Genomic DNA, 144,179 nt, shown 5'->3' on the forward strand with positions numbered 1-144,179 from the left:
CTTTGAGGTGCCCTCCCCATGTTCTCAAGAAGGGACAAGCGCAGTGATGAAAGTCAAACAGCTTGTCATCGGTATCATTTAGAGCCAAATAAGCAAAGCCGATATGTTGCGGTAAATATTAAAAAAAAAAAGTTAGGCTTATTTCCATATGTCGGCCCCTGCGGTCTCACTCCGTGGTTGCTGCTTCTAGTACAGAGCCAGCACACGGCCTCTGCTGCTCAGTCCAAGACGCCCCACAGTCTTACTCAGTCAGCACCACTCCCTTCCCTGGGGTTTACTCTGCCTGCGCTTCTGCCTCTGTCCTGGGGTGTTTCTTTACCCCAAACCCCAAACACAAACACAACCCTATGACCAGATAGCTTTTCATACATATATCAAACTCTCAATCCACAAACCCTCTACACAGTAAGACTACATCAAACAGACAAAGATACAAACTGCCCTTCTATATGAGATATAAGACCTATAAAATCCTTAAATGTTCATCGCTACTTAACGCCAGTTAAGCCCACCTGGATCTAATTCATCCTTCCCAACATCCATCTTGGAACATTTCTCTTGGTCCTCCTCTGTTCTCTGAAATTTCTTCTCCTCCTCCCTTCTCCTGCCCAATCACTGGCTCTCTTTATTTTACCAATTCAAATGGGAAGGTTCAGATGAAGTTACCTTCCTGAGTACATGACCAGACATTAATATCAAAATACAAAATTGCTGCAGGACAATCGATGCCAATGGCGTTGTTTAATACCAACCCACTTCAGCTCCAGACTGGAAGAGGGGTTTGTCAGTGTCCTCTAGGACATGTCGCAAAGTCTCGTGACGGAAGAATGGTCTGTTATTATTACTTCTCTGCTAATATCACCAAATAACAGAATGCCCCAGACATACACCTTTGTGTCTAAACCTGAAGTCTCCCACTACTTTTGGCAAAAGGAAAAGTAATTAATTTCTCTAGCCTTGACATAGTTAACCGTCATAGTAGTAAAGGTAGCATGCTGTGACGGTAGCAGACGCCGTGGATGCCTTCCGTTACATCCAATTCCTGCAGGTGTGTTGGGTGTTCAGTGTGTACAGGTGGATACTTATGTGAGAGACCACATGGACTCTGCATTGCTTCAGACTTTCAGTTCTTTATCTGATTCCAACCTGGCTACTGTGACACACTACTTCAGGTAGCATCCCTTCCTCTGCACCATGATTTTAGGTCTCTCCTCCGGCTTGATCTTGTTTGAAAGACCTCATGAAAATGGACTTAGATGACGATTATTTTTTTAGCCCTCTTTGTGGCACATCCTACCAGGAAAGTCTGGTTACTGGTGGCTTAATGTCCTACCCCTGAGCTTTGGCCTGAGGGGGTCAGCTGTCAAATGGTATGGGGAACTATACCGTCTATAATGTGTAATTAAAAATGATCAATACTCTGTTTTTTCTGACATTCCCAATCACTGTGGATTTTAGAGAATTCTGATCAGTTTTAGGGCTCTGGTTAAGTCTGCTCCATCGATTCATTCTCCTTGTTTTTGCAGTCACACAGATAACAAACAGTGCACCTAAAAATCATTTTGAGCAATGAAAGCATTAAGACAAAACACAAACCTGTATTGCTCCTAATGTGGGACGTGGCTCAATGATATATTACTTGCTTGGCCTGTTTTAGGGCCTGGGCTCAACTCTAGGATCAGGAGCAGGGGAGGGAGCGCTTGGCTTTAGAATGTAGTTCTATGACAGAGTCCTTGCCTAGCACAGGGATGGCCCTGGTTCCACTCTTAAGTATTGACAAATGATATAACTAAATGCATCTGAGAAGCAGACTTAGTTTTTTTTTTTTTTTTTACCTATCAGCTTTGTCTTCTCTACAGTTAATTTTTAATGTTTCTATTACATCCTGTTTATTTAGTGAGGAAGGGGTGCATTGTCACCGTGTGGAGGTCAGAGGACAACTTAAGGAGGTGGGGCTATCCTTTTACCGTGTGGCTCCCTGTAACGAAAGTCAGGCTGCAAACCATGCTGTGTCTCAGCCACCTCACTGCCCTGGTTTCTCTTCACTTCATTATGACATCAACATTTATCATGTTTTCTGCCCCCTAGTCATGTGGTACTACTCATAGGCAGCATTAGCAGCTCTAACTCTCAAGAACTGGGCTTTGGATATGAAACTATATCAAAATTCAAGCAGTGAGCTTTAGTACTCACGTTTAAGTCAATGACTGTGAGGTGCGGCACCATAACTATCTACACTGCAAAATATCATCTCTCTCTCTCTCCCTCCCTCCCTCCCTCCTTCCCTCCCCCCTCTCCCTCCCTCTCTCTTTCTCTCTCCCTGTCTCTTTCTCTTGCTCTGTCTTTCACCATTTGTCTTCAGTCTGCTTTTCTTTTGTTAATTTTTGTTTTGTTTTTCATTTTTCTAATTTTTTTCTTACTGGCAAGCGTGTGTGTGTGTGTGTGTGTGTGTGTGTGTGTGTGTGTGTGTGTGACTTGGACCATGTAGTAGTGTTAGGGGATGTAGAAACTCCTTCCTAAAAAATGCAGAGGTATCTCATGACAGTTAAATGCCCTTGAAAAAAGGGGGGAGAACGAGATGGAGAAGAGGGAGAGAGGGAGAGGGAGAGAGAGAGAGAGAGAGAGAGAGAGAGAGAGAGAGAGAGAGAGAGAGAGAGAGAGGGAGGGAGGGAGGGAGGGAGAGGGAGGGAGGGAGGGAGAGGGAGAGGGAGAGGGGGAGAGAGAGAGAGAGAGAGAGGGAGAGAGAGAGAGAGAGAGAGAGAGAGAGAGAGAGAGAGAGAGAGAGAGAGAGAGATGCCACTAGTATTTTCAGAGGTTTCTGATTAATGCATTGGTATAAGTATATAGACTTCTATTGTTAGATCATTGTTTCCTAAATAAAGCACACACAGGAGTAGAAATTTGTGTCTGACCAATGGGTAGAAAACCATTCAACTTGAAAAGTAAAAAAAAAAAAAAAAAACAAACAAAAAAAACAAAACAACAACAACAACAACAACAACAACAAAATTCCCTCTCCATTTTGAGAAACAACATGACCATTATACTGTTGCTACAGAATAGCATTTTTTTTTCAATGAATTCATTTATTAGCAGCATATTGGACAAATTTCCCCATTTATTTGGCCGAAATGTTCACTGTACAAGCCTAAAGCAAGCATAATTCTAAATTCTCCACTGGCCATTCTCAGGTTGGCACTGCACTCACTTGGTACCCTGTGTTCCCAGCACGAGAACAGTACAGTACGAGACTGTACAAATCAAGGATTTTAGAAAATATTTCAAAGTTTCTGGAAAAGTTGTGCTTTCTGTGCATCTCTAGAGAAAAAATTATTCAGCTGGATTACCATAGGATTGACTCATTAATAGCCTGATTTGAATAATGAGTAAGTTATCCTTTAACATACTTGATTGTAGCAGAGCCATTATTTTAAATATCTCAGAAAGTGGGTTTTTTTCAACATTAAATCAAAGTTTCCTGGCTTGATCTTCATAGCAAGCAGGAATACTGCACACTATTGAATTTCAGGTTTCATTTTAATGTATTTCTATGTTGATTGCATTCGAATGCTTAAGTGATTTAAGGTACCCCTTTTGCTTAATAACAAATATCTCCAATATACACAGGTAGGTAGCAACACAGAAGCGTTAGTTCATGGAGCAAGACTCGGTTTAGTAGAGAATGACAAGGTAGTGACTGCTCATCACCGAAGAGGAAGGGTATGAGGCAGTCCCACAGGCTGGTACTCTAAAATCCGAACAGGCTTGCAATTACGGAAAGCAGAACAGAGCCTGCACTTGTAAAATTCTCGAACTGGTACAGGGATTGTTTTCTAACTCCTGAAACAAATTCTCAGCATTTGGGAAAAGATTTTAATAACACAAATTTGATGAAAATGGACACCTTGAGGTCTGTACCACTGCTGCGCTGTTCACTAAAGATGGGTGGAAGTGTGTACTGAATATTCTGAATGTAGTTTCAAGTGTGAAACCTTTAACATATAAAGTTTCAAGTCCACATTTCCTCATTTCTTGTGGAGAACTCAGTGTACTGATGAGACGGCATGTGACGCCCTGTAATGACACACTTTCCTCCATTTCTAACTCATCGCTCAGAGTTTAAAATAAAGAGCAGAACAACTTGGCATTAACATTACAATGATCCAGCAAACAACAAAAGAAGAAACCAAAATCAAGACAAAGCTAAAAGGAAACACCAAGTGTGCAGAGAGGCCTGTCATGCCAACACTGGGAAGACAAAGGGCGGAGGAACAGAAAATAATGCAAAAGTTTTAGGAGAAACAGAATTTAACTAGTTCTTACTTGTAAAAAGTGTCCTAAGGTGACACTCATGGGGAAAGGGACACGGGTTATGTAATGAAAATACAAACATTAAAACCCTACTCAGCATGAAATGTCAAGGTCAGACTCCCATGGTCAGTGTAGGAACTTACAGAACCAGAGGGTCCCATACCAGAGTCCCCCAGGGTGCACCTTGTACTTATGTTCTGTAGGTGCTCCCATAGTGTTGACTGATGCTTAGAAACCATACTAGTGAAAGCATTAATGTGGAACCATGGCCGCACCAGAAGTGAAGAGAGTATTATGTATAGGGAACTTGACTTTGAAAACGTAAAGACTGTGCCTAAACTGAAGCAGCGACTCAGTGCAGGACCAATAAGGAGAAAGCCCAAGGACCAATGGGGTCTTTACAAGGTTGTCACTAAAAAGGTTCTCTTTTGGTACTAATTGAACTGGACCCATTTCAATGTCTTATTTATAACAAGAGCTATCATTTTTCGCTGTATAAAAAGGCAGGGAAAGATAAAATACCCTTCAGGATACCTAGAGGAAATTTCCAATGAATACTTCAGTTGTGAGGTGGGAAGTTAGACTTTTCATTTTACTGCTAAGGGATTAGATTTTAACTCTGTCTATCTGTCTGCCTGTCTGTCTATTCATCCAGCTGTCCATTTACCCACTTATTCATTTACCTATTCACTAAAACACTTACTCAGTGACTCTAATATAGCATGATCTCTGAACTACAGTTCTCCATAACATCATCCCTGTCCTCAAGGACTGCTTCAAGGCCTTCATCTCTAAAGCCCTGGGCAATGTCTTTGCAAGATTTACCAATTCTAAAAGAGCTGAGAATACAGCATGAGAGCAATCAGTGTCATCTTTACTCGCCAAGAATATATCCCAAACCCAAACAGGGCAAATTTGAGTGTTGCTGGGAGACTGCACCTCCAAGAAGCACATCAGAGGGTCTCAAAAGGCATTAGGGTACCATAATCAGCATTCTCAAGAATGGCTGTGCAGAGATTGCAATCACTGGACTTCACTCGGTGGGAATAACACACTGAGAAAGTATAGCCCTGTGCATCATCTAATGAATGACATTCAACAAAACAAACATATATCTGAGCAGCTCTTGGGCTCACTGCTTTGTTGTCGTTTTATGTGAGGATAAAGGGACACTAAGGCAAAACATCTAGCATTTCCCAGTAGTATAGAATCAAGGCTCCCATTCTCTCTCTCTGATCATTTACAATTCCTTGTTATCCACATATTTGTTGCCCAATTTCCCCACATACATGCAAGATGACAGAGAGACTCTATCATGTACATATTAAAAATTTGGGGCATTCTTGATGTATTTTTTTTCTTTACACTATTTCCTGTTTGAAGAGAAGATACAGAATGCCAACCTGCTTCTGTTGGGTACAATTCTGTGTCCCCCTATCTTCCTTCTTCCTTCCCTGTCACATACTGGGAATGTAGGCACAAAACATATTATTGTTGGTGTCTTGCAGTAGATATTTCTCTGAAATAGCATATTTACCAAGATACAGTTAGAACAACACAGAAAATAAGATGAAATTACCAGTGGGAATGGTGGTACACACCTTTAATCCCAGCAGAGGACCTGAGTTCAAGGCCAGCCCGGTCTACAAAGTAAGTCCAAGACAGACAAAGCAACACAGGGAAACCTTGTCTTCAACAACAAACAAACAAACAACAACAACAAAACAAATGAGCAAATAAAGTTACCAAACATGGGTCGAATAAGCTGGGTACCCCATCGTATAGAGTTGTGAAAGAGCTCTTTGACTGGCCAACCATGAAACTGAGGATGGGATGACAGACAGGAAGGCAGGCACAGGGAGGGGGACAGAGGGTTCCAAGTAGAGCAGCTTTTAGTTCAAAGGCTGTGTATGATTTGTTCAAAGAATAGTGAATGTCTAGCCTAAGTGAAGGTTGTACACAGAACGGAAGCTTTTTTCTAGGTCACAGCTTGTGGAGAGCCAGCTAAAGAGTCATGTAGAGTGTTGGTGGCTTGTCACATGCCTGGCTTTTATCGGAATAAGGTGGCATTTGATGGTTTTAAGTAGTACAATGCAGTTACATTAAAATTATTACCAGACAGTCACACACTATGTCTGTTGTGTGGAGAATGGACTATTGTCTCTTACAGTAGGTGGGGAGGCTGTGAAGGCAGACTCTAGATAAACTGTGAAGGCAGAGCTGTAATATCTTGGCTGTAGAACCCATGTAGGAACACTGATGGGAAGCAGCTCAGGATTGCTTGCAAGATTTTGGTTTTGGAAAGTAGATGCTTCTTTCTCTCAACAGGTGTGGAAGATTGGGTGAGAACTGGGTCAGGGGTGATTGGGTTCATGCAGGTAATATAAATACCTCTTCTCGGGCATGTCAGAAGTGAGATACTTGTTGGATATTCAGGTAGAGGTGACTGTGTGCACTTGATACACAGGCTGGAGCGCAGGGAAAATGTAAGGGAATGGCAATGATTAATCACAACATAATCATGCTAGCAATAAGATGTTGACTCGGAACATGAATCACTGTGAGCAGTGTTTGCAACAGGGTTCATTTTGCATTTCTCGTTGCCTTCCTGTTTACCATATGAGTGGTGGCTTGCTTGGAGGAGCTCAGGTATCCAAAGAGGAACTGGAAGTGTAGATTGCATGCTCTCTCTATATGCACAGAAGCCTCTTCTATCTTTTAAAAAACCTACTCTGTATCAGTTCATCAGAAGTGAAGTCATTACATGTAGTTATCAGGCCAATGTAGTCACTGTGGTAGCCTCCATATATGTCCTTTTGGTCACAGAAGTCCATATTCTCAAGCATGACCTGACTTAGGCTTGTGTATGTCATGGTATCAGGGGTGGCAAGGCCGGAGACACTCAGTCCTGTCATCCACATCAGCCTGTGGAATTTCCTCAGTCTCTTAGGAACCTAGCCTTGGAAAAAACCAGGATTTGTGCCTTCAATGCATTGAGGAATTCTAGGACTAATTCTAGGACTAGTTTGTAGGAAGCAAAGTTGAAGTTTTTTTAATAGAAAGAAAGGTACTCGGTGGATGAATGGAGCATGACCAGGAGCATGGGTACTGGCTTCTTAAAAGTGAGTTAGACTTCAAGTGTCCTAGTGGCACCTGTCAATGGGGTTTTCCGCTTTAGCAGTTACACAGCGCTCTGGGTCTTTTAGGGATGCTCTCTTCCCCAGATGCTTCTCCTTCAATAACTGAGATTCCGGGTAGAGATGGAAGTGCCTTGGATAAGCCTATTTGTGATAAGATAAAGCCAGGAGCCATAGGGTTGCCCAGGGAGGTTAGGCTATAGCTTCTCCATAGGGGGCTCCTGGTGAGATTCCCAAACAGTTGCAGATTATAGCTAGAAAGGACAAGGGCTTGAAGCAATGTTTCTGACAGTGTTGGAATTTTTGATTTTCAGCTGGCAAAGGGGGTTCCTCCAGATTCTTTGGGCAAGGTCTCCTCTCCCCTTTGATGTCACATAATTCTTTCTGTCTTCCTTTCCTGTTTCTTGCTTTTCAGGCTCCCTCAAAATTTTTTGGTCAACTCTCTAACTTAAATAATATTTTTATTTTCTTTTTCTAGGTCTTTCTTTAAAGCTTATATATGAATATAGATATATCTTAATATTTTAAGAAGTATATATGTGTGAATGCATGTGTTTACATGACGTATGTGTGGGGGTGGGGTGACACATATGCCACAATATGTGTGTGGAGGTTAGAGGACACCTTTGTAAAGTTCATTCTTCCTTTCAGCCTTGCCACTGTCTCTGGGGATGAGATCATACCATCAGGCTGTGTGACAAGCATCTTTATGTGCTGAGCCGTCTCATGGGGCCCTATTCCCTTCTCCATCACAGATCTCCTTCCTCTAATAAACTACTATTCATTTTCTAGATTTTAGGTCATAGCACAATTCAGGGTTCCTCCCGGCTCTCTATGAGACCTCCCCTGCCACCTGCTGGTCCTCCTTTTGAAAGTATCCAACCAGATATCCATGTCAGTGATGGGTAGACCACCCAGACTTACACTGTAACTCGCTGTGAGTTGACTGACTGCATCTTCTAGATGAGGAAATAGCAAGCACTTAAATAAATAAAATATTGTAATGATTCCAAAATGACATATAAAATCCTTAAAAGGTAAGGTGGAGAACAGGACACACAAATGTTTAACTCAGTTTGACTTTCAACAGCATCATGAGAAACTAGTTGAGCTATCAAGGACATGCACATTTATACTGATGGGCCTTGAACCAGAAGCACAGATGGGCAGTGTCTCCGCAGCTCAACCATCGGTTTCTGAACTGGGATGATTGGGGGCCCAGACCGAATTTAATCGGGTGAAAATGTGAGCAGGCACAAGCTCTGGGAGATGCAGGAATCTTTGCCCTGAGCACACAGGGCACACAGTGGCTTCCTGCACTAGCTCATCAAGGCACAATCAATTCAAGGGAGCGAGGTCACTGTTTCCCACGTGCACTTCCCATATGATGTGGGAAAAATATTCTCTGGCCTGCTTATGAAAAACCCATCCTCTCCTCCTTAAGAAAAGCGCATTCTCGTATACATTGAAAACTAAAAACGAACGATTTTCATGAATTTGTTTCCTGCCGTATTTTTTGAGATTCTGTTGACAAGAGACATAAATGGTTGACCGACCGTCTTCCCAGTGGAAAGGCTATGCTAATAAGCAGCTCTACTCTAGCCTACGCTGTGGGGAGGTTGCTCTACTCTAACCTATTACAGGGGGAGGTTGTTTCTCCTTTGCTCTGTTCTTTGTTCCTATAACATTTAAATGCTCAGCAACTGCTGTCCCTTAGCTGATGCTTCGCAGGGGTCGTGTGGATATTAATATCCTCATTTTGTAAATGAGTGAATTAAAGCTTAAGGTATGTAAATAACTTCAGAGGCACAATAGCTACTGGAAGGGGCGCACATGCTAGAACCAGGAGCTGGGCTTTGTACGTGGATTTAATGTGCTACTAGACCAAGATCTTAGGTAGTTTATTTATTTAGCCCCAAACTCTTATGTTCTCTTACTCTTTGTCCTACCTAAGCTTCATTTATTTCTTCTGAAAGTAGCCGTAACCTCAGTTACGGGTCATTGTTAGGAAGAGTAAATGATGCGATGTGTCTGAAAATTTAAATACCTTATCAATTAGGGGCTGAGATTTTCTTTAAAACCAAACCCAGTAATTTTTGCAGATGGCATCATGCTAGGTGGCAATGTGGAGTGGAACCACGGAGCCAGATCTCAAATGTTTTGTTAGAAATGTCAAAAGGAAGAGGTATTAAAAACAGAAGGTTGAAGATGAGCGACAGGAACAGAGAGGCGGCGAGAATGAAGAGTTGTGGCTGGTAGGAGGCTGAAGGCTATCCCAGCTCTAATGTTTGTATCTCACACGAGGAGAGAGGGAGAGATGCCCAGCATTCTTCCTTTGTTTCTGAGCAAAATTCCTGAGTCAGTGGTCAGAGGAAGCCGGGGGCTCCCCTCGCGGCAGTGAGCCTGCCAGAGGCTAGGGAGAGGGGCTTCTCAGGAAGACTGGTGACCTCTTCGGGGAAGGACCTGGCGTGTGAGTAGCCATTATCTTACCAAGTGTGGACAGACAAGCTCTAAGTACCTCATACCTCAGATGAAAGGAAACCTGTGACTCCGGGCTTCAAAAGGAAACCCTAATGCTTCCCTGGAGACAGACAGAAGCACCCCTGGAGAAGATGAACAGGAAGAGGTCCTGGTGACTGTCATTCCACTGCACAGAGGAAGGAACCAGGGTTCCTCACCAGGAGCTGACTTCCCTCTCCACCCCTCCCTCCACAGGGCTGGGGGATTGGCGTTGGACATCAGAGTGCTGGATCTAGGAGCCTCCTGCACACTAGGGGAGTGTGTTGCTGAGTCCATCCACCTGACCCTCCGTTTCTTTTTATTTAAACTTTTAAATTTCTGGAGACCTCCCCTATAAAAATTTAGTACCACAGTTTTAGCAATATGGCCAAGGTCAATGACTAATCGGAGGAGACAGAAGCTGAATTAACAAAACATCCCGTGTTTTTTTCACTGATCCCCGTGCTTTTTAAATATGACTTCGAAACCATCCGTATGTACTCTTACAGTGTACATCCTGTGTAAGGGCTAGCATCTTGCAACTGAGCAACCTAAACCTTAATGAGACATCAGGCCGAATTCAGCAGTTTTCTCCCATCCTTCTTGCTGGAAATGATGCCAATTTCCTTCCTTGACTTAGAGTCTAATTAAGATACATAAAACCCACCGTAGACAGTGGCGAGGGGCGTGAGGGAAGCAGTCCAAGTCCCCTCTGTGCTGTGGTCTCACATCCTGCTCTTTCTACCCACTGGCCAGTCATTCCTCAACAGCATAATTCCACGTTAATTGCAAACGATTTTCCTTCGGGCTCCCGTTGCAAAGCATGTTCGCAGTCTCCCCGAGATAAAAACACAAGCAAGAGGGGAAACGTGCCGGTGGCAGAAGGCAAAGCCTTTTCTCCGTTTTACAGGAGATGCCGATATTAAACAACTGTGCGTGCCGAACGGACAGACGAGGAGCACTGGTCTAACCTGGGGTATGTAGTGATAGTGAGAAAGTCGGGAGACAGCGGGTCACCATTCTTGTGGGGACTGGGGATTAAAGAGGCCCTTGTTGCCCACAGAACACCTGTGGGAATTCAGAAGGGGCTACCTGTGGGCGAGGCTAAAAAGCTGTAGGCGCGGGCGAGCCTGCTCCGCTTGCTCTTCCGGGATTCTGCACAAAGCTCTCTGGTCCAGTACTGCAGTTCTGTAAAGTCAGCTGACACCATGCTCCCTTCCGGTGAGGGCAATGATGTCCCCGTATTTTATTTTTATCTCACTCAGTTAAGCGTCTGGAGTGTTTTATAATTTAATTTAATTTAATTTTTTTTGCATCATGAATCCCCACAAGTCTATAGATTAAAGTAGTGTGTGTGTGTGTGTGTGTGTGTGTGTGTGTGTGTGTGTGTGTGTGTGTATCAATGTAGCTGTAAATATTTGAAACTGAAAATTCTATGCCAAGTTTCCACCAAATATAACTCGATCTTGGAATGTTTAAGACATGAAAGCTATGAAAATTGGGATTTATTAAAGTACAGGAAAAGCCTGTACTGCTAAGTAGCAAGGAGCTTTTAGAAAGTCACAAAATGCCAGGTGCATGTATATATTTTAGAGTTGTTTTTCATAAAAATCTATTTTTTTTTTACAACTTTTGGAAACCTTCTGGAAAATGAGAAGAGAGCATTATAATATTTATGATACAGCAGCGGGTTAAGTAATGTTCATATTCTGATTTTTAACCAGTTACTAAATCAGCAAACAATTACTAAAACCTGTGTAAGAAAAGGCAGGAGGGGCCTGGAAGCTCGCCTTTACCTTTGCAAAGCTTGCTGCGAAGCCTGGAACGTATTTCATTGTGTGAGATGGGATGAAATGAAGTCCAGGAAAGGTACACAAGCCGGGGGAGGAAGACCTGAGAAACAAGCTTCTCTTTGGAAAGGCTTGTTAGGAACACTTTCAGTATCCATGAGAGATGAAAGATGTTTTAGTTTCGAATGAGATTGGGAAGGTGTTTTTAAAGCCAGAGAGGTTGAAGGTTTTATCTTTCAACCAGAGCTCAGCGAGACTCTCCTCCTTTTCTGCTGTGTGATAGGTATGAACAAGTCATTGTGTAACAAGACCCAAAGGTCCGTGCGTTCGGAGTGTAAGTTGGCAGATAGTTTACAGCAGTTGGTGGATCACGTTCTAGGGGAAGACGCACAATCTGTTCCACCATCACGTGCTTCAGTGATGTCGGGAAAAGGCTTTTCCATTTGTTTCCTTCCATGTCCCAGGCTGACCTTGAATTTACCACATAGCCAACAATGCTTTGAGCCTCCACCCCTGCCTCTGCTCCCGGTGATCTAGGATTCCATGCCCCTTCAACCAACTGAGGCTTAATCACCATCGACTTCGGGTAGTTCTTCAGCTTTTCTAGTATGTAGCCCCCTTTCTGGTAAACTGAGTTTGGCAACAATGCAGCTGCCTGGTTTCAAATCCTGGCACGCAAAGGAAGACTTAAGGTTTTCGACATTTTCTTATTTCAGTCTGTCCAAAGTCCGGATTTTAAAGCCAGAGGGTACCAAGTGATTTTTCAAACCCAGTGGGGGGGCGGGGAGAGGAGATTAGTTGCGTGCATTTTTTTCTGGAGTCTCTGGCATTGTAAATGCTGACTCAAAAGTCCAGAAACTGCATGAAGATGTGAACAACCCAAATTTAGGCATGGCACAGCAGATGTACTGAGTTGAGACTTTGTCTATTGAATATTGAAGGGAGCATAACGTATCCTCTGTTCCAAGTAATGTGGAACGTTCCCCTCCCCAGACCCAAGAGTTCGGCTGAGAAGGCTGCGGACATAACTCTGTTGACAGAGTGAAACTTCTCCCCACAAAGCCCTGGGGACCGTGTGGCACATGTCTGAAATCTCAGAACCTGGGAGAGGTAAGGGAAGGCTGATTAGGATTTAAGGTCGTCTTCGATTACACAGAGTTCTAGGACAGGCTGGACCGGACCAAAGAAGACCCTGCCACAAAACAAAACCAAACAAGAGCTCATTCCTGACGAGGCAGCCAGTGAAGGCCAATCAGATTTAGCAGGGCCCAGAGACGCCTCGTCAGTTGTAGCCCTGGCTCTTTTTTCTGGATTCCTTCCGTTGAGGCTCTGTCTGAGGTGGGAAACTGCACAAGCTTACACGTGTAGGTTCTGTGTGACATCTCCACTGCCATTCTTTGGCTTTTGTGTTTTGGCTCGCTGCCACAGACGCGAATGGCTTTCAAATTGCCTGAGAACCAAAATGGCACCTTTGTATAACTTTAGAACAAGGGAGCCGTTTTCGGTGTTTTCTAAAGTGACTCAGACGCCTGCCAGTTACTTGAAAGCGGCTGTACGTTTGTCGCCTATGCATTCGCTCTGGTTCTAGCAAAGCAAGAGCGGCAGGGAGCAGGACTCCGTCTGCCATAGTGTGCACGCATTGAAAGGTTAGGTGATTTGAACTTCCTTCTGAGTGGGTCAGTCCTCCACCGGCCCCAGTCAAACCTGACAGCCGATTCTAGGCTGTCATGCTGGTCACAGTCATCAAGGGCTGTCACACAATTCATTAGGAAGCATTCCCTCCAGCCCCTTTGTACATTTATCAGAGAACCTAGCCATTAGGCTGGCTTTCTTTAATTGGACTTAGTCCTTCCATGTTGCTGTTTCTCATTGGACTCTGTGATTCGTTTGTTATGTATCAGCCTTATCACAACGCCTGTGAAGGGTTTCAGCATTGAGAGGCCTCTTTCCTCATCTGGGGGGAAGAACTCTCATCCTGTACCCAGCCCCATGTTTTCAAATGAGATTCTTTATCATGTTTAGTCTTGGTGATTTTCGGAAGTTACGAAATTAGAAATGAAAAAAAAAAAAAAAAAACAAAAACAAACAAAAAAAAAAAAAAACAAAAACAAAAAACCCTCATTTAGTAAAACAGAAAAGAGGCTAAAAGAACCTCTCACAGAAATAAATAAAAAACATCTGGGCTGACGACTTATATAAGCTCCAGACTTCTGTAGCTTTAAGGGTCAAGTGTTAAGAGTCTGGAAGTTAAGACTTGCAGTAGAAACGACAGAGGTTACAGAGGGCTTAAGGGAACATTGTCAAGTCATTTAGGTTCAAATTTTGACTAGGTTTTAAACTGTCATAATCTGGTAATAAATATCTTCCAGATTTTATCTTTTTTTAAACTACATAACGTTTTAGGTAGTGATGGAAAGATATAAAAAACATACTAGGTATTGCTTATTCAGAACCAACTCTTTGAGTTGTATCAAAAACGGGGCTATTTTTTTCCCTTCAGGATGAAGGACATGTGATTTATTTAAAGTCCAGGTTATTGCTCTACAATTAGCAAATAAATGGTTCTGTTTGATATTACATCGTGCTCACGGGACAAACTGTCTAAAGGAAGCAATAGCCCACTCATGAGAAAGGTCAGCCTGCATTAGAAAGCAGAGAACTGCTCCTCTAGGCAGAAATCTCACTATGCCCACTGTTAGTTTGGATATTCTACTTCGAGGAACCCCGAGCCCCAGACTCTGCCAGTAGGTACTGAACCGTTCCACGGTTATGAGAGACCTTTCTTCTTCCAGTCTCCCCTCTCCTATCATTTCAATAGTGATTTCTTCTCTGGTTATTACTGGATGGAAGTCTTAGGGATTCTTTCAATAGGCAACCAAATTATTTGCTACTGGAATCTTAGATCGTCCATTTTCATATCTGTGGACAGGGCAGAGTTCCTTTCATATTCTTGTTCGAGTGAATCTCAGTCCTCAGTAGAAACAGTGTTGTTTATATGGGTCCCAGCCCTAAGCTCTTATGTTGTTTTTGGGGCCTTCTGGGAATCACTAAGAGCTGCATATCCTCTGGTAAAGTGGGGTGAGGCATAGACACAGTCATGTGTTAATGAAATCAGAGTTGTCAGTTTGTATGTTTAAAGATCCATTCTTAAAATCACAACTTTTCAACAAGGTCAAACCTCAAAACAAGAGGAACGGAAGAAAGGTGTGCCATAAACTCTGGCCACCAAAGTCTTTCTCAGCAGATGCAAATGGAGCCTGAATAACCTAATTTAAGATTGATATAGACGGAGACCACGCAAGGAGAAAATAACACAGGACACTGAGTGGGGAATGAATGTCTGAATCATGTTTAAGGGAATGGGGCTTTTTGTTTGCTTTTTAAAAAAATTTTTATCCCTAACCCTGCCTTTGTGTACATGGGGTACTTCGTGTATTTGGTGGCACACATGCCAAGGTGCTTCTGAGGGGATGAGATGGTCCACCTTTCTATAAGCATCAGAACTGGTGACCCCCGAGAGAAAAGTAGAGAAATGGGTAACTGTGTAGTCTGATCTGATGTTGCTTCTAGGGCAGTATCCACACACACACACACACACACACACTGTTGGCAAGACAGGTCTTTTAAAAATATTTTTTGATTAGATTTGTGGAGATATTGGTGGAAAGTACACGATCAGGGCAGAGATAGGGTGAGCTTTTAAAGTGTTTGAAATCAAGAGAACTAAATGCATCCCTGTACCCTCGAACCTTGTACCCCCTCACCCCACACCCCCACACCCCCTCACTCCTGCATCCCTGCACCTGCATCTTCCCACCTGTACCCTGCACCAGCACCCCGGCAGCCCTGCACCCCTTGTGTTCTTGCCCTCACTTATTTTAAGGCCTTGTTTTCCTTCTCAGTTTACACTGGGTACTAAGGTTTTCTGGTTCTTAGGTTAAGACCAAATGAAAACAAACAAGGAAGTTTATTCCACAAGACAGCATAACACAAGGATCAGCGGTGGAACCGAACACCGCATAAACAAAGACATTCCCAGATAAGGACGGCCACCCATCCTTCAGCCCTTAACAGCACCTGGTGACAAGCAGACCCCTCTTCAGGGGCTGTGGAATGAGGCCAGTGAGCCTGGAGTCAAGATTCTGTTGTTAATGGCTTTGCTTGTATCTCTTGAAGCCTAACCCTAGCTCTTGCGAGGCGATTTTGCTTGGATGTGATGATTCTTTCCTGAACGATCGATAGTTATGAATATACAGTCATAAAACTCTTCAATGAAGAAAGAAAATATGGTTTAAAGTGTAATCAAAAATCAGTGTGACCGTTTGAGACTCTCATGTATTGCAGAGCGCTCCATCGGTGCATCGAGAGGTCACACAGTTATACACTGTCTCTTAAACAGCCGATGCATAACAGCTTTTGCAGCTCTGAGCAAATTCATAAATCAATGATGCATGCAGATGCATAACTTTAATTATGACTTCTGCTCAGATGGTTGGTTTATATAATGTAATTGTTTACTATTTCCCATGACTACACTGGAAATGCTTGCTAGGAACATCTCATATTTCAAATGGTTCTCATTAAGAAAGTGTGTGTGTGTGTGTGTGTGTGTGTGTGTGTGTATGCATGTGTGTGCATGCATGTGTGATGCGTATGCATGTGCATTGCATGTGTGCATTGCATGTGTGATGTGTGTGCATGTGTGTATGCATGTGCATGCATGCATGTACATTGCATGTGTGCATGTGTGTGCATGCATGTGCATGCATGAGCATTGTGTGTGTGCATGTGTATATTTGCATGAGTACATGTGTGCATGTGTGTGTGTGTGTGTGTGTGTGTGTGTGTATGTGTGTGGTGTACAGAGGATAACTTGTAAGCGCTAATTCTCTCCTCCTATGATGCAATTTCTGGAGATCAAACCAGACTGTCAAGCTTGGTGGGGAGTTTCTTGCCCTTACCCACTAAACCATCTGGAAGTCTTTGTTCTCACAGTGGTCCTTGAGACGTGTCTTTCATTGTGAGGCCTTCTTTGTTATTGCTCTTCATCCCTGGGCTTCCCTTTTGTTTGTTTAGGGACATTTCTGAAATTTGGTTCTCAGACTCAAGAACCTTCATCTTATGTCAAGCATCTCGTAGCTAGGTTTAGGGAACTCACACAAAGGCTTTGATAATTTGCCTTTGAAAATGCTCTATCCACTCCTCCCGTTCCTGCATCCATTCCTGCATCCTAAAATACAAAATAAACCTTTCAGGTCCAAGGAGTCAGACAGATGTAAAAGAGGGGGACTACTTTTTATCTTGAAGCATCAGGGGATGTGCACACTGTGTGGTGCCTGAGAAGTTAAGTCCCATAAGTCACAAGGCTTCAAGACACTCTTTGGAAAGCAGGTTACAACATGGCTGTCCTGTTTCTTCATTGCTTGAAGCACTAATTCACATTAATCCTGAATAGATACTGTATGTGTGTGTGTGTGTGTGTGTGTGTGTGTGTGTGTGTGTATCTATACACACACACACACTTTATACCACCTCCTTTCAATAAAATATTAAACAATAATCCTTTAAAAAAATAAATATGTTATGTCAATATAAGCCAAAACCTAAAATGTAATTTCCTAATTTTTGAGAAAAATTTACATAGAAGGAATATCATATTTAATAACCAAATGAATACAAATGATTATTTAGCTATTTGGCATGAATACAGGAGGAAAAATGGAAAATGTTAGTAATATATGATCTGACCAGTGAAACAGAACAGAGACTTCAAAAGTAGCTATTCACCTGGAACGCTTTCCTTCTGGTTTTGGAGAATGTAAAGGCTACATTTGTCGATCTTTACTTTGAGATATTCTAGCTTTAGGATTTGAACAGGATGTGGGGTTCTTCTTGTTTAAAATGTGAGTTCAACCCGAGGTTCACAGGAGAAATCTGTTAGCTAGTTAACATGTGCAAATACTGCCACTTGCAGAGTCATACCATACAGTAAATACAAAACCTAGTTTGTAAATGACCTGATGGTTAGTTTTTAACAAATGGTCACCAGGTTTAAATGCAAGCACCCCCCACGAGTCAGATGAAGCCTCATGTGGAACTGTTGTTGGTTTCTCTGGATGCCGACTGTTTCTTTCTACTCGCTCAGCCGCCGCAGGCTGTTACAATGGGAGCATTTATAAGATCACAATCAACACAGTTCATAAGACTTTGCTGCCACCAATTTCCCATTATCTATTTCATTTTCCTCTGTAACGTGATGTCAATTCACACCAAACCCTTACAGGAGAAACAGATTGTCTGATGTTTTTACTCATTGGACCACTCACAGGAATGGTTTTGGTTGAGTTATTTTGGACCAAAAGCTTCTGTCCCTTTACAATGTACATGTTAACGTTCTCTTCCCTCTTTAATGTGGTATGAGGTGGAGTCTACAGTTTATATGAGGCTGTGACAGTGAAAACCCTGTGTTGTGCAGAGTGACTTTCGATTTGAGACCAGTGGTCTCTCCTATGAAGTACAATGAGAAGGTTTTCACAAGTCCTGGGACGGCACCATCACCAAGACTACTATCCAGTGTTCTTACACCTCAGCCTTGGATTTCCAACTTCTTTAACTGTAAATCGTTTTTCCCTAAACTACCTAGTCCTGAGTGTTTTTCTTATCACATCTTAAGCAAAACATAAGGAAATTACAGTTCTGAATTTTGCTAGTCTTCCTCAAGCCTTTCCACAGCCTCTTCCACACACATTAGTAACTACAATACATAACTTGTGGTTGCAAAGATGTTACAAATCTATAAGCATATACTTATTACTACAAATTTTATTTGAGGGAGGCATACAACTTTATTCCCAGCTCTTGAGAGGCAGAGGCAGGTGGATCTCTGTGAGTTCCAGGCCAACCTTGCCCATGTCAAAAGTTCTTAACCTACCAGAGCTACCTAGAGCAATTTTGTCTAAAAAGGGTTATCTGAGGAAAAGAATAGGTTGTGTAATTTTGTTTTCTCTGGATACTTAGTAACATTTCTAAATAAACACAGAGAGCAGTTTGTAAAGCAAAGGTGTGGTACAAAGCCAATCTTTGCAGAGAAAGAATTCAGCTGAAGGTAGATTTCACAATTCACTGTCTATCACAGGCATTGGCTACATTTATGAGTCTTGATGTTTTCATCTACAAGGGAATAGTCATCATATGGACCACAGAATTGTCATATAGACCTCAGAGGTAGTTACAAAGATGGAGTAAGACTTGATTCTCCAAACAAAGAAGATATTACTGAGAATGCAGAATTTTTAATGCTGCTGAAACATTTCACCAAAACAAATTCAGATTACTTACATCTGTCTGCACGTTACTGCATGGAATCTTTTCCCAGCTGCTACCTGCGGTCAAACAGTAGACTGGTCCCCGAATCATAAGAAAAGCCTGCCAGGATGTCATTTAGTGGCATGACGAATTCAAATAAGTCACTTCTAGAATCACAAAAAATGAGTGGGAAAATTCTTAGAGTTCATGTGATAAAAATTTCAGTAGAGATTAAGTTTGATTCAGTTCCAGATGCAATGACAACTCAAGTGTTTTTGTTTGTTCTGTTTTTTTACTATTTGATTTAAATTTCTTATTTTCCCCCCTTTTTAGTTCTTAGACTGTCTCACACAGCAGGCTAGCATTCTGGGATCCTTCTGTCTTTATTCCCAGGTGCTGGCGTCACTGGCCTATGACATCATGCTCAGCAAGTAGCTTCCATTTCTCTGAGCTCTTATTACACAGTCCACAGCTCCATGTAGGCTCTTGGACAGGTGGACACGTAGACGATGTGCTTAATAGAATCAGATGAGTATTTGTCATCATTATTCTCCAAAGAAATTTAGTGCAACAAGTTAATTGTCACCGAAACAGATTTTTATTACCGTGTGTGTGCGTATGTGCACGCTTGTGTACATGAATGGATCTAGATGTATGCAGTAGAACAAGTTTTACACTGTCTTCAGATGTCTTTCATTTTTATTTGAAACAGTGTCTCTTATTGTTCCAGGTGGTCATCAAGTAGTCTAGGCCAACTGGCCAATGAGATTCCAGGAATCCACCTGTCTCTGCCTCCCACCTTTTCCTCTCCATTGCTGGGATTACAGCGCATATTGTCATGGCTGGCTCTTTGCGTGGGTGTTGGGCTTGGACTCAGGTGTTCAGGCTTCCAAGGCAAACACTCTGCTAATTGAGCCACTGCCCAGCCTTAGTCATTATCTATTTTTAAATAGAAATACTTGGTACAATGTAAATCCAACTGTTTGTGTGGATCCCAAGCAAGCTTTGTTTCCCTGGGCTGAATCCTCAGGAACTCTAACTCTTATTTACTTGGGGAGTTATATGCCTTTACAAAGTCCTCCGTTGCAGTCTGTGCTGAACACATTTGCAGATCATTAGCCCCAGCCACCGTCTGCCTCACAGGGAATCAGTTTTTATTGAATTCAAAGTTCCAAAAGGAAAATATGCAAGCCTAATGTCAACGGATATTTGTTTTAGCTTTGGTTGGAACTGAAATCAATAGTGTTACTAGTCTTTGCTGAACTAATTGGTAGTAATTCTCCATCTGTGTTGATAGCTTTGAGCGTGCACATATATAACAGAGACATAAATGTATCTTACTACCAGTGAGCTCCAGAAACGTATTTTTAATGGAAATCTAGGACTATCTACTGGTAAAGTGACATAAGGTAATATGAGTATCATGCCCATTACAATTCTTAAGAACTAGAAAAAAGAAACGTAAGCTGTTGCTTCAAACTCGAAGAGACTATGCTGCATTAGAACAACAGAGATGCTCGCTAGGTTGAGAAAACTGGTGGCCGAAGTGAGAAACTCTCAAGCATTTAAGTGCCAGGCAATAAAGTCAAAGAACCAAACAGGCAAGTGTAAGAAACAAATCACAGCCTTCTATCGGGGGAAGAGCCCAGGTGATAAATCATTTCTGTTCCATCGGTTCTTTGTGAAGGGGCTGAAGGGATGACACCTCTTTAAATAAATCCAGAAGCCTTCCTCGTTTAAACCATCTTTGTTGCTATATTTATTCCAGAAACGAAAATAGTTTTGTAGCCTTTTCAATTTTTTTAACCCTCTAACAATCAATAGTGAGTTTTCTTTTGAATCTAAGATTTAATTTTTTATCCTCTCCAGGCACGAAATTCAGCATCTTTTTAAAGTCTATATCAGTTTGAACCAACTTAAATTACACATTTTAACATGACTCTATATTCTTTCAGAAATGCATAATCAAGAAATAATTATCTTTCCTGCCGTGCATGGTACCCACATTGTTTTCTTAGAACTTGTACCAAAGGTATCGAACCTGGGGACATGGCTCTGTGGACAAAGTACTAGCCATCTAAGTGTGAGGAACACAGACCCTCTGAAATCACTTCTGTAATCCTGGAGCTTAGGAGTCAGAGGCAGGGGGACTACCTGCACTAGCAGAGGCCCTGCCTTGTTAATTCAAAGTGAAGAGCAAATGAAAAGACAGCTTTGGGTGTTAATGTGCCCAAATATATGTTTGCGCATGTGAATATGAGCACATGTGTGAGAGAATACACATGTATATACAACACAGAGAGACACATGGGGACATACCTACACACACCCACACAACATGCATGAGCACACACACACACACATACACACATACACACAAAATCAAATACATGGTAACATTTGCCCTGTGATAATTCCTGAAGAGGGTGTCTAGGTAACTTGGATTTATCAGGCATCAACAGGAGTAAAGCTTGTTTTAGAATGAATTTCCCACCTCACACTGAGAAGCACATCCCCTCTCCGGACACACTGGCTGTGGCACTAAATTCTAAGACACCCCCGAGAAAAGCACTTTCTTATCTGGCGTGCTACAGACCAGCACTATCGATTTAATTTGGTCCTCATGGGTTTATTGTCGGGGAAGTGCAGCCAAACTGCCTCCTCTTCTTACTTTTAATTTTAATCATAAATGAGTGTCAGAGACAGCATTGGCCATAGATAATGTGTGACTTCTTCTTAGAATGAGTAATTTCCTTTGACACTGCAATCTAATTCCCTTCCTATTCAGGCAGTACCATGGAGAGTCCAATCAGATGACCCCTGCTACCCTAGTAGAGGGAACAAATTACTTCTGGACCAGGGAGCTGATGTAGACTCCTGACCTGGAGCAAGCACCAAGTAGGCAACAGATTGGGAGGCTCCAGAAAACAGAGCTGGTGTATTAGTGAAAAAGGCTAGTTTGTTTTTCTGTGTTAATCACACATTGAAAGAGCACAAAATGACACAACTAGGTATTAATTTCCTTCTATCCAACCTACATTTTGAAATAAAGTTTTAGAATACTACTTGCTCATCATATCTTTAAGTCACTGTTGGTACAAAATGACAGAACATTAACAAATGACTTTCTGATAAAAATGTAACACTATTCAAGGTGTGTTGCTTACATTTCTCATCCAATTGTTTACTAAATGATTGTTTGAGGACTTAGTCTGTGAAATCCAATCCCAGGCATTGAAATCGACAGCTACCCTATAGTTCTTCCTCAGATTCTTTGTTGTGAAATGTAGACATACACATAATAGTAGTAAGATAAGAAACAGAGATTTCAATACCAAAGAAACATAGGCAAAACCAAACCAAAGCAACAACAACAGAAGAAAAAAAAAAAAAAAAAAAAAAAAAAAAACACAGAACAGGTAAACTGAATGGCCCATGGGAGGGCTGACTCTAGAAGCGTGACTTGGAATTTGCATATCAGAAACCAAAGATAGGGACACTTCAGGAAGAGGGTTCCTTATGAACACTGGTAGGGAGAAGCAGAGAATCCAGGGGAGTAAGTGAGGATTATTTGAATTTAGAAATCTTAAGTAAAACAGGTAGAACCTAATGCTGTGGGAGGGAATATTTTGGGAGCAAGGAAACTGAGATTTGAAACCCTGGAAAACACCACAGAAAACACATCAGATAAAGGACAAATGGAGAAACAGACTCCAAACATGAGGAACAACAGCAAACATTTTTAGTTGTTAAAATTTTACTCTCTCTGTCTTACACACTGTTAGGATCTGGGGTTACAAAACCAAATAGCTAAGGCTCTGACTAGTAAGGTAATGCCAGTCAAGGTGAGACATGTAATGTATTATGTATGATAATTAGAGTTATGTAGGTTTATACACACCAAAACACACACATAAATAAGATGTCTTTAGGAAAATGATCTTTGGAATCAGGTGGTGTAAGTTTTAACTATTATTTTGTCAGTTATAATTAATTATTTATTTCTGGTCTTTGGCATAGGAAGCTTTGTGTATCATCAGGATGTTTCCATGTGTTTGGGCCATGAAGTACCTTCCAAATAACGTTGTTACAAAAATAGAGCTAAATATCCCTCAGCCAGGCTTTAATTCTTTGCACATAGCCCTGATCAGTTAGAATTAGAGTTATGCACACGTCCACACCCAGAGCATTATGGGGAAACAGAGGAGGCACTTCTAAATTATATTAAGACTCAAAGAAGAGAATAGACCCGTATCTGAGTGTTTGGGACAGCTAAGAGCACCCTGGGCATTTAGAACCATGAGTGCCATAGCAGAATTAGAAACATTTAGTGTTCTTAGAGCAAGTGTCGTGGAGAGTGGATGATGACGTGTGCTTGCCTAGGAAGTTGGGATTGAAGCTGGATAGTCTGGGTTTTGTCTCCAGGTTGTCTGAAACTACTAGTGTGGCATAATCTCTGCATCTCAATTGACTTCTCTGCAAAAGAACGACAGCAGTGTCTTCCAGGAGTATAGTAAGAGGCACCTAGGACTTTATCTGGCACCTGGTAGATGCTCTGCATTTTCTGATACCCTTATCAGACATCCAAGCTGGTGGTAGAGTCAGTTCAAAGCAACAGATGCTATTTGGTAGGGGATTCTCAAAGTGCTGTGTATTTTATAGCCTTTCAACATCTAACCACATGGGCTTAGTTGGTTGGTTGGTTTGTTTTCTTATCACCGTGAGCTCAGAGTTCAGAGCTGATCTTTCAGCTGACTTAATATCTTACTTTATTCTTCAAACTGCATCTCTATGAAGGCTTGCTGGATTTATGTTAAGAAAAGTTTGATTGCATACTTGCAACAATACCTTTGGGTTATATGACTTCAAATATAATCATATAAACAAGCATACTTTATTTTATTTTATTTAATTTTTTTTGGTCTCAAAAACCAAAAGGGAACCGACAAGAAAGGAAACAGATATGGAGAATAAGATAACTTGATAAGCCTGAAAGTTGACTGTTTACAGGCAATCACTATTTATACAGAGGTTTTGGTATCTTCTGCAACAGTGATTCTCAACCGTCCTAATGCTATGACCTTTAGTAATACAACCTCATGTTGTGGTGACTCTCAACTATGAAAATCACTCTGTTGACACTACCTAATTGTAATTGTGTTACTGTTATGAATCATAATGTAAATATCTCATATATAGGGTATCTGATATGCAACTCCAATGAAACAGTTTGTTCAACCTGCAGAGGTTGAGAACTGCTGATTCAGTACAGAGGAAGAAGTGATTTTTTTCTTTATCTTTTGAGAGAGAGAGAGAGAGAGAGAGAGAGAGAGAGAGAGAGAGAGAGAGAGAGAGAGGGCAAAATCTCAGAGGATCAACTTATTAAGTGACCCAGGCAAGGGAGCAATCTTACGTGAAGGGTAGCTTTAACAGAGGCACTTAGCGTGTTGAAAACCATACACATTTAGGACCATCTGTGCATTCTATTAGCAACTAACAGGCTCAGGAGCTTGGGCAACAAGTATGAGGAAAGTGCTAAGTCAATTAATATATAGTCCGGAGTTTGGTGGGAAGATCCAGGAACACACTTAGTGAGTGGACACCAGGAAGAGTATGTTCAACCTCTGCTGTCCTGAACCAGGCTGATATCTGAAGCTAGCAAATTATTTCTAATCAACATGAAAAATGCAAATATTCAAGGAGCCAGCATGGAGCTCTGCCCTTTTCTCATCCTGATTAGTATCACAATCAGCCACCTTCATCCTTTTACGTGAAGATTTAGAAAAACGCACTGTTATAGCTGTGTATGTTTTGAGGAACTGTGCTGTGAAGGGTGTGAACAAGAAGGAGGTGAGACAGGAGTGGAGCAGCAGGGTTATGTCTAAGTGCAGGAGAGGGCGGGCACTAGCTAGGTCAAGGTGATACATGATTGGACAGTAGAGAGTGGGGCGGGGACAAAGTTTTGGTAAGTCAGGGAGGGGAGGAAGGAGAATGAAAATGGAGATGGCGGAGGAGGGTGGTTCAGGTCAGGGTGAATTAGATCAGTTTTATCTTGTCCTGGTGGGTGGTTTATATCTTTATTAATTGGCAGTGAATTGGATGTATCGTGGATTGAGAGTTTAACATATAAATCTGATTGATAAGTTATTGATTGCTTAGTCATGATTTTACCAGGCTGTGGAGGACAGTGTGTGAAAGCAATGGCTGAGAGGCAGCTGGAGTGTGCAAATCCGGCTCTGTTGCCTAAAAGCAGTGAGAGTGCGTTGGGCCCACGGAACAAGAAGTGTGTGTGCCAGGCATGGTAACTACTCATCTAGGGGACCGTGTGGAGAGGGTGGCTTGCAAACCTTGTGGCAAAGTAGCAGCTAGGTCTGCATGTGCCATATGGCCCTTATGGTGCCGACATTAGTGCGGGTTAAAAGGCTACCACATTTATGGTTACAGCAACAGGAAGCTACAGATAGAACTTGCAGAGAACAAAGTGCTGAGGAATTCTAAAACTCAATCTACAAATTCACTGCCGATTAAATGGCTTGCTGCTAAGTATTACAAGTGCTGAACTCCATGAGGAAAGGTGGTGCTGATGCCTTTGTTACCATGGCAGTCCAGTGGTTAGTAACCTAGACCTAAGATTTGATATATTTCGAAGGAACTCATCTCGATATCAAAGTGAGATAAAACTGACTTAGAATGGAAGCAGAGGTTAGAACTATACATACAAATCACATTTGACAGAGCATTTGCTCATTTGTCCTCTTACAGAGGCTTTGGGTTCTTTCGCATATCACAATTTATTTTTTCTACTATGTGTTTGTGTGACTAGGATTCAGTTTTGGTTTGAGGGACAATAGCTTGCTTGAGGTAGACTACACTGTGATATATTGTGTGTCTTATCAATGAATAAGTGACAATAATATATATCACCAACTCACTTAGCTAAAAAATTGTGGGTCAGGCTCAGGTGTATGGCTGTAAATAACTTTCACACTCTGACTTCTAAATTTGTTTCTGGAAAATGAAGTGTGTGTGTGTGTGTGTGTGTGTGTGTGTGTGTGTGTGTGTGTGAATCAGGTGAAACAATTGCTACATATTATGACATTTAAAGTGCAGAGCTATAGTCAAGTATTTTTTTTTTAAAGCCTGCTTACCTTAGTATTACTGGATAATTTTTGAGCTTTGAACTCAAGCACATTTGATACAATTTTTAGATTTGTATACACATGCTACATTAGAAGTTACTTACAGTTCCTTCATTCTTTGAAAGGGGGCTTTAAAGATGGCTAGTAACAAGTCAGGTGGCCTTATTGGTGGTCATAGAAAATGTACCTCAAGCCATGAGACATGATAATCCCTTGGCGTCCCCCACTGTATAATCTTTATCCTTTATCCTTCATTTCCTTTTTCCTGGAAGGTCTTCACTCTGCTCTTCAGACTTCCTCCCATCCATCCTGAGAGTATCTCTGCTCTTCATGACTGGCACCTAATCCCTCTAAGGCCCTGACTGATGATCAATATGTGATAATGACTTCAGACAGAGGTGAACAGCCATTTTTCACAAGTGCCAATTCTGAGAAAGCAAAAGTGTTAATAGACCACATTAGAAAAAAATACAAAGAACCACAGTAAGAATTATGTGACTGTACAATAGGTGCTCTTTTAAGCCATAGAAGTGGTCATACCTAGATATATATATTTTTAAATGAAGCATGGAAACCATTTTTAATATTTATTAGAAAATTATAATGTGTTTTATTCAATCGATTCTTTTATTTTGGCAGAGAGAATGTGGATTTACTGAGGAAAAGTTGGAAAAAAACTCTCAGGAGTGGGAGGGGCCAAGAGAGAAATACTGTGGAGAAGAGTTTTGAAGGCCTAAAGTGAACACAGAGAAAAGCTGGGCCATAGTAATAGCTATTCAAGTGACATGAGAAATTCTAATAGGCACCTTCCGTGCCTTGTCCAGTCAATGCTTGATTGATGAGTGAGATACAGAGATGTTGTCAGGGATGCCATGTCACTGGAGCAGGTGGCCACTTACAGAAGCTCACAGCTGGTAAGAGGACTCAGCTGTCAGGGGTGTGAGTTTATGTTTCCTAATGCTACACTGTTCTGGGAGCTCTGGGAGAGCACTTCACCAAAGTGCACTGCTTCAACCTGGTACCAAACACTCAAAGTGCAGGAGGCTGGAGAGTCTAAGACTGAGATGCAGAAGACTGTGCCTGTGATCGGAACCTGATCTTTGCTTCCAAGGAGACTCTCCCTCGAACTTGTGCAGCCAAAAGATGGATGACAGGCTCCTTCCGTAACAAGGCACATACCTTTAGGCTTAATGGCTTTCCTGAGGCACCCCTTCCTAATACTAGGGGGTAACACTTCACTGACCACATTTGCGGAAGGAACAAACATGGATTCTCTGTCACATCTGCTACCTCCTGCCCTTCAGTCTTGTAGCGATGCTGGCTCTCCAGGCTGAGACTGTAGGGAAACTTGCATCCTGGCAAATCGGGTAGGGGAATATAATGTTGTATTTTACAAAATGTGTTAATGGCTCAAAGATTTTTGTGTTTTGATATATCAGCTACCGAAGTAATCTTTTGGTTCCACACTTTGTGATGCAAATTTTATCCTGTTTCTGAAAATGCCATTTTAATTTAATTTTCTGCTCACAGTGATGTAATTCCTGATGGAGACACCTTGATGGAGGAGAACCTCATTCCCACTTAACCTTCCTGATGCTGCAACCCTTTAATACAGCTCCTCATGTTGCCCTGACCCCCAACTGTAACATTATTTTTCTTGTTACTTCATAACTATAATCTTGCTACTGGTATGAATTGTAGTGCAAACATTTTTGGAGTTAGAGGTTTGTCAATGGGGCTGTGACCAATGGCTTAAGGTATACAATCTACATTGTGAGAAAGGCATGCCAGCAGGGAGGACCTGGAAGCTGACCTTCTGGCCAGCAGAAGAGTGAGGCGTCTGGTTACATCATGTAACAGGAAGCAGAAAGCTAAAGCCAGAACTGGTGCTTGGAACAAGGCTACAACATCTACCCATAACCAGAATGAATTGTTTTTTTTTTTATTCTAATTCATATAACAAAAGGTTACAGAATGTTCCAAGGCAGCGCCATTATCTGGGGATGAAGCATTCAAGCAAAATAGCGCTCTACTAAAACACCATAGTGCATGCTCATTGACTGGGTGAAGAGACCCACAGATGCTCATCATTAACACGTCTACCTGATTTCCTTCTTCATACTACAACTGATTGGCCAACCTCTCTCACAGGACAGTGATTCTTAGAAGCTAGCATGGATCAGACCACACCTCATGTGACTCACAAGAGAACTTGCTCATGGACATAGTACGGTGATGTCAGGATGCAGCTGCTGCTCAGACCACCACAGCTGCAGCTTTTCCTCCATCACTTCCTTACAGGACATCACGATTCTCTAGCTAAGAGACTCTCACCTGGGAAGTGCTTATGGTAAAGCCAATGGTGGCCATTCATCCTGCTTCCTTCTGCTTCCCTGATTACTGCTTGGGAATCAGCAAGGCCAGCTGCAACATGTCATTTGAATCCTCCCTCATTCTTCCAAAGGTATAAGAATGGACTCTTGCTTTTGCTATTTGTACCCTGGTTCTTCAAAATGCCTGCTATGCTGCCCATGGCCTGAGGCCTGTACCTTTGAGGAGAAAAAAATCTGGGGAAAAATGTGTATCTTTAAAACATGAAAATATAAATCCACAAAGTCCTGAACTCAGGTGCTTTTAAGTTTCAGATGAAATTCCACCTCCCTCCTCATTTTGAAAACCAACTCTGTTACTTTGATGTATTAGTAGAAAAAATAAGGTGAAAGGCTCATATGTTACAAGCACTTGCTTCAATTTTGTATAAAAGTATTATTGTTATATATTTAAATCTATGTTTCCTCAGAGAAGTCCAACATTTGGGGTACATTTCAAGCTTGTGTAAGTTTCAAAGCCCATGCAATCTTTCAAACAAGAGCTTTTATCTGAGATTAAACCTTGAAAGGGTTTGAGCTTTATGTTTCTAAAACTCTTGAAACATGGATATCACTAAACGTGGTGGGTGGGAATGTAGCTCAGTTGGTGAAGTACTTGCCAAGCATTCATCAAACACTGAGTTTGATCTTCAGAACAGTATGAATCAGGGAGGTGACTCATATCTGTGGTCTCAACACTTGAGAGGCAAACCAAGCAAATCAAGAGGCCAGAGTCATCCTAGACTATCCAGCAAGTTCAAAGACAGTTAGGGCTACATGACACCTTGTCTCAAAATGACTGACTCACTGACTGACTGACTGACTGAATGAATGAATAGATGAATGAATGAGTGAGTGAGTGACTTCACTCATTTTCAACTATCAAGGGAATAAAGTTGCCCCTTTAAGTATCTCAATAATCTGATTGGTTTATAAAAGCCATCATTCAGATTCAATAGGATTTCTTGTGGTTTATTTAATCTCCACCAAAGAGAATATAATAATGCTTTTGATTATTGTAATATTGCTTCTTTCACTGACAATGACACATTAGACCCCAGAGCCAAGGAAAGACAGTCTGTCTGCCTGTCATGTGAAGACAGAAGAGTCTGTGTGAGTTCCAGAATGTGATCATGGCTTTGCTTAAATGTCTCCTTAATAGTTGTAACCATGAAACCTATGTTCTGGCTTTATTCTTCAATGCAGAGCAGAACGTTTGCTTCCATACCCTCTTTCACGAATTCCATATCATTGCTACATGAAAGTAAACATATTCGTTGATCACAGAATTCACTTGTCACACTAAATTATCAAGTGCAAAGAAGGGCCATGGAACAATGAGGCAGGTGTATACAGATGGGTGTGACACAGTCCAGAAAACCTTCATCAACAGGTGCAACCTGACCCTCCCATGTTGTCTAACATTGAGTGGCCTTGCTTAACTTACACACAAGTCAATGTCTAATCAATGGGAGCATTTCCTCTGATCCAAATGTTTCCCTATAATCGTCAGGGATGCGATTGTAGGTTTTACATCGTAATGCATACTAAGCACTCACAGCTCTGACATTTTTTTATGTTTGGTAAATGTCAATAAATCTGTGGCATGCGAAAGGGCACTGCTAACATGGCAGCTATTTGATTCCTATACTTTGTCAAATATATGGACCTCTTAATTCAATAATCCATAAAGGCAATGCGCACTGTGGCTTCCTACTCATGAACCTGACCTTTCGTTAATGTCAAACATCATTTTCAACTAGCAAGGGAATAAAGCCTATTATTTATATAAAGCTAATAATTATTAGGGAAAATAAATACAGAGGAAGTAATCATGAAAAAAGATGAGCCTTTATTCATTTTTATCACTATGACTTGATGTAATATTGTGTATATTCTTTCTCACAGCTCCAAAATATAAAAAGAACCATGCCATATCATTAAAATTTACATTTACCTAATTATTATTTCATAGTCTAAGTAAAAATCTATTTTTTTCCCTAAAGCCATCCATTGTACTTGAGAATATGAGACCTTTCTTGAAGTGTTCTATTGCCTTGAATTTTTCATTCATGTATTTTTGTTGTTATCTAGGGTAGTTCTGTGCTACCTGCCTCTTTGTTTTTAAGAAGCAGCTAAATAGATAATGAATATCCAGAAGTTAGGAAGAGAAGCCTCCCCTCTTTCACCAGCTGGATACTTTGATTTGATGTGAAGAAAAACTATTCATCATTAAATATTTATTGAGCGCACACACTAGGCCAGGCACTGTGCCAGGCATTGTGCAGCACGGAACTGTGTCTAACAAACAGTTCCAGCTTTTGTAGAATTTATGCTTGAGTCATGTGTGAACTTATTAGCCAAATTAATCTGTTGTTAAACTTTCAAATACTGCCAGTGAGAGCTATTAACATGTGTCCCCAACTTCCTCAGAAACATCCTTCAAGCCACGCTTACACGGTTTCTCAAATGCGCACAGCAGCTGTCTCTCCTGTAGAACTTCAACACTTGCTTTGCACTTCTGTGAGGTGCAGGTAGATGTCAGCTTCCAACTTTGGTGAGACAAGAAGGTATTTGTTGTTGAAAGCCGCTTCTGTTAGCAGTTGGCAGATACAGTGATTAAGTGTGCTGTGTGTTATCAGCTTTGGGATAAATAGACAGTCTTTACCGAGTATGGAAGGAAAAATCTAGGGGCAGGAAATATTGCTCAGTGGTTAAGAGCACTTGCTGTTCTCGCCGAGGACAATGGTTCAGTTCCCAGCATCCATGTGGCAACCCACCACTACCTGTAACTCCATTTCCCAGGATCCTACCCCCTTTGCTGGCCTTCTTGGTCACTGTGTGCATGTGGTGCATTTACTGACATGCAGACAAAACATTCAGATGCATAAAAATAAAAACGAATAAATATTAAAGGGTGGATTTAGTATTTTCACTGCATTTCAAAGACAACCCACTTTTAAATAATAATACTTGTTTTAGGTGCATCCAAAATTTCCACAATTCACCTCTGCAGTGAAGGCTGATTCTGGTCAAGTAAGGATGCCTTTCTTTCTTTGGGATGATAGCTAGATAAATTTTCACTCCTGTGGGTTCCCAGCAGCAGAACAGTTTCCAAACCAGGGCAAGCCTTCGAGTGTTGATATAAGGATGTGTGACCTTTTTTAGCCTGATCTGAGGTCAGGTGTACCATTAGTGAGACCATTGTAGAAATCTGTTTGAATTAATCCCCACAGGGCCAGCATGGGAGATTATCTTCTGACCCTATTTTTTTCTAAGGCATTAATATATTTTGCTGTTTGAGGTCATCCTCATCATGCTGGTGACAGATGAGATGCTAAGTACAGTTAGGACAACTCATATCCTAATGGCTGCTAATCTCACGAACATCCCAGTTGAGTGGCATGTGGCACATGCCAGCTAGAAGCTGAAATAGCTCTCTTGGATGATCAAAAATATTGTTATTTATTTAAGAGCAATTTAATCAAAATAACAGTTTATTTTCATTTCACCTTGACTCAAATTAAAAATTAATCATTGGGAATATGCAAAGCAATGCAAGAGAGTTGTCAGATAACAGCCAGGAAAAAATAAAAATAGAAATCACAGTGTTTCATAGAGTATTTATTACATACCAATTACTAAAGTTTTGTTCCACATGGTTGTTTATGGCTGTCCTGCACCCCTACCTTTGTTTCAAGGTGGTGATGGCTACTTCGTCATGACTACCATGTCTTTGCTTCAGGAGGGCACCAGGGTGGACTTGTTATAAAGCAACTCCTGCCATACTGCCTGTTTTGCTACTCAAATCCCTCATCTGGAAAATGCCTAACCCTGAGCTATAAAATCCTCGCACATGAATTAAACCCTGGCCTTAATTAATTGCTCCCTTTAATACATTTGGCCATGATGATTTGGGCTTGTCTTTTTCTCCCTTCTTTGGGATGAACAGCTTCTCTGGATCCAAAGAAAAATAGAAGAACTGGTTCCAGCATTATTTTCTTGTCCTTTCACAGAAAGGAGGCAGATTGGAATTCATGGATATTTCTCTACAGAAGATGTAAAACACAAAGGCTATAGGACTTTTAAACAGACAAAGCTTGAAGTTGACCAGAAGATGCAATTAAGTCCTTACATGTTCTTTGAGTTGAGACAAAGTAGTGTCACCAAGAGTTTCTGTGTATGGGAGACCAGTGTGGCTGGAGGTGGTTAGGTAAGGTCCAGATGAGTCTTTGAAGAGGCCACTTAGCATGTTAAGGTAGTGAAGTAAAATCTCTCCAACCAAATGGGGAGACACACTGTTTATTCAGGCTGACTACATTATTTTTAAGGCATGGCTAAGCAGGACAGTTAATTAAGTCTTGGTATGCATTCATTTGTTGTTGCAGAAACATGTATAAAACTATTTTTCAGAAATGAGAGGTCATAGGATAATGAGAAGCAGCCAAAGGAGAATTTAGTATGGTCAGAAAACCTCTGATCCAATGGTAAGGCTTTTAAATTTTTGAAATTTAATTTGTTTTATTGGCATGAATGCTTTGCCTGCATGTCTGCATGTGTGTCTGGTGCCACGGAAGTCAAAATTGGAAATGGAGTTACAGAAGGTTGTGAGTCACCATGTGGGTGCCAGGATTTGAACTCTGTTCTTTTGCAAGAAAACCCAGAACTTTTAACTGAGGAGCCATATAACAGTGGGGTTCAATCCGCCTGCCCGGAAAGACTTTGTTGGTGGACCTGACACCAAGGAGCTCTTCCACCTAGACCAGCAGGTAACCTGGGGCACAGACCTAGTGAGGTTGCTCAGTGAGTACCCAGAGCACAGAGAGTGCTTGAAGGCAGTGCCCCAGACTGCTCCAGAATCTTGATCTGCCTGGGGAAGGCGGTTCTGGAGTATCATCTCCATGGGCACTTTTACACCTGGACCAAGAGGTGAACCTGACACAAAGGCCCAAGGAAGGCACACCGTGAGTTCTCAGTGAGCAGAGAGATCTGTACTCACTGGAAAAGGGTCCATTTTGTCCTGGAGAAAGAGCCAGGTCCCCACCACTAGTATTCAGGACCAGTGGCCAAAGGGCTGAGCTCCCAGAGCAGCCTCACAGGAGCTCCCCCATTTGAGCCCACAAAGACAACTGAGTACCTGCCACCAGAACTCACTGTTTGCCCACAAAAAGCAGAACACTCAGAAGCAATTTTCGTCCTGAGTCAACAGGCTCTCAGATCCACAGAAGAGACAGGTGCCAGTCACTGACAAGAAGACCACATATAACCACAGAAGAAAAGATGGCAAGAGGAAAACGAAAGAACTTAAGCAATGGAAACCAATATAACCTGGCAACATCAGAACCCAGCTTTTCCATCAAAGCAAGCAGTGGATTGCCAAAAATTCACTCCAGGAAAAGAAGACTCAGACCTGAAATCATACCTCAAGATGATAACAGAGAAGAGCATGAATAACCCCTTTAAACAAGTACTGGGGAAAACCATGAACAAATAGAAGTTTTTAAAGAGGAAACACAAAAATTACTCAAAGAACTCAAAGAACTCCAGGAAAACACAACCAAAGAGAAGAAGGAATTAAAAATGGAAATAGAAACAATAAACACACACACACACACACACACACACACACACACACACACACACAAAGAGACAACCCTGGAGATGGAAAACCTAAAAAAGTAATCAGGAGTCACAGATGCAAGCATTTCCAACAGACTACAAGAGATGAAAGAGAGAATCTCAGGGGCTGAAGACAAAATTGAAAACATAGACAAAGTAGTCAGAGAAGATGCAAAAACCAAACATCTCCTAACCCAAAATATCCAGGAGATCCAGGGCACAATGAGAAGAACAAACCTAAGGATAATAGGAATAGAAGAGGGAGAAGAATATCAACTTAGAGGCACAGTAAATATCTTCAACAAAATCATAGAAGAAAACTTCCCTACCCTTAAAAATGAGATGACCATGAGCATGAAAGAAGCCTACAGAACTCCAAATAGATTGGATCAGAAAAGAAATTCCTCCTGACACATAATAGTCAAAACACCAAGTGTTCAAAACAAAGGAAGAATATTAAAAACAGTAAGGGAAAAGGGTCATGTAGCATATAAAGGCAGACCATTCGGAATTACACCCGATTTTTTCAACAGAGACTATGAAAGCTAGAAGATCCTGGACAGACATCATGCAGACCCTAAGAGAGCACAAGAGCCAGCCCAAGCTGCTATACCCAGCAAAACTCTCAATCACCATAGATGGAGAGACCAAGATATTCCAGGACAAAACTAAAATTACACAATATCTGACCACGAATCCAGCCCTACAAAGATTAATGGGGGGAAAACCCAACACAAAGAGAGAAACTACATCCTAGAAAAAGCAAGAAAATAACTAAGCAAGAAAACCAAAAGAAGAAAGACACACAGACATAATTTTACCTCTAAAAGCAAAAAGAGCAGGAAACAGCAACCATTATTCCTTATTATCTGTTAACATAAATAGACCTAATTCCCTAATAAAGAGACATAGACTATCAGACTGGATACATAAACAGAATCCAGCATTTTGCTGCATACAGAAAACTCATCCGAGAAACAAAGACAGCCACTATCTCAGAGTAAAAGGCTGGGAAAAAACCTATCAAGCAAACAGCCACAAGAAACAAGCGGGAGTAGCCATTCTAATATTGAATAATGTAGATTTTCAACCAAAAGTTATCAAAAAAGATAAGGAAGGATACTTTTTACTCATTACAGGGAAAATTTATCAGGAGGAATTCTCAATCCTTAACGTATATGATCCTAGTACAAGAGTACCCATATTCATAAAAGAAACCCTACTAAAGCTCAAAACATACCACACACAATAATGGTGGGAGACTTCAACAGCCCACTCTCATCAATGGAAGCAGAAACTGAATAAGGATGCAGTGAAACTAGCAGAGGTTATGAACCAATTGGAATTAATAGACATATACTGAACAATTTACCCTAAAACAAAAGAATACACCTTCTTCTCAGCACCTCATGGCACCTTCTCCAAAATTGACCATATCATATGTCACAAAACAAGCCTCAATAGATAAAAGATTAAATACTCCCATGCATCCTATCAGATCACTGTAGACTAAGATTGGTCTTTAATAACAAAAAAAAAAAAAAAAAAAAAAAAAAAAAACCAACAACAACAACAACAACAAAAAGCCCATATACACATGGAAGCTGACCAAAGCTCTACTCAACAATAGCATGGTCCAAGAAGAAATAAATAAAGAAATTAAGGATTTTCTAGAATTTAGTGAAAATAAAAGCACAACATACCCAAACTTAGGGAATGCAATTAAAGCAGTACTAAGAGGAAAACTCATAGCTCTGAGTGCCTCCAAAAAGAAACTGGAGAGAGCATACACTAGCAACTTGACAGCACAGTTGAAAGCTCTAGAACAAACGGAAGCAGATACACCCAAGAGGAGTAAACGGCAAGAAATAAACTCAGACCAGAAATTAACCAAATAGAAACAAAAAGAACCATTTAAAGAATCAATAAAACCAAGACCTGGTTCTTTGAGAAAATTAACAAGATTGATAAACTTTTAACCAGACTAACTAGAGGGCAAAGAGACAGTATCCAAATTAACAAAATCAGAAAGGAAAGTGGAGACATAACAACTGAAACTGAGGAAATTCAAGAAACATCAGATCCTACTACAAAAGCCTATATTCAACAAAGCTGGAAAATATGGAGGAAATGGATGAATTCCTAGACAGATACCAGACACCAAAGTTAAACCAGAACCAGGTACATCATCTAAATAATCCCATAACACCTAAAGAAATAGAAGCAGTCATCAAAAGCCTCCAAAAAAAAAAAAAAAAAAAAAAAAAAAAAAAAAAAACCAGGACCAGATGGGTTCAGTGTAGAATTCTATCAGATATTTATTAATTACCTAATACCAATACTCTCCAAACTATTCCACAAAATAGAGTGAGATGGACACTACCTAACTCATTTTTCGAAGCCACAATAACCCTCATTCTTAAACCACACAAAGACCCTACAAGGAAAAAGAACTTCAGACCAGTTTCCCTTCTGAACATTGATATAAAAATACTCAACAAAATCCTTGCAATCTGAATCCAAGAACACATCAAAATGTTCAATCATCATGATCAAGTAGGCTTTATCCCTGAGATACAGGAATGGTTTAATATACAGAAATCGATCAACGTAATCCACCATATAAACAAACTCAAAGAAAAGAAACCACATGATTATCTCACTACATGCTGAGAAAGCATTTTACAAAATTCAACATCCCTTCATGTTAAATGTCTTGTAAAGAACAGGAATCCAAGGCCCATACCTAAACATAATAAAAGAAATATACAGCAAAACCAATAGCTAACATAAAACTTAATGGTGAGAAAATTGAAGCAATTCCCCTAAAATCAGGGACTAGACAAGGCTGCCCACTCTCCCCCTACCTATTCAACATAGTACTATAAGTCCTGGCCAGAGCAATTAGACAGCGAAAGGAAATCAAAGGACTAAAAATTGGAAAGGAAGAAGCAAAAATACCATTATTTGCAGTTGACAGGATAGTATACTTAAGTGACCCTGAAAATTCCACCAGAGAACTTTTCAGCTGATAAACAACTTCAGCAAAGTGGCTGGATATAAAATTAACTCAAACAAATGAGTAGCCCTCCTCTACTCAAAGGACAAACATGCAGAGAAAGAAATTGGGAAAACATACACTTCACAAGAGTCACAAATAATATGAAATACAGTGGTGTGACTCTAACTAAGCAAGTGAAAGATCTGTATGACAAGGACTTCAAATCTCTGATGAAGGAAATTGAGGAAGATTTTAGAAGATGAAAAGATCTCCAATGCTCATGGATTGGAAGTATCAACATTGTAAAAATGGAGATCTTACCAAAAGCAATCTACAGATTTAATGTAATCCTCATCAAAATTTTAACTCAATTCTTCATAGAGTTGGAAAGAGCAATTTGTACATTCATCTGGAATAACAAAAAAATCCTAGAATAATGAAATCTATCCTCAACCATAGGGAAACATCTGAGGGAATCACCGTCCCTGACCTCAAGCTATATTACAAGGCAATTGTGTTAAAAACCACATGATACTGGTACAGAGACAGGCAGGTTGATCAAGGGAACAGAAGAAAAGATCCAGAAATGAACCCTCACAATATAGTCACTTGATTTTTGACAAAGGAGCTGAAAACCTTCAGTGGAAAAAGGACAGCCTCTTTAACAAATAGTCCTGACTCAGCATGCAGAAGAATGAAAATAGACCCTTTCTTATCTCCTTGTACAAAGCTCAAGTGCAAGTGGATCAAAGATCTCCACATTAAACCAGGTACACTGAAACTATTAGAAGAGAAAGTAGGGAAAACTTTAGAACACATAGTCACAGGGGAAATTTTCCTGAACAGAACACCAATGGATTGTGCTCTAAGACCAAGGATCGAGAAATGGGACTTAATAAGATTGCAAAGTTTCTGTAAGTCTAACGATACTGTCAAAAAAACAAAACGGCAGCCAACGGATTGGGGAAAGATCTTTACCAACCCCACATTTGATAGAGGTCTAATATCCAATATATACAAAGAACTCAAGATGTTAGACACCAGAGAATCAAACAATCCTATTAAAAATGGGGTACGGAGCTAAACAAAAATTTCTCAATTGAAGAATATCGAATGGCTGAGAAGCATCTAAGGAAGTGCTCGACATCCTTTGCCATCAGGGAAATGCAAATCTAAACAACCCTGAGATTTTACTTAACACCAGTCATAATGTTCAAGATCAAAAACTGAGATGACAGCAGATGCTGGCAAGGATGCAGAGAAAGAGGAACACTTCTCCACTGTTTGCGAGGTTGTAAACTGGTACAACCACTCTGGAAATCAGTCTGGAGATTCCTCACAAAATTGAACATAGTACTACCTGAAGACCCAGTTATTCCACTTCTGGGCACATACCCCAGAGATGTTCCAACATACAATAAGGACACATGCACTACAATGTTCATAGCAGCCCTATTTATAATAGCCAGAAGCTGGAAAGAATCCAGATGTCTTTCAGCAGATGAATGGATACAAAAATTGTGGTATATTTACACAATGGGGTACTACTCAGCTATCAGAAACAATGATCTTATGAGATTCCTAAGAAAATGGATGCATCTAGAGAATATCATCCTGAGTGAGATAACCCAGTCACAGAAGAACAGACATAATATGCAGTCACTGATAATTGGTTACTAGCCCCAGAAAGCTCTGAATACCCCAGAAACAACTCCCAGGTCACATGAAGCTCAAAAAAAAAAAAAAAAAACCAAAGGCCAAAAAGTGAAAGCCTCAGTCCTTCTTAGGAAAAAAAATAAGTGTATAGCACCCTCTCAGAGTGTAGTACACCTGGAACTTAAATCATTGATTATCCAAGAGCTAAGAATATAACCTTGTGGCAATTTTTTGGTATTCAAAAATCATTATGTTTAATCTATACACATCAAGAAAACTCTATTTCCATGTTCTGTTCTGTTCTATATGTATTTTATGCTTATGGTAACTAGTAATATTCCAATGCATACTATCCAGACTCTAAAAGAATTAAGTACTGATAAAGATATATTCATGTAGTGTTATGCCAAAATGGGTTTAAAAATTTGTACATGTATTTCTCTTAAAAAAATAAATATGTAAGGAAAAAAGATGCTAACTAAGAAAAAATATTAAAAAAAAAAAAAACAACAGGGGGTTCATTTGGTTTTGTTAGTGCTAAGTGTTACTATGTTTTGCTTTGATTTGGAGCCAGGTTTTGGTTTCTCTGTGTAGTCCTGGAACTTACTCTGTATAATCCAGGCTGATCTTGAACTCAGAGATCCACTGAAACCAAGGTGTTACACACAGTTTGACTGCATATCTTTTTTTGTTTTGTTTTGTCTTGGCAGACAAGTTGTCTTGCAAATTTCATTAATAAATGAGATTAAGATTAATGTGCTATAGCATAAAACAATTTGTGCCACCCCTCCCCTCCAGGTGTTAGTGACAAAATCCTTTCAGTTCTCAAATCTCCTTCTGGAAAAGTGTGGATTTATTGCAGCTGCGGATTGGGATCTGCTTGATCTCTGGAAGGCTTGCATTTGGGAACATGGTTGTCCTCCTAAAGCAATTGAGAGCCCGGAATCCAAAATGTGGTGTAGAACTGGGAGGTGAGGGTGCTGTGGGCGGGCCGTGGGCGGGCCATGGGCGGGGCGTGGGTGAGGCTGGGCCATGGGCATTGGTTCATGAACAATCACCCTTCACACCCAAAGTGGTTAATAGTTGAGTGCTGGGTGTTGGTTAGGTGTGTGAAGACTGAATAAGAGAGTCACCCCAAACCTGCTTAAGTCTCCTCTGTGAACGAAATATTGCCTTCTCTCATGTGACTGAATGCAGAATACAGACATGAGGCTTAAGCTTGGACTTTCCAACCTTCTAAACTGTGAAGCAAATCTTTCTGCTCCTTTAAATACTTATGTTCGGGCATTTTGATGTAACAACAGAACATGAATTAAAATCCCGGATTATGGCGTTTGGCATTTAGGAATCACATAGTGATCTTTGACAGGGAGTCCTCCCTTTCGAGCCCTTCTGTAAAGACAGGGTGGTGGTCGATTGTTTCTGTAAAGGGAGAAAGGTTTGAAGCCAGTGTATCTCCAAAGTGTTTCTGCCTGTACTCGGAAGGGATGAAAGCAGGCCTGTTCTCTGGGCACCTCTTTCTAAAAGCCTGTTCCTGTCTTTTTGCCCTCTTGAGCCTGCAGGTTGGTTTCAAAGAGTCGATTTTTCACCAGTCTGGTGTAGGGTCAGCTGCAGCTGTCAAACGACTTTGAGGGTTATTCAGGCCTAAAAATTGAGAAAGACAATAGCTGAAGAAGCAGCTAATGGGCCTTGTCCACTGACCTGAGATTGAGCACCAGAGTGACCCCCACATTTTAAACAGTCTTTAGTATTGATCCCAAACACTTGCAAAGTTTAACACAGGGTGATGTTGTACACTAGAGCAAAGCCCTGGCACACTCACGGAGTAACATACAGAGGACATGATATTTGATAATATCTAAGCTTCTTAAATGCCAAGAAGAATCTGGAGAAAGATATTTGATATTGGCTTTTAAAAGGTCCACATAGATAAAATTAATAAATCTTATTAAAGTTTATTTTAGGGATATTGATTTTAAAGTTGAAATGCACCCACAAAGAAAGTCCCATGATAAGGGTAATGGGAAAGTTCCTTGAAAACCCATAGTTACTGTAATTATACGGAGCATTTTACAAGCACTGAGGGGCTGCTTGGGACAGACGACTGAAATTTAATCAGTTTCTGGCATAGGCTGCCTTCCTTTCCCACCACGGATTTCCGACTCGGGCAGACCTGTTCTGCTACTGATCCCTGCTTATCACATCGGGTCTGTCTTTGGACACTTTCCAAGAGAAAGGATTCCTCAGATCTCCCCCAAAGATAAAGGCCCAGGGCAGTTTTTCTCAGTGCCATGTACCTTCCCCTATCCCTGCCATTCTGAGCAAACTTACTTTAGTTTCGCCTGGCTTCTACACTCACAAGAAACATTCTGTATTGCATGCATAAAACATGGGGGTGCTAATGCTGCCACGGGAAAGCATTGGATAAGAAAGGAGGTCTCGCCTTTATACTCTTAAAGGGGAAGTGTTTGCCCTGAGAACCTCTTTCAAAAACAACTCATTTCATTTCTAAGCACTTTCAGTTTTATTTCCATTAAGTGGCGTAGGCCTGCCAGTCCTACGGAGAGAAACCCGAGTTTGATGGAGTTTCTTTGAAAGCAAGGGGAACGTGGAGGAGCCATCAGCAGCGATAGGTGTGGAAATTAAGCTACCTCTAGAGTTCATGTTTTACAAGGTCAAAATCGATCAGTTTATTTCCCAGCTGATTTAAATCCTATCTGATTATTTCTGATGGCTTAAGATGTAACTGTCCAGAAGTCTAAATAGAATTTTCAGACTCACCTTTATTCAAGCCTTAGGAACTGAAGCTACAGCAGCCTGGCTTGATTTCCATCTTTTTTGCTGTTGTGAAAAACAAGAACTCCCAAGGTACCATTTGTTGTTCGAATTTTTATTGCAGTGCTTGATAAGTCTCTGTCCCTAGTGAGAATTAATTTTTTTATCGTAGTTCATTTAAACTTAGGCTCTGTGAACATAGCAGCATTGCAGTGTGACGTCTGAGTCCTAGAGATCAATTGATGGCAATTAAAGATCATGACGAATGGCCCATTGAGGCAGTTAGGATATGACTAATACCAAGGTTTGTGTTTAGCGTGGAGATTTATCAACTAGACGGAGCACTTATGCCTGGGACCCAAATGAAAATCTACTTGGACCAATGTATTAATAAGTCAGAGCACCATTTTTAACAGACCATCTTATTTGAAAAAAAAATCTCCAGATATATTAAAATTGGGCTTGGTCGTGGCAGGTACCATCCCTAAACCACAACCAGGAAGTGCACACTTAGATTGAAGACTGTATACAGAAATATAAGTTTAATTTTTTTTTCTGTTTTTCTGAGGGCTAGCTAGCATCCTTTGCCCTAGGCCCCTGTCTCTGGCAAGCAGCTGCATTTGGGCCACAGAACGGATTCTCTTTCCCAGTTCTGCATGAGATGTAATCACACATTAAGGTCATAGGTGTGACTTTAGACTGTCACCTGTTTTTAGCTATAGAGACCACACTGAGGAATCTGCTCACATATCCCGAGCTGTTTTTAGAGTGGAGAAATAAAGTCTTTTCAACAACGGGGGGAGAGAAACGTCCTTCCAGATATCCAGGATCTCAGCAAGATCTCTGAGGCCTCGGAGAAATTCTCAGGATTTCTCATCCCAGGTGGGATCTGTCGTGACTCAAAAAGTTGGCTCCAGATGATGACTGATTTGATCACTATCATCTCTAATGATAATACCAATCAGTGGGTAACGATTATCTGGGGGGGGGTGCACTTAGGAGAGCGATTCATGCACAGGAAGAAAAGGAAAGCCACAGTAAATTTGTGAGTTTTACATGGTGGGAGGGAGGGTGCAATTATGAGAGAACCCTGAGCTTCTAACTTCCACAGCCCATTGCTGGTACAGGATAGACCTGTCTATTCAGGAGGCCAAGAGACAAATGTGTACAAATTAAAAGCAAGCAGACAAAAATCAGCAATAGCAACAACCAGAAGCAACCACCACCACCACTACTACCTACTACTACTACAAGAAAGAAACAGCGAAGAGTTGGTTCGTTGCAGTTTCAATAGTCAATTAAATGGCTTATTAAACATTCGCAGTGGTCTAAGTGGAGATGATTTGTTTTCCTGGTGCAGTTTTAAGACTTGACAGTCATAATTAATTAAACAAAATAGAGTTGGGTACCTGAGGTGGCTCAGCCAAAGTGGTTGCTAACAAGCCAACAACTGGAGTTCAAGTCTCTGGACCCACATGGTAGAAAAAAAGAGAACCAACTCAAAAAGTTGATCGCTGATCTCCCTGTACCACTCTCTCTCTGTGTGCAGTTAAAAAAATATATCAAAGATAATAGTGATGGAGGAGAGGCCAGTCTTCCAGAACATAGGCACCATCAGGACCACCACTATAGAGCACTGGTTCTCAACCTGGGCCTCCCAACCCCCACACCAGATGTCCTGCATGTGCAATATTTACATTAGGATTCACAACAGCAGCAAAATCACAGTTATGGAGTCACAATGAGATGATCTTACTGATGGGTGTCACCACCACATGAGAAACTGCATTAAGGGGTTGCAGCAGCTTTAGGAAGGTTGGGAACAGCTGGCTACTTTAAAGTGTGTCACCTGCCTGCTTGCTCACACCTGTTGTCCCAGCAGGAGGGTGTGGAAACAGAAGGCTGGTGAGTTGTGGCCATCCCCAGGTGATGGAGACACCCACCCCATCTCAGCTGCAACAAAGGAAACACTTGTAGGCTGGTCTGCGCCAGAGTTGCTATGGGTGAAACAGCCCCTTCTAAGAGTATTTTCCAGAATGAGCTTTCAAAAATTAGCTCTTCATTAGTTGAGCTGAAGTCCTCCCTGGGAAATCTGACATTTTATGGATTGACCCAGTCTTTCTCCACCTCCTATTTCAACTTCCACCTCCCCCTCCTCCTCCTTCCCTTTGCTCCAATCTTAGCAACCTCCTGTCTCTTTTTCCCCTGTGCTCTCTGCCCATTCTTTTAAAAAATAATGGATCCAAATTCTCATGCTTAGTAGAGCCCAGAAGATGCTTTTGTTTGTTTTCTCATTCATTTCTTTGTTCTTTTTTTTTTTTTTAAATTCTTGCATTACAGCTGTCCCCCATGTTCTTCTCTGAAGCAGTCTTTTTGAGTTAATGGTATCAGGACATGAAAGTTCTTACTTGGCATCATGTCTTCTTCTCCCGAGCCATACTCAATCCATCACCCCAGGCTCTTGACACTCACCTCTACCATTTCTCTGGGACCATTTTCTGTCTTCCCCTACTACTCCACATGAAGTCCAATAACTTTATCCTCTGTCTCCTCTGCTTCAGGGACCTCTGAAAGGGAGCGCTCACACCTTCTGCCTCCCCCAGTCCATAGGTGCACAGAATCTTTGCAGAAGTGAACTGACCACCTTCCCCACCCCCTCCATTTTCATAGCTTCTCCCTGCACATAGAGAAGTCTTCAGATGCACCAACACTCCTCATGACTCTTACTCTTCCCTTGCCTTGTTCTTCACCATGCTCCGGTAATTTCCCTTCTCCAGTCCTCATCTGAAAAGCTCTGTCCACCTTTCATTTGACTGTGTGACTCATGTATGAGGTGTGCTCTTTGACTGTGTGACTCATGCATGAGGTATGCTCTTTGACTGTGTGGCTCATGTATGTGGTGTGCTCTGTGTGACTCCTGCCTGAGGTGTGTGGTTTTGCATGGGAAAGGGCCCTCCTCTCAGCTGCATCACTTTTTCTTTCAAAGAAGCCTTCTGTTTAGTTTTTCTTGCTTTGTGATCATTTCCCACCATGTGTTTACTTGGCTTATTATTTATTTAATACCCTTCTCCTCATTTTGAGCACAAAGACCATGAACAAAGTGGGGAAAAGATCCATATTTTCATGTTCTCTTTCTACCTTACATGAGTAGGGTTGGCCACGGAATGCTTGCTGAATGACGCTCAGACTGAGCCACTCCTGTTGTTTATGAGCCTCTGCTCGCCCGTGTGTTGCTAGAGCTAACACTTTTGCTCCATTTCTGTTCCTCATAGAAGACGTGTTAGTAATCCCCCAGCTTGGCTCTCCATTGTACATGCCTTCCTCAGGGTTCTTTATGAGTGCACAGAGTGGACTGAATAAATAGGGTGTAATCCAGTCACTGGAGAAAACAGGGTAACCATTTGTTCCTCTGTCTGTCAGTTTAATCTAAGGTGGTGGCATTCCTTCTTAGTGTCCGTGGGTCACTTATGGATATACATTAGCCAGGTTTATGTAAGATGTCATAGTCTTTTTGTTTTTTTCTACCGTGAAAAGTTTTCTGCCTTCCATGAAAGTGGTATCTGAAGCTGTGTGTAGCAGCGTTGGTGGCTGTGCAGTGACTTGTCCCCTACAAGTTCCAGGCTGTCCATGTGGCCATAGTACCGCTCAGTACCTCTTTTGTGTCCTTTCCTGCTTGTTGTACAGGCATATTATTTACAGCACTCAAGTTTCTCTCACACACAAAAAAAGAGAATAAGGGACGGAAATTACATCATACTGTAGGGTAGAGGTGGAAAACGCCATTTTATGCATACAGTGGATGTTCTGAGGATACAGACTTGAAATATGAGGTTATACAGAAGCCTAACAGAGTACATGGCTCAGCATTTACCTCTTTCACAGAGGAGAGCTAATGAAAGTATATGGCCAACGGAGTTTTGTGATCTGAAATTTTGAAAATCTAACTACACGTCAATGATTCCTGAATCATATTAAAAATTAATTAAAAAGTTAAAAATGTCCGATGTCTTGTATTAGCTGTACGTTATAAATTTCTGCTCTTTATGTTCATATAAAGATGAAAAGAACAATTTTAAGAAATTGGCCCAGGAGGGATTGAAGACAAAATAGTACATGAGTCATACACTCCTCTACAATTCTCAACCCAAGAGTAAAATTAATGGACGCAATAAAGCTCAGAATAATTTGACTTATGGTTGTTTTAGCCAATATATAACCATCGGTTACAAATGTCCACAGTTGCAGCTTCATTCAGAAAACATTTATCGAGCCCTGCTTCTAAGATCAGCATGGCAGACCCATGACCCCGAAAGGTACTTTGACTGTGTTCTCCTACTAGAATCAACAGGGAAGAAGACAGGAAGATGGGGATTTTTCTATGAGAAATTTGCATGTTTCACAGCCGGTTACACAAAACCGTGGAGATGTCTATGAAGAGTACGGCATGATGGTCTAGGACCGTGACGACCTCGGTGAAAAGAAAAGTGCTGGATTTACTGAAGACGTGTATCTCTGTAATCCAGTCTTAAATCCTTTCAAAGTACTGTGCAGCGCCTCAGCCCTGATGAGAACAAAGCTAATGGTGTCAGCCATGGAAGGGCAGAGGAAAATAAAAGGGCACAGAGGAAGAAAGCGACCACAGATATTACCCACCAGAGGGAGGTGTTCTGAGTTATTGATAAACCATGAAACATGATACAGCCACATTCAAAGGGGTTCCTCCTTATGATTATATATATAAAATATATATATATATATATATATTTTATACACACACACACACACACACACACACACAATTTTAGCATATTCATTCAAAGATGACCTGTGCAGACATCGGAGGACACCTTGTAGAAATTGGATCTCTCCTGCCATTGGGGTTGCTGGGATCAGACTCAGGTCATCGGACTAAGCAACAAGCATCTTCATTCAATGTGCAGTCCTACTGGTCCCAGATTTCTATGGGAAAGAATCCCTGTGAACATAGACTGTTGTCACGGGACTATTACTGTATCTACCACCAAAACTGCAAGGTGGGGTTAGGTTGCCTCGCTCTGCTACTGCGGCATCTCTGTCAATGTTATTTCCGCATCTCAGGCTATTCGACGACAGCTGCTGTGCAGCCGCTGTGCACTGCATCGGTCAAGTTTTTCCTACACACCGTCCCCACTGCACAGATGAGACTGTTAATCAGCTGTTCCGGATTCAAAAGACTCTAAATGGCAGAGTCCGAAATGAACCCCACATCTACGGGTGCTGGAGCTGAGCTTTACGTCCCCAAGGATTGCTGAACTAAGTTTTTGGGGTTTACCCAAATGTTTATCTTGGCTTCAAAAGAATTAATTACAGGTATGCCAGATGTAGGGTTTCCTCTGTTTATAGAGAGACAAAGGGGAATGATGTTGGGAAATGCTCCTTGTGATGTTGCTGTTAAAAGTGTAACAACGGCTGTGAATTGGATACATGGATTCCTGCTGATTAACAGTCAGCAAACTAACCTGCAATCTTGTTAGCTAATTGTGAGACACATTTTCTTAATCTGATACATTATTGAATATATTCACAGCTAAAAACAGGGAAATTGAAAAACAAAACATAGAAGACAGTGACTTTATTAAACATTGCCAGGTTCTTTAAAGGCAGAAAATGAGGGTTTTTTTTTTTATTTTATTGCAAATATAATATTTCATTTGTTCAATATATGCAATCATTAGAATTTGGAAAACTTAATGGTGTAAATGTCAAAATATGTTTCAATTGAATATATGTATATGTTTTTATAAGACTATCATTGAATTTCTTCATTAAAATGCATACCTCATGGTAATTTTATATTTATATACATATACAATCATGCTATGTTTAATTAACACATAATGTTTGAATACCTCTTCAGTTAAATGCATGTAACTGAATATTCAGGGAGACCCTTTATTATCTAGGCAGACCTCCTTACTTATGAATGGTAATGTTTTGAAAAATTTAAAAATAGTTGTGCTATTTTCAGAACAGCATCTATAATTTACATACTTAATTTGCAATGCTGAAATCCCATCTTAACCTCTACTCAAGCTAACTTCAGGCATTCTGTGTGGTAGTGTTTCTAAAGTTAAGCCTGGCTTCATTGGGCAATGGATGGTATTGGACAGCTATACCTGTAGAACAATGGTAGGTATTAGCAATTTGAAGTGTAGGTCCCAGAAGACTCATGGTGCATTATGGGATATAGAAGATCAGGCCTTAGAGCTTTATGATGCAATGGTGTGGGGACATAGCAGTGTGGTAACACAAAGAAGCATTCTGGCAATAACATGGTGTCAGCCACAGATTTCTTGAACAAGAGCACCTGTGCCCCACACACTGTGGTGGAAAAAGAGACGGAACTCCATACTAAAGGGGAGGTGTTTGTTAATGATGGTGAGAGGAATGATGTAGAAATGAAATAGAGAGTGAAGAAGAATTTCGTGGGTGATGTAGCCTTTCTCCTTAGAGCTATTGAAAGACTGGGAAGGATAAAGCTTTGTGGAGGACGGTCTATTTTACGATGTGTCCTAAACATCCTATTAAGTGAAATCCATTAAGTGAAATCACTCTTATTTGAGAACCAGCCCATAGAAAAAACCAGCATGGATCTCACGGGGCACTGGATGCCGAGGCCAAGAAGAATTTCAGAAGGCTAAGTCGGCTAGGAGACGGCTCAGTAGTTAGGAGTGCATAATGCTCTTGCAGAACACCCAGGCTTGGCACCCACAGCCATATAGCAGCTTACAGTTCCAGTTCCAGCTCCAGTTTCAGCAGATCCAGCCACTCCTCTGACCTTCAAAGACTCCTGCCCTCACATGGAACTCATACCCACCCTCAGATGCATTCACAGAAGATAAACAAAACCCATTTTAAAAGGACACATTATTTCTTCAGTATTTACTCCTTTTAGTCCCTAAAGCAGGATGTGGGCAAAAGCTATGTCATTTGTTTTCCCCCTTACCCTTCCTTCAAACTAAGTGGGAGCAAGTGTTTGTAATTCAAGGACTGCTTAATTATAGGTAGATGTCCCCCCCCCCCGTGTCTCTCTCTCTCTCTCTCTCTCTCTCTCTCTCTCTCTCTCTCTCTCTCTCTCTCTCTGCAGAGATATGAATCTAGATGTGAATTTCTTTGTTTATTATGTTGAATAATCATCATACTCTCACTTCTATATCTTCAAGGAAAAAAAATCAAAACCACAAACTTATCAGAAAACAATATACAGCTTTTTGCAGAGATAAAGCTGGGTCAGCCTCAAGGAAGAGACGGTACGGATCCCAGTGAGTTTCCTTATAGGGACATCTGTTTAGTGAATTTTCATTATTCTCCACTTTCAAAAGGAGGACCAGCAATGAAAATGATATGTGACTGCCTCACAATACAATATATCCGACTTGAATCATTTTCTAAATCCAAAGATATTTTTAGATGAAAGCAAAGGCGGTCATTTCCACATCATTTTGTGAAACTTAAGCCCTACCCGGAGGAAAGGTAATTTTGTTTGATCCTGAACATCAAGTGAATTTGTTCACCAAACCATTTATTCCAAAAGGTAATTAAAATAATGTAAAATTGATCCAGTCTATGTTTAACAAAATTAACTAATTATAATCTGCTTAAACCATTTAACCTATATAGCTTCTTTAAATTTTTTTTTTGAAAAAAATAAACAATCTATTCTTACAAAGGAAATGCCTCTGTTTTTAGTTGGTCCTGAGATGTGTTGTCCCCAAACAGAACAGACAGACAAACAAGAGGAGATACTATGATTGTCCCTGTAGCAATTAGCACCCAGGGTAAGGGAAAGATGTGTTTACAGGTGAGGAAGTTGGTTTTGGAAGCCTCAATTCAGCCTCGTCTACAGGAGCGTTGATATGGGTACATGAAAGGTACATCTGCCTTTTCCTGTGCAGATCCGTTGTGGACAACTTAGTGTTTCTTTATGTTCAACCAATCTGCACTTATTCAAGTTAGCATCAAACACACTTTTAAAAGGTCAGCAAATCAAAAGGGCTAATTGCCTGATGCTAGCTCCTCTTATTTTCAACCTATGTGCTGTAAGCAGGGAAATGCTACGGAGATGTCAAAATTCCAGAGTCTTTTGGCACCTGTTTGTGTCCCTGAGAGCTCTGACATGGTTATGAGAGAACAGAGAAGCAGTGTGCATGAGCTGGGAGCCACCTCGGGAGGTGACCTCAGGCCCTGCAGTTGGTCAGATGCCACCTATTACTAATTCAGCATAACTTGCTGCTTTATTTTGTAGATAGATTATCACTTATGCCACTCCTAAAACCAAACGTCATTATAAAAGACACCCAGAGCTGAAGTATCTCTATATATGCTAGGTTTAAAAAAAAAAAAAGGCAAGAATCTGATTTTTTCGACAGAAATCTCTGTGAATGCTCTCAGGCTGGGGCCGGTTTGCGGACTTGTGCCTCAATGATATCGAATCACGTGAACAGCTAATCAGGATTTTTTTTTTCTAATTGAATTATGACCTTTAATCCACCTTCTTCTTGATTATGAATGACGTTGACCTTTACCTAATTTTAAGCAGACACTCTCATGCAAAGTTATGCAAAGGACATATGTAGATTCTGAACCAAACTAAAGAGGAACATAAAGGCCCACGGAGAACCAGGACAGGTTTCAGAGGTGTTCCCATTGAGGCCCAGTGAGGTTCGGCACGTGAGGGAATTCTCCAGCCCACAAGCAGTCGCTCTGGAGAGCTGCAGAGACCTGGTGCTGTGAATAATTTTTCAGCTTCTATTTAGAAAACCGCCATGCCAATCAATACGCACATCAATTTTGATTATTTTCCTGGGCATTTTACGGCATTCGGGATATGATCACCATGTAATGAAGTCAGATGAAATAATTTTTTTTTTTCAGGAGAGTTGGTGCACTGTGCTGGAATATCCAATCCATTTCCATTTTTGGATCATCTTAGGCTGCGGAGAGACCCGGTGAACGTCAGCTACGGCACGTGGGGCGAGTTCACTTCCTGATACTGTTTTATCTCATTAAAGAGGAGCTTCGTGCCCAGAGCAGCTGGCTGCCAGCAGTGTTTCTCAGATATATTTAGAAACTACTGTCTCAAGGAAAAAAGTTGAAAGAAGAAAAGAAGCAAGTTTGCATCCAGAACCAGATGAGCCTCACTCTTTATTCTCCTTTCTTGCCTAGACTCAGATCAGGAAAGATGACTGTGAGTGCAGGCAGCTTTGAGCACTAACATGGAGCAGAAGCCTGGAATCCACTCCGCCCTTTCTCTGGTCCCTCCATCCCAACCCAAGCAGGTATTACACTTGAGATACCACTGTTCCTCAAAATATACGTATTTTTCCTTAGGTACAAAAGCATGAAAATGCCATGAAGCTCGAAACACATGATTCTTTGTCTGTGTCTTATTTCACACACACACACACACACACACACACACACACACACACATGAGAGGGGGGTGGAAAGGGTGGAGGGAGAGAGGGAAGGAGAGAGAGGGGAGGGAGGGAGAGATAGAGATATATAGAGAGATTATGTCACAGTAGTAGGTGATTGAGGACATTTCACTGTCAAAATTCCTCCAAACAGTCCCTGGCAGAGAAGCATGTACTTTCGTGACCAACACTGGGTGGCGGTGGCGGTGGCAGTGGCGATGGCAGTGGCGGCAGCAGATTGCTCTATATAAAATAAACAGATTGACCCCGACAGATAATAGCACTCTGCACTGCCAAATACGTGTTTATCTTTTGCTATTGACGTAATGGCCCTGACAGCGCTCTTAATGTAATCTTTCTTAAGATATTAAACAGGTTTTAATGATATGCTTATAATGGATTGGGGACAGAGTTCCGGGGAGAGAGGTATCAATACTAGATGTTTGGGGGAGAATACATACATGAAGCAATGTCCAGGGAAATCAATGAACACCAGGAAAAAAAAATCAATGGCCGTCTGTGTTTAAGGAATTCATTTACATGGTACTCGGAGAAATCGCCAAAAGCGCACAAAGCTATGGGAGTTCTCTACCTCATCATGCCTCAAACACAGAGAACTCAAGAGAAGCGTGCTCTCAGGAACAAGTGTGCCTCTGCCTAATTCACAGTTCTCACAAAGTTGCCAGTCTGCCTGTTGAGCTTGGGTTCTGGAAACTCCCTGAAGTCTGGACAGATGTTGTTCACTAGTTGGACTGAAAAAGGATCAGCAACCAGTACTCTCCCTTGGCATGGCCTGAAGCAGGAGACCACTGCTATCTCCTGGCATGGCCGGGAACAGGGGCCAGTACTCTCCCCTGGCAGGGCTGGAAACAGGGAACCAGTGGTCTTCTCTGGCCTTGACTCGGTACAGGCATGTATACACTAACCTCAGACCCACAACAGGTCCCAAGATGTGGTTCAGCCGCCAGGAACATTGGCTGCCCTTCCAAAGGTCACAGATAGGATCCCTGGTCCCCATGTTACAGCTCACAGCCCTCTGTAACTCTGGCTGCAGGGGATCTGCTTCTCTCTCTGACCTCTAAGCGCACCAGGTATACGTGTGGTACATGTACACACCTGTACTCACATACGTAAAATAAAAACAACTTATCTAAAGAGCCATGGCATGAACTCATGCTGGTCCAGAGTTACTAGGCCCAGTGATGTTATTTTTGAGCCCAGAGAAGCAGAGTTAGGTGAAACTATCATTTTAATCAAAACTGTAACTGTGACGTTCAGCACCAGAAGTATCGTTTGTCCTTGACTTCAGAATGACCAAGGTGAGGACCAGAGAGTTTTAAACCCAACCGAGATTCTTTATTAGTGACAAATTAGAATCAGCCCCTTCTTGCCCCATAAATCTATTTTCCATGCTACAAAATGAAACAAAACGAGGAGACATGGAAATTGTTATGTCTATGTATACAGTATAGAGCAAAGCACGAATGTAATTTTTGCTCAGAAAACAAAATTGCTTGGAGAATAATCTCAGCACAGGATTAGGCTGATAGCAGCTGCTTTCATTCCCTGCTCTAAAGCAGAAAAGGAGGTATCTTGAAAATATATCGTGTCCTATAGACGAGGAAGCTGAGTCTGGGGAGATGAGAGGGTGCCCCTGCTGGAATTCTATCAGGTCTGTGTCTGTAACCAGCTGGCTGTTTTGTGCGTCCCTTGGAAAATCAGTTCCTGTAATTTAAAATGCCCACTTTCCCCCCTCTTTTTTCTTAATCAAAGATGTGAAACTTTAAACTCCGGCCACACACCCTTCTCTTTAATTAGATAGATGTGCGCAGAGTCACCTGAAGCCCCTTGCTCCATCCCTACCTGAATCCCTGAAAAATCCCAGCGGCTGGTTGGCAGTGGCTTTTTTTCACAAGCTAATCAAAAGGATTTCACAACAGCGTTTAACGTCACTGTGGCTGACGGAGGAAAAATGAAACCGTGTAGAGCGGAGACCAAATGCCATGGTCTGAGCTTTGCTGTTCAGGTGTCCCGACACCTCTTCGCTCGCTGTCTTTACCCACCTGGAATCTTTGGAAACACTCGGAAAGTTTTGTTTCCTCTGGGCCCTGGTCCTCGGAAGAAGTAAGGAAGTCCTTCTACTATCTGGGTACCCCTGCTGTTTGCCCCACTTTTTGTTCCCGTCTATGTATCACCTTGAGGCCACATCTTATTGCAGATATCTGAGCATTTTCCCAGGAGCACCCGCGCTGCAAGAACTTTGCAGTTCCTCTGCTCCAAAGCCCATGGCTTCCTCTGTCTTCCTCTCTTTCTGCCAGGTTGGTGTCTGCTGATTCCCCTTCAGAACTTGGCTCACGGTCACAAATGCTCTCTGTGGACTTTGGTAGAAGATTGCTAATTCTATTCTTCAGCGGAGCCTTCTTCCACCCGCCTGCTTCCCTTGGCCTGCCTCCTCTCACAACCAAAGCTTTAGGACAAAGAGTGCGTAGAGTTTAAGATTAACTACTATTGGCACGTCACTGGAAGTTGCGAAGATTTGATAGTACAAGTTAACAAGCCGCAAATGCTGGTTAATGAGAAACACCTATGTCCAAATCCTTTAAAAGCAGCTAATTTTTTCCCTCAGAACGCAGCTCTCCTCCACTTTGTGTTCCTTTCCCTGTTCCTATGAATTTTGATGTCTTTTCGTTTTCTTATTCTTTCCACTCAGTTCTTTCAGAGGTTGTCTCTGTTTCGCATCACAAGAGAAAACTGGGATATCTGCCCTCGGTGTCCGGTGGGCTCACCTTGTCCCTCGGGCTTTTTGTTTGTTTGTTTGTTTTTGTTTTTAAGTTGAGCACAAGCTCACTATTGTGTTTTTGGGAGAACACAGCTCCAGTATCGGAGCAGAGAAATAATTTTTAGACAATTATAATTCACAAAATTGAAATATTTTGTAAAGAGACCTGGATCTCCCCTCTCCCCCGAAGTGAAACTCGAGTATATAAATTCTGTCTCACCACATTGAAAAGTAAGCGCATGAATTGTCGATTCGGTAATTAAACACAGACTCTAGATTTAGCACGGGGTCCAGATCTGCGAAAAATGCAATCGGAGTTTCATCCTGGATGAATTTAAGCTACGATAATCGAGGATTTATTTATTTATTTATTTGTTTATTTATTTATTTATTTATTTATTTATTGCAAACTTCCCTGGAGAGGAAAGTCTTTTCGTTTTACTTTCAATTTCAAGGAGCTGACATTATTTTTAGGCAAAGAATTCAGTGGTGGGGCTTATGAATTGAGCAGCAATTATGACTCCTTGAGGTTGTTTGGGGTCAGCTGTGACACCTTTGACTAAATGTGTCTTCCTCCAGCCTCTTTCTCTTTGCCTTTCATGGCGGACATACCACTCCAGTAATTTGACTTGAGAAACCAAATCTGAGTGGAAAGCTTTACAGGCCACGAGACTCACTCAGCAGAGACTACAATAGGATAAGCTCAAATGTAAATGGATTCCTAGATATTTCCCAATCCAATGGCCGACATCTACCTTGGCTAATCCATTCAAAACTGCTATATTAAACTAGCTGTAAAGATAAATTCTTGGGCTTTCTCCCTGCCAGCAGGTAGAGATTTTGGACATAGAAGAGCAATCCATCTGCCTGATACTTTAAGTATGATTTAAAAAGGACATCACACAATGGTATTAATTTTTTTCTTCTGTGGATATCACGTAATGGTATTGATTTTTTTCTTCTGTTCCCCAATAAATATATATCATATACAACACAGCTGACCCACGGTCCCTACGTCTCTTCTATTAGATTTTGGGTTGGTCCTGTGCTCACCTTTGCTGATATTAGTATAGATGATACCCACAGGTCAGTGATCCCTGTGTGAATCAGAGTCCCATGGGTGACCCATGTAATAGTTCATTTTTTCACACAGCGATGGAAGACAATGGTGGAAGTTTGAAGCTACCACACACAGGCAGACAGAAGTAAGCTGCTCTCACTACTCTGTAAGGAGGGGTCTTCTCTTGGCCCTCATAAAGAAAGTAACACCTATGACATAAGAACAGTTAACTGTGCTGAGTGGTACACAGTCAGCACATTTAAACATTCACCATCATGTGATCGGCTGTCTCCTGCTTTGTAAATGGGACAGTGATATTTTGTCTGGAGGGATTTCCATACAGATGTTCCTAGTGACTAGAAAGGCATGAGCCAGGCCACTGCTGACCACATGGTAGATTTTTGAAGGATGTTTCCACAAGACAGTAGAACAGACTTTTTCTTATGTCAACCGTTGTTTGGCTCACTGTGATAACTGTTCTCAGGACTTCTATGGAGCTACTAGGAAATGGTACTTAGATAAAGCCCCTGGTTAATTTCTATCATTACTGAGCTCTTTACTTTGCTGATATTCCAAACATAAAAAATGCTGTCAGTCCTGTTTTCAGACAGAAGAAAGGAGGGGGCTGGTGTTTCAAAGACAGAGCAGACAGGCCAGTCAACTACAGAAGTGATTCAGTTTTCTACTCTACTGGAGTAAACCATCCCTGGCATGCCTTCAGTGAAATAATTCTCAAAGGCTGCTATGATGCTAATACAGATCAAAAGGAAAAGCTAGGAAGAAGCTGCAAAATCAGAACAAGACACCTAGTTCTGGTATGTCAAGACAACAGATGGGTAAGTGGATGTGTTTGCTGCAGGAAGGGGAAAGAAAATGCCTTGGCAGATAAGCCAGGAAGTCATCATTACCCGTGATTTCAAAAGGATAAGCAGGTTCAAATCCCATGTCTGCACAACCCCATGGCCTTGACAAAGTCAATTAACTTCTCTGAACCTCCATGCTTCTGTCTGTAACGTCTGTATGATGGTCCCCCGGCCCTCACAGCGTTACCATAAAGATTAAAATTATTGCAAACAAAGCAATAAAGATCTGATAAGCATCCCCTAGATGCCATAACCAATCCACATTCCAATAATTTCCAGGGCCCGGGAACTGCGTAGTATGGTAGAAAGGCTTCCGGAGAAGCTCTGAACGGGTGCAGATGAAGGAGGGTTGAATGCCCGTCGATACTGCAGACCGTTTCTCCTCAAGCAGGGTTGCACATTTCCATCGTCCCACTGAACACTCCCTTAGTTCCGGAAAACTTATTAACACCCCCTACAGCATCCTTTTAAGATGAAAATTTATCTTTTAAACTGCATTCAGTAAAACCAGCAGAAGGGATTCAGGTGGGAATAACAAACCACTATTAAATACAGCCGTGAGGTTTCTCAGTGCTCTACATTTTGCTGCAGGGCACAGTGAAATGGAGTAGATGTTACTTATCCCAAGCAGTGGCTGGAATGAGTTAGTAGAGGAACGGGAAGAGTACAGACGAAGCAGAGGAAGCCAGGGGGAGTTGAAGGCTGTGACCATTTTATTTAGGATGCACAGTAAGGCCTGACTAAAGGCATAGGAGGTAGGTCTTTGGAGACTTTCTTGAGGTTAGCAAACAAACGCAAGCATCTATAAAAATTCCTGCTTTTGAAATAGCCCCATGAAATGATGCCTCGCGGTTCCAGGGGGAGTGCCTGCAAACCTATCTAACCCACGGAACATGAATGCAAAGAGAATGTCTACTTGGCAGCAGTGTCTTGGTCCCCAGAAGAGTGCCTTGCCTACTTTCTCTGTCTCTTCCTTAGCTCGCCTGCTGACAGAGTATCTGCGGCATTCCTTTGTTCTGAAGGGGCACCCTTTGGTCCACAGTGGTCTCAAGTTTGCCCAGCCAGGCCGTCCTCTTCCCTCTCTGTCCCTTTAGAGTCTCCGTGGGAGGTTTGGGGGGCAGTGAGTGGGACTCCTATCCACATCCCTTTGGATGTCGAAGAGTCTCCCTTGACCATGATGAGTGAGGAATCCTTTTCTCCCTGTAGTACAGAGGCTCAAATAAAATACTCCAGTGACAACGACTGCATAGGAGACATTCATGAGCAGCCACATGGCTGCAACAGATCCAATTAGCCTTTCCTGGCAAGCCTCAGTTTACTTTACAACTCAGTATTAGAAAGAGTTTTAAAAGAAACTCTAATTGCTAAGTAAGTAATAAGTCAAGCTCCTCTTTTCTCACCACGAAAGGTTTTTATTACACGCTGCTATAAACACCAGCCCCGGTCCTTGAAGAGTTGCTTTCATCACTACAGGAGCAATAAATTGCCAAGAAGCAGAAGATGTTTCTCTGTTAAATCGTACATGGAGCACCCTAGCAAATGCCAGAGACAGAGATAGCCCTCTGTACAGTTGTAACACTTGTGGCAACGGCTTCTTTATGGTAACAATGACAGAGCTCCCTGCCCTGTACTACTGGACTCAAAAATCAGAGTGCAATTTTCTCAGCAGAACATTCAGTACCAAAAGGAAAAGGAAACACACAGTTTTGACACTGAGATATTTTATGTAGATAATAAATTTCCTCCCCAAACTCTACTAACTACAAGTATCTACCTAGAAGATGGAATCTGAGATTTATGACATCAGGATTATTGGGTATACCAGAAAACATCCCCCCCCCTTTTCAGGACTGTCAACTTTGTTTACTGTTTATGCTCAGTTCTATCTCATACAAGGGATTAAACGTCCTCGTCAGAGCCATATGTCAAAATGCAAAATCATATTAACAAAGAGTATGTTCAAAGACAGATGACATTTATCTCGGTTGCAACTGGAATGTTCTAATTATATTTGTACTAATTCAGAAGATTTTTTTTTTGAATTTGTAATTTCCTGACATTTTGATGTGATTTAAAGTTAAAATGACTAAGGAATGATTGAAATATTATTACAAGTCACTTCAAGGAAACACATTTGAAGTATCACACACTAAGGGGTTGCTTTCACAAACCACACATTTATTGTACAGTCTATTAACCATTTCCACACATTTTTAACCCAGATTCAACCATCTGACTACGGAAATCATTCTTAAATAATGATCTCCTCTGGTACTGTGTACGTACTAGCGTTTAAAGAGCCCCCTTTACAGGAAAGTTTTCTAAAAATACAATTTAAATTTCCAAACAATACCTACCAGCACGTCTAACAACAATAACTGAATCCAACTAATTGCAACACTTCTGCATAGCCGCGTCATTTGTGAATCGTGCAGAATAAATCTGTTTGACAGGCCAGTTCCCAATAGAGCCTCTAGCATGTTACCACTGCTGCAGAATGAAGTAAGATCTACCGTTTTCTCCCTGATGTCAAAAACATTTCAACAGTTAATTTTTTTTTCCCAGAGAAAATGCTGCAAGAATGTTCTAGGTTCAGGCAAACAATACATGGCCACCTTCTCTCGGTTGGATTTTATACTTGGCTGTAATTGGCAGAAGTTAAATCATCTAAAGAGGTTATTTTTTTTTAAGAGGGAAAACTTGATAGCGAATTGTATTTCTAGGTTAGAGAGTAGACACTCTCATCTTCCTTGCGTGATAGAACTGAAGCTGGCTCCGTGGAAAATAAACATCCAAATACCCTGCACTTAAACAATCGCACCTACTCGGTTAAGTAACAAAAGCAGGAGACACCTGGAATCGCAGCATTTGCGCCCTGTACCAGCAACAATGTAACACATTCCAGAGGCATTTGACAATGAGCAGACAGAAGAGGCATTACACGGGTCTTTAAAGAATCAGGCTTCCTACCTTGCAGACACCGATGGAGGTAAGTTCCTTTATAAGAAAAAGTTGTAAGCAAAACCAGGCAGCTGCTGAAGTCAATTGAGTCCTTTCTACCACTGTATACATACAGCCGTTCTGCAATAAGGGGACAGATAGAATGGGAGGAGCGGCTGTGAACGAGTGACCTCCTCAGGCTGAGTCCTCTCCGGGAAACCACACACTGACAACCACAGTTTCTGATTTGCATGGATTATCTCCACTTGACCAGATCCACAGCAGATACTTTTAAATGGAGCTGGTACAATGGTTAGAATGGTGGGAGAGAGAATGAATGAGAGAGAGAGAGAGAGAGAGAGAGAGAGAGAGAGAGAGAGAGAGAGAGAGAGAGAGAGAGAGAGCGTGGTTAAGCTGGGGCGTGCAGAATTGTGTCTCAGAAGAGCTACAGCTCCCTCTTCATGCCACAGTTGTAAGATAAGAAATGTTGTCATTACAAGCTGGTTAATCATAGTGAGAAATAGACCCAGCTTGGTCCGAATGCCACCTGCTCTGATTTCTGTGCACATTTTAATGAATCTTATTTTGTCAGTAGGATTTTAGGGAGCACAACAGAAATATTTTATTAGGATCCAGGTAAACAAATTTAGACAAAGTACCAGTCTTGAATAAGATCGGTGCTTTGATTTGAATGGAGTAGCTGACACGGAAGGAACATAATTTGCTGAAAGAAATATTGATTTGAATGGGAACTGATCCCTGGCAACTTTCAACATTACTTGCATGTATTCCAATGCAAATAGAAAATGATAATCTAATATTCATGAATAATTGATTGTCTGAAAGAACTCAAATATGCTGCTGAAAAGAGGCAGTTGTTTCTTTAAATCTCTTTAAATCACTGTTTTCATATTGATTTTTTCCCCTATGCTACAGATGTATCTTTAAATATATAGGCATTATTCACTTCCCCATTTAGCATCTTCAGAGAGACTGTCTGGTTGGCTATAGATTCATGTTCTCATCTGAAAGCCGAGAAAGGCAGGAGAGGGCATGATTTTAACTTTTACTATCAACAGCCACTTGGTAATTCCACGGAAGATCTGGAGTGAAGGGGGGGGGGGCATCTTCCTATGAAGCCTGCCTTGTCTTTGCTGAGATGCGTCCGCAGATGCCCAGCCATTTACACAACTCGGCTGGTTCTATGGAAAAATCAGTTAAACCAGCTGTTGAACCAAACTGGTCACAGCCATGAGGAAGCTGGCGTTGACTTGGTGTGAGCCAGGTGACACAGGTTAAGTGTGTTTCAGTGCTGATCCCTCAGCATAATCACTGGAGAAGCATTTGCAGAGTGCAGGGATTGTCTTGCAGCCTCTGCCCTGCTGCTGCTGCTGCTGCTGCTGCTGCTGCTGCTGCTGCTGTTGCAGCTGCAGCATCCCCTGTCAGGGAAGATACAGTGCTGGGGAAGTAACCGGGTGGACACATGTGATGCTTTCAGAGAAACTGGAAAGGAAAAGCTAACAGGTTTCTGATCACTATAGAGACATCAGGGGTTTCAGAAGTGGGTAGACTCAGTGGAAGTAACATTGTTTAGGAGACAATTACTTGGAAGTAGGGGGTGAAGACAAAAGTTATTTTGTTAGTTTTCCATGGGTGACATTCTGTAGTCTGATTGCTATCAGAATGAATGGCTCCTTTTTTTCTTCTTTGTAATATCAGTTTGGCCGCTACTTGTATATAAGTCTGACCTCTAACATTACTGAGGTCTTAATACCCCTCTTCAGGCTGCAAGCCCTTCGAGTCAGGGACAATGTAAGTCATAAGTCCTTGAAGTCACTTCTCCGGGAAACCTAAAAGTGTCCTTTATCTAGTTTAGATATTTCACACATTTTTTTTTTTTTTTTGGTTGTTAAAAATATATTGAAATTGTTGGCCAGTCTTTTATATTTTCTACACTAGTTATTTCTGTAATATCTGAAGTCAGGAATGCTTTCTTCCATATCTTTATGAAATGAAGTAAGGAAAATGTACACATCCTGCCAGGTATAGGAAGAAAGGCCAGTAGTTGGGCCTTGTTGTGTATTTTCATGAAACCTTAGTTATGTGTCCTTTTTGTATTAGGGACATCATCCTGAAGGTATTTAGGATTTGAATTGTAACTTTTTGGGTCACCACTACTGACTTGGAAATTACCAGTATTGTGACCATAGGCATGTTGTTTAATGTTTGTAGAAGTAGGGGTAACAAAATTCCCCCTATTATATCACTGGCATAAGTAACAAAGACGAGGGGTCTGGCAAACATTTAACTAGCAGAATCTGTTGTTGTAATTATTAGAAATCTCTTCCCACTGAGTTGACATGTCTGCCTCTGTGAAGGGTTAGCATGGAGCCCATTGGAAGTAAACAGCAGATAGTTTCTTTGTCTGTCCTTGGCTTTTTTTTCTGTTCTTTGAGGGAGGTTCGTTCCTGGTCCCTGACAACCAGAAGGAATGGCGTCTCTACCTTTTTCTAACAGACAGAAATAGAAGCTTCTCAGGAGAGCTGGGGCGTGCGCCGTGGTGGCAGAAGAGCCAACCTTCTGCACAGGAATACGAAATGGCTGGCGTGGTACAACATGAAGGCCACCCAGAAGCTCCCTGGTCCAGAAATATCTCCCATCTGTCCCCTCCTATTCCCTGAAATGCCACCATTAGGGGCTCGATTCTGTGTTTTACTGGCTTCCCATTCTTTTTTTTTTTTTTTTTTAACTGTGCACACTACTGGCAGAGTTCGTGCATTAACACATTTACACTTGAGTGGTACGTGAGTTCACAGTAGTTTCGCTCATTCTATCGAAGATAGTTTTTTTCTAGCAACTAGGTGAAGATCGGCATTTCAAGAAACCAGACTTCAAGTCAGGGGATGAGGAAACTTGCTTGGTGTGTGCAGTACTGTGTGGCAATGAAGTTGCTATGTGCACGTATGAATGTATATATTTTTATGTGTATTCATGGTTCGTGTACACAGGTGTGAGTGTGTAGATGTGTGTCTTTGCACATGCATATGTGGGTGCACGCATGTGTGATGGTGCCCCTGCACAGGTATGAGAGTAGATGTGGAAATCAGAGTGCAACCTCAGGCAATGTCCACCTTTTTATTTGAGACTGGATATGCCATTGGCCTTAAACTTGCTGGATAACAAGTACCCTCTAGGATTTGCTTGTCCCTGCTTCTTGGTGCTGGCTTGTCTGTGTGTGAGGGAGAGTCAGCATTACTTTATGTTTGTAAAATGGTGGTAATCAAATTCTCTTACTGTGTGGTTGGTGTAGAGAATAAAGGCAAGTTTACCAGGAACATTTAACCAGCAGACCTTTGTTGTAATGACTAGAAATCTGTTTCCATTGCCTCGAAATGCCTGCCTCTGTGAACAGTTACTAAGTTGGCCATCAGATGGAGAAAGAAGATGGTTTCTTCATCCTAGGGAAGAAACTTAGACATCTGTGCAAATAACAAACGGGCTCCAGGGTTCCACACTGTCTTCATACATCCAAAGCTTCCAATCCCACCTAATTTTCACTTATATCTGAGTGTATATAATGAAAAGTGCCACAAAGCACTTTGGGTTGGATATCAGATGGAGCCGCACACTTGCACACCTGTCCTCCAAAGTACATGTGCACTTTCCCGAGCTGCTCATGAAGATGGATGAGCACCTTCAGCCCCATCCACACGAGAGAAGCGAGGATTTATTTATTTGTTTGTTTGCTTGTTCATTTGTTCATTCCTTTCTTCATCTACTCAAGAAAAATGAGGAGTATTTAGTTAGACAAGTGTAGGCTGCATAGGTATGAAAATATGTGGTGTTTGTTGCCTGGTCTTCCTCCCATGTATGCATCTCGTGAACAAACTGATTCTAACATCTGGAATCCACACAAAGGGATCAGGCAGGGAAGAGTTGCTGGGCTGAATAAGAAGCCGTGCAGACAGGGTGCTGCTGAGAGCCCTCCTGCCTTGAGAAGACAGAGAGGCAGAACTTGTGTTCCAGGGTGTGTGATCACAGCTCCCTGGACAGGCCAGCAGGAAACGCACCAGGAATGCACACAGGTCTCACATGCTCTGAGCATCCTGAGGATGCTTCAGCAGGTGCACTGGGATGCTGTGGAAGAGGAAGGAATGGGGCAGAGAAGAGGAAGGAATGGGTCTGAGGCTTGCCTGCTCATTTGCATCTTTTCCCTCCTTTGTCCCTGCATGAGTGACAAGGAATACTGTCTCCATCAAGATAACATAGCAAGAGCCAATTAGCTCTTGGATTTCAGTCCTTATGAACGGGAATAGTTTGGAGTTGCTTGCAAAGTCTCTGGTTCCATTCTTTACTCAAAGTGCTCTATGGCCTGTTCATATAAGAATTAAAATTAATTGTGTTTGGAGACTTTGGGTGTAGCAAATCAGGGTGGGAATCACTGCTGGAGCCCTGAAATTCATTTAGCATTGAAAAAATACTGCACTTTGAAATCCTTAGTGAGACGGATTACCAGCATAAATGCCATTAATACTAATGATGGTTAATAATTGGAAAATCATATTTATAAAAACAACAATGATAATGAAGTTAAACCACCTAGCACACCTCCCGATTCTAATCCAAACACCACAATAGAGGCTCCCCCATTCTCTTTTATTGCCCGAATCTTAGTTACTTTGACATATTTATCCAGAAATTATTGAAGTTTCTACACTTAACCCCAAGATGACAAATAGCTTCTTGTAAATATTATGCTTACAGTAAAATTCACTGTAAGATAAATGATTATAGAGATATGGGACCCTGAAGTGGGAAATGTGTTTGAATTATAATAAGGACCGGCTCAACTTAAAACCAATTAATAACTGCCATTTTCTCACAAACCCAATGACGAGAAAAACCTCCGAAAGGGCACCTGAACCATGAAAGGTTGGAAATGTACACCGATTAACAAACTGCCTGGATTCATTGGGACTCTTTCAGATCAACTTTTGATAATGGTCTCCTTGCCACCATCCCACTACACTGTCACATGGAGGCAGAAAGACAGGTCAAGAGTTAAACATCCCTAACTATTCTCGTAGAGGGCCAGGTTTGGCAGCTCACGGCCACTGGAAACTAGTTTCAGGGCATGTGACACTTCTCACATCTATGGGCACCACACACATAGATGTCTCTATAAGTTCAGGCCACAGTATCGGGAAGGCTGTAGGTAATAAATGATTAAGTACATTTCATGGAGTTCCTTCCAATCAAGCCTGTGGTCTGAGGTTTAGTCTGCCAGAGCCCTGACTCTGCTATTTTATTTCATAAAGTTAGTTTCTGGGAAAACCCATATTCTTCCATTCATGGATATTCTTGTTGGCTGCTTTGCAATGGATAGTTCTTAGCAATCAACAAGTTTTACTTGAAGACAAACCAACTGTTCTTTCTATTTCTTTCTCTTCACCAGACAAAAATCTGGGCAGATAATCTATCCTTAGACCTCAGATTGTTCCTCACCATGCTTCTGATTTCTAGATGTTCTTATTTCTGAAAAATATAGTAAAGAATTCCCTAGCAATTGCTCAAGCTGAATTGTTTCTCAGATCACTCCTTTGTATCCACATCTCTGGTGTGTTCAGTACGAAACATAGACACACCACCATACACAGAAATGAGGAATGCAATAGACCCATTAGACTAACTGCAACAGACAGGCTAGCAGCACAAACAACACGTTGACATACTTAGATCAATACGCCTCTGGAAGACGTTCAGGTTCAGTGCCCAAAGAGGTTCACATTAAGGAGGATTTGAAAGATGTAAGAGAATCTAAAAGGAGCTGGCTGGGAGGTAGTGTGAATTCCTTATGGTATATGGAGAAACAGAAAAGTGGACGGTACTACAGGAATGGAGTCATTAGTGGAAATGACCAGACACTGGGATTTTGAATTGAATTCTTATCTGTTCTACTAGGACACTCCTATGTTTCCCTGCAAATTAAGACATTATATTCCATTCGCATTTGGAAAACACTGTAAGCTCTTAACACAACAATACTGTTTCACAATAGGGGCCCCACCTTCTCTAATGAGTCCTTCACATTGGGATTCTGCTGTGGGACCTTAGTAAACAAAAGAAAAAGAAACCTGTTGAAAAATTTTATTTCCTGCAAGTCATTTCTAAAGAGATCCTAGTGACTTATAAACTCTGAACTCAAAAAACAAGTGTGTGTGTGTGTGTGTGTGTGTGTGTGTGTGTGTGTGTGTGTGTGTGTGTGTAACACTTGCTGGCACTCCAGAAGTCAGTGTGTTAACTTCTCCTGTGGAAAAAGCAACTCCAAGAGAAAAGGAAACTGTTCTATGCTTTACATCAGCAAAAAGCAAACAAACATCCATTGCTTTAAAATATTATCCCAAACATTTATAATGTTTAAAAACTTGGCAACTGATGGTTATTTTGTCCAGCTGTGGCATCTGTTGAAAACTGACATTTCATTAGAAACAATTCTTTCCCTGCAGATGTGAGTGACAGATACAGTGTATCATGGCTCTGATTAAGGAAGACTAAGGAAGCACACCCAGAACACATAGCACTAGCAAGCTGAGTTGTACTTACTTTATTTTTTAATTGATTGATTTACTCATTCATTCATTCACTCATTCATCCAGTCATTTGTTGTTGTTGCTGCTTTTATTCTTGTTTCTTTTTGAGTTAAGATCCTACAACTATGTTGCTCAGGTTGGCTCTATATTCCTGAGTTCAAGGATTTTCCTGCCTCAAGTAGGTGGGACTGTCGGCACTGTACAATTTACCCGGGCATCTTTATTTTTTAGTGTGCATTCCATTTTTTACTCTTCATATCAAAAATAACTTTGTTTTAAATCTCTTTGTGGAAATTTGTTGTGGGTATTAGTTTCCCAGGCCTCTCAGTACCCAAAGTATCTTACAGAGACAACAGAAGGAAGGACAGGGTTAGTGTGGCTCACGGTTTGGGGGCTCTCCTGGGTGGGGGTGCACATGGCAGAGTATCTATTTCAATGGATGCAAACCATAAGCCAGAAGAGCTACTGGCAATAAAGATGGTTGTAAAGTCCAGAGCCCGCAGCTTGTGACCCACTGGTACAAGCCACACTTTACCTTCCAAGTGTCCCACAGCATTCTATATAGCACAACCAACTGGGCATGGGGAAATTCAAGCATGAACCTGTAGGAGACATAGCAATTTCAAACTGCAGAGTAGCAATCTTAAGAAGCCTGACAAAGACTCACCATCTCATTCAAAACAAAACAAAACAAAACAAAAACAAACAAAAAAAAAACCCCACCAAAACCCACCAGCTCTATGATTTTACCCTTCATTGGCCGTCAGGCCCTACTAAAACATCCTACCTTTTCCCTTCATATCTCTGACATCATGTCTAACCTCTGGTTTCTCTCCAGTTGGGCCTTTCTGATCTCCTTAGACATCAGGGCATAAAGAAAGCCATTTTCTTGAGCCCTTGATTTTCCTCTTTCTTTTGTCTAGCATGCCCTTCCCATGAAGTGAAGCCTGCACAGTTTTCAGTATTTCTTCCGAAATGTCTTCCGTGTAATAAAGGCTTCCATGATCACAATATTTGGATTCCACTGATCACCCAAGCTCTCTCCGTCCTGACCAGCTGTGTTCACCTTATTCTTTCTGCAGAGCTTATCTCTTTGACCTCATCTGTATTCTGCCTGGCCATTTGTCTCTTAAATGTCTTCCCAGGCAGAATGTGAGCCCCATAAGAAAAAGAAATTTTACTTCTCTTTAATGCCTCGTGCCCAGCATTTAGGATAGATGCCCAGTAAATAATTGTTCAATTTAATAAATGAGAGGTTTATGGTTTAATGCAAGTATTTATATGGAGATCTAGATGCTCTGTATTTCCCGTACTTCTGGGAAATGTTTCCAAATCCTTCTGAATTCCCATTAGCTACTGACTAGAATCTATATTGCTAATTCTCTGAAGTGGAAGAGCAGAGATATCCTAATTTTATAGGACAATGACACTATTCCGTTATGGCCAGAAGATCACATACAATTTGTACTTGGAAGCCCCTTGGTTTTCACGTTGTCACTTTTGATTTGACTTCACAGGAGACTCTGGAGCTCTGAGGGAAATCGTAATGAGGGAAGAGCACACACACCAACAACAGGTATGCCGGGTGCAGCCTGGTCTTCTCAGAAGGCCGGAAGGTGGCAGGATCAAAGAGTGGTACCCATGCATAGCTAGTGGTTTTCACGGGAGGGACAGAGAGCATGTGTACTTGCTGATTTCCTTTGATGGTATTTCAAAGAATTTAGGGGATATTTTTGCAGATTGAAAGTTCCAAGCATCCATTTATGTATATGGTAGCACAAACACACAGATTTTGCAGAGTCTTGGCAGCCATGCTTCCTACATAGGAGACTTTGAACTTAAACGTCAATGTTCAATGCATTTGCCAATTAAAACATAGACATTTACCTGTGTGTGTGTGTGTGTGTGTGTGTGTGTGTGTGTGTGTGTGTGTGTGTATGCACACACGCATATTATTCCTTTCTCTAAAATATATAAGATAATAGAAAACAGTATGTGACAGGTCTTTTTTTTCACCATCCTTAGCCATCAGAGGGCAAAATACACAAAGCAGAAAGCTTCAGAAACTTCCATCCCCACATCTGTGAGGTTTGGCGGCAGTGAATTTCTCTCTTTATGCAATTCCAGAGATGTCTGCAAAGCAACACATGCATCCTCTGCAAAGCAGAGAAAACCTGAAACAGAAACATAAGCAAACAGCAGGAGCACAGATGAGAGGCTTTTTCCATATACGGGTTAAGCTCAACTATCCCACTGTCCACCATAGTCAAGGAGTTAACAGTGTTGTGGTCTTTTAATTAGGGTTGGAGTTTGGGTTGGACTCAGATAAAAATCCTCAAAGGCTTATCCCCAGCATACTAGGACTGCCCAAATAACGTGGTCTACAAAATTAGGCTGGGGAATCGCATCCAAACAGGATTTCTGTAAAGGTTCTTGGGACTTTTTTCTAGGACTAAAGCTTGAGATTTAGCAAAGATTGCAAGGACAGCCTTTTTAAAGAAAGACTTTGGCTAAAAAGCAGGGGTGAAGTAAGAGAAGTGTGTATATATACCGCACTGTGGGGAAAATGCATCAGTCTAAGTATCTGAGAGAAATCGAGGGAACCTCTTTAGTTACTTATTTTTTTTAAGACATGACTACAAGGAACCAGAATTAAATATATGATTAATGTCAGTGATATAAAATAGTGATAAAGGAACATGTATGTTAATACTTTGGTAAATCTGGAAATTGCTGATACTATGACTATAAGAAATTTAGTGGTCAGTGGGAATTTGGTACCATTTGCAGGTATCTTGGATTCAGCTCTCTTAGGAGTTTGCAGTACAGGCAGGGCGAGTGTGAGCTCTTTTATAATTTTTACACCTATTGAACATGATATGTACCAGCACATTTTAGATATATAAGTAAAAAAAAAAAACCCAACAACTTGGGATTAGAAATGCATACTTAATTTCTTCAACAACACCCACAGAGCACTTGGGTTGCTGACCTACAATAGGCAGAACAGTTCTTGGTAGAGTCCAATGGGGAGGCAGATATTATCTAAGTCACAATCATTTGTTTATGTATCTAAAGACGCTCTTTTATTAACAGCTGGAATGTGAAGGGTAAGAACTATGTACTGTGATGTAAGTTGGTACAGGAGCAGAGAGCTCCATGGAGGATGACTGTGGAAAGTCTAAGATTGACACAAAACACAGGGAACGTAGAAAAGTTTGGAAGTAGAAGCATCACAAGTGACATGTTGGTATCGGAAAATATGTGTCTGTCTTAGGAACACAAGGAATCATGGGGCTGAGTGTGAGGAAGAGGGTGGGAAGAGGTGTGCTGGGCAGGTGAGAAAGCCAAGTCTCTGAGCACACGGCCTGCATTCTGACTTTGCTTCTGTATCATATGAAGCCTTTAGATGGGTTTGCATATTGCTTCGGGATAAAGGCAGAGGAACGTCTTACAGTCTTTAGTTTGAGATTATCCTTGGCTGCTGTAGGTGGTGGGGCAAAGTGTAGGAAAAGAGGTAAACCAAGGATGCAATCCCTGTGCTCAGGGAGGTACAGTACTGGGAAGACTGGGGTTAGGCTAGGGGCCATGAAAACCAACAGCAATGGGGCATTGGAAACATAACTGTAGGATGTCCGAAGCTCATTTGATTAGGTGCTTGAAAAGGGGCTTGATATTGATCTGTAATACTTCATAGGATAGGATTTGGTGACATTTTTGAGGGGACGAGGCAGAGGGATCAGAATTTCTAGGGCATCCTTAGACACAGAATCCAAGGTGAGTGCAGAAAATATCCTGTTTCAAACAAAACAAACCTAAAGGCCCTAAACTACCAGAGAGAGGACAGCGAGAATCTGTGAAGAGAAGGCAAGGGAAAAGGAAGACTGAAGAATGACTTCTAAATTTTAGGTATTCCCAGTAGACCATGTCTCTTTTAGACATGAGAGATAGAAAAAATCCAAACAGGAAGCAAAGGTAGTCTTTAATCCTTGTGTCTTTACCAGAAGCTGGACACCTCCACGTGGAGGCATGGTGATCTTAGAATCTTAGGTTGACAGATGTACACAGTGAATGCTCAGACCCGGGCATAAATTAAGCACCATTTCTGTCGAGCATGCTCCACTTCTATAGACTGGTGTTCGAGGTCTCCAAGATGTCACTGAAAGGCTTGTGCAATCTTACCTTTCCTGTATGGGCTTCTTGATATGTGAAGTGATTTTCCCCCAGAATTCTGATGTGAATAAAATGGAAAGCATCAAGGAAAAGCCACAATGCTAGGTTCTGTGTACAATCTCTGCCCTTCAGGAACAAGTTACTCTTAAAGCTCATGAAGTCTTTGCATTATTAGTAACTGAATGGGCTACATTGACGCATACATTTTATGGTTCCATTTATTAGAACAAGTACTCATCGAGAGCAGAATAGTATTTATCAGTCTTCAGATACCCCAGAGCCTTATCCTCCAGAGCCTACCATACTTGCTACATAGTACATAGTTAATAAAAACAATCCACATGCAGATTAGGCCGAGAGAACAAGATATACATTTGTGTGTATGGAGGACTCTGTAGATCACTTGAACTAAATTTCAGGGTATTATTGAACAGGACTTTTACAGGACAGTAAATGAAACATTCCAATATGACTTGGATCCTCTGTGAGGTGTTCAATCAGGTGTCTAGCAGATCCTGTGTTTGGCAGTAATACCTTTGAGCTCTTCTGCTGAGTTGAACTCAAGGAGGCAGTGGAAAGCAGGAGATACAGTAAGAAGCAGAAATGGAAGGTCATTTTCCTTCTACCTAATTTAGCCCTCACACATGTCATTACCAGAACAAATGGGCACTATTTTCTTTCCCCTTCTAAACATACTTAGGCTTCTCCTTGGAGATCACTTTCCCTCTTCAAGGCTGTCTTGGAAGTGGATTTTCAACGGATTTTTATTTCTGTAACAATAACTTTTAGAGTCAGGGAGTACATTTCATGATATATGTGGCCTGGCTCCTCATTCCCTGGGGAATGACCTCGCCTAAGCATGAAGCCTGTTCCAATACTGCCTGGCTCTTCTTCAAGACAAATTATGAATATTTCTAGAACTAATGTGGTTTCTAATTGGCAACAAACTCAAGATTTCTGAGGCTTCTTGTTTCTGGGGTGTAAACTATTTTGAATGGCACACACACACAAAAAAAAAAAAAGTCCCAGAAGACTCAGAAGCCTTAGAAAGCTTTTATGATTCTGAATATGATTCAAAACGTGAGTCCGCCAATGTCTGGGGAGACCCTACGCATCAAGGAGAGGGGGGAATGAATGGAGCAGCTTAGGTTTATGCTTTCAAAGTGTTTTCCCATTGTGTGGTGTAAAGCAGCAATTGTAAGAGCTTGGTTTGCAAACTCAAGTGCTGTCAGGGGCCACGAAGGTACAGTGTTGAACAAGAGAAGCTGGCCTGTCTTAGACAACGGAGCAGAGTAGCCAGCCATGGCAACTGGGCAGAGCTGCATACCTCGCCTGACCTGAAACCATGCTCAGTAATTAGTAAACAAACCCTGAAAGTGAGCCTCCAGGAATGTACATCAGATCATGTAATTCTACTGCTTAGAGACATGCAAGGCCTTGCGTTCTCCACACAACAGAATGCAGAGCGTTCCCTTGGCTGTATGGCTCCACTTGACCTGAGACGTCCCTGATTATGCCTTTTATCGACATCTACTTCCAGCCAGTGTGAATCCTCAGTGCCTGCCAGTGTTGATCTTAGGCCTTGGCTCTTGGTGGGTCTACTGCCTGGGATAAGCTTCCTTTAAAGAGAGCGTGTCTTCTCTCAGTTTGTCTAAGTGTCTATGCCAGGGGAAGCTTGTGAAAAGTATTGTGCTGCTATTCTCACCAATCTTCACCCACTCTGTTCCATCGCATCTTCTTGTGTGTACACAAGGGTATGTGTGTACATGTGCACGTTTTACCAGAATAACCCAGTTTAATCCCGATCAGACATGTCAATGGACTTTCCTTCTAAACACACTCTGTTGAACTACTTTTAAAAAGTATATTTCTTTATATTCAAGGCCATCCTCTTCAAATCATATAATGTTGTTTCAAAAAAGATGTAGCTTGGTTTGTCTGCTAAGCTATCAGTCTTGGTCTGACTCCAGGGAGTAAACTGTGGTATGGAAAACATGTGACCAAAGGCCCCTCTTTCTCTACCGTGCCACTCCCTACCTCTTTGGGCTTCCTGACTCAGCATTCTCCAGGTCTGTCCCTGGCCACTATAAACTGAAAGACAGATTCACTGGGTATGGCTGGTGTTCCAATATTAACTATTAGTTTCATGGAATAAATTTATGGATTCTACAGAAATCTTCCATTTGGGAGATTCTTACTGAACTGATGAGTTCTGAGTGCAGGTTTACAAACCTCTCTTCTGCACAGAGCGGTACAAAGCCAATTTCTTGCCACGACTCCCTCTGTAACATTCTTAAGTTGAGTGAAGATTAGCTGCCTTCTGGGGTGCAAATTAATTTAGAGGAACCACCCTTAGTTCTTAGCTTTCACTGTCTTCCTTCTCAACCACCTTCAGCGAAAGAGTCTCTATCCTTCTCCAAAGAGACCACCCCCTTTCCACTCTGCTAAACTCTCTTTAGATTTCTGGAGTCTTCTCTCAAACAATGAGAAACCTAAGATGTCAGACCTGTTAAAGTTTTGAGGAGTTCTTTCATTTGGTCCCATCTATGTCCACTGCTGAAGAGTCCCGTTTCTATATATCTATACACAATTACTAAGCAGGCTTACATCAATTTACTATGTCTTTCACCACCTTCGCAAAAGAAATTATAATTCTAAAAGAGAGAGAGAGAGAGAAAGAGAGAGAGAGAGAGAGAGAGAGAGAGAGAGAGAGAGAAAATGCCATGCTTGCTATGACATCACAAATATATTCTATGTATTAGTTATATGGCCAAATAACATTAACAATGGGGCTTTTAAAAAATTTCTTTTGTGGCTAAACCTCTGTGACTCTGAGCTATGCAAAATGTCTTCATTACTCTTTGAATACATACTAGAGGAATGAAAAGAATCATGTGCTGTACAAATGAATATGTATTTAGATGTATATATTTTATTTAAAAGAGTTCAATATGTAGATTTGGGTTATTTAACATGAAGAATGGTCAATGTCTGCTAATATATTTGAAATCCCATTATAGTAAGGGCATTATTCTAAGAGTAAAATACAGCCATATGGGTTTCAGGCAATCAAGACAAGATTATCTGAGATTCTTTTCAACAATTTGTTTGTAATGACACAGAACTTGGGAAAGGTATCAAAGAGAATAAAAGAGTCTTTATATGTTTCAAAATAAATAACCTTCCCCCCCCCCCCAAAAAAAAGAAAACAAAAAAGAAACAATTTTAAGGAGAAGGGAGATGGAGAACTGTGAACATGATGGAAAACATAGAGGGACTATTTGTGTGCGTCCTTATACGTTCCAAACTGCTGCTTCAGTACCCGACATCCGCTCAAATAGTAAATGGCTTCTAAAGACAACAGTAGCCCACTTTCTGGAAGACAGGCACCAATTGTATTGTTTACTTGAGGAACACAGGACAAACAGATGCTGATGAGTATCTATGTCACATGGGAACGTTTTTCCAATGTGAGTTACACCTATAGGGTTAGAGCTTTGAAGAGCTGACCTTCCAATTCTTCAATGTAGCAAAACTCAAACCTTTAAACAAAAGCTCAAGACAATAAAATCTGAGGCCACAGAACACTAAAATTATAAAATAATATAGATTTAAAGAAAATTCTCTTCAAATATCAGTTCTACACAAGGCCTCTACATTTTTTGTCTTTCAGGAAACAGGCTGTCTGTGTCGTCCATGACTTATTTATCTATTCTGGTTTATTCAGGGCTATGAGGAGAAGGGCATGGACTGACTTGCCTATGCATCACCCTTGGAATAACAGCTTGACTAGCTGCTGTACAGAAGGGGAAGGACCAGCTCTACTCTCCACAAATAAAAGTCATGTACATTGAAATATTGCAATGGATAAGGGCATCTGTGATGGAATTATCTCAAGGCTTGAAAATCTCACAAGTGAAAGTATAAATGGAAAGACATGTACATTTGTTTGCAAAGTTTATGGCCATTATTTTCCCTTTCTCTGTACCCCTTGTGTGTGTGTGTGTGTGTGTGTGTGTGTGTGTGTGTGTGTGTGTGCACAGGCATGTGTGAATGTATGTGTTTCAGTATGCATAGTACCACATATTTGTGTCTATGTGTACACAGTGGCTAGAGAAATTATGTGCCATTCCTCAGCCATGGTTCACATTTCTCCTTTCCTTTCCTTTCCTTTCCTTTCCTTTCCTTTCCTTTCCTTTCCTTTCCTTTCCTTTCCTTTCCTTTCCTTTCCTTTCCTTTCCTTTCCATTCCCTCCCCTTCCCTCCCCTCCCCTTCCCTCCCCTCCCCTTCCCTCCCCTGCCCTCCCCTCTCTTCCCCTCCCCTCCTCTCCCCTCCCTTCCCCTCCCCTCCCCTCCCTTCCCCTCCCCTCCCCTTTCCTGCCCTCCCCTCCCCTCTCTTCCCTTTCTTTCCTTTTCTTTTCTTCTCTCTCTCCATCTCTCCCTCCCTCCCTCCTTCTTTCTTCCCTCCTTCCTTTTTAAGACACCGTTTCTTGTTGGCCTGGGATCTATCACCAACTCTGAGCAGCCATGCTTGCTTTTTTCCTGTAAAATCTAGGGACAGAAGTCATGTCTTCCTGCTTGCAATGAAAGCAATTTACTGACTGAACAATATCCATAGCCCAATCTGTTTTAATAAAAAAATCACACATGATTTAATCTTAAGTTCTTATTATTGTAAGTTAAAAAGGAAGACATTAGTGAAAACCTCAAATTTGTTTTTGCTTATAGTCTGTAATTATTTATGGATCTGCTACTCAGAAAAACATAGCATGGAATAAAGTCAAATCTCCTATGGCAAGGTAAATGATCCAGCATAGAAGGAAATGTTGACAGATGTTCCTTGTGCTGTAAGCATTTTAGTAGGTAGATTTTGTCTGATACACTCAACTAGAGGCTTGTGGGAAATGATGGTGGTCCAGTGACAAAGCTTGGTCATCCGTCAGTCCTCTGGAGACCGAGCTCAGACGTCAGGAGAGAAGCATCTCTCAGGGTTGAGAGCAGGGTCATCCTTCTCTTGTCTTTCTTCCTTTTCCTCCTCCTGCCATAGTTTCTTAGCTCTCTGTTTTTTTTTTTTTTTGTTTTTGTTTTTTTTTTTTTTTTTTTTTTGGATGAGAGGAGTATTATAGAACTAAGCTTTAGCTCTTTTTAGTTTTACACCTATATGTTGGAGTTACCAAATTTAGAGTTCCTATCAGTTAAACAGGTGTAACAGTACTATTGTTGAAGCAAAACATGGGCAGGTGCATTAGTCATTTTTCTCATTGCTGTGACACTGTACATGACAAAAAGCAACTTAACTGAGAAACATTAACTTGAGTTACTAGTTAAAAATGTTCCCCACACATTTCCTCGTGGTGGGGAAGCAGGGTCTGGAGAGTCCATTTTTGATGGGGAGGGTGTTTGCTCTATCTGCTTGTAACATGATATTTTCCAGGAAGCAGAGAGTTCGTGTTGTAACCCTCTACTTCTGCTCTATCTGTACCAGGTAGGTCCCCACAACAAGAAGATTCCTCAGATATTTCTGTCACCTTCTGGGGACTAAGCATTCAAGCACACATGCTGGGGGACAGTGTTCATTCAAAACATGACAATGGTCAGAATGTAGCCAAGAGTACTCAATGTCTTAGCCATTTTGACTCCATGTGTTCTGATGCTCATTTTGAGGGCTCCACCATTAACCTGCCCACGAAAACAGAATATTCAGCCTCAGATTTGCACAGCCAACTCACTCATTTTCCCAGATTTTTTTTTATTCCTAAGTCTAACAGAGGTTAGCTTAGCTCTGTAATAATGAATCACTACCATGCCTATAGACTTCCTGTATTGTTGTCCGGTGTCCAGTCGGAGTTACATCAGCTGTCTCTGGGAAGCAGAGAGAAACCAGAGTCCTGTAGCTCACACAGCAGGGGCAGGGAAAGTAAGTTCCCACTGGATGCACACACAGGTACAGAAGGCACAGGGGAGGGCCTAGAGGTCAGGTGCTGTTTTATGAATCTGATGTGGGCAGATCAGCACAGGTACTGGTAACCGGTCTCCACTTCCAGCTCACTGGCTCACTTAATTTCACAGCCTTTTCCAAAAACCACCCACTTGGTCTTAGGCACATTGAAATGGGTCCCTGTGAAGATGGGAGTCATGGAGTCTCTAGTCTGTATCTAAACATGAGGAATTGCGTGTTGTCAACATGACTGAATTGGTCAGTATTGTTTGTCACAGCAGGGCCCCACAATCAATCCAGAAGTGCCCCAGTCCTTCTGCAATCAGGATTGATTACTATGGAAGCCAGCTGTGGCTCATCTACTTTATGGCAGATGGCCAATCTTTTATTCCACTGAGAAAAGTAATTTGTCACCCAAACCTCAAATGCTGCCTTTTACATTCAAAGGCACAGGGTGGGTAAATGACCACATGAAGCAAACATGGATTTGTGTGACCTGTCCCTGAGTGTGGTGTGGTGGTTAATGAAGGGATGCTGGTACCCAATTCTGAAGAGCCTCGGCATTAGCAAACTTCAACGAGTCCCGTTGGACATTCTGTCTGGTCCTTGCTCGCACACACGTGACTTATGTCTGGGCTCACAGTTTAAGAAGCCTATGGGACTTGCCCTGGCAAATGTATCTCCCTAGTCATCCGAATGCTACATAATAATATACAACGCTTCTCACAATGGTTTTATTGTCATAGTTGCTGCTTCCCAATTTTGATAAGAATTTACGTTTCCATGCAAAATGACTTTATTCATTTCAGCAATAAAGAAGGAAAGAGATGAAATACAAGTTTGATTTAAAAGTCTGTTTTCCTCAAGATAAGCTGGTAAAAGGACATTTGTTGTAGCTATTAAGAGCCATGTTTTCGAAGCTCCCTGCTAATTTGAACCCTATCAAAGGAACACACACATGTGCACCCATTTTTCAGCACATATCAGAAAACATGAATAATTGAAGTGCTTTTGTGTCTCAGGTTTTCATTAACTACAACTCTAATGCTGGTCTTGGGCTTTAGGATTGGGCCAGGTTTACTCTTAGCAAAATAAATTAAAGAAATAATGGATCAAATAAAGCTTTCTATCAGAAAATTCACACAAGCTGAAGGTTTTTTTTTTTTTTTAAATAAAAATAAGTTTAAGAAAAATAATAGAATTCTTAAATTTCTCTAAGCCCGTTCTTTTACAGATTTTGTGAGTATGTTATTTTGGTCACGCAGGAACTGATCATCACAGCACAAAGGAGACAGGATTGGTAATTGCTCTAATGAGGCCCACAAAGAACAAAAAGAAGAAATGAAGAAAATCTTTCTGAAATAATGGCTGCTGGTAAACTGTGAATGAGAAACTGAAGAAGATAATAAATGGTGCTAAGATTTCAAGAAGCACACCCAATCCAAGCCCAGCGTGCTGTTGGATGGTCTATCAATGATACGCAAGTCACAGGTCATAGTGAGGAGTGACACATTGCATGCTGGCAGGTGGTAGGTGACTTCTCCATGGTTTGAATTAAAGGAGAATGCTTTGAGCCTGGATTTGTGTATGAGCTGGGATGTAAATGACTAGGAAAGGTGGAACAATTTATGTGGTTAGGTGACCTTGAATTCTGGTTCTACAAGCATGAGCAGACTCCTGAGAGCCAGGGTCTTGTTTTGTAACTGTGTCCTTCACCTGCAACAAAAGGAAGTGGTCCTGTTCATCAGAAACTTGTAGCGGATGGCAAAGCAGCAAAGATCAATAGGTTAATATTTATAAACCACAATTCAGGTGATTTAAAGCCTACAGATGCATAAAATAAACATTATGCTAATGATGACCTATTGATCATAAAAAAAATGTACTTTGCTCCAAGGTAACACATTCCGTTTATTCTCCAGAATGCATGCATGCTCATCTCCAATAGATATTAAGTCATAGTCCTAATTATCATGTTATAACCCTAAGACTAATGAGGAAGGCAGAGACCTCAACACACTTTCTGGAGGGATTGTGATTTTTTATTATCACCAAAGCTTTGTACAGGAGGCACAGAAAAAAAGAAAACTACCAGTGACGCTCTGTCGGATGAGAAAGCATCAATGAAGCTACCACGGTGCACTCTTGTCTTTTGGTAAAGATTTCTTTTATATTTTAAGTATGTTCATATATGTGTACAGCTGCGTGTGGATATGTGAATGTGAGAGTAGGAACCCAAAGATTCCAGAAAATGGCGCTGGATGCCCTTGAGCTAGAGTTACAGACAGTTGGGAGACATATAACATGGTGAGAACCCAACTCAGGTCCTCTGTAACAGCAGTGCATGTTGTTAATTGCCAAGCCATTTATTCAGACTCTTTTCTTTCTTGCTCTAGGTGTGTGTGTGTGTGTGTGTGTGTGTGTGTGTTTTGGAAATATTATAAGTATAGTTCATTACAAAAATAATTTAATTGTACCAACAGTTTGTTATTTTTAAATGTGATTTGCTAACTGTGACAACCAAATGCCATGTAAAGACAGGGCAGGTGGTTAAGCGGTGGTCCACTTCCCACTCCTATTAATGACAGTAGCATTCTTCTAGTGATTTAAATTTCATACCATCATGGGAGTTTCAACTGAAGACCCCCTCCCTGCACCCCACCCTTTTTCCTGGTATTTGAACATTCGATGGTGCTGCTAGGTATAGACTGAGGAAATATGGTCCTGATGGAGAAGTGTGTCACTGGGGACTGGCTTTGGATGCTTCTCACCTCACTCAAATGTGCAACATGAGCTCCCAGCTTCCCACTGCAGCCATGCCTTCTGGTTGGACCCATGTCTCCCTGCCTCAATCCCTCTGGAAGCTCAAACTCAAATAAACCCTTCTTTCTGTAAGTTGCCATGGTCATGCTGTCTTATCATAGCAACAGAGAAGTAACTAGCACACCCACGTTTTAATTCTTGCTGTTCATTACCTATAGTCAGCTACCCATTACTCATAATCGAAAACCAAGTCTTCCTTCACACCGGTTGTTTCTGTCCATTTCCTCTGCATTTCCTCTTCACCGTTACCACCCTCAGATTAACAGTCCCATCATGCTCACGTGCTTCTTCCCCTCACCCGTCCCCCTCAGCCATCTCTGCAACATGAACTATGATACTGCCTCCAGCTGAAAGCATGCATGGCTAACTGTGGTCCTCCTGCAAACTGTACATGTAGCAGCATGGTTTCCCCATTTAGTCCTAAATGGTGGCTAAGAACTCAAACCCTACAGTGGAGGACTGAGCTGAGGTTCTATTATGTTCCTGACCCTGGTCATGTTTTATTCCTTTCCTTCTTTCCTTCCTTTTTTTCTTCCTTCCTTCCTTCCTTCCTTCCTTCCTTCCTTCCTTTCTTCCTTCCTTCCTTCTTTTCTTCCTTCCTTCCTTCCTTCTTTTCTTCCTTCCTTCCTTCTTTTCTTCCTTCCTTCCTTCCATCCATCCTTCTTTTCTTCCTTCCTTCCCTCCCTCCCTTTCTCCTGTCTGTCTGTCTGTCTGTCTGTCTTTCTACCTTTCTTTTCACACTGTGGATTAAATTGGGGAAGACGTTCTGATTTCTTTTCTTTCTAGAACCTAGACAAGTTGACTGAACATCTTGGGAGTGTCATTGTGTTCTAGGGAGATGTGAGTGACACTGTTCACGAAGGCAGGTTTTTATTAAATGTCCGGTGCAGAACAAAGAAGATTGACAGTGAAACCATCTATGAGACCCAGGGGAATGGACTGGAGAGGCAGCTCAGCAGTTCAAGAGCATTTGTTGTTTTTGCAGAGGACTCATATTCCCAACACACACAAAGTTGCTCATAACCAGCTGTAACTACAGTTCCAGGGGACCTGGTACCCTGTTCTAGTCCTTGTGGGTGCCAGGTGCTCACTCTGGGATGCATACATAATTCATGCAAGGGCACATACATACATATAAAAATTTAAAAATGTATACATATGAAAGAATACACACACAAACATGTTTAAGAGACAACACCGTCTTCCCCAGCATCCATTAATTGTCAACAGAGCCTCATGGAAATATGGGATCTCCTAGACCCCTCCCCATGCATGATAACAAGCTGGCAGGCCAGATCATGTCTGCACATGTAAGGGCTGGTACAGAAAGCTCATCAGGGCAATGCCACATCTGGAGCACAGCTGCTCACAGCTCTCCCTTCCACTCTGTGGCTCTTACACTTGTGTTCTTTACACTTGGAGGGAGATAAAGATAAAGATAGAGGGAGATAGATAAAGATGCTCCATTGTAAACAAGTATTTTAAAAGTAAACTTCAATGTTATCTTATTTCTATTTTTTTACAAAAAATTCAAAAATTAGCACAAAATATTTTCTTACACCATTTTCCCCATGTTAATGTCTTACACTGAGACACGAACACCGAGAAATATAAGGCCCAGTAGTCCAGAGGAGGAAAGGAAGCCGTTGGCTCACACTGCTTGGCTTAGAATGTAATACTTTGAGAATATATTTGAATTCTAACTAGAATTAATAGATCAGGCCATAGGGCTGCCTATGGAAAGAGACTTTAGGCCTTATCATTGCCGACAGAGAGGCTCTCAACTGCAGCCCTGGTGGGTTTCACACTTGTAGCAGGAGCTGGTACTGATGGAATTAAATGAGTCACGAGAAGAGAGTGGTTCCTGGCTGAGCAGCTAGTGCAATTGTGTGAAAAGGTACATAGCTTTCAGCCGGAACTAAACGGGAAACCGGAGGCCATTTTGAGAAGATGAATACATGCAAAGCTAAGTAAACACTCAGTATTCAGAGCAAGTCTCTCAACCTTTTCTGACAGCCAATAGGAGGTTGGCACTGTCTCACTCTGCAGCTCAGGCTGGTCTTGAACTTCTGATCCTCCTGCCCCTGTCTCCAGAATCACCAATGTACTCCTGTCTCCTGTACTTAGCTTTCTTTTATTTTCCTTTTTATTGGACATTCTTGTATTTACATTTCAGATGTTATCCCCTTTCCCACAATACCATCCCCCTTCCATTGCCTCCATAAAGGTGCTTCCTCTCCCAACCACCCTTTACCCCTCAGTGCCTTGGCATTCGCCTACACTGAGAAAATGAGCCTTCGCTGGACCAAAGACTTCTCCCATTGATGTTGTCCTCTGCTACATATGCACCTGGAGCCATGGGTCTCTCCATATGAATTCATTGGTTGGTGTTTTAGTCCCTGAGAGCTGTGGTAGGTTTGATTAGTTGATAATTTTATTCTTCCCATGGGATTGCAGATCTTGTCAGCTCCTTCAGTCCTTTCTCAAGCTCCTTCACTGGGGTCCTCGTGTTCAGTCCAATGGTTACTGCACACACTTAGCTTTTTGAAAACTCTATTATGTCTTTTACCTGTTTCAGCCTTTGGCCATTAGCATTTTTATATGTAACCGTGTATCTGCTATGTTACCTATTTTGTTGAATAGTAATATCAACAATAGGCAGTAACATGGGTGAGAGACGTTAACAGAGTCTCTGTACTATAAAGCATCTTTTCAACACTGATACATTTATATAGCAGCAAAGTGATGACAGAAATTGCAGCAGTGTGCATGTGTGTGTATGTGCATGTGTATGTGTGTGTGTGTGTGTGTGTGTGTGTGTGTGTGTGTGTGTAGACCAGGGTTGGCGATCACTTTCCTTCTTCCTCTTAATGCTTCTTCCTTTTTATGATAGGGTCTCTCCTTGATCTCCTCCTCACTGATTTGGTGCCACAGGCTAGCCAGCAAGCATCCCTTCTGTCTCCACCTCTCTAGCACTCAGGGCACAAGGGTTTACCCTGGTGTCCCTGTGTGCCAGAGCCATATTTCTTTATTGGCTGAGCAGCTCACAAACCCTTCCTGCAGGATACTTTGAACTACACAGTTCCTCGATGGGAGTTAATCATAATTTCTAATTTCACTAAGTATAAAAAATACACATAGATTGCTGAGTAGGGTCTCAGACTCATAGTGTCTCCGAGGAAGCCAGACTTGCAAGAGAACCTTGGTCGAAATGGTTGTGAGGTAAGAAGAACAGAAAAAAAAGTGGCAAATTTTGTGGCAGGAATGTAATTGTACTGCTGACGTTAAAATGTTGCCCCATAAAATGAGTCATAAATCAAATATTTTAAGCAAACAACACAAAACAGCAATAGCAACAAAACGAAACAAGAATAACTATTATAAGGGATAAGAAGGAGGTGATCTTTGGTACCCTTCAGCCAACCAAAAAGTATGTGCTGATGCTCTCATAGCCAAAGACTGGCTAACAAAGACAGGCACACAATGTCTATTAGGCAAAAACTTTACACAACACGACAACCTTTGTAATGAAGGCCTGAGGACGCAGAATTAACATGTGCATGTTGTTTGGGGTCATCCACATATGGAGATCTAGGGAGAAATTGATAAGACAACAGACCTATGATTGCATTGTGCAGGCCAGCTGGGAATAATCCAGGAAGGGGCGGAGATTTAGAGATTTCTTGGGTCTTCAGATTTTGTATTTCTTCTTTGAGCCAACAGGGCAAGACCTTTCTAGAATCCAGATCTTAATTTCTTTATGGCCAACCCTTCCAGAGAAAAACCAAGGAAATTAGGGTAGTATTGGCTTGCCTTTGAGGGAAGGGGGTTCTGGATAATGCTACCTGCTTCAGGGAACATGGCTTCGTACGTTTGCTGCAGAGAGGAATGAGGGGTGTGTACTACAGGGCAGAAGGTCAGAGAGAAACTTCTTAGACTGACTGCTCTTAACCTCCACTTTAGGGTATGATTTCCTGAATCCCAATAGTCTAATTATGTAGTCAGACCTGGGAAAGTTAGCCTGTTATCTCCCTGACGCTCAATGCACAGTGTAGAAAGGAGCCATTGTAAGTCACAAGTGATAACAATCTGACTTTATAACAGCTGCAAGCCCTTCCAAATTTCAGACCTGACCTCCAGGAACATCAAACAGCCAGAAGGCAGCTATGAAATAAATGCTAACACCAGGCACTTACTGCCAAAGCTCATTTATTACCTATGGTAAGAGTTCAGATTATAATGATTTTTCCCTACCTGTCTCAAATAAAATATTGACAATGAGAAGTCTACTGTCACATTAATAAATCCTGATAAAGTTGTTTCTTATCATGCCCTATCTATTACTCTCACCGCCAAACACGGAAGCAATAATTTACCATATAGCATATGGCTTTCTTGTTCTCTCCCTTATAGTGGCTCTGAGGTGCTCTTTCTGTTACTCCTTGCTTAAAGATGAGGACACCGAGGCTGCTCAGCAAGTTTTCAGTGACAACTTATTTCATAAATCAAACCTTAAACAGGAAATAATGTAGGACTACCAAAGTCAAACAATCTAATGTCAATGCCAAATATTTATAACAAAGAATAAAAAAAAAAAACCCACACCAAGTAAATCAAATATCTGTATGTACATGGACACATGAAATAAATGTTATCCTTTTACTGATCTATTTGGGTGAAAAGTCAATGCACACAGAAATCTCTGCCAAGTTAATAAAGAGGGTAGAACTGACAGTTCATTCCTCTGGTGTTATCATGCCAAAAACTTTACAAGAAGGGCTGAAAGGCTGTTTCCCAAAACAGAGAGGGATGTTAAGATGCATGGGGTTCAATGGCTCAGATACACTCCTCTGAATTCTGGGTGCCATAATCTGTAACGTAAAAACAAGATAGAAAAGTGGACTCAGGGTGAGTATTTTATTCTCCACATCCCTCATTCGTACAGAAGGACCTCTTTACCCTAGTTTAAATCTTTTACACCCCATTAAAGCGTTCATTTTGCTTTCCGGTCTTTCCCAGCTCCAGAATCAAGACTTCTGAGTCATGTCAACCCTGCCATTTCTTCACGGAGTGGCCCCTGGATGCTGCTGGTCTTTTTTTAAATGGGGCAAGTTCACGAACCAATTCAAGCTCCCTTGCAAACAGCAGTTTATGTGCCCAGGTAATTTCCGTCAAAACCAGACTTTTCCTTATTCAATCTTTCATTCATCCATCTTTTTACTCGACAACTATTGTTTTGGCAACTGTTACCCATGAGGCATAGTGTTAAGCTCCGTAGACACAGTGGTGGATAAAGGCAACATAACTTATTTTCACAATTTTCTATAATAGCAGAAGCCTACATGATAAATATAACGTCTACGAGGAATTTAGTATGATTGCAGCTAACCAAATTATAGATGGGTTCCATGTGTAATAAAAACTTATAACCTTGTTGAGTCAGGAAGTTGGGGAGGTTTCTTAAGGAAGTGATTTGTAATCTGAGATCTAAAGATAAATCCCAGTTTGCAAGATGAAACAAATATCGATTACACACAGAGAAAGAATTAGTGAAGAGCTCAAGATAGGTCAGACATAGTGGTTTTTAAATATGAAAGGAAAGGCTCGAGTTATCTATATTTAGAGTGGTTGAGGGTGATGAATAATCTGATACAGACAGGGCAGTGCCATGGGATGTTTGCAGCTGGGAAGGACAGACATGGGAGTTCATACATGCTTTAATGTTGCACTTCATGAACTCAGTCTTCCTTCAACATGCTCCCCTTAAGTACCCATGAGATATTCCTTTCTTAATACCCTGTGATAATTAGGATCAGAGGAGTCTAGTGATTTCTTCTAAGTAGATGAAGCATGCCACACACACACACACACACGTTGATACTTGCTTTCCTGGGTAGCCCCATGCGGATCCTGTGTGGCTCTAACCCCAATGCCTTGATTGATTATTTCAGCTTTGGAGCTTCCTATAGGATCAAGTATGACCACACATGCATTCCTGGTTTCATTTCTATTTGTTTCTGGGACCCTCAATCCACACATAGTTGGCAACCAACTGAAGCATCGTTGTGAATGATAAACTTCATGGCAGGATTTGTTTCTTCATTATTTCAAGACACTATATCTCCCTTATCAGTTTTATCATTTGATGAACTTTGGCCTGGTTAGTACTTTCTTGGCTATTGATCTTGAATTATCTTAACTTACATTTTTAAAAGGACATATCAAATCGATATGTGATATTTCAATGTGGCTTTATGTCAAGTAATCATATCTATTTCCTCAAGGTTTCACAAGTTGTTTGCCGTGAAAATGGTGTGTTCCATCTTTCTTGGGTCGTGCACGTATGATCACACCACTGCATAAGAGAACACCACAGCTCCCTTCACGTCTCTATAACTAGCTCAAATTGGCCAGATCCACCCATTCTCCTTTTGCCAACACTATAATTTCCCCTTCAGCTTACTCTTGCTGCTTTTGTTTCTGCTCAATAAACCTCTGCATACAAATCTCAGATCTCACTGGCTGTTTTCTGAGAAATCCGCCATGAATCAGTTCAGAGCGGAAACAGACCATAGCATGGGGTAAGCAACTGAACAGTTCGCTCACTCTAAGGACTCCAGGGTTGCCCGTGACTGAGGCAAAGAGAGCCCGAGCCAGGCACAGCAGAGTGATTGGTAACATTTTCACCAGTGGGAAACTGAGCTTTCATTAGTACCCTGCTGGAAAGGAATGTGCCTCAAACTCACTGTGACGTTTGCAAAAAGGTTAAATCCCATAGTTTTGGATACAATTGTGAAAGCAAGAGGGCTTACAAGGGAGTCTCTCTCTCTCTCTCTCTCTCTCTCTCTCTCTCTCTCTCTCTCTCTCTTGTTTTATGTTCAAAGGCAGATGGGAGTGATATCATCTTAGGGTTCAATTATATGAGCAACAAATCTCCCAAGTAATGTGAACTCACCATTTTCACAAATGTCAAAGTAAAACATAGGCTAAGGACCTCTGAGTTTTTAAGTCCTTGAAGGCTCAGGTTTTCCAAGCTCTCTGGGGGTTTCGAAGCATTCGGCTCCTTCCTAGTGAAGGCTAACACCAGGATGATGTAAACATCTCTGCTTTGCAAAAGATCAACCATGTTCAGAATCATGTCTCAGAAGCAAAGCAATAAATTTGGTCAAGTATGAATCCAAATCTAGTAAGAGGGGAACTGAGTTGTAAAATGATACATTGTTCTGAGCAGAATGGGAAGCCAAGAAAAAAAACCAGGATAAGAAACAAAAATGTTCACTTACATATCTAAAAAGGACAGGAGGATAAAGGGCCCTATAGATAATAAATAAATTGTACCCGTCATAGGTTTTCTGTGACTGATTCTCTTTTCATATCTGGAGTCATTATTGACCAAAGGTCCCAGGAAGTGGGACCCTGTTGCAGCACAGCAAGTGCCCGCAGCACCCATACCAGGGATGAGGCTTCCTGCCATGGTACATATGTCTCATGTATGTGTGGGGCACGTGATAGGCCAGATGGTTTTGAAGCTCTTGAATAAAAGTCTCAGTTGACCTTTCTATCCAGGACACCTGTTAGCCACAAATCCTCTCATGGGATCCCCTGCCCTCTGGCACACAAGGTAGTGTAGGTTGGCCCAGCCTGTGAACTGCTCTCTTAAAACCCAGTCAAAATAGTTAACACAAAACAATAATTCATCCTGAGAAAACTGGCATGTAGTAATGTTACTATTAAAAACTTCAAGGATGCAAGGGTATGGTCCACACAATATTTTCTATTTAATTCCCCAGCATGGTTTCTATGGAAACACAGATGGAGTCGGAAGGATTTCAGCAGACTAGACTTCTGTAGAATCAGCCACAGGGTGATAGCATCCGAAGCTGCTGTGCCACACACACAGTATCTTCACCAGAAAGGCTAGAATGGGATCTACACATGGTACATTGTCCGTGAGGTGTAGCACACACCCATCTTTTTATTTCCTTTTTATAAGACCACGGGCCAGTTGAACCTTCATGTTGTAGGGGAAGAGTTTACTTTTACTGTTTTGCTTCTTATATTGTTCTCGTTTTCAAAATATATCAGAAAGGAGATAGACCATTTTCACAGACTGTAACATAACTGTTTATATTACCATACTGATAGTATTTACACTAGTCCATAAGTGAAACACATGAAGACCTTAGTAAGCATATATATTCCAAAGGGCCAGAGAGGAACTCCAGCTACTTCTCTATGGTTTAGAAGGGTCCAGTACGTGCCAGAACACTGCAAAGTAACTCATAACTACAACATTTATTTTTCGGCCCCAAGCACTAAATACTGTGTGGAAGCAGCTTATTTCACACTGGAATTATTGCTCCAATTTACTTTACTGAGTGACACAAAGAACCTCCAATTTTAAGAAAAGTGTTTCTAGACAGTCCACAGGACACTGGGGCTATACAATGCTGTAGGGCTTGGGGACTGGAAAGCACCCAGAGTGAATGTAGATCTAATCTAGATCTGCAGAGATTTGGGGTACGCTCTCCACTGCAGCACAGTAGCAAATGTAGCCTCTCAGTTCCAGCAGACATGGAGACTCTCCCTGTGACATCACTGTTCACCGGGCCAGAGAAATGTGAACTGGATTCTGCAGGATACAACAGAAGAGGTTTATCTGGAGCAGGACTTGAATCCCTATTTTCCAGGTTCTCAGTCTAGCACTGTATCACTACTGGCCTCTCGCCTTTAACTAGCCTCTCTAACTGTGTGTGTGTGTGTGTGTGTGTGTGTGTGTGTGTGTGCATTCCTTTGTGACCAGGGACAAAACAAAACAAACAAAACAAAGAACCAAACCAAGAGCTTGATGAGCATTATGTGCAGGTAGAATTGAAGTTTAGGTGCAAGTGTCTGGGGTACAAACTAATGGATCAAATAAAGTATGAAATGCAGGTTTGATGGCTGCATTTAGTTTAATATTTTATATGTTAAAAAACAGTTGTGGGGTTACAACAATACCAAACAGGGCAAACATGGTGCTGGTGGGTCCTCCCACACTTTCTTTCTCACTAGCCTCCTTATTTGGCTACTTCCTGATGCCTGACTCACTCCAGAGGTTGACCATCAAGGTTTAGCTATTAAATATCTCATTTGGCTACACTCACTAACATGCCTAATAAGGTTTAGCAACTCATCTTAACAGGGACCTCCACCCCCACGCTTTTCTCCTTAAAAATCACTCCCAAAGAGAGAACTACCTGCTGCTCTTGCTGCCTGACCCAGATACAACCATCCTGTTCATCTATCTTGTTTAATAAAGGATCTCTGCGTTGGAAGTTGGGGTTTGGGTGTGGTCTGTGCCTAGTCTGAGGTTCAAAAGGGAGCAGACCTTTGATGCATGGGTGCTTTCAGAAGCAGCTCAAGACAAGATGACATGTGACTTCATATGAAGTCAAAATGATCAGCATGGTGGTTAGATGATGTGGACAGGGAAAAATAGAACATTTAGAGTAATGTTTAATGAAGCATAAAATGAACTTAGGACTTATCCTTTGAAAAAAGGATGGAATGCCAACCTATCTGTGTACTCAGAAAGAACTGGTCTAGATAATCCTACTGTTTAAAGTCCAATGCGTCATTGAAATTGTTAATGATACATTATCATTGTATAAGTAGAAATTGATGATGTGTCTGTGGTAAGTCTCTACCTGTTGAGGAGACTACCTGTTAACATGGTAGCAGGTTGCTTTCATAATATTCTTTTTACACTAAAGGGAACTAATTTGTTTAGGCATATCTACAAGTACTTGTTTCTTATTTCCCCTTAGAAGTTCCCATCTAGACCCATCACCTGAAAGTATGTGATACATTAGTGTCTAATCCAGCTTAACGTTTTCTTGTATTACATACAGAAGCTACTCTGGAACAGGCAACAGCCAACCCTGTGAGAGTACAAGAATGACAGCTGACAGCCATCATGAAACTCACTGGTGCTATTACATACAGAAGCAGCCAGTAATTCTTGGCTGAATCAACTCTTGAAGTCTGAAATCTTGAAGTCTGAAGATGTTTGGTTACTAGCCCAGGAAATACTATATTCATATTCATTAAATACGCTATCATTCTAGAGTTTTGTAATCCCAAACTGGAGAACACAGAATTTTGGGAATTCACAGTGGAGACAACCGGGGCCTCCCTCTTGACGCCACTCATTCTGAGTGTTTGTGCTGCTCTAACTTGTAGGTCTAGGGTTGGTAGGTATGGAAGGGTCTTGGATGGGAAGCATCCCAGGGGTCATCTCCCAGGGACCACCAAACTTTGTGCCATGCATCCCACCCAGTCATATTAGATTCTTCTAGTTAAGACACCAACAGACAAAGCCAGCAATAGGATCCCTGGACAGATAATTAAGCCTTCAGATTAGGAAGATGTGTGGTTCTTGTTATGCTGAAGGTAAAGAAGAATAGGGTAGGCATTCTGGTGATCTACAGGGATGTGTCTTGGAACTCCTCTATGTAACTTGTAACTTGGTGTGTCTTGGAACTTCTATATGTAATTGTTTTGTGTACATGTATGCCTTTGTGCACGTTCATGTGTGTGTGCATGGAGGAGCATGCTCATTCATTTGGAGGCCAGAGGACAAGCTTGCACGACCAACTTCAGGTACTTATCTTTTATTTTGAAACAGTATATTTTGCTGGTCCATAACTTACTCTGTAGACTACAGTGACCAGCCAGCAAGCTCTAGGAATCCCCTAGTTCCTACCTTCTCATCTCTGGGACACAAACACATGCCACCATGCCTGGATTATCTATGTGGATACGGGGATCAGATGGTGTTTTTGTGCTTTAAGGAGTATAGCCTACGAACCTAGCCCTCTCAGCCTTCCCACTCCATAGATAATCTATTGGTAAAGGGTGGAGTAGCCACAGCCAGAAGAATTTATAGTAACCAGGGGATCAGATTTCTCGGGGATTAGGATCTTGTTCATACACTGGGATGTCTTTAAGTCATGGGATGCATTAGATTATGTTCAGAGGAATTTGTCAAACAGATAATGGAAGAAAGACAATGTCATCAAAGATGAATTATAGTTTGTTATTCTTTCATTTTCCGGGTAGTCTGAGGGAAGAACAACCAGAAGTCTAGTTTTTTTCTGGGCTAGGATGAAATAGTTGAGGCTGAACTGGGCAAAGGTTTGGCTGAAATGCATGGGTTGTGTTGTGCAGGGCTGAGCTGTTGTACTGTTGATTGCCCTCAGCTACCCACAAGTGAAGAAACACACCTTGCCATTTCCAGGGTAGTTGATATCTAAGGACACAATGGGTCGTCTGACTACTGCTTGATTGAGGATATTTCTATTCATATATTGAAGTCCCAACCCCCAAGAGAATGCCATTGGAGGCACAGACTGTTGAGGACCTTAGATCTCAAGACCAGAAGCCTAATGGATAGATTCTGCACCTTAAGAAAACAAGGCAGCCTTCACTGTGCTGCTCTTAATAGATCACTGAAGTTAGCTGAGAGGCTCCAGCTGTGCTCGAGAAAACAGTTGTCCATATCACTAACTCTGTTGGGAGCTCATCTCGGATTTCCCAACTATAAGACAAGACTTTAGTTTACAAAGTAGCCAGTTTCTAGTATTTTATTATGACAGTTTGGGTGCCATTTCTTAATCGGTCCAAAGCTAAACATTTCAATACCCATGCTGGAAGAATGACCTTGGGGAAGATGGCAACGTCTTCTACCCACTCTGGATGATGACCTTATATCAAACCAAAGATCACTCTGGGGAGCTAATGAGGTTATTAGGTTTACATAAGAGAGTGAGTTACCAGCAGGGATATGGGTGAATGAAGTAGCACCACAGAGAGGCCTGCACTCTGCTGATGACCACTACCCCGTGGCCACAGAGATAGAGCCCCTTTACCCTAGCCTTCCCCAGCCTAACTACTCAAGCATCTTACTCAGATCCTGAGGCCAGGGGTATAATTAGAGCAACACTGCATATGAATGCCTGGGAGAAAGTCCTGGCACCTTTCATCTCCACTCCCTGAGCATAAGTCAATAGTCCCCGAGGATTTGTCAACAGCACAACCATCCATTTTCTTGGAATCTAGAGGAAACTAACCTGAATTATGGGAAGAGGAAGGATTTCTTGATCAAAGAAACCATTTTACTTAGAATCCCAGAGGGTTGACTACCCGATAACATCCTGTTGCATAATCGGAGCCAGCACTGGGGAGCTTGCTTAGAGGAATAGCTGAAACCAAATAGCCCCAGGCCATCTGGGTAGGACCGATTGCCCTGAATTCTGATCTATCAGACTTGAAGCTTCCTGGCCTCTAGGGCAGATAGGGTGCTGTAAGAGTGTTTTCCATGGGGTCACATATGTGAACACTTTATCAATGGTTGGTGATACTGTCTACAAGGGTTGTGAATACTTAGGAGACAGAGCTTTTCTGAGGGAAGGCTGTGGGCACTGCTTTAAGAGTCCACAGTCTGGTCACTCTTCAAGGTTTTGCTTTCTGCTTCCTAGGCATGAATAAAGATGCAATCAGATAGCTTCTAGACCTTACCAACGTGCAACACATTTTCCATTATAATAAATTCTAGCCCCCTGGAGCAGTAAGCCATGTAGGCTAAGGTTTCTTCTACAAACTACTTTTGATCATAGTATTTTATCACAGGGGGAAAAAAAGGTAACAAATAGACCAGGCAGCCTCAGTGATCCGAACAGGAGCACAAGACTGTGTGTAAAACTCACTGGAATGGAGGGCCTTCATCATGCATGAGTCATTTTTAGCCTCCCAGACAGTGAGCATGCATACGGCCTGGCAATGGCGCTGACAAGGAGAATGGCAGGGATCGTTCTGATGCGAGAGAGACTAGAGGTAAACAGGAACTTGTATTTGACTTGATGTGAGCACATGTGGGGGCTGATGAAGGCGGTGTCTCTGAAAGTTCCATGAAAGTGTTTTGTGGTTTACAGAGATGGTTGTGCAAGATGTAGAAAGTCCAGTTGCCTTTTTCTCAGGACTGCTGGTTAGAGAAACTTCAAAAGACACAGCAAGGCTTTGTTTATGTCAAGTGCTTTGCTCCGCCCAGCTTCCCAGCGACTGAAGAGGTGTCTGCTAATCTCTTCCCAACACTGTGTCCATTTTATCTCCAGCTTCTGCCTGTTCCACCATCTTATGGATTTGCTTTCTTGGGGATTCGTCGTAACAAATATGACTAGGCCAAATGGCTGCTTCTCCACAACACAGACTAGGGCACTGTTGTGTCCCCACCCCCAGCAGAATTTCCTAATGATCCCGAGCCTTGGATTAATTATTATTATAGCATTACTTAAACACGTTTAAACATAAAATAGGTATTAACTCTATGTGCTTACCAGCTTTATAACGTTATGTATAAGGCAAACCATTTCACAAGTTCAAGTCAATAAAAACTACAAAACTAATAAAATTTAAATTAAGACCATTAATTTAATGGACAGACGAAGTTGTTCCCCGGAATTTAAATTGCTGCTCACAATCTAATGACAATCAGTCGCTTTGCGTTTGGATTGCCAAGGCTATCTTCTCACTCGGTGTAGCTTCACTTGCTCACATCTACTCTGTTCACACTAAAGACATCAGATTTCAAACGACGTCAGTTGCTTTTCTTTAGCAGGTACTCCATTAATCTTTGAAGTACACTCCTCATTAGCCTTAGGCAATTAGAGGGGTGTCACTCTGCCCAGTGGTATTTTGAACAGAAGTATGTATCTGTAGCCAAATGTGAGTTAATCTAATCTCTCTATATAATCTCCCTTTCTCTCTCTCTCTTAATATATATCAACTTCTTTATATATATATATATATATATATATATATATATATATATATATATATATATATATATATTAACTTCTAATATATATTACATTTATAGCATATCAATATTACAACATATTATATAAGTATAACATGATATATATTTATTATGTATATATTGACTTCTTTTAGACACACACATACATGGACATATACATACACACATACACATGTATATATACTTTTTTAGGAGTATAGAAATTAAGTAGATTTAAAAAATGGCATTTTTTGTATAGGGATGGGTTGTGAATTGTAAGTTCTGTGGTCCTTTTGAACAAATATTTAATTCTATAGCATTTCGTTTTGATATACAATTACTTTGAGTTCTCAGTAAAATATGCAATTTTTTCAGTTACCATGGTTTTATGTTTGTAAGCCAAGTCTGTATAATTCTCAATTCTTGGGTTGTCCTTTTATCTTTCCCTGGTTATCTGGCTGCCACACAGTGCTCGGCAGTATGAGAGTCTGACAGATGGACCTGAAGGTCCCAGCAATTCAGGGCAATCTGTAAGGATGCTGGGAGGCCTTCCTTGTGTTGGTAATGTGATTTGATTGTTATTCTTCTTGCCTTTTATTTATGGGTTCCTTCTAGATGTATGTTGTTCATTCAGCTCTATATTGGGTAGCAATTCTCAATTTTACTGCACTACAATTTTGCCCTGTGTTTTACAATAATTAAATTTTGCAGAAATGTATTATTATGTGTGGATGTGGTGTGTATTCATGTATGTGTAGGTGTGTGTGTGTGTATGCATGTATTTGTGCTTGTGTGCATGTGTGTGTGTGTGTGTGTGTGTGTGTGAGTGTGTGTTTACCCATATCTCTGTTGGGATGTGTGTGCTTGCCAGGAGTTGATGTCAGGTGTGTTCTGTGGTTGCTCTTATTTTATGTATATTAAGACACAATCTCCCACTGAAGGCAGCATTTACAGCATAGCATTTATATAAGTGTTAAGGATCCTGACTTTGGTCCTCATGTTAGTGTGCCAAAGGCCTTATTCACTGAGCCATCTCCCATTTCCTCCGAAATGTAAATATAAATATTTATACATATAAATATACATGTAAATCCTTTAAATCCCTTAAACATAAACTTTTCTCCAAGTTTATCATTAAGGGAGTGACAATTCATTGTTAATATGGAGTCATATCTCCTTGGAAATAAAGAATGGTCCACATTAGTGAGTTTTAGAGTCTACTTATTGGGGACAAGACAGAAAATTTGGTAAAAGAACCCTTTAAGCAACTGTGAGAACTTTTGTTCATACCCAGGAACTTGAATAAAGCCCAGCATGGTAGTAAAAGTATCTGTGTGTCATCCATGTGCTCCTCGGGGGAGATGGAGGTGGACACAGGAAAATCTCTGCAAACCTACAGACAAGTTAGCCTGGTACAACAGAAACATAGCAATGAGGCCTGTGTCAAAGAAGGTGGAAGGTGATCTCTCTCTTTCTCTCTCTTTCTCTCTCTCTCTCTCTCTCACACACACACACACACACACACACACACACAAAGAGAGAGAGAGAGAAAGAGAGAGAGAGACAGAGAGAGAGAGGGAGAGGGAGAGGGAGAGGGAGAGGGAGAGGGAGAGAGAGACTACTGGTCTACATTGCTAGAGAGTTATTGTTATGTCTTCCTTAGTGAAGTCTGGATATTTGATTTTTGTCCTTGAGAATTTACACCCAATGTGAGCGTCAATTAAATTATCACTCTATGTGTAAACTTAGTTTTGTAGTGTGCTGCTTAAAATCCTTAGACGACAGCTCGCAACTTACATAGGAGGAAAGTAGAGATGGAGTGTGCATGTAATTCTAGCCACAACAGGTTGGACTTGGTGGAACACTCATACCTATTGGATGGAATCCAGATGGGCATATTAGACGTGTACCAGAAGGTTCCAATTATGACACTTTGCACAGAGCAGGGTCCCCTCAAATCCATTCCAAGGACGGGAGAGTAGAAGTGCACTGTGGCCTGAAAAGGAACTGGGGAGTGCAGGTGGGCTGCGGCAAGCAGGTCTGGAGGAACACAGATGCGAGCTGTATAGAGAACCTGAATCTGGAATTATTTTAAGCATTGGCCTGGGGGTAACCAAAAGAAAAGTCTATTTAGTAAAATTCAGTTGGATGTCAGAGAAGCCCCTAGCTGGAATAATTTGAAACTGTTACATTGAAATCAGTTCAACATGTTTGGTGCTACTCTTATTTTTCTAACTAAGTTATTTATGTAAATGATATTAAGAAGGACAAGAAGACATTGCGTAGAGTTTTTCTGGTATGTCTCAAGGATCTCTTCCTGCATATTCTCTGCAACCTGCTCTTCTAATAGATGAAAACCAATATTCTACTAATTTCCTAGGCCATGCATTCTGTCAGTCCGTGAGTATGACTTTTGAGGTGATAGGGTGAGTCTTGAGGTTTTACATTTGGATGGTTTTGGAAGCACCGAGTGCTATAGGAATCCTAACAGAACTGTGCCAACATGTTGTTGACATCCTCTAGTGATATACTCTCCTGCCTAAATTTGCACTTGTGTAAAAATCACAGAGTGAATACCTGGGGTTGTGTCAAAGTAGACCTGTGACTTTCTAGAGCTTAGGATTTCAGCCCCCTGATGCACACTTGTGAAAGGGAGCCATTTTAAGCTTTTGATGATGGGAATTTACACAGGAGCTTTTTGACGATCTCAGTAAAGGGAACTCTCACTCATTCTGCACACTTTCAGAACAGTGCAAGAGGAACCCCGTCTAGAACAGGCAACCTACAGGCATCAGGACCAAAGGCTGTGCGGATGTGAGCTCCCAGGACCAGCTATGGTGTGCGTGCAGTACAAACTATCATCTGCAAACTGGGTACTTCCTTTTTCATTCAAGATGAGCCCTTTAACACACTTCTGCCTTCAGCATCCATTTTGCCCTGTCCACCGCCTCTTCTCCTCCTTGGCAACTGGTTCTTCTCACTGGTCTATTTTACACCATGAGATATTTTTCTGTTCTTCTTTAGTGACCACATATACTGAAAGGAAAAAGACAATTTTAAACAAAAACATATTTGTACATTTGTTCCTCTGAAAAATCGGGAAAGTCTTCATCTCCTCGTAGTTTAATGTCTTCATGTGTGGTAATCAGTTATACTGGATATGTTGTTTCAGTGCAAAAAATAACTTCCAGGAACTTATCCAGGCCTTTTAAAAGTACAGTAAAGTGTTGCTTGTATGCACATGATATACAAATACCCCCTGGAAAACTTCGATTATTGAGTTATTTGGTCAACAGGCAACAAATGTTTAGATTGTTTAATTGGAAAATAACTAATAGCCTTCTACGCCTTAGTGTCTGGACAAATGAAGTTACTTAGATAACAATGTAGATTTTAATTTTCTTCCTATTAGTTACTCTGGAATCTGCAGATTCAGCTTTGTTGTTCCATTAACATGTAGGGAGTAATTTGTGCATCTTGAGCTGATTCTGTAAGTATTTTTGTATAAACAGATTGTGAAAAATAAAGAAAATATATACTAGTTTCATTTCAGCACCCAAGTTTATTTTTACTGTGTGTGGAATGGAATCAGTTGAGTCTTTACATCAACAGATCAATGCATACCTATGAAGGGGTCTAGCACACACTTCATACAGCTCTGTTTTTCAAATTACTAAAAATTATGCCAGGCTATTGTACAACAATTTATCAAGATAATAATTGAAAATGCAAAACTTTTTGAGAGATGGTCTCATTGTACAGGCCCTATTATTTTTGAGCTCAAAGTGTGGACTCACGGAAGTCTACCAGCCTCTACCATCTGGATTTAAAGGTGTACTTTACTCTGCTAGGCAAGAAAATGTGATGTATTATTTCTGCAAACAGACAGACATAACCACATATCAGCATGTGAAATAAAAGATTTCAGCATCAGGAGGGAGAGATGAAATGATAATGTCCTAATCTTGTGCTGATGTGAACCTTAGAAACTCTTGCAGTTACTGTACCAGCACCACCACGGCTCTTTAAATAAGTGAACACTTACCTGTGGAGTCAACCTCTCATTCCATCCTGTGAGCCTCCCTTTTTTCCCTAGGTCCCATCATCTACTTCATCCTCATTCCTTCCTTCTTTTCACACATAATTATGGTCTGTTCAGTGTGAGCAGAAATTTTTCACTAGATCCATTAGAAACAAATCCAGATGCTGATGTGGGTTGTTTGAACTTCTTTTTGATACTAATTCTTCTAAAATATGTGTTCTTTTCATTTTGGGCATGAATATATACACCCCATTAAGAAATTAAGAAATACTAGTCAAATCAAACATTAATTTGTACCGTAGTCAGGGTTTGTATGTATTCCTGGACAAAACGTCATGACTCTGCCAGAGCCTGACAAATACAGAGGCAGATGCTTGAAGCCAACCACTGGACTGAGAACAGGGTCCCCAATGGAAGAGTTAGAGAAAGGACTGAAGGAGCTGAAGGGGTTTGCAAACCATAGGAAGAACAACAATATTAAACAACCAGAACCCCCAGAGCTCTCAGGAACTATCCATCAACCAAAGAGTACACATGGAGGGACACATGTCTCCAGCCGCATATGTAGCAAAAGATGGCCTTGTCGGACATTAATGGGAGGAGAGGTCCTTGGTCCTATGAAGGCTCGATGCCCCAGTGTAGGGAAATGGCAGGGCTGGGAGGCAGGAGTGAGTGGGTGAGTGGAGAAGAGAGCACCCTCATAGAAGCAGGGGGCAGGAAGGATGGGATAGGGGATTTCTGGAGGGGAAGCCAGGAAAGGGGACAACATTTGAAATGTAAATAAATAAAATATCCAATAAAAAATAAAATACAAAACAAAACAAACAAATACAAAAAACCCATCATGAACAAGAAGCTGGGGAGGAAAGGGTTTATTCAGCTTCCACTTCCACTTTGCTGCTCATCATCAAAGGAAGTCAGGACTGGAGCTCACACAAGGCAGAAACTTTGGAGGCAGGAACCGATACAGAGGCCATGGAGGGATGCTGCTTACTGACTTGCTTCCCCTGGCTTGCTCAGTCTGCTTTCTTATAGAACTCAAGTCTACCAGCCCAGGGATGGCACCACCCACAATGGGCTGGACTCTCCCACATTGATCACTAGTTGAGAAAATGCCTTACAGCTGGATCTCATGGAGGCATTTTCTCAAGGGAGGCTCCTTTCTCTGTGACAACTCCAGCTTGTGTCAAGTTGACACAAAATCAGCCAGTCCAGTTTGGTTAGTTGACCAAGGTGTTCTTTGAGAATAATAGACTTTCTTGGTCATAATAATGTCAATAACGTATTGATATTTTTCCCTTTAATTTAACCTAAGTATTATGAAATACCTGTTTTCCATTCGAAAGGTTCTATATCCCTAATTGCTGTTGGGATGGACTGGATGATTCAGTGCACTCAAAACATCTATTTATTGATTGAAAAATATAGAAATGTAATCTATGCCTCCTATTTTGTGGTCTGGCCCAATGCCCCTCCTCAGTTGTGGCCCGGTTCTCCTCCCACCTCTTCTCTGTTCCTGCACTGGGGCATGGGCTTCGGGCACTGTGTGAACTAGGTAATTATCGGACTGGGGACTATACTGAAGCCCTTGTCCTGAGCTCACGTAAACTTTAAAAAATTATCACATCCATGTGTGTGGGTAGTATGTGTGCTTGCATGTGTATATGCATGTAGACATGCTTTGTGTGTGTGTTTGCTTATGTGTGCGTGCGTGCGTGCGTGTGTGTGTGTGTGTATGTGTGTGTGTGTGTGTGTGTGTGTGTAAAGAAGTATGTGTGTAGGTACGCACGTGGGTGTGGAGAACAGATCTTGGTTTTCCTGTCTCTGCCAGAGAGTGTTGTAATTAGAGGTTGCAGCCCTGTCTGCTTGGCTTTTACACGAGTTCTGGGCTTCGTACTTCAGAGAATCTTATCCATTTCTTCATTTCTTAAGAAAGCTTCATAGAAAGTGTCTTTTGTTTGATTTAAATAAAATAATTAGAATTTCAAGAAATTCAAAAATCCAGAGCTCAGAAAATTTCACATATTTGGAATTTCTTTAATAATATGTGATTGTTTTACTTCCAAGAGATGTCAGTAAATACTTTGAAAAGTGATGTTACTTTTTCCTCCTTTTCAGGGTGCAAAGGATTGCGGTGCTTGAGACTGAAGGAACACCAAGTGATTTCCCTATACCGTCAACACTGCAATAACATTTTTAAAATTTCATGACCACAAGTAAAAACTATCCTAGCTAATCAGCACTGGAGACTTCTCTTTTTTTGTAGCAGTAAGATTCGTATTTTGTAAAGAAATAAGGAAGATTCCCATGTGCCATGCCTGACTGCAAATGGCTTAAATGCCCACATACCCATTAAGAAAAGGACCAAAAAATTGGCTGAACAACAACAAGAAATAAAAAAATGAAACAAACAAATAAACATAAAAAAACCCTCCCTCATTATAACTGAGAAAGAAGCAGCTTACATGACCTTCTGTGTTTAGAGTCTGAGTCAGATATAGCTGTGCTTGGCTTCCTGCTGCCAAGACTAAGGGGATTAGTGATGTACTTACCATAAAATCAGATGTCCTTCTGAAAAAAAATATAAAAAGGTGAATTTGAAATGCAAATGAGAAATTTCTGGATCCTTTATGACTGTAAGAATTAAGGGCTGCGGATTATGATGAGATGGAAGAAAAGATAAGTAGATAAAAAGTTATATTTTTAGCTCATAAAACAAACAATAAAACCAGAATCTTCGGGGCTTTCATTGTAGTATGCAAGCAGATTTGTTTGGACAATGATTAAAACTCAAAAACCATTCTCTAGCTGTATTATCATTCGGACAACTACCTCTTCTTCAGCCACTTAATTCTTAGGATCAGTTGGAATCCCAATCTAAATCTCAAATACTTAAGATTCTCATGTTAGCAATGAGAATTGCACATATATAAACAACAATTTATTTAATAATTACCATCTTTCATGGTCCCGTTTAGTAGATATATCCATCTTGGCTTTCAGGAACTAGAGTATGGCAGACGTATTCAAGGATCTTAGTTCCTAGTCTGTAAGAATAAAGCCAGCTTTACAAAGGGCTGGAACATAATCCTGGACCTTGTTGGATGCAATCCAAACAATTTTTATTGTCTAATCATGTATTTTAAATGCAGGATTATATGACATCTCATTAAAAGAACATGGATTCCTCATTATTTTATCATTTTATACACTCTGTTTTATGTGTACATGTGTTTTGAACACAGGCATATCTGTGCACCACATGCATGAAGGGTGTCTCTGGAAACCAGAAGAGTGTTGGGTTCCTTGTAACTGAAGTTACAGACAACTGTATCTCTACGTGTGGAGGCTGGGGATGGATCCAGTGTCCCTGGATGAACAGCCAAAGTTCTCAGTCCCATGAATTAATCTTCTAAAGCAACACTCCCCCAAACAAAACAACAACACCACCAAAACTAAAAAGAACAAACTAGGTCCCTAACCAGTGTCTCTATGAAACAAGGTTGCTGTCCAGAAGGAAATGTAGAGAATACTGTGGGTTTGAGACAGCATTAACAGATACAATAATAAAATGTGCCTCAAGCACCAAACATCAGCACAAGGAAAAGTGCCTGTTCTTCCCTGCTTATAGACACTCATACTTTATTTTTCTGTATGCAGATACAAGGGATATTTAAAGAATAGCATGTCGTAACCACTTGTTTCGGAGAAAAAGCCATTATGAAGAGTTGAGGAGAGCAGAGATCACCGTAAGCTAGTGCTTTGATGAGTGTTGAAGGCCATTTCACAACAGTAATAGCAAAGTTTTATTGGTGCCTGCACACAACTATGTTGTTAGCACTTTAAGGGTACGGCTTCTTTGTTTTATACATGAGAAAGCAGTAAGAAGGTCAGGAATGGTCTAGGGAAAACTTAGGCCTGGGTCCAAATGACATACACTGTTAAAGTGTGTTCACTCTGTTCACTGAAATGAGCAGATGCAGAACTTACGAATCAACTCAACTTCCCAACTGTAGACCCTTTACTCGGTCTTGGTGACTCCATGTGTGACAGGTAACAATCATGTATGCCTTTCAGTGGTACCACAGTGCTGGACATTTCTGGCTTTAGTCAGAGAAAGCTTCAGTTCTGTCCTTCATGAGAAAAATGTTCAGGTCACGTGATGAAATATTAGTGTGTATGCAAGAGGCATGTTGGTCAGGCGTGACTCCTGGTTCATCCTTTAATTGCGTTATCTCCGCAGGTCCGAAGCAAAGCCAGTTGGTCAACTGAGTGAACGATCATCACAAAAAGTCTACCATTTGAGGTGTCCAGCTACTTCACTGGAAAAAGAATAAAAGAAAAGGATGTCTCAATTTTCAGACACAGTTTATATGCAGAGAAACCATTAAACACCAAAACACGAAGAATACTTAGAAATTCTCCCCCTAAATCTGTTTATGTTCTAAAGTCATTATAGAGATAGGCATAGATGCACCAATCAGTTAGACATTTTATAAAGTGGAATGAAATTATTTTGTTAGCAGATTTTCAGTGACAGCTGAGCATTGTGGTACCTGCCTTCATTCCAGTGCTGAGAAACAGAGGCGGGGTGGTTTATGAGTCAGAGGTCAGCCTGGTCTACAGAGAGTAGAGGCTAGACAGAGCTTCATAGCCAAACCTCATCTCAAGCAAAACAAAACAAACAATCACAGGACAACATCAAACAAAAAACCAAAAGCAAAATCAACACAAAAGGATTTTTAACTTAGACACAATTCTTATTGGCCACTCATCTTATGGAGAATCCGAAAACATAATGACATAGTTAATATACATTATTTCTGCTCAGCAGTGTTCTTATGCACATGTGCCCAAAGGCTTAGGCATTGGGCAAATCGTTTTTGTAATAAACTGTAAAACTAAATAAATTAAATAGAATTAAAGCCACCTGTTCTTCTTTCCTTTAAAGGGGGATATATACATATTATTATTTTACTATATGTTAAACTGGGCTCTGATTTCAGATAATCCTGTGGTTAAAGCCTATTTCAAGGAAAAGACAAGTTCACCAGTTGTCCACTGACAGCCTTGTGCCATCCTGACCCCTTGGCTGTGGGCTTTCTCGTAAGAGATAGTCGCAGCAGGTACAGACTTCTTCAAGGATCTTCACAATCACAAAACCTAAAAGACAAATACATGGACCAGATCACCAGAGAGACAAGGGAGGAGAGTGACAAATGTCCCCTGTGATCATTTAATCTATGGGAAGAAGAGAGCACACAACTTCGGGGATACAGTGTGAAATTCCTTTAAAAATCCTATTATGGATTTACTTCCAACCATCCTTTGATGATGACTGTGTGTTATGACAATGTCGTGACACCATTCTTTTTGATGGAATGTCAAAAACATTTTACATGTCTATGGCTTCTTGGAAATCCCAAGAGCTTTTATAACTCCAAAAGGGGGGAAAGAAAACTTCCTTACAATAGGCTTCATTCTTTCACTTAAATGACTTTCAGGGGCTATTATTATCTGCACACTTAGGTTTGAGCACCCTTAGTTCAGTTACTTACACACCTTCATGGAGTACTTCATTTCTTCATCTCCAAGGTCGTCCATGGCTGTCTCTTTTGGTCTCGCATTCTGTACAACTATTTAGATGTTTTGTCTTTTGAGTCAGCTAGCCAGGTTTGAAGTGGTCTGAAGTTTTATTTTCCTAGCTTTAGTTCTACTTAAGAGAGATTACTGAAGCCCTGGACCTATACAAACAAACTGTGTTTTTGGGTTGTTGTTGTTTCTATTGATGAAATGGGAGAGAACATGTCTACCTCCCACCCCAATTTCAGGAAGTCCAAGAGCAAATGATGTTTCTACTGTTAAAATTTAATACATATCTTATTCTTTTGTCATACAGAAAATTTATCATAGATTTTTATCTGCAATAAGAGAGATGTCACTGGTGTCACCTACCACATTTGGAAAGGTCAGAGATATTTTAACCTTCATCTGTGACCAGAATTACAATGGTCAGCGAACCACTGAACCACTGCTGGCTGATTGTTAAGAGTGAGAAAAAAAGAAGAAGGAAAAAAGCTGCTGACATTAATGTAAAACAGCGTCAGATTCCAGGCACTGTGGAGTGGTCAGGTCATTTTGAATAATGTCCTTGAAATTGCAGTTTTATTACACAAGTAAAAATATGTGGTTACAAATTCCAAGGCTCGCCTGGCCTTGTAGTGGATTTGTGTTTTTAGAGTCTGGTGGGATTACAGTGTTTTGGTGGTTAAAGTCTGGCAAAGGCCAGTGAGAGCGGAACATCCACATTAGTTCAACAGCTTCCTCTCTGAAATGACCATTGTTCCAGACCGAGGACCGTGAGCAGGATTCTCAGAAAGCAGCACGGACTTCTCTAGAATTCATGGTGCACAGTTTTTAATTCCCTCAATTGGCTGTGTACAGATGAGAGCAAGCCCTTGTAGTCGAAAGGAACGTTCTTCGAAAACTCAAGCCCATTCTTTTGTATAACCCTGGACTGTTTCTGGCTTTCTTCCTTCTTGGGCTGTTACAGGCTGTTTCTGGCCACAATCCACACTGTCCTTTAATCCTGTTTGCTCTTTTCATATTAGAAGCTGATCTTCTATTGTTCCCACTTCTCTCCCTCCCTGCATGAGCCCTTGCAAGGCCAAGGCCCAGGTCATACTTGGTATTGGCTAATAAGAAACTGCTTCAGAATGAAGTGCAAGCAAAAGCTGAAGTTTTCTTTTCCCATTAAATTTCTATAGGGAAACTCAAATGAAATTTAGTTTTATTTATTTTTTATTTATTTGTTTGTTTTTTACACTTTAGACACAGCATGGTTCACGGTTGCTCCTGGTCATTTTGTTCCTGAGTACAGTGAGTACTTTGAATACCAGATGATTTAATTTAGTTGGTTTAACGCACAGTTTCAACTTTTGCCTTTTCTTTGAAAGTGTGTTTCATGACAGCGTCTGCAGAAGCCTGTTTTCATTACCCGGTATCCTTCAGCCTTAGATCTGTATCAGTTTCAACTTTGCTCATAATCCATTACAGAAAGTAGGGCAACTTTCTATAGCATGGCCAAAACTCCACGATATGTTTGTAATTTTCCATAAGATTTGTATAGTATAAAGTAAAAATGTTTGCTTTAAGAGACATCTGCTATAAATAAACCGACAGTGTAAAATTTCAGGAGAGCTACACAATTGCTTTAAAGGCTCAAAGCATGAACCTTCTATAGAAACTGCCAGAACCTTCTCACATTCTAGCGGGTGAGCTGCGTTCACCTCAGTGCTCGTGAACCACCCGATCGCTGGTTCTCCATATCCTTCCGCTCAGCCCCGGAAATTGCAATGAAATCAATCTGCAGTGCTTTCAACGCTCGTGTGGATCAGTTTCTCTTCCCAGAGCAACATGCGAATGACGATAAAATGTGCTTGCCTCTCCCACACAATATTGCCCCAGAATGCAAGAGAAACAAGCCGATTCCTTCAGATTCCGATATTATCTTTATTGAACAGCATTGCCAACTCAGAGAGGTCAGCCATCCAGGTCAGGGAGAGAGATTCTTTAAGAAGTTTCCAGAACTGCTTTTAAAAACTCAGTCCCAGGAGTATTTCTTAGTGAGGATTGAGAGTCTTGCATTTCTTTCAAAATTCTCTTGCTTTTTTATAAAAAATATATAAAACAAGTAACAGGATTTGCAATAGGTTACTTCCTCTCTCTACCCCCTTGTCAATTTCTTTTCTTTACTTCTAAATTTTAAAGTTTCTAAATTTAGGGGGAAATGTAAAATGAAATTTTAATTTCCTTTTAGAATCCAAAAAGAAGGCTCTGCTATGTTTTTGTCAGAAACTGGGCGGAGAACTCATTGATCAGGAATGACCATAACAGACTGACTGGACACCACATTCAAAGACTCAAGTGGTCACTGGGAAATATGGAAACCGCCCTTTAAAATCCTTTCTTTGGGCTTCTCAAAAAGTTTTAATAGAATAGGTGAAATTAGAGCATCATGTGGCTCTCTAAAAAAATCAAAATATTGGGAATGGTGTGGCTCAGCCCGTAAAGAAGCCTGTAGAAAAGCCTAAAGACCAGTGTTCAAGCCTTTGTCCTCACAAGCTGGAAGAAAAGGGCTAGCTCTACAGAACAAGCCTTCAGATGTCTAAGAAGATGCTACGATACAGGTATGTGTGCTTGGGCCCTTCCATGTGTATTTATACATGTGTGTACACACACACACACACACACACACACACACACAAATAAATGTGAAAAAAAGAAAAAGATAGCACTGAAGGACTATGGGGAATGGCGGAGAAAGCTGCCCTCCTGGGTTCTATTGTTTTTATGTGCACGCACACACTGCATTTTTAAAAAAAAATATCAAGTTCTGTGCAAAGATGATATATACTGTACTCAAGCTTTGACTTTCGTAAGTTTCAGGGGTTGAAGGAGGAAAAAAAATCCGTAAACTCAAGTTCATAATTTTTCTGATAACAAGGAAGTGAAGAGCAACTTGTGCACACATTTCTTCATTCTCCACATCTTGAGTAGGAAAGTACTTTTCAGTATTTATAGAAATACAATTTAAATTGCTTTTTCATTATGACACCCTCAAGGCAAAATTATTTTATTGGAAAATTGATTTGCTATCAAATAAAATGAAGATAAGAGCTTAAAAGTGCTAAAGTAGTCACACATGATAACTGTTTGCCTCACAGACACCTCCAGATATTCATATGTGTGTGTACATATGAATTCTCATGCATATAACATGTGCATTTATATTTAAAATTTTCTGGTATTTATTGTTCTCAAGAGTGGATTTTTGTAGCCATGGGGAAAATGTTAAGTTGACAACTTTCAGACAGCCTGTCTCCTATACACATAGAAATTACATAAATTGTTATGGTGATCAAAACCAGTTGTCAAAAAAATATTTTATAAAATACTTCCTTCCCCCTCTTAAAAACGGTTTAATTTTCTTCTCTCTCTTTCAGCCCTTTATCTTTTCCAGTGTCCCACCCTGCAATATGTGTGAAATGTTATCAAAAGCCTTCTGATATTACCATAAATTACTGTGTGACGGAGCTCCTGCTTATCTGTCAAGGAGCTTTTTTCTTCTTCTTTAGCAATTTTCTCCATTTCTATGTGTGTGAAAGGTTTTTCTTGCATTTTTTTTAACCCATGGACTGTACCTAAAGTGTTTTGACTTTTATTGAGCAAATACTGTAGATTTCTGTTCATGAGATAATCTTGTGACACCAGAAAGGGACAAGAAAAACATTTTTTTTCTATTGTTTCTCTTCAACAAGAATTTTCAGACAATAATTTCAGTAGAGTAGGACACATTCCCATGCCCAATATAGAAAACGCACTATTGCATTTAGTGTTTATTCTTACTCTTTTGAGTTCATTTTCGATTGCACATTTCACATGCAGCCAGCCTGTGATTTTTTCCAGTTATTTATTTGAAAATCCATTGTCATTATGTTTTATCCAGGATACATAGTTAAGTGCAGCTCTTTTGATAGGAATTACTTCGCAGGGCTCTATTGTACCTGGATAGTCATAATTTTTGACAACCATGCAATTATCTTTTCTATTGTGAGCTTTCTTAAAACATACCCAGGGTTAATTGGATAGAGCTTCTGTTTAGGAAGGAAGAGGGATGATACCCTATTACGGGTCCTGTACCCCGAGAAAGCTTGACTATTAGGGCTGTGCTGACGCTGCCCCAGGCTCAGACGGACTGTGGTTTCTATTTCAGACAGCACAGGAAAGTAGTCCCACAAGAGAGCCAGACTTCAGAAATGATGTCAGGAATAATGACAGAATATCTGGAAACCACCTGAAAGAAGAAAACTGTGAAGTTCCCCAACTCTGAGAAAGAAAAAAAAAAAAAAAAAAAAAACCAAAACACCAGCGGCTCATCGGTGGCCTGGAATTTTCTGTTCACACTCAATGACTGGTCCTGATATATCTCTATTGGTACCTAAATGCTAATTCAGGTGTATTTTTCAATTGTTTAAAATATTAGACATTCAGTGCTTTCTTCTATGGTACATGGATATTAGCATTTCACGTAAATTAAAGCACAAAATAGACAGGCCGTCCCTCTGGCTGTAGCCATGCTGAGACCCAGGAAACAATGTCAAAGACACTCATACTGTCCCCAAAGGCTATGCAGGTCAACTGTATCAAGAGGTTTTCCAAAGGAACAAAAACAATGACACAAGCAACAAACCCTTTAGGCTGTGTCCCTGAAAGGTGAGTTTGCTGTTGCTTTTGGTTTTTCTCAGGCCAGCTGCTAGGTAGAGAGACATCCAGTCCCTGACCACAGGCACAACCCCCTGGGGATAAGTCAAGGACAAATACACATTTTATTTTGCTCACCCCAAACAGGTACTGTCTGTAGATTGCACCATGAGCTGCGGTGCCCGGGACGACCCACCCCACCTCTATTCCTGCAGCTGCTAATATTAACCATGTGAGCAGGAGCAATTCACACTTTGGATAAGCCAGCTCTTCCATCTTCAACTTTAAATTAAGAGGAAAGACCATGTAAAAGTACCTTTACGAGTCTGACAAAACATATTGACCTATTCCTCTGGTACCTAGTTAGTAATTCAATATATGTATTTATTTAAATGAATAGATTTTTTTTCCCCAGCAGTTTTAAGCTTACGGGTAATTTTCTCAGAAAGCATGGAGTTCATATTATGTAGCCCCAGGCTGATACAGTTTGCACTGTTGCTAACATCTTTCATTAGTGCAGACCATCTGTTAAACTGATAAAGCAGTGTCCACATATTACTATTAACATAAGAACATAGTTTACAGTGAGCATTTGATTAAGGATTGTGTAGTTCCGAGTTTTCATAATGTCATGCATATTAAGTAGAATGATTTTACTCTTCGAAAAATTATCTACCGTTAGGTCTGGAAGTGGAGTTCCACTGGTGGCTTACTTCCCTACAAAATTGCTTATTGGGGGCAAAGACAGGGCAATTGGACCAGGTAAGAGACCTGTGCAATAATTCAGGTGAAGAGCAAACTTATGCGGGCCTGAGTGAAGGCACTAAGTAGTCGATATGAAACATTTGCAACAGATCCTGTCACAAAGTGCTATTATCTTTATCATTATTATAAATTATTCTTACATTCTATTATCATGTAATGATGATGTCATAGTCTAGTGTTAACTATTTCAACAGTTTTCAGTAAATCAAAAGGCCTGTAGTTACAGTTCTTAAAAAAAAATCTAGATTTTTCTAGTCTGAAAAATTGGAAAAGTTTTATTGTGAATAGATTTATCTATTGCTGGGGTATATCTCTTAAATGGTTTTCTCCTATAGAGATATATTTAGCTCACTTAAAATATAATTCAGTTCCAATTTGCCATTTTTCTTGCCAGTAAGTCAAAGTGTCATAGGAAATAAAGGCAGAGACTCATTAAAGTCCTAGGCTCTTAAAACATTTTCTTTTCTTCCCCCAGAGCAGCAAAATTAAGGGGAGGAGTGTGGCTACAGTGAATGGGTGTCACTGAGGATCGTGAATAGAGGACACTTTGGTGGGAGATGCAGAGCTTTGGAGTGTGACTACAGAAGGAAGCATGCGTGAAGGTCACCTTGGCTTTTGGATGTTAAATTTTATCCAGTTGTAAGTGGGAGAGAGAGTGCTAACCCTGTCACCATCACGCTTCCCACAAATTCAAGTGCTACTATTGGATTTTCGGAAAAAGAGGAAAGTTTTGGGTGTGTGTCCACCTGAGCAAGGAGAATTCTAGAGGTGCAGCCAACCTCACTCCCGTTAATCATCGAAATTGATCTCAATAACGAGCCATAAACCCAGTGACTTGAATACAGAGAGTTAAGGATTATTTTATTAAGCATAGTCTATCTTGGGGAATGTCTTATAGAAATTAGTGATACAAAGAAAAATAAAACCATGTAAGCTGAAGTAAGAAGCCAGACAAACAGCTATACACATAAGGACTATAATGTGACACAGAGAGGAGTTAGCTGAAGTTGTCACCTTGACATAAACCTAGAGTCACTTTTGAAGAGAGAACATCAATAGAGAAACTGTCTCCTTCAAATTGTCTGGTGGCTGTGCATATGAGGCACATTATTTGATAACCTGTCACTGTGGGTAGTGCCATTCCCTAGGCAGAAGGACCTGGGCTATATAATAATAAAGCTGAGCAAGCCAGGGGGAGCAAGCCTGTAAATAGCATTCTGCAATGGCCATTGTTGTTTCAATTATTGCTTCTGGGTTTTGCCTGGAAGGGAAAGGGGAAGGGAAGAAGCATGAGTCGACAGTTTGAGGAGGAGTGAGAACCTAGAGGAGCACTTGGCACTGATGAAGTAAAGATAGGAGTCTGGGTGCACACGATGCAGGCGTGACTACCCCACAGGAGCAAGGAGTGGGCAAAACGTCTTCAGAGTTAGGAAGATGGGATGTCTTCTTGGGCTCACCTTAAATCCCACAAGAGTTCTGGGATGCCAGGGAAACCACGTTGAAAGTAAGGAGATTACATGGAGAGCCCATCCAACTTAATTCCTTTGAGATGAACGTAGATACTTCTCCTCGTTGTGGCTCAAAAGGACTGTCTTCTGGCCTCGTGGTGGCCTCATTCTGTAGGAAGGGTCTTAACACGCTGAAGTAAGTGTACGTTTGCTGTTTACCTTTACGGAAAACTGGGCCTTACCCCACGGACGCCTGTATCTCTTTCTGTACAATGGTTTTGCTTGGTTTCTCTTGTTTAGCTAGTCACGTGAGAAATTAATACTTGCTATTTATAAGCCAAAGTTATCAAACTGCCAGAATTGACTAGACACTAACCCAGTTTCAGTCTAAAAATGTTGATAATATTCCCTCCCCCTTCAGGGAGGATATTTGGTTATCTAGGAACTAGAAATGTCTTGAGTTAGTCTAGATTTTTAATTGTTTTTCTTTGCTTTTTAATCATAAATTAATTTTGGTTCAGCTTACTCATTTTCATTTTTATTTTTGTACAGATGTAGTCCTAGGCTTTCAGAATGTAGCTGTGGATATTTGATATCATAACATTTCTAGCCTTTAGTATGCCTTAAGCTACGAATCCCAGTGTTCTGGTATCTGAATATAAACCATTCTTCAATAGTTGCTATAAAGGGTGGCTAAGTAATTACTTTTCTTTCTCTTTCAACTCACTTAAGCCTTGGCATTGAACCCACTGAACTGAGTTTCCAGGAAGAACTGGTCAAGTGGAGTCAGAGAGATGGCTCGATGGGCGAAAAGTTCTTGCCACACAATCCTGAAGACTTGAGTTGAATATGCTGGATCCTTAAAAATAAGGTGAGAGTGATAAACACCATTGGGTGCTGGGAGGTCGAGGAAGAAAAATCAGCCTGCTGCCCACAGTGCAGGCACACGGGCGTGGAAGAGTGGTGGACACAGTATGGGACTTGTCTCAACCACTCATAACCGAAGCCTCACTATCCATGACGTAGGGAAAAACGGGAAGACACACATCGCATTACTTTGGGAAGCCCAGAGAACTGAAAGCAGCTGCTCAGTTCACTTTTTAGAGTCTCAGAACCATGGGATGGCGCTGCCCTTAGGCTGGGTGGCTCTTCTTACCTCAACTAATCTCATCTAGACAGTACCTCACAGAAATGCCCAGAGACGTGTCTCCCTGGTGACCCTGAGTTTCATCAAAAGGAAAATCCAGATGCAACGTCACAGGAGCTGTGTCCAGAGCCCTGCAGTCACAGCCTGACCGCACGTAGTTAGCTGTTTACGTGACGTGAAGAAACCTAACTTCATAGTCTCACTTTTCCCCATCTGTAAATTGGAATCACAGTATTTTTCATTTCTAGATTATTATTGGGAACTTAATAGCAAGGTAAAAATAAATGACAGTGTATTTGACTCCATAACAGGTCAAGCATTACTGTTTTTATTCTGACAGGAGGTCTTGTGTGGTCCAGGTTGGCCTCCAATAACTGGTCCTTCTATTGCAATTCCTGAAGGGAATTATATTATTGAAGGGGTCATGTTTACCCCTATTCCCATGTTGTTGAAAGAGTCTTGTGAGCTCACCAATGTGGGTTGGAATTGTTAATACCAGCCAATGCTTATGCCACACAGGTTAAAATAACAAATGACTTTAAAGCCAACCTGACCAGTGATACTTGAGTAACTTTAGAGAGACTGGAGGGTCAGAACTTGACATGGAGTGGAAAAAGAGGCTGAAGAAGGAATGTAATACAGGAAAACACTGAAAAATCGCTTCTAATTGTACATGACATGATCAACTTTAGAGAACTCCTTTGTGGGACTGAATGTGTCAAAGATAAAACTGTACAGCGAATGCTTTTAATTGGAGTGATGGTCCATTTATTAACTCTATAATAAATGCACAGGGGTAAATGAATCTATTAACGTCTGCCCCTCTCTGGTTCTGCACTCTTTCCTTAGCCTACTCTTTACATGTTTGCTCCGAGACAGTACTTTGTAAGTTACCCAGGGATATGTACTTTTCAGCCTTAGACATCTTGAACATGGCATCCCACTGCCTCTGCCTCCTGCGTATCCCTCATTACCATAGTCTACTCTAGCCTCAGTAGGTCTCTGTTACTGTATCCTAATCAGACACTGACTCGGTTATTTCCTATTTAACCACAATTTATTTTCTATTTATTCAAAAAGACAACTATTATTTTTCATTTTAAAACTCCATTTATTTGTGTGTGTGTGAACCTATGTGAGTGCATGTGTGTTTACATGTGTGTGTATGCATGAGTGCATAGTTACTATGGGACTCCGGTGTCACAACACACATGTAGAGTGCAGAGGACCCCGTTCCTGGGAGTTTGTTTGTCTTTCCACTATTAGTCCAGGTTTCAAACTCAGGCTCTTATGATGGAAGCAAGCAACCTTGCTGACCCAAAGTAGATTATTTTTGACAGATATAACCATTGTCTGACAACTACTAGTTCATTTTATTAAGAACTACCAAGAACAAGACATTTTGAGGATCAGAAATTCTACGTGAACAAACCAGTGCACATAGTACTCGGGTGACTGAGGTAACCCGAGAACCAAACTCTGAACACCCAAAAGAAAAAGATCGTGAACACTCCGCCAAGGGAAGATGATCAGGCCAAGGTGAGTGAAAATGTCTCAGGCAGGACAAGAGTAGTCTGTAAAACACATCCAGGAATGACAGGAGAAAGAAAAAAAGGGGAACTGGTTGTTCTCCTTTGCAGTAACTATGAATAAATGGCTGGTCCTTTTATCCGCCCCCATGGTCTCATTCTGTGGACAGATACCACTCTAGTGTAAAGCCGAGCACACACATTTGGTCCCCACACCACTTGGCACTCCAGGCCACCTCTACTCATTCAAGGTTCACTCCACGGCTCTGGCTGCTTTTGTCCCTGGTGGGGACGACCACTCTGTGCTTCTTTCCTCCACCGCCCAACACCAACGTGACTCCAAAGCTCGGTAGCCTTTCAAGCAGGTTTATATATTAAATTCTCAACCTACAAAATAAGTTTACATCCAATAGACAATGCTACAAACTGCCCTTCTATATGCGGTAAGATGACCTACACAAAATTTTAAAAATATTCATATCTACCTATCACCAATTATGACCACCTGGGTCTAGATCCTCCTTCTTGAGCTCTATCTTGATTCTCTGCCATCTCCTCCTCCACTTTCTGCCTCTACTTCCAAGCCTCGGCCTTTCTCCACCTATCTCTCTCCTGTCCAATCATATATATCGCCTTAACACAAATCTACAGTTCTCTGTCCATAGTCGGAATAGGCATCACTGTGACATTTCACGGTGTGTTCCAATGTTATCAGTATCAGGCACTTATGACCTAACAATGAATTTCAAAGTGTGGCCAGGATGGCAGGGAGAGGGGCAAAGTCCAAGGAAACAGAGAGACTTCCAGACTGTTTGGTTTTTATATTGCTAGGTCTAGTTTTTGTTTGTTTTGTTTTGTTTTGTTTTGTTTGTGCAATTTCTGCAGCTCTGCTAAATCCTCTTCAAAAGGAGACTGGGTCATGATGCTCCCCTGGTATTATTGCTTTCTGCTCTGAACCCTGGATATTTTCACAGAACCCTTGCTCTCTCCTTTGACTCCCTTCCCCCTGGCTCAGTAGTACTGGGTCTTGACCATGAGGAGTAATGGGTAGTGTTGGGAAATTGCAAATTTTACATCTAAGCCATGGGTTTGCTAACCAGAAGCCTCGGGATGTGGGTGCGGTTCTAAGAGGGACAAGAAATACTAATTCAGCATCCTGAAGGGGGCATTGAATTCTGTATAGAGTTTTGTGATCTGTGACTGAGCACTCACAGAAAGTAAAGTGTCAGTCTTTGATAGAGAAAACTGAGCAGTTATTTCAAATACGTAGCATTTTGTTTCTCAGGGGTAGAGGATGCTAAGAATTATGGAGTTGGGCTAAAGAGATGGCTCAGTGGTTAAGAGCACTGATTGCTCTTCCAGAGGTCCTGAGTTCAAATCCCAGCAACCACATGGTGGTTCACAATCATGTGTAATGGGATCCAATGCCCTTTAATGGTGTGTCTAAAGACAGTGACAGTGTATTAAGATACATAAAATAAATTAAAAAAATCTTCAGGGGAAAAAAAGGATTATGGGGTTTCAGAGGTGGAGTTGTGGAGTTTTGAGAAGGGATTGCATCAGGAACAGAAGCAAGGTGACTTGAGTCCAGTGGAGAACAGTATTTAAGACTCATAAACTAGATATTATAGATCAAACTAAACCCAATAAGAGGACTGGGTGCTATTAATAAATTTTTCTCCGGATAATCATTTTTAGAGGTGAATGTTGCTTAGTGTTGGAACATGTTTTAAAACATGCAAGGCCTTGGGTGCGATTCCTACCATAGGCACATGTGATAGCTGTGTTGCGATTTGGAAGTGGATACATTACACTATGCTTGCAGAGCCTTACTTTTACCAGGTCGTCCCATGGTTTTGGGACCTGCTTTCTGAGCCCCTGAGAGTCTAGCTTAGGAATGCCACTGTCTAGAGAGGCACCACCGGAAGTGGGGAGCACTTCCTGCTGAGTAACGGCTATGATTTCACTGAGATTTCAGAGATAGCTTCTGTACTCTCATCCCCTCGAGCTTCATGTGGCTTCTCCATTGATCAACTAACCCAAGAGAGCTCCTGAGAGTATTATTATGAATTTCTGCAAATGTCAAGGTTCTTGAGATATTCAAGTCCTTCACTGAAGTAGACGAGGGATGCGGTTCCTCCCTGTAGTGGAGACTCCTAACTGAAACTCTTGAGGGGAAGGTCAAACACAAAGAAACCCAGGACGCCACACTTGTTTGAATATCGGCAGTCAAGACTTCGAGCACAAACTGTTGCAGCAATAAAACCTAAGAGCTTGCACTGAAGTCAAAGCACAAGAAAGGGGAACCCAGGACACTGACCTCAAGGTTTACGGTATCATCTGTGCAATGAAAGAGACAATGTATAGAAGGCTCCTTACAAATGCACCTAGTGCCTCGGGATAAGAAACAGCAAAGCTCATCCGTTATAGTTGACTAATTCTTTAAAATTAGACTGAAGGTCTACAAGGCCATGTAAAAATGACCATTGTCTTTCTGTGTGAGGCCAACCTCCTCTAAAACAGGAAGAGATACATACAAAACCTAAACACGTGATTGTTAAGCTTGCTAATCTCATTTCTGGGGGTCTTTTAAACATATACAAAGAGTGACTGTTTTAATTCTTCAGTATAATTTAAAATTTTTTCACAATTGCTTGCACTGAAAACTGTGCAATTGTGTTTACTAAAACATATGGATGTTTATTATAAATTCCTCATTCCTAGCGCGCGCTTCCACAAGTGCCTATCAAGCTAACTGGAATATTTTAACTCCTAAAGTAATCTATGCTATATAAATGTGCATAATTGTGCCTCATAAGATAATGTTCACCGTCATCTTAATTATTTGAGTAGCATGCAAATATTCAATTGAATGTAAAAATCGACCCTATACATATTTATTTGATCTCTCTCGTCTCAGGGTGAACTCGGTGCGATCAGTATTAGAATAATTGCAAACAACTTCTATGCAGGAAGACTCGTGCGTCACCCAGAATCCCAGCCTGACCCACCGCCCGTGAGGAAAGCCTCCAATCGGAGCTCGTATAATCTCGGAGTGGACGTTTCTTAGAACTGGTTAGGAAAGGGAAGAAATAAAGTAAAAGGAGAATTATTCTTTAAAGGAATCTGATAACACAGCCCTGGAAAGCAAAGCTCGCTGTGTCTGTCGGCTGTTTAACCTCTCCTAGCTCCCGTTTCCTTTTTAATTGTGCGTTTATGAATTATGGCGTTTCATTTCGGCAGTCTTTAAAAAATAGGCAGCGGCCGGCGAAAATCGAGACTTTGGACAATCTCAGGACTTTGGAAGGAGTTTCCAAATTTCCAATTTTCTTTTATTTTTCTTTAATTTTTAAAAGAGGGACCCTGTGCTCACCAAGTAAAACCTCAGGAGTTTTTCACTGGGAGCCACTAGAGGGTTGACAGGCTTCAGGGCTGCCTTCTCTTTCTGGAGCGCACTCAGGTGATGGAGGAAAGGGCTCACGCTCCCTTTGGCCTGTGGACGTTAAGTTTTAGCAGTCGTTTAAAGGCGATCATCATCGAGGCAGTGGAGATATGTCCTTAGGAAGGGCAGAGATCATATCTCAGGCACAAGCCAGCAGGACACAGTCGGAACGGACAGGACCCAGATGTGTTCTGTTGGTTCCAGATCTTCTTTTAATTCATCCGCGTTAATATACGAGGGCTATATCTCAACACACACCCTTTGAGGATTTTGTCAGTCATCATATTTCATATAAAATGTACTGGCTCTTACTTTGCTCAGTTTTTGCCTTGATTTTACATTTTATCGCCTGTCATTTCATCCTGAAATGTTTTTGACAGTGTAATAATTTGGAATTCAAAGGATAATTTGATTCCATAAAAGATACATGACCTTGTGCTCTGTTCTATTTTTATTTTAAAAGCATAAGAACAATGTATCTGTGTTGATCAATGGGCGATCAGGAGAGTTTCAGCTCATTTGTGGTGCGACTCCGTAAATGTGGCCACGATTCTCTGAAGTCCCTCATCACACAGTAGTGACAGTTATTAAACTGGCTGTAGAATCGCAACGCTTTTAGTGTTTACATCTCATGTCCGGATACTGTAGCTTTCGTGGCCACCTATTTTTTTTTTTTTAAAGATTTATTTATTTTATTTATGTGAGTACACTGTTGCTGTCTTCAGACACACCAGAAGAGGGCATTGGATCTCATTACAGATGGATGTGAGCCACCATGTTATTACTGGGAATTGAACTCAGGACCTCTAGAAGAGCAGTCAGTGTGCCCTTAGCCATTGATCCATCTCTCCAGTCCCCACATTCCAGTTCGTAACACCATTATTTTGCTATTTGTCTTTGGTCTCCAAGTTCTTCCTCCTTTTTATTTTATTTTTTTTAAACGACTTTATTTTGCAAAACAAAGATAAATGTAATGATTTTAAACATTTTTTGCTTAAAATTATACATTTTTGTCAGTACTGTTTTTTCAGACATTAAAATAAATTTTACATAAAACCATGTGAATATGTTTTTTAGTCAGTACTTGATTTTTTTCAAGGGCTTGACAGTATGCATTGAAAACGTACTAGTTGCAATAAGCGTAAAGTACATGCAAAACAAAACACAACATGGAAATAGTCAAAGTCTTCTTGTTTTGTGAATATATGTATATTTTTTGTCTTCTTTATTTCTTGGACTTCATACAGTCTGTGAGTTGTTTCTGGGGGAGTGCAAGCCTCTGGGGTTAGCATCCCACTATCAGTGACTGCATATTATGTCTGCTCTTTTGTGACTGGGTTATCTCACTCAGGATGATCTTCTGTAGATGCACCCATTTTCTTAAGAATTTGGTTGAGTCATTGTTTCTGGTGGCTGAGTAGTATTCCATTGTGTATATGTACCACAATTTTTGTATCCATTCGTCTTCTGAAGGACATCTGGGTTCCTTCCAGCTTCTGGCTATTATAAATAGAGCCGCTATGAACATTGTGGTGCATATATCTTTGTTGTGTATTAAAGTGTCTCTGGGGTATATGCCCAGAAGTGGAATAGCTGGGTCTTCAGTTAGTACTATATCCAATTTTCTGAGGTATCGCCAGACAGATTTCCAGAGTGGTTGTATTAGCTTGCAACCCCACCAACAGTGGAGAAGTGTTCCTCTTTCTCCACATCCTCGCCAGCATCTGCTGTCATCTGAGTTTTGAATCTTGGCCAATCTGACTGGTGTGAGGTGGAATCTTAGGGTTGTTTTGATTTGCATTTCCCTGATGGCTAAGGATGTCGAGCACTTCCTCAGATGTTTTTCGGCCATTCGGTGTTAACACCTCAACTGAAAATGATTTGTTTAGCTCTGTACCCCATTTTTTAATAGGGTTATTTGATTCTCGGGTGTCTAGCTTTTTGAGTTCCTTGTACACCTTGGATATTAGGCCTCTATCTGATGTGGTGTTGGTAAAGATCTTTTCCCATTCTGTTGGTTGCCATTTTGTTTTCTTGACGATGTCCTTAGCCTTACAGAAACTTTGCAATCTCATTAAGTCCCATTTGTTAATCTTTGACCTTAGAGCTTGAGCCATTGGTGTTTTGTTCAGGAAATTTTCTCCTGTGCCTATGTGTTCTAAGGTTTTCCCTACTTTCTCATCTAATAGTTCCAGTGTATCTGGTTTAATGTGGAGATCTTTAATCCACTTACACTTGAGCTTTGTACAAGGAGATAAGAACGGGTCTATTTTCATTCTTTTGCATGTTGAGTGCCAGTTGGACCAGCACCATTTGTTGAATAGGCTGTCCTTTTTCCATTGAATGTTTACTGCTCCTTTGTCAAAAATCAGGTGACCATATACATGAGGGCTCATTTCTGGATCTTCTATTCTATTCCATTGATCCACTTGCCTATTTCTGTACCAGTACCATGCAGTTTTCAGCACAATTGCCTTGTAATATAGCTTGAGGTCAGGGATAGTGATTCCCGCAGATGTTTTTTTTGTTGTTGAGGATGGATTTTGCTATTCTAGATCTTTTGTTATTCCATATGAAATTGCACATTGATCTTTCCAATTCCATGAAGAACTGGGTTGGAATTTTGATGGGGATTGCATTGAATCTGTAGATTGCTTTTGGTAGGATGGCCATTTTTAAGATGTTGATCTTTCCAGTCCATGAGCATGGGAGATCTTTCCATTTTCTGAGATCCTCCTCAATTTCTTTCTTTAGAGGTTTGAAGTTCTTGTCATACAGGTCCTTCACTTGCTTAGTTAGAGTCACACCAAGGTATTTCATAGTTTTTGTAACGATTATGAAGGGTACCTTTTCCCTAATTTCTTTTTCCACATGTTTGTCCTTTGAGTATAGGAAGGCTACTGATTTGTTTGAGTTAATTTTGTATCCGGCCACTTTGCTGAACTTGTTTATCAGCTGTAGGAGTTCTCTGGTGGAATTTTTGGGGTCACTCAAGTACACTATCATGTCATCGGAAAAGAGTGATGTTTTTATCTCTTCCTTTCCGATTTGTATCCCCTTGATCTCCTTTTGCTGTCTAATTGCTCCAGCCAGGACTTCCAGTACTATGTTGAATAGGTAGGGAGAGAGTGGGCAGCCTTGTCGAGTCCCTGATTTAAGTGGGATTGCTTCAAGTTTCTCGCCATTAAGTTTGATGTTGGCTGTTGGTTTGCTGTATATTGCTTTTATTATGTTTAAATATGGGCCTTGGATTCCTGTTCTTTCCAGGACTTTTAACATGAAGGGGTGTTGGATTTTGTCGAATGCTTTCTCAACGTCTAGTGAGATGACCATGTGATTTTGGTCTTTAAGTTTGTTTATATGGTGGATTACATTGATGGATTTCCTTATGTTAAACCATCCCTGCATCCCAGGGATGAAGCCTACTTGGTCATGATGAATGATGGTTTTGATGTGTTCTTGGATTCGGTTTGCAAGGATTTTGTTGAGTATTTTTGCATCAATGTTCATAAGTGAGATTGGTCTGAAGTTCTCTTTCCTTGTAGGGTCTTTGTGTGGCTTAGGTACGAGGGTTATTGTAGCCTCAAAAAATGAGTTGGGTAATATTCCATCTGATTCTATCTTTTGGAATAGTTTGGCGAATATTGGTGTTATATCCCCAATAAATGTCTGATAAAATTCTGCACTGAACCCGTCTGGACCTGGGCTTTTTTTGGTTGGGAGGCTTTTGATGACTTCTTCTATTTCTTTAGGTGTTATAGGGTTATTTAGATGGTTTACTTGGTCCTGGTTAAATTTTGGGACCTTGTATCTGTCTAGAAATTCGTCCATTTCCTCCAGATTTTCCAATTTTGTGGAGTATAAGTTTTTGTAGTAGGATCTGATGATTTCTTGAATTTCCTTAGTTTCAGTTGTTATGTCACCACTTTCCTTTCTGATTTTGTTAATTTGGATACTCTCTCTTTGCCCTTTAGTTAGTCTGGCTAGGGGTTTATCAATCTTGTTGATTTTCTCAAAGAACCAACTCTTTGTTTTGCTGATTTTTTCAATGGTTTTTTTTGTTTCTATTTGGTCTATTTCTGCCCTAATTTTGATTATTTCTTGCCGTCTACTCTTTTTGGGTATATCTGCTTCCTTTTGTTCTAGGGCTTTTAGCTGTGCTGTCAGGTTGCTGATGTGAGCTCTCTCCAGTTTCTTCTTGGAAGCACTTAGGGCAATAAGTTTTCCTCTCAATACTGCTTTCATTGCATCCCATAGGTTTGTATGTTGTGTTATCATTTTCGTTGAATTCTAGAAAGTCCTTAATTTCTTTCTTTATTTCTTCTTTGACCCTGCTATCCTTTAACAGAGCGTTGTTTAGTTCCCATGTGTATGTGGGCATTTTGTTTTCTTTGTTGTTGTTAAAGACCAGCCGTAGACCATGGTGATCTGAGAGGATGCATGGGAGTATTTCAATCTTCTTATATCGATGAAGGCTCGTTCTGTGTCCAATTATGTGGTCAATTTTCGAGAAGGTGCCATGGGGTGGTGAGAAGAATGTGTATTCTTTTACTTTAGGATAGTATGGTCTGTATATATCTATTAATTCTAGTTGGTTCAAAGTCTCTGCTAGTTTTGCAGTGTCCTTGTTCAGTTTCTGTTTCCCTGATTGGTGAGAGTGGGGTGTTAAAGTCTCCCACTATTATTGTGTGGGGTGAAATGTATTTTTTGAGCTTTAATAGAGTTTCTTTTATGAATGTGGGTGATTTTTTATTTGGAGCATATATGTTAAGGATTGAGAGTTCCTCCTGACAGATTTCCCCGGTAATGAGTAAAAAGTGTCCTTCTTTATCTTTTTTGATAACTTTTGGTTGGAAATTTACTTTATTCGATATTAGAATAGCCACTCCAGCTTGCTTCTTGGAGCTGTTTGCTTGGAAGTTTTTTTCCCACTTTTTTACTCTGAGATAGTGTCTGTCTCTGTCTCTGAGATGAGTTTCCTGTATGCAGCAAAAGGCTGGATTTTGTTTATGTATCCAGTCTGATAGTCTATGTCTCTTTATTGGGGAGTTGAGACCATTTATGTTAATAGATATCAAGGAATAATTGTTTCTGTTTCCTGCCATTTTTGCTTTTTTGGGTTGAGTTGTGTCTGTGTTTTTTCTTCTTTTAGTTTTCTTGTTTAGGAGTTTTCTTGTTTTTACTAGGCTGTATTTTCCCTCCTTGTATTGGGTTTTCCACCTATAATTCGTTTTAGTGCTGGGTTTGTGGTCAGATATTGTATGAATTTTGATTTGTCTTGAAATATCTTTGTCTCTCCATCGATGGTGATTGATAGTTTTGCTGGGTATAGCAGCTTGGGCTGGCACTTGTGCTCTCTTAAGGAGTGCATGATGTCTGTCCAGGCTCTTCTAGCTTTCATAGTCTCTGTTGAGAAATCGGGTGTGAGTCTGATTGGTCTGCCTTTATATGTTACCTGACCTTTTTCCCTTACTGCTTTTAGTATTCTTTCTTTACTTTGGGCACTTGATGTTTTTACTATTATATGTCGGGAGGTATTTCTTTTCTGGTCCAACCTATTTGGAGTTCTGAAGGCTTCTTTTATGCTCATGGTCATCTCATTCTTGAGGGTAGGGAAGTTTTCTTCTATGATTTTGTTGAAGATATTTACTGTGCCTCTTAGTTGATACTCTTCTCCCTCTTCTATTCCTATTATCCTTAGGTTTGGTCTTCTCATTGTGTCTTGTATTTCCTGGACATTTTGGGTTAGGAGCTTTTTGTTTTTTGCATCTGCTCTGGCTGTTTTGTCTATGTTTGCAATGTTGTCTTCTGCCCCCGAGATTCTCTCCTCGATCTCTTGTAATCTGTTGGAAATGCTTGCTTCTGTGACTCCTGATTTCTTTTTTTGGTGTTCTGACTCTAGGGTTATCTCTTTTAGCGCTTTCTTTATTGTGTCAATTTCTGTTTTAATTTCCCTCTTCCATTCCTTTATGTCTTTGGTTCTGTTTTCGTCTCGTTCTTTGAGTTCTTTGAGTGTTTTTCTTGTTTCTTCTTAAAAGCTTCTGAATCTTTTTGCTTTTCCTCCCTTTCTTGTTTAAGTAACTCTATCAGCGTCTTGAGGCATGATTTCAGGTCTGTGTCTTTTTTCTCTGGATTGTTTGGAATTCCGATGTTTGCTACTATCGGAGAGCTGGGTTCTGGTGTTGCTAGATTGTCTTGGTTTCCTTGGGATATACTCTTTCTCTTTCCTCTTGCCATTTTGTTGTCAGTGATATGTTCTTGCCTTTCCCTTGTATCTGGGCTGTGTCCCTGGTACACTTTCCGTGTGCACTCCGCAGAGATCTCTCTACTCCCCGGCAGCCCAGGTTCCGGGTGGCAGCTGGGCCAGGCTCCGCTCTGCGTACTGAAGTCGCCTCCGGGTGGGAACAGACGTTCCTAAGATCTGTTCCTGGTCACAGATGCTCAGCCTCTCTGAGCCACCTTTCCGGCTGGCAGGTGGGCCAGGCTCTGCTCTGTGTCCTGAAGTCATCTCCGGGTGGGAACAGAAGTTCCTAAGATCTGTTCCCGGTCACAGTTGCTCAGCCTGTTCGTGCCGCCTTTCCGGCTGGCTGTTGGGCCAGGCTCCGCTCTGCGTCCTGAAGTCGTCTCCGGGTGGGAACAGAAGTTCCTAAGATCTGTTCCCGGTCACTGGATTGGGGAGGACAGGGCAGGTCAGGGCAGGGTGTGCCCTTTCCGTGTGCACTCCGCAGAGATCCCTCTGCTTCCCCGCAGCCTAGGTCTCCCACTCACCAGTTGCTCAGCCTGTACGAGCTGCCTTTCTGGCTGGCGGTTGGGCCAGGCTCCGCTCTGCGTCCTGAAGTCGTCTCCGGGTGGGAACAGAAGTTCCTAAGATCTGTTCCCGGTCACAGTTGCTCAGCCTGTTCGAGCCGCCTTTCCGGCTGGCTGTTGGGCCAGGCTCTGCTCTGTGTCCTGAAGTCGTCTCCGGGTGGGAACAGAAGTCCCTAAGATCTGTTCCCGGTCACTGGATCGGGGAGGACAGGGCAGGTCAGGGCAGGGGGTGCCCTTTCCGTGTGCACTCCGCAGAGATCCCTCTGCTCCCCCGCAGCCTAGGTCTCCCACTCACCAGTTGCTCAGCCTGTATGAGCCGCCTTTCCGGCTGGCTGTTGGGCCAGGCTCTCGTGGCCACCTATTCTTGCAGAAGATATTTATATGATCTCGCTCCAAATTTTTGGGAAAAGACAAGAGAAATAACTGGCCTGGGCTCCAGTCATTTGGATCTTGCCACATTTTAGCGCATGCTCCCTCCATAAATCCCTGGTTGATACACATGTTGCGAAATTGCTTTCTAACCTACAGACTTTCGCACAATAATCTTGGCAAGTAATTTTCACTAAAAATTTTCACTTGAAACTTTTTATACTCCTATGTTCTTCTGAAAGATCTATCACTCGTTTATACGTTTATGTGCGCACGCATTTCCATGTGTGAGTGCGCATGATTACATGAAGTCCGGCAGAGGCTTCAGGTCTCCTATGACTTTCTTCCTGGGCGGGTCTTTGCTGTATTTCACGCTGCACCTCCTTCTGTTGGATGCAGTTTCATTTTCTGTTCCTTTGGTAGAAGTTATCAAAGCATGCATACACCTCCACCCACTTGTACGCACATTCCCAAGCAAACTGAGACATGCTGAAATTAGCCTGAGTCCTTTTACATCCGGAAATTCCCGGTAGAGAAACCAAAGTCCTGTTTCCACACCTGTGGAAGACCATTCATGTCTTTATGGGTTCTACTAGCCACTGATATTAATTAAAAGTTGGAAAAAGCATAGTATCTTCTCGAAGTCTAAACGATTTCATATTTCATGTGTGAACACCCACTGTATTTATTGATTACTCTTTTTTCCCTGAAGGGAGATTCTCTGGTGGTGATTATATACGCAGCTGTGCCACGTTAGGCAGGCTACTAATCACTGTTAGTCAGTCTGTCTCTACGAGAGAGAGTCTGGATAACTCTCCGGTTTGCTGCACCCACAATTAGGCTCAACATAAAGTTTCTTAAAGTAGAAGTCACAAGGCCTAAAAACATGACACACCATTCGGGCAATGCGGTGTTTATGTTTGTATCAGTGACAATAAACTGCAAGTGTTCTGTGTCACTTACAGGAGCAGGTTTTAGTTAGATCCACAGTATTGGGCTTGGACATTCATTCTTAGAGAACAACCCTTGAGTGGATATATCTTTATCTAGTTAATCTACTTGTTCAGCAACCTTGTGTTGAGTAAGCTCATCCTGAGTGATGGCTGTGTGACCAGGGTGTGTGTGGGATAACAGATGAGGTGTGAGGTCCCTCTGTCTGTCTCGGGGCTTCGCTGTTGCGTTTCTTTGGTCTCAGCTAACAGCTCTAAGTTGTGTGCTGGCTGGTGTGATAAAGGCTAACCTTCCACGTCCCCAAAGCCATTTTAAAGTCTCTCATCCGGGTTATAATCTTGTCATCAGATGGGGTTGTGGTCACAAAACTGGCAAGGGTAAATGTTTCCTGCAGGTACAGGACCAAACCTCATGTGAGACACACACCTCATGTGAGGCATTTGTGAGGACCCTGAAGGTGGCGCAGTCACAGTTGGAACTTCTCTGTCTCTGTCTATTCCGTACCGTCACATCCTAGTGTCATGAATGTTGACAGAGATTCCACAGCGCAGATTCCAGACTCCGAGCACGAGTGAGTCGTTTGCACTTTACATAACACGCTTGTGCCCACATGGAAACATAGAGTTTAATTATGAAATTTAGACTTTGGGCTTTCTGTACCTATCTTTACCACTTTGAAATATGTTATGCAGGAATGCTCGGTTCCAAAAGTTGATGCAGTTCATACTGTACACATGTGTGCATACACTTAACATACAAATAAATCTAAAAAAATTAATCTTTAAAAAAATGATGAATTTTGACTTGGGACCAGGACAGGGCATCTAGAAATGTCTACAAAGTCTCTATGCAAACTTTCACTTTTAAACAACACTCTGAATATTAATTATTGTAAAATAAAAATGTCAGTATTTTGTAAAATACTAAAGATCCTTTCTCCTGCACCATCACATGTGCCAACATTTAATTTTTATATAAAACCTAATAGGCGTGCCTGTCTCATCAGCATGAGATCCTTTTTAAATGATAAAATTATTTGTAAACTAAAAATTGCCTTAAGAGAAATTTATGCGGTATCTATAAATGTTGGATGTATAACATACCTTATATACCCACATAGTTGAGTTTCTATAAAAATTTTTCGGGTGAATGGGGTAATGAATGGAAAGCCTTTAGATCTTATATCCTGGCAGAGAGATGCTGTGTCTACTGGCTTGGGGTTTCCTTGCTCGGTCTGTACCTGGAGAGAAGGGAAAGGACTTTCGGTTGCTTTGTTTGGGTTTCCCAGCCATCTCATTCTTAGCTCTGATGAGAACGGCAGATTTTTCAAGACCTGAGGTCGAGAGCTTCACTCTATATTTTTAACCAGGGCACAAAGTATATTATACAGGAAATTGCTCGGTCATATCTTTTTATTTTCCTTCTTCCGTGAATCTACCAGGTATTAAACTAGATCTAGTGGATAGAGTTCACCACACCAGGAGACAAAGCTGTGTCTTTCCCTCACATCACTTCTCTTCTCCTTTCTGGGGCAAAGATTACCTTTCCTAAGGTCTCCTATCCTCATTTGGATGCTTGCAAGTATAACATTCTGGTTGAAATTCTCTGCGACTTCTCTGTATGTGAACCCAATCAGTGTTCTGAAACCGTGCCATTGGTATCATTTGGAAAGATTTAAGTCTTGGACCATACACAGAGAACAGCTAATTTTTCAAACAGGAATGCACAATTAATTTGCAGAGTGAGCTTTAAATATTCCCATATATTTTGTGTCATTCAGAAGTCTTCATTTTCCACTCATTGGAAAGCAGGGCACCATCCAAGAATCTAGAATTATTAAAGCATATAAATCCTAAACCTCATGGCTCGTTCCTAGACATAATTACATAGACAAAGTCCTCACGTTCTTGAGGCTGAATGCTATTGTGAGCTGCTTGGGGAGAATACGTATAGGCTTCATAAAGTCAGATGGAGTGACTGAAAACCAAGAAAGTTCTACTTACTACCAGGCCGAGAATGCCTAGCCTGGTAAGAGCTCTGAAAGCTTCAGTAAAGATGTAAGTGGTAATCTCGAATTCAGTGGCAAGAAAATTATAAGTATGTCCCTGCCATGGTGCCTCCTATGTGAAATCTGGGGGAGTTGAAGGGACAAAACAGGTTTACTGGGAAAGACCCGAAGCTACAGCTTCGAACGTGACTGTTAGAAGGAGTAGGTGTTGCTGCCCCTGCCATGGTAACACAGACCCCGGCTTACTCTACATTTTCCTTTTCGGTATGTCCACGTCTCCCCTCACCGTGCCCTTCCCTAACTTTGTCACTGGTTAAAACAGACCGTGGTACACCAAATCTGCCCACCAGTGTTAATTAGTTCAGCTGCACAGCAAACCATTTAGTTCTGGTGCCTGCTCTCCACGGGTTTTAAAGAGACAGTTTAATATTCATTTGCATGTTGGTTGTCATACGTTTTGAGCCATGAAGACCTTGTCAAGGGCTTTGAACAATAATAAAATATTAATTTCCAGACCAGAAAAATTAAGTGGATTAAAGAAAGAGCTGTTGTGCATCCCTCGAAAGGCTTTTAAGACACTGATGCCTATCTATACTTGAATGTATCTATTCTTAACTGTTCAAACCACAGGTAATGAGCTCTGAGTGACCATCTGCCTGTAGAGAGAAGGCGCTAAATTGAAACACCCAACCATACCTGTCGGATCCTGACTATGTACAAAGGTTTCCCTCTCATCTCTGGCTCTCACTTTTTTTTTAAAGTATTATGCCAAGATAAAAGACCCATTACTTTCCAGTAAAAACTGGGGAAGAAAATACACACACACACACACACACACACACACACACACACACACACCACACATACACCAACATTCATCATAGATTACCTTATTAATCAAAAATTACATAAAGAATTCAAGATTAAAAAGTGTATAACAGTAAGTTCAAATAAGGAATAACTGACCACTTGCCCTCACTGAGCAATGACAAAAGTTTCAAGAAGCAGAAAAATGCCTTATGTTAGATTATATATGTTTTTTTCCACAGCAGACCATTCCACTCAGAATTATTGTCATTTGATGATGACACGCATTTAATGTTTCATTTCTCTGTCAGTTTTCCCACATAGCAGGAGCCCTACCAACCATTAATTGGCTTTCAAATATGTCACTGGCTTTTCAGATTGCAGTCCACAGAAAGGATTGGGGTGGCAGAATCTTGGGGGCAGCTTATCTTTAGGACAGCTTGTGAGGCAGAGAAGAAGGTGCCTACGTGCTGATGTGTATTCAAAGCAACCACTTAGGAAACACTGTTTCATCAAGCTGAGGGGCGGACACCATGAGAGTCTCTTCTCTGCTACCAGAACTCTTTGGTAGAATCAACACTCACAGTCCAGAGTCACTAAAATGGCAGTTGTCTCTGATGTAATGCAAGCCTATGGGGCACTTGTTTTAAAGGCCTTTACTTTTCATACTCAGTCAGAAGCAGGGAGGGAAATCAGGATATCTTACTGCTCAGTTTTGCTGTTTTCTGTATTAACAATAAAATATCTAAAATATATACAGGGTAAATATCTCATCTATCTAAGTAGGGACAACTTTGCAACTTTAAGTATATTTTGTTTCAAGCCTCAGGCTGACTTTGTTTTGCCCCATTTATCTGTTTAAGGTTATCCGTGAACCTGAGAGCTTCTGTCCCACCATCTGCACTGCTGTCCACCGAATGCGGCTTCCTCTGAAGTTGTAGTAACCGGGTGGACACTGTCAGGACTTTGGGTGTGACTTTTCAGTCTAAGTAGCAGTTTTCAGTTATAAAGACAGTAGTACAGAAATGTGGGTTACTTGCGGTTGACATACATTTTTTTTCTAGGATAAGTGATAAATTCCATTTTAATTTCTTGGTAGTATTCAGTATTGATCTTCTCACAGAGAGGCACACAGAGGCAGCAGAATGAAAGTGCTGCAGAATTATCCCAGCAGCTTTGTCCACTCACAGGCATATGCCACAGCCACCAGCAGGAGGAGGAAGAATATATATATATATATATATATATATATATATATATATATATATATGTGTGTATGTATATATATACATATATATATACATATATATGTATATATATAGTATTCATTATCAAAATAGACACATATATTTATATACTTTTGTACTGCAAAAGTACATATATATAATAGAATCTATGTATGTATGTATGTATGTATGTATGTATGTATGTATGTATGTATGCATACACTTTTGTACTGCAGTGCTTTGAATGAGAATGAGCTCATAGGATTATATATTTGAATGCTTGGTCCTGAGTTGGTGCACCTCTCCTAGGAAGGAGTAGAGGCCATGGCATTGTTGGAGAAGTTGTGTCACAGGGATGGGCTTTGTTGTTTCAAAGGCCTGCCATTCCTAGTTATCACACTCTCTCCTTCCACTTTGCTCTCAGCTACTGTTCCAGCACCATGCTTGCCTGGCTGCTGTCCTGCTTTCTGCCATGATGGTAATGAACTCATCCTCTTAAGCGGTAAGGCAGCCCCCAGTTGAATCTTGTCTTCTATACGTTGGCTTGGCCATGGTGTCTCTTCACAGCAATAGAGCACATATACCAAGGCAACCAATGGCAATGTCTGCAGGCAAGAACAGCAGAAGAAATGACCGTGCTTCTTGGAACAAGAATCTCAACACTATGCATTCTTTGCTGCCTCTCATACCTTACAGATCCATTTGTCTATTCCTGTTCTTTCTTTCTGCTTCATTTTGACAGTGAATATGTAATCTTTAAGTCCATCAATATAGTTATCTAATGCACATGTCTCCCTGCAAGAATTTTTTTTTTAATGCAGGCTATCATGGGAGTCTCTTTAAACCTCAGGCTGATGGTGAACTTGTGAGCCTTCTCCTGAGCCTTTGAGCAGTGTGATTGTAGGGAGGTATTGCTGGTCCTATTTTCAGTGCACTTATCTAAGTCAGAAATAAGACACCAAGATGTACATCTGCATTGTTAAGATCATCGGCTGAGCGTGTGCAGTGTGTAGTATATTTAATAACATGTAAATCAAGCAATGGACACGCTCAAGAGGAAAAATGAACATGGTTGTGGTTTGGTACCGCCTTCTGAAAAGAAAGGAAATCGGAGGCTTTAGGAAGAGATGAATTTACCCAGACAGACCTCCTCTCATCTCCACGTCTCATGCATACTGCATGCTACCGCTCAGGGTTTAGAAACTGGGAAAACAGAATTCTCAATGGGAGTCTCCGAATGTTAAACAAAGAGTTGGACACACTGCTTATTGCTTCACAAACAGAATTCTCAGCATCCCGGACAGCCCGAGCTCTGCTGTCCTCTCTGCAAAAGGAAACACTTAGATCTGGGAGAAGAGACTCCGTCACACTGACACCCGCTGCCTTGATGCGCCTCTGCAGGTCTGGGTGACAAATGAATTTTTTAAAACTCCCAACAGTTTAATTTGTTTTCCCAAAACTCTAGGTTTCTTTTATTCCACTTAAAATACACAGTTGTCTTCCCTAGAGTTTGTCTTTTTCCGCCCCTCTTGTCAGGTTTGTTTTGTGGCGCAAATGAATTGATCACTCAGAGACTGTCAGCAACATTATCCTGAGATATGCCAACCCATTCGCACGCACTCATTTTCCCCCCCAGCATGCACAGGAAAATGTAGTTGCCACAGGATGACAGCTTCGGGCATCTTTGTCTCTCTCCTCTGGTTTCTAAATAGTTTAATAATAAATTTTTTACACAGCAAGGAAGGAGCTATGTGACAGCTAATGGCGGCACAGGAAGATTTCTGAGGTCGCAGGCCTGGTTTGATGTTTGCGTTCCCACAAGAAAAAGAGAAATTAAGAATGGTGTGCAATGATTTAAAACAGAATTGTCTGTGGATCCGAGAGCAGCTGCCCATCACCAGCAAAAGAGCAAAGCCTGGAGCTGTTTAAATGGATGCAAACGGAACTAGTTGACCCTAGTTGAAGAGAGCAAAGTAAACCAAATGGAAATGGGAAGGGGGGAGGTAAAGCGGGAACCACCAGTGTGGCAGAAGAAAGGGAAGTGGAACTTCCAAAGCGGCAGGTGAGCTGGACCATCCTTCTCTTTAAAGTGAACTCGCTACTTCCAGCGTTTCAGGGGAAAATACACTTAAGAAAGGCACTTCCGCCTCTGCCTGTTCCTACAGGATCCTGTTTAAAAACAAAACGATATACCCTCTCCTTATGGAAATCAGCTTGAAAATGAGATTTGGGGAGCCCAAGGAAGGAGTGGGAAGGAAAAGAAAAAGATGGAGAGAGACGGGGGTGGGGGGACGACATGGGGGAATTTTCTTTCTAAGGGTAGTTTCAAAGAGCGTTAAAGAATCTCTTCAAGACACAGGCCTCAAGCTACTAAAAGTCTGTCTGTCTCTTGAGTGTGGTGTCAGCAACTCCGGAAGAAACCCAGGAACGGAGGGGTAGATGACGGTGTGAAGCCCTGGGTAGGGAGTCAGACAGCACCGATATAACCCAAGTCAAAATAACTGAGAGGGGAGGCAGCGGCCGGATGAGCCGGTGCTGTGCTGGCTGGAGACGCTCGTCGGAAGTTTGGAAGCTGCAGCATTAGAGGATGCGGGGCATACCCGAGACCGCGGAGGATCCACCCGATTGCTCATGCTTATTAGGCACGGTCACCATCCCCGTCTTCACTGGGCCAGGAGAAACTTGGAAAAGTCAGTGTGATTTGCAACGATGCAAATTCTCGCAGCAGGGCAATGAAGAGGACGCCTGATGAAACCTGACAACGTTAAGCCCCCCCCCCCCCTTTTTTTTTTTTGCTCAAGTGTGGACAGCTGAAGAGGCACGAAATAATACAGTTGTCAGTGTGGGCTTCACCTTCGCACGGAGCAAACAAAGAGAGCGATGTTAATCAGCTCAGCTCGGTGGCTGGGTACTGCTCAGCCCGTAATTGATAAATGGGAAAACCATAGGGCCTCAGCTTGGTGACTCAGAAAAGTCATGAATATTCATGTCTTCTCCTTTGGTCCAGCAGCATTCTGCACGCTCCCGGGGCAGGAATCGGAAGGGGGAAATACACAGTTTCTTGCTCAGCAGTAAATACAGCTTCTCTTTAAAGACCTTTTTTCCTCCTAATAAAAAGTGAAGTTTAGCGATACGCAAAGGACCGGCAGCACCGTAAATGCAGGCGAATGACAAATGGCCCCGCAGAAGCACTGCACTTCAGCTTTTTTTTCATAAGCCACATTTGGAAAAATATTGAGTCTTTCAGAAAACCGAGTGCACGCACGACTAGAGAAAACGAAGCCAGAATATAGAAAGGGAAACAAGGACTCCAACTCCGCATTCGTAGGATAATTTAGTGCCCAAGCAAACCTTAGCACCGAGCTGCTGATTCGCAGTGTGCCAGCATCTGGGCTGAGGATCCCTTTCAGCATCAAGCTGCCGCATGATGAGATCAGCTAAAAGTAGTGAAAAGGTCAAGTTTACACTACTTGTGTAAAGGTGTAAATTTTAACTTGCAGAAAAAAATGTATGTAATTCAGCGAAATGATCTCAGTGTGCATGTGAAAACAACTTTACATGGCACTGCATGTGAGTTTGCTAAGAACACAAAAAAGCTACCATGCACGTGTGTGAGAGTGGACACGGAGAATGAAGATAACCTTTTAGTTTTCTGAGGTTATTCATTCATTTATTTATTTACTTATTTATTTATTGCTATTTCCCTTCTATGCCAACACCTGTTGCATTACTCACTGCTGAATCACCTGCTTTTCAAGAGCTCAAAGATAAAAGCAAAGGAAGAAACAAGGATTGGGTCAGGCTGGGGAGATACAAACAGAAACCCAATACTATTTAGGAGAACAAAGTGCTGGTCAGACCTGACTGTCCACCGAATAAGCTCTGAAGATAGGAACTGTGTTCACGGGATGCAGATCTAGCCAGCGACGAAAACCCATAGCATGCAGATCAATTAATGATCACGATGTTTTTATAAAATAAATCCAAAGTGACTTGTGTCATCCTTCCCTTTCTGTCCCCTTCCCCCTCTCTTTGTCTCTGGAAAAAAGATTCTGGAAAGCATCAGTCGCAGTCCGTCTACGTTTAAATGTTCATGATTTTTTTTTACTCCACCAATTCTCCCATGAAGACTTCTTTAAATGTCTTGTCTGTTCAATTCATGGAAAGCCCCTTTGCTGAGTTTCCATTTAATAATGGTTTAGTTTTAAATTGTCATTTAAAAAAATCATTAGTTTTGTGTTCCCACGTGAGATCATCTATAATTTGAGAATAGGCAAAGTTATATGTACATATATATATGTATATATATATAATTTGAGGTTATCATGCATATATAGTTTTTATTTCGAACAATATGCTACCTATAATACAGTTGTACATACCTGCCTATGATTTTTTTCCCCATTTTTTGGTAGTTGGATTCTAGTAAAACTTAAAGCACAATTTATAAGCTGGTGATCAAGACTCCTCTGCAGAAGTAACACATTCCCCTTTCACCCTGACTCAGAGTTATCTCTCATTTCAGAGCAGCCCATGGTTTATTTTTCCAGTTTTACCACTTTTCTGAATCTTCTCTTACATATGAAAAAGACATTTAGCCCAAGCATCTTCATGAGACACAAAGGATGCTGGGAAGCTCCGAGTCCGTCACTACTCCCTACCCTTCAGAGCAATCGGTGCTGTTATTAGTTTGATTGGTAATTTATAGACCACGGTTCAGATGCATCTTAAGTTATCTAAAGTTCGCTCTTCTCGCTTTGAACCATCTTGAATACACAGAAACACGGATGTTACTTGAGCACCTACTGCATTAGGATTGAGATGCTGTTACTAAATTCCGTGGTGCTATAAGTTGAGCTCTCCACTTATGGGAAACTAAAAAGGCAGCCTTCTTATTCTTGAATCTTTGCACAGTTACACATTACAGACCTACAACTGCAAATTCTGTTCTGAAGAGGAAACCTGTCACAAGGTCAGCGCTATTACTGTTTATAATTTCTTCTTAGTTGTTTGGGAAGAGTATGCCTGGAGTGTATCAAAATGAAAGCACATTCATTCAGCTCCCAGCAAACCAAGAGAACAAAGACTGTTCATGTGCTTTTAAATTAAAAAAAAACAAACAAAAAAACGCTTATTGCTTTAATTATGGTTTTCCATAAATATCAACATGAAAAACAAACATTTACAGTTTATTATCTTTTTACTTACTTTTCTCCTCTCTGTCCCCCTCTGTCTCTGTCTCTCTCCCTCTTCATCTCTCTCTCTCTCTCTCTCTCTCTCTCTCTCTCTTTCTCTCTTCCCATCTCTCTCTCTAGGGTCTCCTGCATCTTAGGCTAGCCTTGCGCTACTCTGTCGCTGCGGATTGCCCTGAGATTCTGTTCCTCACCTATCTTTACCTCTCTAGGGTTAGGACTACAGGCTGCCCGACCACACCCAGTTTCTACAGCTGCTCACAGTTGTAGACAGTGCCCTCTGGCTGAGCTGTATTATTCATATATTTGTTGCCCAGGGTCAGAGTCAAGTTTGTGTAATGCACCATCAAACACCCTCCCAGATAGAAAAAATCTATAGGTCTACCTTGAATATCACTGCCTTTACTTGCTCGAGACAAGGTCTCTTGTCCTTTTGCTATCTGTACCACATGACCTGGTCGGTAAACTTCTGGGGAGTGCCCTGTCTTTGCCTCCCATCTCTCTGATTTCATGTTGAGGAGCTTTGGCAGTACGGACCCATGTTACACCAGCGCCCAGCTTCAGCAACCTGTCAACATTCTACTTCAAGTCTCCAGGCTTGCTTACCAAGCTTTACCTGCTGCGCCATTTCCCTAGACCTCACCCCAACATTCATAATTCTGTACATAGCCATTTATTTTTAATGTGTGTGCCCCAGGAATCAGACCCAGGCTATGACGCACGGCACCTCTGAGATGCACCCTGGTCCTTTGCATAGTATGGAGAAGTAAGTGGCCGTTAAATTGGAACTTTCTTACCTGTGGTTAAGTCCTGCATATGTTTCACTGTGGGGTTTTGATGTCTTGATGAGGTCACAGACTTCCGTTCCTAATGCGGTGGCTGATACTTGTTGAACAATCAGTAACTAGCAGGTGCTCAGTGTTCATGAGCCTCGCTCTTTCCTAACTTGACAATGTATTTCTATTATCTTTCTGAAAAACAGATAGTTCTGAGGGCTATCCTAGTGGTGTGCATACATTCGCTGAGAAGCTTAACTTTTCGTGCCAAGGGCTGACATATGTGAGAAACTCTCAGTGTTGAACTTTCATGCCTTGCTTCCTGGAATTATAACAAACACCATTAACTGACATTTACTACAAATAATCCCAGTTGAATGTAAACTAAACCATTACTGTTTGCCAGTTTGTTGCTGACAGGTTGAATGGGCACCCTTGTAAATTATTTTAAGTACTATTAACAACACTGATTCTTAAGCCCACCAGACCTGATTCTGCAGGTTTGTTTTCTTATGGATTAACTGAATTCAGAAGTCTGGAGCTGTGACACCTTTGGCCTTCCCTTACATTTCAGTTTTGGCTTAGGGCTAAGTTGAAAGTGTGTAATCTGAATCTAAATCCAGTCTCAAAAATTATTTACTGTTTTGGGGCCAATAACTGTATCAATACATGATGCATGTTATTTTGAGTCATGATGAGAGGCCATTATAAAGTTGCTGGATAATGTATGTCAGAGATGCTAGCAGGAGCCAGGCACCATGGTTGCCCATCCATGATTAAAAACATCTGACACATCTGGGCAGTATGTAGAGAGGCTTTCCTTTTGTTAGTGTTCTGAGCATTGGGAACAATTATGGCTACAGAGTTTTAAGAGTCTGAGGTTCACACAAACACACACACACATACAGGGAGAGAGAGAGACATAGAAAGAGAGAGACATAGAGAGAGAGAGACACCCACAAAGAGACAGAGAGACAGAGAAGAAAGAAAACCAAAAACAATAACAACAAAACCCACAACAGTAAAAGAGGCCTTCAGAGGAAGCAGTGCTCCTAAATGACATGTCATTAAGATATGTTTTCTTGGAAATCTGACAGAATCTGAACCACAGGAAAAGTAGCTAAGCAGTCTGTGTGTGAAGTTAAGGGACACGGGAAACTCTTGGCCAAGGATCTTCTGTTGCCTTGGACCTGGTAAAATGAAAAGGAGGAATTTTAGGTAAGCTTTGATTTTTCCAAACAAAAACTCCTGTGGAATTCCATTGTTAAAGAAAAGAACAAACACGAGGGGCTGAGAGTTTAGACATTGAGGTTAGTACAAAACTGCTAGCAAGCTGTGGGCCTCCTATTCATTCCAAAAATAAAGATGTTCCATTCAAAGAAGAAAAGTAATATGAACATACACTTAACTGAACCTCTGATAGATCAATTTTACCCCAGTCTGCTTATAATCTCTCCCCTCCCCTCCCCCTCCTCCTTTTCCCCTTACCCCTCCCCCACCTCTCTGGTGACTCTGTGTATGTGTCCTCTGTTCCCTTCTTTCTCCTCTGTCCCTTCCTTCTTTTCTTTAATTGTCTTAATAGAATTTGCTCAAGTCCCAGAACCATTCATTGATTCTGTGATTAATGGGAAAAATAATTTTAAAGAGTATTTTCAATGTAGTAAACACACTGACCAAAGAAAGTAACATTATTGCTTAAGACATCTTTGGTATTCTTACCCCCAAGAACAGGTATTTGCTCTCCTAGATGGAAGTGTATCCAGCCACCTATAGTCTCCCCACCTAAGCTCTAAGGAAGGAGGTTAAAATTCCTCTTGAGCTTTCTCTGCCTTGGCTGGCAGAGTTCTCTGAGCAGACCTAAGGCTCTTCTGGAAAGGGCGCAGCCATGGTTTTCCAAGGTTTGTTTCTGTTCCTTAAAAAAATTATAACACAAGGACAAAGACCAACCGGCTTCCCGTCAGGCAATGGAGAACTCGCTACTCCTGTTCCCGCCTCCCCCAGCCTGACTCTGGGTTCCGGAGCAGTACCTGCTCAGACTCTGTAAGAATCCTCAGCTTCAGTCACTGTGAGCAGAAAAGGGCAATGATTATACCGCATTTGATCCATATCAAAGCACGTATCGATTTACATAAGGTAAAGCAGCCGAGGCAGCGTTGCCTTCGCCCTACGTCTCCACGTTCGAAGGAAGTTCTCTCTGCGCACTGTGCTCGAATACCAAACCTTCACGTTGGAATTTGTGATGTTAAACAAACCATGCCAGTCATTCAACTTTTTAATTAAGGATGCAGTGTTCCATCCCTTTTTAGACATTAAAATTCAGGTGCAGTCATTAATCTTTCTAAACGAATTCACCTGTGGCTAATACTGATGTATTTTCTATGAGGCTTGTCATGGGTTGCCGCTCGCATAACCACTCCACAGTTAATTACACAGGGGATTATCGTTAGTGTCATGAAGATAAAACCTCCTAGCAGCCTAGGAGAGAAGCTCCGCTTTCTTTCTCTTCCCCTCCCCTCTTTTTTGGAGCAATGCCCTACTTCATTTCTGTAGTGAAGAATAACGCCATGGAGAGGTGGTTTCAGTGGCAAGATGAAGACATAGCTTGGGGAATTAGGTAAAAGGTGAGCAGAACAGGGAACTGCGCTCTAACTAACAAGCCCCAGCCCAGGGGGGAACCGAGAGCCAAATGGGTGTCATGCACCATTTTAGGTTTACGTACAAGAGATTTTTATTTTCTTCTGAATCTGTGAAGGAAATGTTGCTTTTATACATGCCAGAATCTAGGACATTAAAGAGAGACATTTGCCATCCATAGTAAACTTAGTGGGACAGACAGGGAACACCTAAACTGTGCAGGAAAAGACAAAAATGAAGGCATATCATAGGCTAACTCTCGTAGCTGTGATCCAAACCAAACCCCCAAACAGCATAGGAAGGTCAATGGGTGTGTTGATGCTAGCAATGATTCTCTTTCTATAATTACACATTACAATGCACACTTTACACGGATATTAATTGTACTTAGCTTAGCTGATACTTTCTCTGGAGATTGTTGTTTATAGCACAGTTGTAAACTCTCAGAAAACAGAAGAGTTTAAAAACACAGATGATATTGAGGCAAAAATATGAGAATTATATAAGCTTCAGTTCAAGACAGTTTAATATCATTTTATTAAATGAGATGTCTTAGTTAAGGAACCTGAAACTCCATATAAAACTATAAAATAAGAGAAACAATAAAGAAAAATTCTGAAACAATTGTTACTGAAATAGACTTTTTTTCACTAAATTATCTAACCTAATTTAAGAAAATTTTAAACCTGTTAACTAAGCATGGGAACTATAATTTCTAATGTATTTTTATAAAAATGTTAAGTTTAGATATAAAACAGATTTAGGAAAAATAATATGACTTATAAATATACTTAGAAATAAAAATTTTAAATTAGGTTTAGAAATATATTTTTTATAAAAATTTACATTGGCATAAATCCAAGTACTTGAAAGAATACATTCATTTTTATCTGTGGTCTGCCTCAAGAAGGAACAGCCATGTCTCTAGGTATACATGAAGAAATGAAATATTTTAAAAACATTTCTTATCTATTTTAGATTTATTTTACTTTATGGGCATCAGTGCTTTGCCTGAGTGTACATCCCTGTGTACCACATTTATGCATGGTGCCTGCAGAGTTCAAAACACCAGAAAACTGAGATGCGGGTGCTGGGAATGGAACCCAGGTCTTCTGCAAGAGCAACAAGCCATCTCTCCAGTACAAGGAATGGCATATTTAAAAAGGAAAAAACCTTAGGAGATATACAATAGGTTTCTTCATCAGGTAAACACCTTTTCTTTCTTTTTTTTTGTTTCAAACAAACTGGATGGTAGAACTGTTGGTAAATAAAAACTGCAGTAGGTCAATATTTCTCAGGACATTTCAGTTCCTTGTATTGATAGTTCAATGTGGAAGCATTTGACTTTTGTGACATTTTCACAGCTCACATGGGCATGTAGGAAAGCATTTTTTGGCTTGTGTTTTTAGCCCTAATGGTTTATTGTCACAGCCATCCTCGGATTGTTTGGTTTATACATGCAGTTCCATTTAAATTGGTTTTAACAGAAACAGTGACAGTTGGGAGAGATGGGGCCTAGTGTGGACACTTGCTGAGTCACCTCGTTGAGTTGCTGGGCATAAAGTACCACACCTGTCCCACATGATCCCTATACCAGCTGATGCCCCACGATTCCTGCATCCACACTTGCCCCAGGTGATCCCTTGACACGTACCTTCGCAACACAAGTGTTCTTACCCACTAAGTCTAAGAACTCATTTTTAATTCATTGTTTTGAACAAGACCCATCACACCATGACTGTGAGTGTTATCTAAGGATGCTTGTGTAGGTTATGGAAACTTTGGGGTAGAGATAAGAAGCGAGGTTAACTTTTAGGCTGAAAAGCAGGCAGATTTGTTTTACACAGGTATTTAGTATAGCTAGAACTTAAAAAAATGTAAAACTCCGAGTATCAGATGCAATAGTAAATGTATTCCGGTTGTTTAGGCTACATTTGTAACTGCTGATTTGGAGGATTCTGGGAAAGAGCTGAAATCACACATTATTGGTAAGAGATTTTCATGGTGAAACGTCTGGGCCATTCTAGTTAATGTTGATCGGTAATATTGCAAAGTCTTTTAAGCTTTGACCATCTCTTAATGAGTAAAAATGGCTACAAGAACTGTGATTTTTTGAAAATGTTGACAGATATCTGCTCTACTGAAGCCTAGGTTTTTAGGGAAGTGCTGTGCTGTGTTCTTCAAACGTGGTTATATTGACTCTCTACAACTTTATCTCACAGATCACCAGCATCTCTAGTAAAATCAGTATAAATAATATCTGAGACTAGTCCTATAAATAAACTGTGAAAACTTTAGAAAGTAAAATATTGCTTTGAAATGTTTAATTTACTTCATTTTCTTGGAAGTTTTATTCAAATAGCTAACATAGGTACAAGAGACAAACAGATAACATCTTTTTGGAAGAGAACCTCTGTTCATCTGCAAATTTCTAAGTAAACCCCACCCTGATACTTTAAAGAAAGAAGTGGATACGGCTCTTATTTCTAAAATCTGCTCAGTCCATTGGGCTGGGAGCAATATTTACAATTCCAAACACAAGTTCCACAAAATTAATTTCAAGCCATACACAAAAGCAATTTAGAGTATGGCCTTTTCGTCTTTCTCTTAGCTTTGTTTCTAAAATATTGCAGAAACCGAATAAACCTACAGGACTGAATTGGCTGCTGACTTTCAAATTTAACATTTAATATGAATTCAAACTGCTATATCCAAAAACATGAGTTTAACATTGAGAGTTAGCAAGATTACGACTGACCTTAACAAGAGCTAGTTTTATTATTATTTTGTGTGTGTATATGTGTGTCTGGTGTGGATAGCATATATACACCATACACACGCTGTACATGTGGAGGCCAGCAGAGGGTGTGGACTCCCCTTGAGTTGGTGTCAGAGGTTGTGAGGTACCTGTGGGTGCTGGACCCTGAGTCTGGGTTCACTGCAAGAGCATACACACCAGCTCTTTATAATATTCTTAGACAGTTGTTTTCATAACCCAGTCTTAAACCTGTAATTCAAGATGTTAGATGTCCTTGTTCATCAACTTGGAAAGGTTCTTCTGATACAAGATGGACCTCTTGTATCCTCCATTGTAAAATCATGGCATCTATACCTCTCATGCTGGCTATACATCATAGACATATGCTCTTTTCCTCATGGTCCTATACCCTGACTTTGGTTTTATTGCAAACAGCTTGCAAACCTACTGACAGGATACAGGATGAACACACCTTGCTTTATGGAAGGGGATGATTCACTTGCAAGGTTAATGGAGCATCTGTGGTGCAAATCTGTGACCATCCTGATAACTCTGCCAGTAGACCCGTGCCATCGCTCAGATCTGCTCGAGTTCCACTATACACATTCCTAGTCACCATTAACCTCAAGAATCATTGACACGGGAAGGATGAGAAGGGGTGAAAGAGATTATCAGATGTGTGGCCATCCACGTACCACAGCAATCAAAGGGGAACTGGTCTTGTTAGAATATCCCAGGGAGACAAGGTGTCTTGAAAGTTCACTTTGCCCTTCTGGATACCTGTTCAGTCTCTGCTCAGGTACACTGACACAGGCTGTGTATCTGCTGCGGAAGCCTTCCTTTTGTTCATTTAGAAGTCCAGACACATGCCTCGGTGAGAGTGCTTACACGGGGTCCTCGTCTAACAAGCGTGGGATAAGCTCTGAAGTCAGAAGCACATTTCACAGAGAACAGGCTTGCCTTTTTATCCCACAGTATTAGGGTTGAGAGCCCAGCAGGAATTGTCTACGCTACAAAGCCCTTCCGTGCTGCCCACAGTGTGTGCCTAGCAGGGACACCCACAAGTTGTGTTCTCTCACCAAGTGACATTGCCTAGCTGTTCACTTTATGTTTGTCACATGTATGCAAAGTGTCCCACGGAACGAAAGCTGGGTCAGTTTGGGTAGCACTAATCTCATTAGTGTGGTGATTCTACAAACACACACAGACCACGGAAAGTAAGTGGTAAGCCCCTGGCATGGGAGCACCATGCTGAGCAGGCACCTTGCACACTTCAGCTGCCAAGAAAGGAAGCAGGCAGCAGCTCCAATCTCACTCCTCCCTGCTGCACAGGGAAGGAGGGCCGACAGGCTCTGCTACCCTAAGGAGCCATCTCACCTGCGCCTATCAAATCCAGTAGAGCATCTTTGAGATGGCAGAGAGGGAGCTCTGTCCGTCGATGGCAAGTTTTGGTAATTACCCTGTATTGCCTTTAACACTCAGAGTATGACTTCTCAGACTTCAAGTGGAAGCTGACGGAGACCCCAGTGGCATCATCACCATTATAGGGCACGTTACACACTCATCATAACTGTTTCCACATACGAGCTAGGGTTTCCATTAGCAGCCTGACATGAGCTTTTCGGTTGTTGTTGTTTTAGTTCATGGTGAAGGTTGGCAGAGGTCAGCATGGCAGGTGAATTCTGCTACCTTTTAAAATGCCAATAATCAGAATGATCCTTGTAGATAAAGTTATCTATAAGACGACCTGTGCTGTAAAGTTCGTGGAACTGTCTGATTGTGTTAAAGAAAATGAAGTGGAGTAGTCAATGCCTGAAACAAATGTAACTCTTGATTTACTGAAAATGAACTAAAGATAATTTTATGCTTCTTTTTATTTTCAGTGTGTGTGTACACTTATGTTGATATGGGAGTGCATATGCAGATGTGTGTGCATGTGTGTGCTCCTGCGTGGAGGGCCAGATGTCAGAATTACTTCAGGAATTTGTGTGTCCTGAGATGAAAGTCATGTCATTATGTTTGTATAGAAAGTACTTAACTGACTGTGCTATCTCTCTAGCCCCTGTGTAATTATTTCTCCATGGATAGACAGATGTATTCAATATACTTCAAGTATAGAATTGATTTCCCTATACAATAATAAACTGCTCTGTATATTTTGCAAAATATTGTTAGTGATAATTTCAAGTGTCTCTTCTATAAAGGCTGTGATTGAATTACTTTCATCCTGTAGGGTCTTTCTGTCACCAGCTCTCTTTCTTGGAAAACCAGAATATTTCTTTGCAATGATTAGACTCATATATCAACAGAGAGATGTTGTTCTGTGGTTAGCAAGGAGCTTAGAGCTGATTTTGGTGTTTGCTCACAGCATCTGTGTTTGCTGTGTTCACAGCCTACTACTTTCTTCCCTGATTCATAGACTTCAATTCTTGTAGGTATATGCCAGGCACGCAATCAGACACAATTAAAATAGAAGATATGTTTTTGAGAAAGTTTGTCTACCATCGGAGTGTTAATTAAATGAAATTCTGCTACCTTTTAAAATGGGTGCTTTAGGTTGCTTTGATTGAGGATGTGACGCTCTGAAGTGTTTAAAGGCTGTAACAGGCTTCCTTTGTTGGGGCAACAGCAGAGCATTAAGTATTGACTAGAAAATTTTCCTGTACAGAGTCCAGGGGTTAGTTTACAGTCATTTCAATACAGCACAGCCAAAGCCACAGTCTTGAGAGTGGAGGATGACATCTCTGTCCCTAGCTGCTGGTCCCCAGATGTTCATGATACCATTGCATCAATTCTGATGCATCTGGAGGGAACCAAACTCAATTTATATATTTTTTATAAGATGTTTGTCACCACTTTGTGAAAAAGTTTTTAATCAGTTTAGGTAGACCATGTTGCTGTGAGCAAGAGAAAGAGTAAGGATATCTGACTGCCTTGAGACAAGTTGTCACTGTCCTGGGCAGAGAAAAGACACTGGCAGTAGTCATGAGAAGGCATGGGACTCTTCAAATTCCAGAAATCATCAGTATAAGCAAAATATTGAGGACTAAACATTTTAAAACGATTTTCAGCTTTGACTTTATTCTTCAAACTTCCTTTATTACTAAAGACCAATTTAATGAAAGACCTATATGGTGTGGGAGTCACTACGGAAGACTATTATTGTCAAGAAGTTCAGTCAAGGTTTTCTGAGGCAAAGCCTCAGAAACCGAGGGGCTGTTAGAAGAGAAAATTCATCCCAGGGGTGGGGTGTGAGAGGATAATAAAGAAAAATATCATCAAAGCGCAATATATGGACGCATGAAAGAATGCACCCGAGATTCACTATTTTGTAGATTTGATGTCGCACATAAAATATATAAAAAGAAAGCCCTGGGCATATTTCGGAAATGATGTAAGATGCCAAGAACACTTTAGACGAGCGATGGAGAAATAAAGCTGATTTCCCCAAAAAACCCATCCTTTTCAGGGCCCGTATTTAACTCTTCATGCAGCAGATGATGTCACAGTACAGACTGCAGGTGCATTTGGGGGCAGGTTACTGAACTGAACTACAGAGGTGGTACAGATGTTACCTGGAAGGGCTGGGTGGGCTGTTGGAGAGCCCTGTTCAGAAACAGCCTTCTTCAGAGTTAACATCATCCAGACACAGCTCACTCTTCACAAAGTTTCAACAGCTGGAATTTAAACTAGGCACGACCCAAAATACCCCTGAAAGACTACCAGCTGAGCAATGGCAGCCATTAAGATAACCAACTGCTTGCCCCCATCCCTACCCCAGCCTCAGCTTCTCAGTTTTGTTAGGCCTGTCTGCCAATGTACTGCAATCATTTTTCTATTCCCTTTGATTTTCACTAACAGTCTACAAGCCAAAACCTACAGGCAGATTTAACATAATTGTTGGTAGTTAAAGTTGCTTGACTCACCTTGATGATAAAACCTATCCTCACGATTAGAACCTCAGGGTTCCACTCTCAGGAGTTATGAAATGTAAACTTGCCTTTTTCTCTAACACATTTGCTTTTCATCGGCACGGGTTATTTCAGAAAATGACTTGAACCATTACTGAAAGATAACGGTATGTTTGGGGAAGTACTACTTTTTAAATGAATTTGAAAGGGAAAACATTCATAGATCTGTGTGGATTACATCGCAGACTTGGCATGCAAGGTTAGTGGTCTTTCCTGGCGTGTGTCTCTTGCAGTAAGCTTTTCTAGTCATCGACTACATCCGAATGACATCTTTTTGGAAACCTGACAGAGACACACTCAGAGACAGTTAGAGTATTAAGTATCCAGTGAATGGATAACAGTGACTCTGGGGGTATCAGCAATTTAATTTGCTTCCCCACCAGAAAAGACAAGCTCCTTATTCTGATTAGATAACTAATTCATTTGGCCACACACCTCCATCAATCTTGAAGGACAACATATTCCTGTAATATGGCCATGATCTTAAAAAATTTGGTGGAATATTTTTCTCATTTAACTTCTTTTGAAAGAACTAGCCTACAGTTTAAAAAAATCATTATAAACAAATTATCCCTACATTTGCTCTCTAAATGTAGTGCGTAGGCACATAAAAAGTGCTAAGTAAGAGGTATTTTATCAAACTTTCAAAGCTCTCAAAGTGATAAATACTACAATTTTAACCACATTATAAAATATTGCTTGAATGCAGATAATATTTCTAAAGACACTGAGAATGTGAAACTCAAAGCTGTCTTTTAAAGGGGAAGAACATTTAAGTCACTCATTAATTAGCACCTCGTTTTTCTTAAGGTAATTTGTGGGCTTGTAATTCAAAATTTATAGATGGAATCTGTGTCCTATCTTGAAAATATGAGATGGGAGAAGCTTTATATGGTTTTGTTAGATTGAAAATATTGTAGTTATTCTAACATATTAAGAAAAAATAATCTTCCAAATCTTGCAGAAATGAGAAAAAATAAAAAGGATGAGAAAAGGCTTATAATATTGGATACCGATTAATTTTATTTAGTGACATTAATTTTCTCTAGTCAAAACAACAGCTCTCTTGATTTTTTTTTTTTTTACCAGTAGTACATAATGTCTGCATTAAGCCAAAGGCTTAACATGAAACCTAGATAATTACTCCTGTCTGTCCTGTCTTACTTGGCAAGAGAACATGGCCGAGCAGACACGAAGGTCAAGACTGCGTCATGGAAATCTGACCTAAGGATTATATTGATTGTATTGATTTGTATTGTGGCCTGACAGAAGGTGCTGTGGAGGTGCACAGTCGACCTTTGACACTTTGTAGCAAATACTTTAAGTAGCAAAGTGACTGAGAGGAATGTGTTACTGCCAGGAGAAAGTGGGCAAGACTGGGTCTGAGGTTTACTTTTCCTAGACAGCCATTAGCTTGGGAATTGGTCTTTGATGCCTCTCACAGGAAGTAATTTGGATTAAGCTTAGCAAAGGGCTGAAATACTTCTTGAAATACTTAACATTCTTTGTAATTACTTCTTTAATTATTTTAGAAAAATATGGTGAGCCTATTGCACATTTTTAAAATTTGGCTCACTTATAAAATCTTGTGTTTTGTTTTTCCTTTTTCAAAGTGTATTGGGACTACCTCTTATGCAGAGTGGCTTCCTGTGTATGTTTCCAACCATTTCTGCCATCCATACTTAACATGTATTTGTTACGAGGATGGCATTGTGTTAGAGGGACGTGAGGATGAAGGTTGACTTAAGGAAACTGTGTCATTAGGACGATTTCCAATTTGCAACATTTCCCTTTTAGTTTTCAGTTGATTTCATTTCCTTGATCTGGCCAAAAATAAATAGATAAATAAATAAATAAAAGTCGCGTCGGGCATAGCAAAATTACCAGTGAAAAGAAAGATTGGCTGACAATGTGATGCAGACCTCGTAATTTACCAGTAAAGGTCATGAAATTAAGAAGTTAAGTGGAAATGAAAAGGAGCTATAG

This window comes from Micromys minutus (assembly GCF_963924665.1).
Source record: "Micromys minutus genome assembly, chromosome: 4".
NCBI classification, from domain to species: domain Eukaryota; kingdom Metazoa; phylum Chordata; class Mammalia; order Rodentia; family Muridae; genus Micromys; species Micromys minutus.